Source organism: Phyllobates terribilis, unplaced genomic scaffold (genome assembly GCF_046119375.1).
Source record: "Phyllobates terribilis strain yellow unplaced genomic scaffold, ASM4611937v1 Scaffold_7__3_contigs__length_470593459, whole genome shotgun sequence".
Classification (NCBI taxonomy): domain Eukaryota; kingdom Metazoa; phylum Chordata; class Amphibia; order Anura; family Dendrobatidae; genus Phyllobates; species Phyllobates terribilis.
Window position 1 is genome coordinate 424,805,497 of NW_027362767.1, and position 120,098 is coordinate 424,925,594.

The window sequence follows — 120,098 nt, forward strand, 5'->3', positions numbered from 1 at the left end:
AGTAGGAATGTAGTTTGTCAACGTGTGTCGAAGTTACACAAAACTTCATCAGCACAAAGCACAGAAGAGAAAGTTTTGTGTAACTTCAAAAGGCTTTTGAAAATAAACTACATTCAGTTTGTGTGGTTTGTCCTGAAGAAGTTTTGTGTAACTGTAAAGGTGTGACAGAGACTGTTGTGTTCCTGCCCCTGAAGACAACAATTGTGAATACTGTCATGCGTTTCTGCTGCACTTTATGGTAACATGTGAAATGTAAAATGTACAGACTGTGATGAAACTAATGTATAGTGTGATAGGTACTGATGATGTGGGTACTTGTGACATGCAGAAGTAGTGCTGTTGCAGGGTGTGACATGCAGAAGTAGTGCTGTTGCAGAGTGTGACATGCAGAAGTAGTGCTGTTGCAGAGTGTGACATGCAGAAGTAGTGCTGTTGCTTTCAAAGCATTCAGCAACTATTAGCAGTAACAGAAGCACATGAGACAGGAAGTGTTGTGCTCCAGAAGCATCCAACAACTAGAGGGGTCAACACAATCACAGGAAAAGGAGGAGTGTTTTAGCAGAGCCCCAGGGAGATTGTGGGGAAGTTGTTTACTGTTTGGCTGGAGCCGGAGAGAAAGGTGGTGTGTGTGTTCTGCATCTCACAGAAGCACCCCTGCAAGTGAAAAGGATTCAAGTCAAGAGTGAAGCTAAGCACAGGTCAGGTAGAGTTCCTGAACTAGCATTGCAGAGTGTTGTTAGGCAGAAAGATAAGGACTGTAAGAAATGGTGTCACAGGGATCATCTCCGTTAGCAAACCCTCCCCCCCATCTCACTGTGCTGTAAAGAATGCTGTGTTCATTAATGTGCCTTTGCATTAGAACTGTGCTGTCCTGTACTACTGGGAAGACTGTGAACTGTTGTGCCGCTAAGGAAACTGTACTGTTTGTCACTGGAGCCTGTTGCTCAAGACTTAACTTGCACTGGCTGTGCGGTTTCTTATTAAATGCTACTGTTCTACCGTTTATGAGGACTTTTGTCAAGTGTGTCTGGTCAGCAAGTGAAACAAACTACGTGTCTGTGTCTGAGGGTCTATACCCCTGTGTGCCTGAGAGAAGCTGCAGCACATGGTCTATGGTCGCCCTGAGTAACGGTTCCCCCAGGATTCCAAAGAATTCATGTAACCTGTCTCGCCCCTATCTGAACCTAGCGGCGTACGTGTAACATTGGTGGCCCGTACGGGGAATCATAACCGGGAATTAGCGTGTAGAGGAAAAGTGTCTGGAAAAACACAGCAGCACAGCACCTCAACTCAACTCTGCTACACCAGTTAAAAGAGACCAGCCCTAAAGAAAAACTCACTAGCAGCAATGGATGTGGAAATACAAATGGACAGAATTAGTGAGCTGCTTCTTCAGTTAACCTGTGAAGAATTGAGAACAGTAGCAGAACATATAAAGATATTAGAAGTACAGATTTCTAAAGCACACAACCGCAGGCAACTGTTAGCTGCCATTAATGCAAAAAAGGATGAGCTGGGGGAGAAAGAAGCTGAAGACGTCATGGGGACGTTCCTCCAGGAGCTAACACAGTTTCTAACCAGGTTGAATAGTACGATATCTGCCAGCCGTACTTGGATGACAATGTGGTACACAGTAAAACCTTCAGGGAGCATGTTGAACACATGAGGACTGTATTACGGTATCAGCAACACAGAGTTAAGTTGACCCCAAAGTGTGAACTGTTTAAAAGGCAAGTCCGATTTCTAGGGAAAATTGTGTCCGAAGAAGGATATACCATGGACCCAGCAGAAATCGCTCCGGTACTGGCCTTAAAAGACAAGCAGCCCTCTACCGTCGGGGGGTTGAGGCAGATATTAGGATTCCTCTCCTACTATTGTACTTACATTCGGAACCTCTCCAGGATTGCCGCCCCACTATACCTCCTCTTGGGGGGGAAGAAAGAGACGACAAAACCCACGGAGAAAAAGAACGCAGGTAGGACCGGGCTTAAAAGAAACAACAGCCCATTCTCTGGACAGCAGACCACCAGGAGGTATTGGAAGAACTAGTAGATTACCTGGTGAAATCACCCATCTTGGGATATCCTGATTTCAATTTACCAATTGTTCTTCATTGTGACACTTCTCAAGTTGGACTGGGAGCTGCCCTGTATCAGCATCAAGATGGAAAATTGAGAGTCATCAGTTAGAGTTCTAGAACATTGACAGATGTCGAGAAGAATTACCATCTACATTCTGGAAAATTGGAGTTCCTGGCACTGAAATGGGCTATCTGGGAACGATTTAGAGATTATATCTACTACAGCAAAGAGTTTGAGGTATACACTCACAACAACCCTTTGACCTATGTCCTTACTACAGCCAAACTGAATGCAATGGGTCAGAGATGGGTCGTTGAACTAGCTGACTTCAATTTCAGCATCAAGTACAGGCCAGGAAAATGCAATGCGGATGCTGATGGATTGTCGAGAATGCCACTAGAGCCTGAGGAGTTCATGCAAGAATGCTCGGAGGAAGTCAGTCTGGAAGCAATTGAGAGCACTACCCAAGCAGTACAAGCTTATCAGGAGGAAGACACACCATTGTGGTGTCCGTTGACGGTGGAAACCACCAAAAAAGCGAGAGAACAAGATTACCCCCTGTCTATTCAACAACTACCAAAAGGGAAAATCTGTAGAGCACAACGGGAAGATCAGGTAATTGGTAGAATACTACTTTATGTGGACCAAAGAGAGACAATGAGTCCCCAGCAGTATCTGTTTTAATTAAAGAATGGACGAAGCTCTACCTCAGTGAAGACGGTATCCTGTATCGTAAAGGAGGACAAAACCGGCAGTTGGTACTACCCAGAGTATTCTGTAGGTTGGTCTTCAAAGAACTCCATGAAAACATGGGACACCTGGGAGTGGAAAGGACAACCAAATTGATCCGTGAATGTTTCTTCTGGCCGTACATGCAGAGAGATATTGAGAGGTACGTGACCAGGGAGTGTGGGTGTCTGAAATATAAACGTCCCAACACATCAACCTGGTCACCTATGGGCAACATCCAAACTACGTATCCATTTGAGATGGTCTCAATAGACTTTCTACATCCTGAGACGTGCAGGGGTGGTTACGAATACATCTTGGTGGTGATGGACCATTTCACTCGATTTGCTCAAGCATCTGCCACCACCAATAAGTCAGGTCGAACAGCAGCAGAGAAGATCTTCAATGATTTTGGTTTGAGGTTTGGATTCCCTACGAGGTTACACCACGACCAAGGAAAAGAATTTGAGAACTAGCTCTTTGCCAAGCTAGGAAAGTACGGTAGAATTCAGAGATCCCACACAACGCCCTATCACCCAAAGGGTAATGGACAAGTGGAACATTTTAACCGGACATTATTGTCGTTGTTGCACACTTTAACAGCTGATGAGAAGAAAGACTGGAAGAGTTCTCTGTCAAAAGTGCTACATGCCTATAACTGTACAAAGAGCGATGCAACGGGTTACTCACCCTTTTTCCTATTGTATGGACGATCGCCATGACTGCCAATCGACATCATGTTCGATACTCCGGTGTCAGAGACTTACAGAATGTGTCCGGAGTACGTTCGTAAATGGAAGGAACGGATGGCAGAGGCATACAACATAGCGTCCAAAGTGGTTACGCAAGGACAGAGAAAGAGTAAGGAGTACTATGATCGAAAATGTTATGGAGCAGAATTGGCACCGGGAAGCTGGGTGCTAGCCAAGAACGTACGTGAGAAAGGCGATCCAGGAGAACTTTGTTCGTACTGGGAACACAAGGTGTATGTGGTCGTAAGGAGGAAAGCTGATGACAGCCCAGTGTATGAAATCCGATTGGAAACGGGAGACAAGAAAACCAGAATAGTCCATCGGAATTTATAATTACCCTGTGATTATCTCCTACCACAACAAGACTTCCCAGAAATGCAGCAACATCGTCCGAGATCGACTAAGGGACCACCACAGTCTGAAGCTCCGGAGGTGGATAGTGACCTTGAAAGTTTCGATGGAGAAAAACACACCGTTGTATTTCTCGGACCGGCAAGTAGAGGGATGTACCATCCTCAGGAGAGTGAACTAAGTCCTGAGGCTCCAGAGTTCATACCAAGGAGTACAGATGAAGTCCAATTCAGATCTGATGATCAAACACCGGTCCTTGAAGAGACCGATCGACACTCAGGAGGAGCGAAATTACCAGACTATGTGGAAACAGGTGACTCAGGAGAAGTACGTGAACTTACAGAGGCAGCTCCAAGAGCATCTGAGGAAGCACGGGAAATGAGTGCAGCGGAAGAAACTCTTTTGACCGAAGAACCCATGGTATCTGAGGAACAACCCAGCAGGAGGATGTCGACTCGAGAAGTGAGGAGGCCCGTGATGCTGACGTATGAGACACTTGATGAACCAAGTCAAGTGCCAAGGACTATTGAATGGAAGCAGGTATCTCTGCCTGCGGTCCAGGTAAGCCCACTTGAGTGGTATTCACCACCGAGAGGCAGTATGGAAGATGGTGCCTGGTGGAAAGACTTGTTTTCATGCTTTGATTTTTCTTAAAAGACTTCGTAGAAACAAAAAACTGTTAAAGCATAGAGAGAGAGAGCTGGTTGAAGACGTACGAAAAGCTCCAGCTGAAGAGATGCTGATTGTTTTAATGGTGTTAATTGTTTATTTCTTACAGGCATCCTACAAGAAAAAGGTCGCAAGAATAGGTTGTTATCAATGTTTATGAACGTTATACCAATTTGTCAATGTATATAAAGTATATTTGTATATAAAGTAAAGTTATCCAACTTTCACCACTGTCTTAGAATTGGTCAGATTGACTAATTAAGACGAATGTCTGTGGAAGTGAGGTTCAAAGGACCCCAACTCTTTGCTTATCCCTTGCCAAATTAACTTATTCAAGTGTATACGTGAAGCTTTGATATCGGACAGACAGAGTCAGATACTGAACTTCTCTTGAAGAGAAATGGCGCAGGAAAGATGTGTTTATTATTCCAGCATAACATATATATGTTCAGTATGGAGGAAGGTCCCAATAGGGTGTCCCCCTGAGGCAATTGAGCAATCACAGTAGTCTCTGGCCCATGGTATAGATAAGTCTCATTATGTTGTCCTATGGGGTTAAATGTTACCTCCCAGATATTCTCCTCATTCCTCAGGATATTCTCTTGGGAGGTGTCATGTTGAATCCTTTGTCTCCTTCTTGTAAACAATTTGAAAGTCCACCTCTATAACCAGCTCCAACTAGTTCTTTCAGGAGATTATATATATATATAGTGACACACGAGTGCAGATATCTAATATATATATAAAGGTTTTCATAATATATTAAAAGTGAGGGTATATATGACTAAATGATATCCAATATAACAGATATATGCAAAACAAGATTCATAACATATAACAGAATATAAGTATAGATATTTAGTATACATCAGAGTTTCATATAATGTTTTTTTTAGTAGATTTTAGAATCTTATCTTTAACATGTCGAGGACGACATTCTAAAAGGAGGGAAGAGTGTGACATGCAGAAGTAGTGCAGTTGCTTTAAAAGCATTCAGCAACTATTAGCAGTAACACAAGCACATGAGACAGGAAGTGTTGTGCTCCAGAAGCATCCAGCAACTAGAGGGGTTAACACAGTCACAGGAAAAAGGGAGTGTTTTAGCAAAGCCCCAGCGGGATTGTGGGGAAGTTGTTTACTGTTTGGCTGGAGCTGAAGAGAAAGGTGGTGTGTGTGTTCTGCATCTCACAGAAGCACCCCTGCATCTCACAGAAGCACCCCTGCAAGTGAAAAGGATTCAAGTCATGAATGAAGCTCAGCACAGGTCAGGTAGAGTTCCTGAACTAGCAGTGCAGAGTATTGTCAGGCAGAAAGATAAGGACTGGAAGAAATGGTGTCACAGGGATCATCTCCCTTAGCAACCCCCACCCTCCTCCATCTCACTGTGCTGTAAAGAATGCTGTGTTCATTAGTGTGCCTTTGCATTAGAACTGTGCTGTCCTGTACTACTGGGAAGACTGTGAACGTATGTGCTGCTAAGGAAACTGAACTGTTTGTCACTGGAGCCTGTTGCTCATAAGACTTAACTTACACTGGCTGTGTGACTTCTTGTTAAATGCTACTGTTTTACCGTTTATGAGGACTCTTGTCAAGTGTGTCTGGTCAGCAAGTGAAACAATCTGCGTGTCTGTGCCTGAGGGTCTATACCCCTGTCTGCCTGAGAGAAGCTGCAGCACATGGTCTATGGTCGCCCTGAGTAATGGTTTTCCCCGGATTCCAACGAATTCATGAAACCTGTCTCGCCCTATTTGAACCTAGCGGCGTGCGTTTAACATACTGCTCAGGTAACGCCTAAGGTAACTCTGGTACACTCAGCTCAGGTATAGGGAAAGTATACGATATAGGTTAGTGTTTAGGATAGAGATAATTACTGTAGATACAGTTAATATTGTGGGAATAGCCAAGATTGGGAGGGTCACAGCAAATAGAAAAGGCAACGACTTCCTGGTTTAGTCAGTTAGTGAGAGTTAGTGAAAGTGTTCCTGAGAAAAATTCAAGTTGCAGTGGGCTGGAGGCATGTGAAGTACATATTGTTCTGGCGGTATGAGGTAGTACCCAGTTTTCTGCGGACCTTCCTGCAACGTCTGTGGCCTACAGCCCGAACTAGGCACTGATGAGTGTGCCTTAATCCCTTCCATACAGAGGAAGCTGGACTGGAAACCACGTGAGGGAAACTTAGCGGATCCCAGAAGTCCTGTGGTAGCCAGATGGGAAATCCCTGGGACTGACAGGAGGATCAAGCATAGGAATAGTCCGAACTGAATATAAGCAGAGGCTTGAAATGTACTGTGTTAGTGAAACTTGGACTGGAGGGTGCTGTGCTTGAAACTGTATGTTAAAGACTCTTGTATCCGAACTGTCCAGTAAAGTTGAACTTGACCGCGGGCCGCCGATTTCTTGGCATAACAACCCGGGGTCGGCAGGAGACCCCTGTGGTTGTCATAGCTGATCTGCTATGAGCGCCACCCAGTGGTCGGCGTTCATAGCAGATGAACATTTCTGCTACACGTAGAAGTGCTGAAGCCGTATGTGTAGCACAGGCGATCAGATGATCTTCGAGGGACAGCTTCGAGTCTCGCATGGAGACTATTGAAGTAAATAAAAAGTTAAAAGAAAGTTTTTAAAAATATAAAAGAAGAAAAAAATATCTAAAAGTTCAAATCACCCCCCTTTCGCCCCATTCAAAATAAAACAATAAAAAAAAAATACACATATTTTGTATCGCGGCATTCAGAATCGCCCGATCTATCAATATAAAAAAATAATTAATCCAATCGGTAAATGGTGTAACGAGAAAAAAATCAAAACGCCAGAATTACTTTTTTTTTGGTCGCCGCAACATTGCAATAAAATGCAATAACGGGCGATCAAAACATCGGATCTACCCCAAAATGGTATCAATAAAAACGTCAGCTTGGCGCGCAAAAAATAAGCCCTCACCCTGCCCCAGATCCCGAAAAATGGAGACGGAAAATATTGCCATTTTTTTTTTTTTTTTTTAACAAATTGGAATTTTTTTCACCACTTAAATAAAAAAGCACCTATACATGTTTGGTGTCTACAAACTCGTAATGACCTGGAGAATCATAATGGCAGGTCAGTTTTAGCATTTAGTGAACGCGGTAAAGAAAAAAAAACAACTGTGGAATTGCACTTTTTTTTGCAATTTCACAGCACTTGGAATTTTTTTTTCCCTGTTTTCCAGTACACGATATGGTAAAACTAATGGTGTTGTTCAAAAGTACAACTCGTCCCGCAAAAAACAAGCCCTCACATGACCATAATGACCGAAAAACAAAAAAAAAGTTAAGGCTCTGGGAAAAAGCGGAGCAAAAAACAAAAACGGAAAAACCCAAGGTGGTTTGTGCCAAATTTTGCAACTCTTTAAAAAGTCGTAATTGATAAATCAGTCAAAAACATCTGGAATCCCCAAACCTCGCCCACAATGGTGAACATTGAAAAGAAACAAAAGAGGCGAGCGCGTGTAAAATAGACTAAAAAAAGGCAAAAATTAAGAGAACAATAAAGCAAAAAACACCAAAAAACAGACAAAAAAAAGTACAAATGTAATAGTGAATCGGACCAAAAAGTGTTCTGGAAAGTTACAGAACTTCTCATCCGCCGACTCTAGGGTTAGTGTATGTGACAGAGTGAAACCCGTCTGCATGTTATGCTGCACTTCATTCCACTCCCACTGCGCACATCCTGATACACCGGACAGTACTCACCATGTAGCTCGTGTCCGTGTGTCGCCTGCTGGCTGTCTCTTCTGTGTGCGATTGTTGCCTGCTGACTGTCTATCTGTGTGATTGATTGTCGCCTTGCTGACTGCCTCTGTGTGTGCGATTGTCGCCTTGCTGACTGCCTCTCTGTGTGCGATTGTCGCCTTGCTGACTGCCTCTCTGTGTGCGATTGTCGCCTTGCCGACTGCCTCTGTGTGTGCGATTGTCGCCTTGCTGACTGCCTCTCTGTGCCTCTGCTTGTGTGTGATCCACTGTTACACAAGCTTTCTGCAGTGCAGGAGGTAGGAGGGGGACCTACAGAGCATGCTGGGAAATCCAGCCCCCTTTCCTCCTCCTGATCCTTACCCTGCACTTCCTGCTGATCTCACAGCAGCATCAAGGTGAGAAGAGCCGCCATCCTCAGTCATATGCGTATTATGTGTGGTCAGTGCATGCTGGTTGTTGTAGTCCTGCAGATGCAGCGAAAGCTTATAATAGATGTAAGCAATGTTGAGCGCTGGAGCTGGCGTGGAACTACAAGTCTCATCATTCTGACTTCACACCCGGATATAATATTAATGCTGCATGCCACCATCATTAGGTGACAAAATTCACAAATTTTTCCCCTTGATTTCTATTCCTTTCTACGGTTTGTAACATCTAAGCACGTCTGGCCACCGCGGTTCACTTGTCCTACAATAGGCGATCCCCAGGGGTGTACTTACTTGTCAAATCGATCCATCTTGCAAGCAATATTGTATTTCGGTTGCACAACTATAAGACCAGTCTCCAGCCTAATCTATAACTCCTACCATGACCTGGACTTAAAGAGTTATTCCTAAAGTATTAAATTGTCCTCTATCCCCAGGATAGGGAATAGGTTACTGATTGTCGGGGGTCCGAGAGCGGAGAACCCCCTGAGAACGGAGCTCTAGAGCCCTATTAGGGATGGAGCGGAGATGAACATGCTCAACCTCAACTGCTGAAAATAGCGGATTCAGTCACCTGTGATCTAATGTGTATGGGGGTCTATGGTCTTAGGGCACATTCGGCCGTCTCTCCCAACTCCCCCATACGCTGGGCGAGCAGTCATGTGATTTCATTAGGGAGAACGGAGAAAGCGGCGGCTTAAGGGGCGTGAAAAATTTGCACTTTCCAACCCTTTTCTTCCCCCGACAGATGATTTTGTTGGAGGCCAACGTACACATTAGACTATTGGTGGATGTTGGTGGGTTTAGAGGTCTATAGGGTCTTCTGCTATCTAAGGGGTACGGCCACCTGAAGAAGGGGCGGACATAGTATTAGGGCAACCTGTGCAGCCACATAGAGGTGCAACACGTAAGGGGGTCACTATTACCTCCAAAACAGGTGGAATTGGGTATTATGATGAGATGTTGGACTGCTAAGGGCCTAGATAGGGTTATTGCACAGGGGCCTCTTATGTCTGTGTCCACCAGTGACCTGAAGTGGAAAAATCCCTGGTAACTTGTGTGTAAAATGGTTCTTATTAACTCCTGAGAGGGGTTCTTTACTGTGTGGTGAGCCTCAACCTTTAGTAACAGCTGATTGGTGGGGTGCCGGCTGTTGGACCTCCACCGATGCTACAGCTAGGTCATCAATATAAAAGTAGTGGACAATTTTGACAACAAGGTTACATATTGAAACAAAAGAACAAACCAAACATAAATATAACAGAAAGTCCTCACCCTGCCCCCTCCCGGGTTCTGCACCTTTGGGAGATGTCCCGGTGCCCATTGGATATCTCCGTCCTGGGATGATACCGGCTGTAGAATAGCTGTGATTCTCCTGCCAGTTCCTGAGTGATTCCTTGTATTAATATTCATTCTTTATAATCTGTATCCTGCAGATAATCTTCATTTATGCATTTTTTTATTCCTTACAGATAAGTAAGGCTTCGACCAAGGAATCGTGAGAGGCTATGGAGAGTCCTCCAACATCACCAATCTGCAGATCTTGGCTGTGCCCAGACGGGAGCTTCACCAAGACCATCCTACAGCTGGGATCAGGCGTGGACAAACCCAAAGAAGGTGCCAGGTGCACCATATTTCTGGAAGCTCCTGGTGACCCTATTACCATAGACGCTGGGTATCCTGCAGGCAGCTGGGTACAGATAGAATTGGGGGAAGGTGACTCCAGTCGGGACCGTCTCATTGACCAATGTCTTGAGACCATGGTTCCTGGAGAAGTCTGCAGAGTGGACCGTGCACTGGGCTCTCAGTTTGTCCTGCGATTAGCGAGTTTTGAAGATGGAAAGGAGGCGTGGGAATTAGATGTGAGTGAGAAGATTAAGAGGGCAGTCAGAGATCGGGAGGCGGGTGGGAAGGCGTACCGAGACGGGAACCTCGAGGGGGCAGAAAGACGATATGCCCGAGCCCTCAGACTTCTGGTCTGTACACCTGGAGATGCAGAAGAGGAGAAGATTGCCCTGCTTTCTAACTTGGCGGCTTGTGACCTGAAGAAGGGAAGATTACGTGAGGCTGAGGTGAGATGCACCCGAGTTCTCGACAAGGACCCTGACCACCTGAAAGCTTTGTACAGGAGGGGCATGGCCAGAGCAGGCATGTCAGACTGGATGGGGGCAAGGGCAGATTTAGAAAAACTGTTGAAACTGGATCCGGGAAACAAAGAGGCAAGAAGAGAAATTGTCAAAGTCAGGGAAAAGCAGAAGAGTGAGCAGGCCCAGATCAGTAAAGCTTTAGGGAAAATGTTCCTTTAATTTGTAGCCATAAATTCACACAGAGAAGGTGACATGACACAGTGCCCTGTGACTCAGTAACCCCACTAGTCCCACATCACCTGAAGGGCTGCGATCTGATGACTACTGGTGGCCTGCACTGCAACTCTGTCTCTGGTGAGAGGACAGACTCCTCCTTCAGGAAGAATGTCCATGAATGCACCGATGTATGGAGTGACGCACTGGATGCTTGGATGATATCCGTTTACAAATAAAGTATATTATTTACTCTATTTATTTTTACACCTGCTTGGTTGCATGCCTTCTACATTGTCATAATAACAATCTCTTGCCCTGTTGAAGACCCACAAGTAGAAGATAGGGCAGGACCAATTCTTGCCACTTTTCAACTTCTGTGGCCCTAGAAGTTCAGCTTAGTAGGTGTCGACCATGGTCCTTAGAGGTTTCCTGACCATCTGCCTCCCGAACCAATGCTACACTGATACCACCACCACTAACACCCGCATGATGAAAGGATGATATTCAATTGCCCCATTGACTTAGGAGCCAAACATGGACTGTGGTGACTTTGAAGAATATGAGACATTAAAGGGAACACGTCATCACAAACAACTTGCAGATATGCAGCTAATCCACAGGTTAACAGCGTTATTAAGCTGCCTGACGCCTTCATGCAGCCGAGCGCAGTGGGGAGAAAATGAACTTTATTCTCCTGTCCAGAATTCGGTTTCAGTCACGGGGGCGGCGTCGGTTCAGTCATTGCTCTGAGAATACAGAGCGGCGGCTGTAACCGCGTCCCCGGCCCTGACTGACTGACAGCCCTGATTGCCAGCCGGCCCTAATGCAGAGCGAGTGTCAGTCAGGGCCATGGACGCGGTTACAGCCGCTGCTCTGTATACTGTATATACACGACTGATACCGAATGCTGGAGGGAGAATGAAGTTATTTTTCCCTGCTTCATTTGGCTGAGTGCAGGCGTCAGGCAGCATAATAACGCTATGGGCTAGAGAGGAGCGAGCTGGACGGACCCTCGTGCAGTGGCCACCTCAGTAGTCTGCAGCTGCCGGACTGGAGACATATGACCTTCCTCCTGCCTGTTGATGGAGACGGCACGAGCTGCTGACCTTAGTGATTGACTGCAGCGCTATTGACATGACGTCAACAGATGGGTGCAGTGGCAGTGACACTGCCCTGGACCCGGGGAAGGTATTTAAAGCACAGTTTGTTTGTTTTTGACAACAAACTGTGCATGTAGGGCACAGCTATGAATTCTGGATGATGAGGCTCATACGTTTTGGCAGAGGGACCTGTGGAGCCATGGATGTAATGTCAGGCAGTTCACAGCTCTGTAGTCAGCGATAAAATGGAGGGCAGCACTCATTTCACTACTCAGCTGCCCCTTTCTAACGGTTTATTGTGTGGTCTAACGCCTTGTAGTTGAGTCGCTGTCACCCCTATGTGCACTTCATTTTTGCAATGTATATGGCTGATATATATATACTAGATGGTGGCCCGATTCTAACGCATCTGGTATTCTAGAATAGGTATGCGGCCGACCGGGCGCAAGCAGCAGAGCGGTGTTTACATTTGGCGCCAAAATCGCTGATTGGTCGAGGCCGGCAACCGCGACCAATCAGCAGAGCGGGGTTTAAATTTTGCGCCAATACTGCTGATTGTTCGCGACCGTGACCAATTAGCAGAGCATTGTTTAAATTTGGCGCCAATCTCGCTGATTGGTCGCGGATGGCAAATGCAACCAATCAGCAGAGCGTTGTTTAAATTTTACGCCAAAATCGCTGATTGGTCGCGGCTGGCGGTAGCGACCAATCAGCAGAGCGGTGTTTCAATATGCCGCCCATATCGATGATTGGTCGGGGCCGGCCACCGCGACCAATCAGCGTCATATTAGTGAGGACCGGGGAGCGGCGCTGCCTGTGCGGGTACTTCCGCTGCGAGCAGCTGGGAGATGAGCGGCTGCTCGCAGCAGAAGCATCCCGGCTGGCGGTGCTCCTCGGTCCTCCACTTGCCTTCGGGAGATCATAGCGCTGTTTAAATTAGGCGCCAATCTCACTGACTGGTCGCGGTCGGCTGGCGGCCGCAACCAATCAGCAGAGCGTTGTTTAAATTTGGCGCCAATCTCGCTGATTGGTCACGTCTGGCGGCCGCGACCAATCAATAGAGCGTTGTTTAAATTTTGCGCTAATCTCGCTGATTGGTCGCGGCTGGCAATCGCGACCAATCAGCAGAGCGTTGTTTAAATTTGGCGCCAAGCTCGCTGATTGGTCGTGGCTGGCGTTTAAATGTGGCGGCAAGATCGGTGATTGGTTGCGGCTGCTATTTAAATGTGGCGCCCAAATCGGTGATTGGTCGCGGGCAGCGGCTGCGACCAATCAGCAGAGCGGTGTTTAACTTTTGCGCCAAGATCACTGATTGGTCGCGGGCGGAGAGCGCGACCAATCAGCGAATCGTATTGGTGAAGACTGGGGAGCGCCGCTGCCTGTGCGGATACTTCCGCTGCGAGAAGCCGGGACATGAGCGACTGCTCGCAGCAGAAGTATCCCGACCAGCAGCGCCGCTCCCCGGTCCTCCCTTGACACCCTAGCCGCTGATGTCCCCACAGTATCCGCATGGTGTTACAAAGGTCCGGACATTTGTGTTAAAAATCGCTGATTGGTCGCTGGTGCCACATTTAAATAGCGTCCGCGACCAATCAGTACAGCGGTGTTTAAATGTGGAACCAAGATCGGTGATTGGTCGCGGCCGATATTTAAATTTGGCGCCCAAATCGGTGATTGGTCGCGGGCAGCGTCCGCGACCAATCAGCACAGTAGTGTTTAACTTTTGCGGCAAGACCGCGACCAATCACCAATTTGGGCGCAACATTTAAATAGCGTCCGCGACCAATCAGCACAGCGGTGTTTAAATGTGGCGCCAAGATCGGTGATTGGTCGCGGCCGATATTTAAATGTGGCGGCCAAATCGGTGATTGGTCGCGGGCAGCGCCAGCGACCAATCAGCGATTTTTAACACAAATGTCCGGACCTTTGTAACACCATGTGGATACTGTGGGGACATCAGCGGCTAGGGTGTCGAGGGAGGACCGGGGAGCGGCGCTGCGGGTCGGGATACTTCTGCTGCGAGCGCCCGCTCATGTCCCGGGTTCTCGCAGCGGAAGTATCCGCACAGGCAGCTCCGCTGACATCCATGCGCCTAGGGTGTGAAGGGAGGACCGGGAGCGGTGCTGACATCCAATTGCTCGCGGCCGCTATTTAAATGTGCCGCACAAATCGGTGATCTTGCCGCAAAAGTTAAACACTACTGTGCTGATTGGTCGTGGACGCTGCCCGCGACCAATCACCGATTTGGGCGCCAAATTTAAATATCGGCCGTGACCAATCACCGATCTTGGCTCCACATTTAAACACCGCTGTGCTGATTGGTCGCGGACGCTATTTAAATGTGGCGCCAAAATCGGTGATTGGTCGCGCCCGGCGTCGGCGACCAATCAGCACAGCGGTGTTTAACTTTTGCGGTAAGATCAGTGATTGGTCGGGTCCGAAGACCGCGACCAATCATCGAATCATCTTGGTGAGGACCGGGGAGCGGCGCTGCCTGTGCGGCTACTTCCGCTGCGAGAACCGGGGACATGAGCGGGCGCTCGCAGCAGAAGTATCCCGACCCGCAGCGCCGCTCCCCGGTCCTCTCTTCCGCATGGAGGTCAGCGGCGCTGGTGGTCGGGGTCCTTCCGCTGCTACTGCCCGGGAGATCAGCGCCTCGCGCCGCTCATCTCCCGGCTGCATCTCCGTCCCGCAGATGGGTCCGGCGGTTGAGGTCCTTCCGCTGGTACCAGCCGGGAGATGAGCGCCTCGCGCCGGTCATCTCCCAGCTGCATCGCCGCTGAGCTCCGTCCCGCAGATGAGCCGCTAACGGCCGCCATCTTTTTTCAGAAATCGCACGGCGCTGATAGGCCGCTGCCGGACCAATGAGCGACGCGGGATTTCCAGAACAGACAGACAGACAGACAGGATAAGACGATTATATATATAGATGTGTGTGTGTATGTGTGTGTGTGTGTATATACTGTCACCATGTGGTTGGATGACCACATGACATGCTAATGCATGTGTATATATATATATATATTTCAAAAGAGAATGGAACAGCACCAGAAATCCATGAGTGGGTGCACGGCCTCCCAGACAATGATTCCATTGTTTAATAGTCACATATATCAAAAGAAAAGCAGGCAGCACTTCATAAGTGACTTTTTAATGGGCTAATAAAGTCCTCACTTTTGCTAGTACTGATGGAGTGCTGCCTGCTTTTCTGTTGATATATACACACGTGGTTAAAATTGTTCGTACCCCTCGTTTAATGAAAGAAAAACCCACAATAGTCACAGAAATAACTTGAATCTGACAAAAATAATTATAAATCTATGAAAATGAACAAATGAAAGACAGACATTGCTTTTCTGCTTCCACAGAAATTTAAAAAAAATTAAACTCTTGAAATAGGCCTGGACAGAAATGATGGTACCCCTGAAAATAATGTGACAAAAGGGACATGTTAAATCAAGTTGTGTCCACTAATTATCATCACAGGTGTCTACAATCTTGTAATCAGTCAGTGGGCCTGTATATAGGGCTACAGATACTCACTGTGCTGTTTGGTGACATGGTGTGTACCACACTCAACATGGACCAGAGGAAGCAAAGAAAAGAGTTGTCTCAGGAGATTAGAAAGAAAATTATAGACAAGCATGTTAAAGGTAAAGGTTATAAGACCATCTCCAAGCAGCTTGATGTTCCTGTAACTACAGCTGCACATATTATTCAGAAATTTAAGATCCATGGGACTGTAGCCAACCTCCCTGGACGTGGCCGCAGGAGGAAAATTGATAACAAATCAAAGAGACGGATAATATGAATGGTAACAAAAGAGCCCAGGAAAACTTCTAAAGAGATTAAAGGTGAACTTCAAGCTCAAGGAACATCAGTGTCAGATCGCACCATCCGTCGTTGTTTGATCTAAAGTGGACTTCATGGGAGACGACCAAGGAGAACACCATTGTTGAAAAAAAATCATAAAAAAGCCAGACTGGAATTTGCCAAACTACATGTTCACAAGTCACAAAGCTTCTGGGAGAATGTCCTATGGACAGATGAGACAAAAATGGAAGTTTTTGGCAAGGCACATCAGATCTATGTTCACAGATGGAAAAATGAAGCATATCAAGATAAGAACACTGTCCCTACTGTGAAACATGGAGGAGTCTCTTTTATGCTTTGGGGCTGGTCTGCTGCATCTGGCACAGGGTGTCTTAAATCTGTGCAGGGTACAATGAAATCTCAAGACTATCAAGGGATTCTAGAGAGAAATGTGCTGCCCAGTGTCAGAAAGCGTGGTCTCAGTCGCAGGTCATGGGTCTTGCAACAGTATTATGACCCAAAACACACAGCTAAAAACACCCAACAATGGCTAAGAGGAAAACATTGGACTATTCTGAAGTGGCTTCTATGAGCCCTGACCTAAATCCTATTGAGCATCTTTGGAAAGAGCTGAAACATGTCGTCTGGAAAAGGCAACCTTCAACCATGAGACAACTGGAGCAGTTTGCTCATGAGGAGTGGCCAAAATACCTGTGGAGAGGTGCAGAAGTCTCATTGACAGTTACAGGAGTCGTTTGATTGCAGTGATTGCCTCAAAAGGTTGTTCAGCAAAATATTAAGTTAAGAAGAACCATCATTTCTGTCCAGGCCTGTTTCATCAGTTTAATTTTTTTTAATTCTGTGGAAGCAGAAAAGCAATGATTGACTTTCATTTGTTCATTTTCATAGATTTTTAATTTTGTCAGATATAAGTTTTTTCTGTGACCATTGTGGGTTTTTCTTTCATTAAACGAGGGGTACCAACAATTTTGACCACTGTTCACCCACTCACCAGTGTAGCTGCGGCTCCTGCTACACTCACAGTCAGCGCCCACACTGATGTGCTGTACAGGAATATACAGTGAGATGTGGCCAGTACCCAACATGAAGGGGGAACGTCTCATCTAAACTCAGTCCCAGGGGCCTTGTACTCAGCAATGTGGCAGAGAGCGGCTCCCGTTACACTACCCCACTGCTCCTTTCTTCCCAACCTGTAGCTGGCGGCCGCTCACATTAATGTGCTGAGCAGGAATGGACTGTGTGTATGATTTGGGCTTAGTGGCTCCTGCACTAAGCGATTCCTGTTACAGTCAGTTAATATATTAAGAGACAAAATACAGAATAAGACATGTCATCCAATCACCCTGCGCCGGCGGTGTAGCAGAAAGTGACTCCAGCTACTATGACTGTACGGCAGCACGGTGGCTCAGTGGTTAGCACTTTAAATATATATATACAACACAGTGGCTCAGTGGTTAGCACTATAAATATATATATACAACACAGTGGCTCAGTGGTTAGCACTATAAATATATATATGCAACACGGTGGCTCAGTGGTTAGCACTGTAAATATATATATGCAACACGATGGCTCAGTGGTTAGCACTGTAAATATATATATGCAACACGGTGGCTCAGTGGTTAGCACTGTAAATATATATATGCAACACGGTGGCTCAGTGGTTAGCACTATAAATATATATATGCAACACGATGGCTCAGTGGTTAGCACTGTAAATATATATATGCAACACTGTGGCTCAGTGGTTAGCACTGTACAGTGGGCAGCACGGTGGCTCGGTGGTTAGCACTGTACAGTGGGCAGCACGGTGGCTCATTGGTTAGCACTGTACAGTGGTTAGCATGGTGGCTCAGTGGTCAGCACTGTTACTTTGCAGCGCTGGGGTCCTGAGTTCAAATCCCACCAAGGACAACATCTGCAAGGAGTTTGTATGTTCTCCCCGTGTTTGCGTGGTTTCCTCCGGGTTCTCCGCTTTCCTCCCACACTCCAAAGACATACTGATAGGGAATCTAGATTATGAGCCCCAATGGGGACAGTGATGATAATGTAAATCTGCGGAATATGATGGTGCTACATAAGGCAGGCATAATAAACTATATTACAAAGGGATCTCATTGTTGGTTTGTCCTGAGTATTTTATGTATTCAAAATATCTGATGTCTGTATGTGACGCCCATTACTACTAATTCCACTAATTTATGTGAGCATGGGTAATGGGTATATATATATGTATGTATGTATGTATATAGATAGATCGCAGTCATTATCCTGCCCATAAGTGGATGCATTTTCTATTGCAGTCACCATATTGGGATGAGCTCTCTGCTGGTATATATAACATATGTGTAAATGACGCGCCCCCTGGGACATATTCCTTTTTGAGGGGAATACCCGGCACCGGATCAGATGGGGGGGGTTGTAGTCTCCGAGCGGCTGTGACCCGGTCCCGTGCCCAGGGCGTCAAGCTAAGTGTTATGTGGCAGCTTTACAGATGTTACTAAAGTTCTTTTGTGTCGACTACGCCACCCGTTGTGATGCGGTCACTGTGGCCGCCGCTGCTGCAGGGTCCGCTGAGGCTGATGGTGGGTGCGCAGCTTGGTGAGATAACCCCCAACGGGAGGGGTATAGCCTCAGAGGGGACAGGCGCAGAGGATGGGGGTTGTGGTGGTGCGATGCAGCCGGCAATGAAGACAGACTCGGGTTGTGCAGTTAAGGGTGTTTACTTACTGCTGATGTTGTACTGGTCACTCCAGCTGCTAGTGACCACCCGAGCCGTGCTGCGTCCACCGGGTCCTGGATCCGGCCAACCCCCAAATAAGTCCAGAGCGTGGCCCTGAGCTCTCCCTCTGTCCTTTCTTCAGCCGTCCCCACCAGTGATTCACCTAGGTCCAGCTCCCTCGGGCCTTCTTTTGGGACACCCTTGGCCCTGGGTTCCCTGACCCTTCATGTGGTGTGCCTTCGGGGTGAATGTGGTGGGTGACCGTGACAGACACTGCCCACGGTCTCCGGTCTCTGGCTGGGGAATGTCTTTGCCCCCACCAGCTTGGGTTCCGGTACCCTCTTGCTGACTCCTCACCCGGTGCTCTAATTTGGGTTCTTGGGTCCCTTCAGTCTTCCCCCTCTGGGTCTTTCTCTGCTCCACTCTCTCTCTCTCCAGGGCTGCTGTTTCCTTCTCTCTCCTCTCCAACTGACTTGTTCTCAGCGTCTGACCCTGATCTAAGTTGGTGCCCTCCTTATATATCCCTCTATGTGTGAGCTCAGGTGACCAGCACCCAATGAGCTCCTAACACTACCCAGACTGCTCCCCCTATCTGCCCCTACACTACATGGGATGTACCACCCCCCTCCCACTCCAGCCAGGAACAGGCTCGGTTGTACCTGCACATTTCTAAGTGGGAGTACCGTCGGCCTGCTCCTCTGGAATGGGATGTATGTAGTGCATGCAGTCTATCTGAGCTCAGTTCCACACTCCTTCCTTACCCGGGAGTGGAATATCACACCTCTGGGTTGAGGTGCAATACCCCTGTAGCAGCCGAATCCTCAGGGTGCTACATTCCCCCCTGGTAAATCACAGCACGTCCTCGGGCTGTAAGACATAAAACACCAAAACATACAAAATTTTTATATGAACATATAAAACATATAAACATTATATATATATAAAACTTTTTATATAAACATTCTCGTAGACTTCTCTTGTCTCTGGTTCCTCCTCCGGACACTGTGCAACGTGTGTCCGGGAAAAGTGCGACAGTCTCTTAGAAAAACTGGTTTTCCTATAAAACCGGTAGGGGGCGCTTTAGGACGCGCAACTATATACAGGGAAAGTTGGCCGCTCTCAGTCCTCGGCCAGGTAGAGGGTAGGGAATGGCTGCTCACAGTCCTCAGCCTGTAGGATGTAGGGGTTAACGGGTAAACAGTTCACTGGTCCCAACGGGGACTATTTTAGCAGCAGCAACAGTTCCAGTTTCAGTTCCTTTATACCCCGTTTGGGTAACTATTTACATCACTTCTCGGCCGCACTCAACGGCGTCTTCCTCCTGCTCTTTCTTGATATGATGTTTCTTCAGACCCGTCCGGGTCCTCTGACTCCTCCTCCCCGTACCGCAACTCCTCCTCCGTCAAGCGGTGTACGTGGAGGGCGTAAGGTCCTTTGGCACACTTGTGCCGGGTGAAAGTGACCTCGTCTCCGACGTAGAGGTCACGGCCTTTGTGACCTTCCGGCAGGTGGGACTCGACATCTCTGCGGGTCACAAAAACGTCACCGCGGTTGTTACGGTCCCGAATAAAGCCCCACCCATGCTGCGGGTTGAACTTTATCACTGTCCCGATGGTGCGGGGACAATGCGCTGCACGGGGGTTCCTCCTAGTCCGGCTCTTCTGCTCCGCGCTCTGGATTTGGGCCTGTTGTTCTCTGACCCGCCTCTCCTCCCGTTCTCTCTTAAACTCTGCCAGCTGTTGACGGCTACACTCTGTACGTTCAGCTGCGGCTGCCCGAGTTTCTCCGGTGAACCCCATCAAATCTTCTCCCGTGGGGTCCCACACGAATTGGGCTTCTGCTAGAGGAGGCGAGACCCGAGCCACGGGCTTCGGAGCCGGGATTAGGGGCTCACACAAGGGCCCTAGTCTTTGCTGCCGCTCCAGCTCAGGGTACCCTTCGGGCCAGATGAAGGGCCGCCCGTCCGGCCATGTGAGCTGGCCGAAGAGGTCCTCCCCCAGGTGTGGCACCCTAGGTATTGCGGGCGCGGGCGCGGTGGTGGTGGCGCCCGGGTTGCCCAGGCCTTGCGGCCAGGCCTGGGGCACCTGGAAGGTGAAGGGCACCGTTAGGACGGCGGCGCCCTGGGCTACCTGGCCTTGCGGCCAGGCCGGAGGCTCCGCGGAGGTAGGGGGCGCTGTTGGTGATGCGGCGCCCGGGGGTACTAGGCCTTGCGACCAGGCTGGTGGTAATTCCTGCTTTGTCACGCTCCGGGTCGGGGCGCGTGACGTCACAGGGGTCGCTGCAGCGGCTTCCGGTCGGGGCCTAGTCCATGGCGGTGACCTGGCGGCTACGGGCACAGCAGGGGGACTTTCGGGCTCTGCGACGGGGAGCTGGGGCAGGTCAGCGGTGTCACGGCTTGGGGTATAGGCGTCCCCTTTACCTGCCTCCATGCGTTCGGCTCCCTCCTCGGCGCCGTCTCCGGCCTTGGGTCCTCCCGCGCCATCCTCAGAGGCGGTCTGCTTCCTCTTCCAGGGTAGCGTGCTCCGTTGACTGGTCTCTGGTTGCTGGGTCATCTCCCGGCTCCACTCCGCCAGTATCTCGCGCTGTACCCCGGGCCATCCTCCTTGCGAGGCCCTCCAGGGCAGTTTGTGCACACTCCCGGTCTCGGGGGAGCTGCGCTAGGATCTCCGCTAGACCTAGCGGGGTTGTGGACTCTAGCAGGCTCCTGACCATCGGGTCGGTGCTGCTCTGCTCGGCTTCCGGCAGGCTCCTGGCCAGCGGGCCGGTGCTGCTCTGCCCTTCTTCCTCGGTCTCTAGCAGACTCCTGGCCAGCGGGCCGGTGCTGTTCTGCTTTCTTTCCATCTCCGGGTGAGCTCCTCCGCTACTCCTTGTTAGACCTCTTGCCTCCGGGTGCGCTCGCTCCACACTGCTCCAAGCGACACCCATCTTTTCTCTTCTCTTTCGTCTCCTCCCACTTCGAGGGCGGTCCCGGGGCAACTCGGTGACTCTCAGCTCCAGGGGGAGTTCTTTCACGCTGACAGACACCTCCAGCATCACAGTCTCTGTTGGTGGGGGCGGTTTCCACTTTTGGCGCCATTTTCTGTCCTGGCCCACGATGGGAGGTGGCCTCTTGCCCTCCTTTGGCACGCCCATAATGGCGTCCGCTGCTCTTCCAAGGCGGGAAATCTGCGGTTTTGGCGGGAAGCGTCGCCCAGTGGCGGGAAACTCTGCAGATGGCGGGAACAAGCTGGAAATGGCGGACAATCGGCGGGAAACAACTGGTGATGGAGTCCGATGGCGTGGACCCTCCGGAACCGGCAGGAGTCTTCTTTCTGAGGTAAACTTGCACTTTTCTTCAGGCACGCAGTACCCGGGTGTTGCGGGCACGTAATCCTGCCGACTACGCCAAAGTTGACGCGCCCCCTGGGACATATTCCTTTTTGAGGGGAATACCCGGCACCGGATCAGATGGGGGGGTTGTAGTCTCCGAGCGGCTGTGACCCGGTCCCGTGCCCAGGGCGTCAAGCTAAGTGTTATGTGGCAGCTTTACAGATGTTACTAAAGTTCTTTTGTGTCGACTACGCCACCCGTTGTGATGCGGTCACTGTGGCCGCCGCTGCTGCAGGGTCCGCTGAGGCTGATGGTGGGTGCGCAGCTTGGTGAGATAACCCCCAACGGGAGGGGTATAGCCTCAGAGGGGACAGGCGCAGAGGATGGGGGTTGTGGTGGTGCGATGCAGCCGGCAATGAAGACAGACTCGGGTTGTGCAGTTAAGGGTGTTTACTTACTGCTGATGTTGTACTGGTCACTCCAGCTGCTAGTGACCACCCGAGCCGTGCTGCGTCCACCGGGTCCTGGATCCGGCCAACCCCCAAATAAGTCCAGAGCGTGGCCCTGAGCTCTCCCTCTGTCCTTTCTTCAGCCGTCCCCACCAGTGATTCACCTAGGTCCAGCTCCCTCGGGCCTTCTTTTGGGACACCCTTGGCCCTGGGTTCCCTGACCCTTCATGTGGTGTGCCTTCGGGGTGAATGTGGTGGGTGACCGTGACAGACACTGCCCACGGTCTCCGGTCTCTGGCTGGGGAATGTCTTTGCCCCCACCAGCTTGGGTTCCGGTACCCTCTTGCTGACTCCTCACCCGGTGCTCTAATTTGGGTTCTTGGGTCCCTTCAGTCTTCCCCCTCTGGGTCTTTCTCTGCTCCACTCTCTCTCTCTCCAGGGCTGCTGTTTCCTTCTCTCTCCTCTCCAACTGACTTGTTCTCAGCGTCTGACCCTGATCTAAGTTGGTGCCCTCCTTATATATCCCTCTATGTGTGAGCTCAGGTGACCAGCACCCAATGAGCTCCTAACACTACCCAGACTGCTCCCCCTATCTGCCCCTACACTACATGGGATGTACCACCCCCCTCCCACTCCAGCCAGGAACAGGCTCGATTGTACCTGCACATTTCTAAGTGGGAGTACCGTCGGCCTGCTCCTCTGGAATGGGATGTATGTAGTGCATGCAGTCTATCTGAGCTCAGTTCCACACTCCTTCCTTACCCGGGAGTGGAATATCACACCTCTGGGTTGAGGTGCAATACCCCTGTAGCAGCCGAATCCTCAGGGTGCTACATAAATATAATAAGTGTGTGATATATATGTGTGTGTGTATATATACAGTACAGACCAAAAGTTTGGACACACCTTCTCATTTAAAGATTTTTCTGAATTTTCATGACTATGAAAATTGTACATTCACACTGAAGGCATCAAAACTATGAATTAACACATGTGGATTTATATACTTAACAATAAAGTGTGAAACAACTGAAAATATGTCTTTTATTCTAGGTTCTTCTAAGTAGCCACATTTTGCTTTGATGACTGCTTTGCACACTCTTGCCATTCTCTTGATGAGCTTCAAGAGGTAGTCACCGGAAATGGTCCTCCAACAATCTTGAAGGAGTTCCCAGAGATGCTTAGCACTTGTTGACCCTTTTGCCTTCACTCTGCCGTCCAGCTCACCCCAAACCATCTCGATTGGGTTCAGGTCTGGTGACTGGTGGTCAGGTCATCTGGCGTAGAACCCCATCACTCTCCATCTTGGTCAAATAGCCCTTACACAGCCTGGAGGTGTGTTTGGGGTCATTGTCCTGTTGAAAAATAAATGATGGTCCAACTAAACGCAAACCGGATGGAATAGCATGCCACTGCAAGATGCTGTGGTAGCCATGCTGGTTCATTATGCCTTAAATTTTGAATAAATCCCCAATGGTGTCACCAGCAAAGCACCCCCACACCATCACACCTCCTCCTCCATGCTTCACGGTGGGAAAAATGCATGTAGAGTCCATCCGTTCACCTTTTCTACGTCGCACAAAGACACGGTGGTTGGAAACAAAGATCTCAAATTTGGACTCATCAGACCAAAGCACAGATTTCCACTGGTCTAATGTCTTTTCCTTGTGTTCTTTAGCCCAATCAAGTCTCTTCTGCTTGTTGCCTGTCCTTAGCAGTGGTTTCCTAGCAGCTATTTTACCATGAAGGCCTGCTGCACAAAGTCTCCTCTTAACAGTTGTTGTAGAGATGTGTCTGCTGCTAGAACTCTGTGTGGCATTGACCTGGTCTCTAATCTGAGCTGCTGTTAACCTGCGATTTCTGAGGCTGGTGGCTCTAATAAACTTATCCTCAGAAGCAGGGGTGATTCTCGGTCTTTCTTTCCTGGGGCGGTCCTCATGTGAGCCAGCTTCTTTGTAGCGCTTGATGGTTTTTGCAACTGCACTTGGGGACACTTTCAAAGTTTGCCCAATTTTTCGGACTGACTGACCTTCATTACTTAAAGTAATGATTGCCACTCGTTTTTCTTTACTTTGCTGCTTTTTTCTTGCCATAATACAAATTCTAACAGTCTATTCAGTAGGACTATCAGCTGTGTATCCACCAGAATTCTGCACAACACAACTGATGGTCCCAACCCCATTTATAAGGCAAGAAATCCCACTTATTAAACCTGACAGGGCACACCTGTGAAGTGAAAACCATTTCCGGTAACTACCTCTTGAAGCTCATCAAGAGAATGCCAAGAGTGTGCAAAGCAGTCATCAAAGCAAAAGGTGGCTACTTTGAAGAACCTAGAATATAAGACATATTTTCAGTTGTTTCACACTTTTTTGTTAAGTATATAATTCCACATGTGTTAATTCATAGTTTTGATGCCTTCAGTGTGAATGTACAATTTTCATAGTCATGAAAATACAGAAAAATCTTTAAATGAGAAGGTGTGTCTAAACTTTTGGTCTGTACTGTATATATATATATATATATATATATATAGACTTTAAATCGGTGTACCCGCAATATGAGAGGAGCGCACTGTGTATATATATATACATTCACGCAGCTGACTGTGGACGCAGGACCTTTGTGATGTCACGGTCATGTGATCGGGGCGGTCGCACGGCCCTTTTCTCACTTCCTGTGTCTATCAATGGGGCTCTAGGGTCCAGGCCCCGCCCTTCACATGATCACATGACCGTGATGTCACCACACTCCCCCCACCGCCCGTGCTGCGGAGTCCCTGCCATGTCCCCGCTCGGTCCGTGCGCTGACTGCATGTGATATCGCTTTTCCCCGGACGTCCAGGTAATGGCGCTCGTCCAGCACCTCCGCTTTCTTCTGATGTTTTAGGCCACGTTCACACGGTCAGCATTTTACATCAGTATTTATAAGCCAAAACCAGGAGTGGGTGATAAATGCAGAAGTGCTGACGTTTCTATTATACTTTTCCTCCGATTAATACAAAAAAACCTCCCCAAATACTGCGAGTTCTGATTGGTGGCGGTGCCTGCAAAAATCTAACAGGTTTCCGTCAGTGTCCGGTCCGTGTCTCGGTTTTTTCCATCAGAGTTTTTTTTTTTTTTGCATGTGAGAAGTTTTTTCCAACAATCAGATGGCATCTGAGTGACGTCCGATTATTTTTCCCGTAGACTTTCACTTGTGCACTCGAGTTGTGACTCGGACAAGTCTCCGTGTTTTGGTGCAGACCCAAAAAAACCCACAAAGGTGTGAACAGTCCCTGACGAGTGAGCCAAACACTGGTTCATGACCACTAGAGTCTTACCTGACGGCTCCTCGTTTGGTTAGCCGGGCTGGTGGCACACCATCATGGCGGTATGACGCACACACGACGTCGCACCAGCCCAGCTAATCAAAGAGGAGCTGCAGATGCCGCCAGGTAAGAGTCGGTCACGGTCACTGGAATGGGGTCTTGAGAACCGATTCACTCATCCCTAGTCGTGAGATTTTCTTCTTCTTCCTCTCTAGGGGTCTTCCGTTACCCAATAATTGCACCTTTGCTTACTGCCTACACAATGGCGGAGCAGATCTTAGACCTGACGCTGGAGATCATCTACCTGCTGACCGGAGAGGTGAGGACATCTGGGAATGACCTTTTCTGGTATGTAACAATGGTGGAGAGATACTTACCAGCGTCTCTCCGCACACAGGATTATGTGATGGTGAAGAGATCTGATAAGTCTGTGACACCCGGCTCCAAGCCCCAAGGATCAGGAAGACGGAGGAAGAAGAGCCAAAGGGCCATCATGGTGCCTCCACCTCCATCACTGATACATCCAGGACACAACGAGGTGCAGATCCTGGAGATCACCAATAAGATCCTGCAGGTGCTGACCGGAGAGGTGAGCGCTGCCGGGAACGCCGGGGCCTTATATGATGTGTCTGGGTGATGACGGGATCATTGTGTTGTCAGGTCCCTGTAAGATGTGAGGACGTCACCATCCATCTCTCCATGGAGGAGTGGGAGTACATGGAAGGACACAAGGACCAGTACAAAGACGTCCTGATGGAGGACCCCCGGCCCCTCACAAAACCGGAAAGAGAAGATTTTCAAGAAGAAAGAAGTCTTGTAGATCACAGAAAAAGTAAGTATTTATACGTTTATAGCTTTAAGGTTGAAGGAAAAGACAAGTCAACCTACAACCGAACATAATACTTCAGAGGAAAGCAAAAGCCCCATGAGGCCGAAGCTAATTGCTCCATATCCAGACTCCACATGCGGCAATCAGGCTGCTCCCAGGATTACTGACCCATCACACTATCCACTGCCCATTACCTGTAATATTTTATTTTTCAAGAAAGGCAGCCGGGCTCTCGTTGAATCTGTTCAGTGAATCAACCATTACAACATCATGTGGCAGAGAGTTACATAATCTTTCTGCTTGTACAGTAAACAATTCTTAGCCTCACTGCTCACATAGTAAAGAATCCATAGCCTCACTGCTTGTACAGTAAAGAATCCATAACCTCACTGCTCACATACTAAAGAATCCATAACCTCACTGCTCACATACTAAAGAATCCATAGCCTCACTGCTCACATAGTAAAGAATCCATAGCCTCACTGCTTGTACAGTAAAGAATCCATAACCTCACTGCTCACATACTAAAAAATCCATAGCTTCACTGCTCGCATAGTAAAGAATCCATAGCCTCACTGCTTGTACAGTAAAGAATCCATAACCTCACTGCTTGTACAGTAAAGAATCAATAGCCTCACTGCTCACATAGTAAAGAATCCATAGCCTCACTGCTCACATAGTAAAGAATCCTTAGCCTCACTGCTCACATAGTAAAGAATCCATAGCCTCACTGCTTGTACAGTAAAGAATCCATAGCCTCACTGCTTGTACAGTAAAGAATCCATAACCTCACTGCTTGTACAGTAAAGAATCAATAGCCTCACTGCTCACATAGTAAAGAATCCATAGCCTCACTGCTCACATAGTAAAGAATCCTTAGCCTCACTGCTCACATAGTAAAGAATCCATAGCCTCACTGCTTGTACAGTAAAGAATCAATAGCCTCACTGCTCACATAGTAAAGAATCCATAGCCTCACTGCTCACATACTAAAGAATTCATAGCTTCACTGCTCGCATAGTAAAGAATCCTTAGCCTCACTGCTCACATAGTAAAGAATCCATAGCCTCACTGCTTGTACAGTAAAGAATCCTTAGCCTCACTGCTGACATAGTAAACAATCCATAGCCTCACTGCTTATACAGTAAAGAATCCATAGCCTCACTGCTCACATAGTAAAGAATCCATAGCCTCACTGCTTGTACAGTAAAGAATCCTTAGCCTCACTGCTCACATAGTAAAGAATCCATAGCTTCACTGCTCGCATAGTAAAGAATACGTAGCCTCACTGCTCACATAGTAAAGAATCCATAGCCTCACTGCTTGTACAGTAAAGAATTCATAGCCTCACTGCTTGTACAGTAAATAATCCATAGCCTCACTGCTCATACAGTAAAGAATCCTTAGCCTGACTGCTCGTATAGTAAAGAATCCATAGTCTCACTGCTCGCACAGTAAAGAATCCATAGTCTCACTGCTTGTACAGTAAAGAATCCATAGCCTCACTGCTCGTATGGTAAAGAATCCATAGCCTCACTACTCGCACAGTAAAGAATCCATAGTGTCACTGCTCGCCAGTAAAGAATCCATAGTGACACTGCTTGTACAGTAAGGAATCCATAGTGACACTGCTTGTACAGTAAGGAATCCATAGCCTCACTGCTCGCAGAGTGAAGAATCCATAGTGTCACTGTTCGCACACTAAAGAATCCATAGCCTCACTGCTTGTACACTAAAGAATCCATAGCCTCACTGCTTGCACAGTAAAGAATCCATAGCCCCAATGCTCGTATACTAAAGAATCCATAGCCTCACTGCCCGCATAGTAAAGAATCCATAGCCTCACTGCTTGTACAATAAAGAATCCATAGCCTCAATGCTTGTACAGTAAAGAATCCATAGCCTCACTGCTCGTATAGTAAAGAATCCATAGCCTAACTGCTTTTACAGTAAGGAATCCATAGCCTCACTGCTTTTACAGTGAAAGAATCCATAGTGTCACTGCTTGTACAGTAAGGAATCCATAGCCTCACTACTTGCACAGTAAAGAATCCATAGCCTTTCTGCTTGTACAGTAAAGAATCCATACTGTCACTGCTCGCACTGTAAAGAATCTAGAGCCTCACTGCTTGTACAGTGAAGAATCCATAGCCTCACTGCTTATACAGTAAAGAATCCATAGCCTCACTGCTCGTATAGAAAAGAATCCATAGCCTCACTGCTTTTACAGTAAGGAATCCATAGCCTCACTGCTCGTATAGTAAAAGAATCCATAGTGTCACTGCTTGTACAGTAAAGAATCCATAGCTTCACTGCTTGTACAGTAAGGAATCCATAGCCTCACTGCTTGCACAGTAAATAATCCATAGCCTCACTGCTCGCACAGTAAAGAATCCATAGCCTCACTGCTTGTATAGTAAAGAATCCATAGCTTCACTGCTCACACAGTAAAGAATCCATAGCTTCACTGCTCGCACAGTAAAGAATACATAGCCTTACTGCTTGTACAGTAAAGAATCCATACTGTCACTGCTCGCACAGTACAGAATCTATAGCCTCACTGCTTGAAAAGCAAAGAATCCATAGTGTCACTGCTTTTACAGTAAGGAATCCATAGCCTCACTGCTTGTACAGTAAAGAATCCATAGCCTCACTGCTCATACAGTAAAGAATCCATAGCCTCACTGCTCGTACAGTAAAGAATCCATAGCCTCACTGCTCGTACAGTAAAGAATCCATAGCCTCACTGCTCGCACAGTAAAGAATCTATAAACTCACTGCTCGTATAGTAAAGAATCCATAGCCTCACTGCTTATACAGTAAAGAATCCATAGCCTCACTGCTTGTACAGTAAAGAATCCATAGCCTCACTGCTTGTACAGTAAAGAATCCATATCCTCAGTGCTCATACAGTAAAGAATCCATAGCCTCACTGCTTGTATAGTAAAGAATCCATAGCCTCACTACTCGCACAGTAAAGAATCCATAGTTTCACTGCTCGCCAATAAAGAATCCATAGTGACACTGCTTGTACAGTAAGGAATCCATAGCCTCACTGCTCGCAGAGTGAAGAATCCATAGTGTCACTGTTCGCACACTAAAGAATCCATAGCCTCACTGCTTTTACACTAAAGAATCCATAGCCTCACTGCTTGCACAGTAAATAATCCATAGTGTCACTGCTCGCACAGTAAAGAATCCATAGCCTCGCTGCTCGCATAGTAAAGAATCCATAGCCTCACTGCTTGTACAGTAAAGAATCCATAGCCTCACTGCTTGTACAGTAAAGGATCCATAGCCTAACTGCTTTTACAGTAAGGAATCCATAGCCTCACTGCTTGTATAGTAAAAGAATCCATAGTGTCACTGCTTGTACAGTAAAGAATCCATAGCTTCACTGCTTGTACAGTAAGGAATCCATAGCCTCACTGCTCGCAGAGTGAAGAATCCATAGTGTCACTGTTCGCACACTAAAGAATCCATAGCCTCACTACTTGTACACTAAAGAATCCATAGCCTCACTGCTTGCACAGTAAATAATCCATAGTGTCACTGCTCACACAGTAAAGAATCCATAGCCCCACTGCTCGTATAGTAAAGAATCCATAGCCTCACTGCTCGTATAGTAAAGAATCCATAGCCTAACTACTTTTACAGTAAGGAATCCATAGCCTCACTGCTTGTATAGTAAAAGAATCCATAGTGTCACTGCTTGTACAGTAAAGAATCCATAGCCTCACTGCTCGCACAGTAAAGAATCCATAGTGACACTGCTTGTACAGTAAGGAATCCATAGTGACACTGCTTGTACAGTAAGGAATCCATAGTGACACTGCTTGTACAGTAAGGAATCCATAGCCTCACTGCTCGCAGAGTGAAGAATCCATAGTGTCACTGTTCGCACACTAAAGAATCCATAGCCTCACTGCTTGCACAGTAAAGAATCCATAGCCCCAATGCTCGTATACTAAAGAATCCATAGCCTCACTGCTCGCATAGTAAAGAATCCATAGCCTCACTGCTTGTACAGTAAAGAATCCATAGCCTCAATGCTTGTACAGTAAAGAATCCATAGCCTCACTGCTCGTATAGTAAAGAATCCATAGCCTAACTGCTTTTACAGTAAGGAATCCATAGCCTCACTGCTTGTACAGTGAAAGAATCCATAGTGTCACTGCTTGTACAGTAAGGAATCCATAGCCTCACTACTTGCACAGTAAAGAATCCATAGCCTTTCTGCTTGTACAGTAAAGAATCCATACTGTCACTGCTCGCACTGTAAAGAATCTAGAGCCTCACTGCTTGTACAGTGAAGAATCCATAGCCTCACTGCTTATACAGTAAAGAATCCATAGCCTCACTGCTCGTATAGAAAAGAATCCATAGCCTCACTGCTTTTACAGTAAGGAATCCATAGCCTCACTGCTCGTATAGTAAAGAATCATAGCCTAACTGCTTTTACAGTAAGGAATCCATAGCCTCACTGCTTGTACAGTAAAAGAATCCATAGTGTCACTGCTTGTACAGTAAAGAATCCATAGCTTCACTGCTTGTACAGTAAGGAATCCATAGCCTCACTGCTTGCACAGTAAATAATCCATAGCCTCACTGCTCGCACAGTAAAGAATCCATAGCCTCACTGCTTGTATAGTAAAGAATCCATAGCTTCACTGCTCACACAGTAAAGAATCCATAGCTTCACTGCTCGCACAGTAAAGAATACATAGCCTTACTGCTTGTACAGTAAAGAATCCATACTGTCACTGCTCGCACAGTACAGAATCTATAGCCTCACTGCTTGAAAAGCAAAGAATCCATAGTGTCACTGCTTTTACAGTAAGGAATCCATAGCCTCACTGCTTGTACAGTAAAGAATCCATAGCCTCACTGCTCATACAGTAAAGAATCCATAGCCTCACTGCTCGTACAGTAAAGAATCCATAGCCTCACTGCTCGCACAGTAAAGAATCTATAAACTCACTGCTCGTATAGTAAAGAATTCATAGCCTCACTGCTTGTACAGTAAAGAATCCATAGCCTCACTGCTTGTACAGTAAAGAATCCATAGCCTCACTGCTTGTACAGTAAAGAATCCATATCCTCACTGCTCATACAGTAAAGAATCCATAGCCTCCCTGCTTGTATAGTAAAGAATCCATAGCCTCACTACTCGCACAGTAAAGAATCCATAGTTTCACTGCTCGCCAATAAAGAATCCATAGTGACACTGCTTGTACAGTAAGGAATCCATAGCCTCACTGCTCGCAGAGTGAAGAATCCATAGTGACACTGTTCGCACACTAAAGAATCCATAGCCTCACTGCTTGTACACTAAAGAATCCATAGCCTCACTGCTTGCACAGTAAATAATCCATAGCCTCACTGCTCGCACAGTAAAGAATCCATAGCCTCACTGCTTGTATAGTAAAGAATCCATAGCTTCACTGCTCACACAGTAAAGAATCCATAGCTTCACTGCTCGCACAGTAAAGAATACATAGCCTTACTGCTTGTACAGTAAAGAATCCATACTGTCACTGCTCGCACAGTACAGAATCTATAGCCTCACTGCTTGAAAAGCAAAGAATCCATAGTGTCACTGCTTTTACAGTAAGGAATCCATAGCCTCACTGCTTGTACAGTAAAGAATCCATAGCCTCACTGCTCATACAGTAAAGAATCCATAGCCTCACTGCTCGTACAGTAAAGAATCCATAGCCTCACTGCTCGCACAGTAAAGAATCTATAAACTCACTGCTCGTATAGTAAAGAATTCATAGCCTCACTGCTTGTACAGTAAAGAATCCATAGCCTCACTGCTTGTACAGTAAAGAATCCATAGCCTCACTGCTTGTACAGTAAAGAATCCATATCCTCACTGCTCATACAGTAAAGAATCCATAGCCTCCCTGCTTGTATAGTAAAGAATCCATAGCCTCACTACTCGCACAGTAAAGAATCCATAGTTTCACTGCTCGCCAATAAAGAATCCATAGTGACACTGCTTGTACAGTAAGGAATCCATAGCCTCACTGCTCGCAGAGTGAAGAATCCATAGTGACACTGTTCGCACACTAAAGAATCCATAGCCTCACTGCTTGTACACTAAAGAATCCATAGCCTCACTGCTTGCACAGTAAATAATCCATAGTGTCACTGCTCGCACAGTAAAGAATCCATAGCCTCGCTGCTCGCATAGTAAAGAATCCATAGCCTCACTGCTTGTACAGTAAAGAATCCATAGCCTCACTGCTTGTACAGTAAAGAATCCATAGCCTCACTGCTTGTACAGTAAAGGATCCATAGCCTCACTGCTCGTATAGTAAAGAATCCGTAGCCTAACTGCTTTTACAGTAAGGAATCCATAGCATCACTGCTCGTATAGTAAAGAATCCATAGCCTAACTGCTTTTACAGTAAGGAATCCATAGCCTCACTGCTTGTATAGTAAAAGAATCCATAGTGTCACTGCTTGTACAGTAAAGAATCCATAGCCTCACTGCTTGTACACTAAAGAATCCATAGCCTCACTGCTTGCACAGTAAATAATCCATAATGTCACTGCTCACACAGTAAAGAATCCATAGCCCCACTGCTCGTATAGTAAAGAATCCATAGCCTCACTGCTCGTATAGTAAAGAATCCATAGCCTAACTACTTTTACAGTAAGGAATCCATAGCCTCACTGCTTGTATAGTAAAAGAATCCATAGTGTCACTGCTTGTACAGTAAAGAATCCATAGCCTCACTGCTCGCACAGTAAAGAATCCATAGCCTCACTGCTCTTATAGTAAAGAATCCATAGCCTCACTGCTCTTATAGTAAATAATCCATAGCCTCACTGCTCTTATAGTAAAGAATCCATAGCTTCACTGCTTATACAGTAAAGAATCCATAGCCTCACTGCTTGTATACTAAAGAATCCATAGCCTCACTGCTTGTACAGTAAAGAATCCATAGTGTCACTGCGCGTATAGTAAAGAATCCATAGCCTCACTACTCGCACAGTAGAGAATCCATAGTGTCACGGCTCGCCAATAAAGAATCCATAGCCTCACTGCTTGTACACTAAAGAATCCATAGCCTCACTGCTCATACAGTAAAGAATCCTTAGCCTCACTGCTAGTATGGTAAAGATTCCATAGCCTCACTACTCGCACAGTAAAGAATCCATAGTGTCACTGCTCGCCAGTAAAGAATCCATAGTGACACTGCTTATACAGTAAGGAATCCATAGCCTCACTGCTCGCAGAGTGAAGAATCCATAGCCTCACTGCTTGTACAGTAAAGAATCCGTAGTGTCACTGCGCGTATAGTAAAGAATCCATAGCCTCACTGCTTGTACACTAAAGAATCCATAGCCTCACTACTCGCACAGTAAAGAATCCATAGCCTCACTGCTCGTATGGTAAAGAATCCAAAGCCTCACTACTTGCACAGTAAAGAATCCATAGTGTCACTGCTCGCCAGTAAAGAATCCATACTTTCACTGCTTGTACAGTAAGGAATCCATAGCCTCACTGCTCGTAGAGTGAAGAATCCATAGTGTCACTGTTCGCACACTAAAGAATCCATAGCCTCACTGCTTGCACAGTAAATAATCCATAGTGTCACTGCTCGCATGTAAAGAATCCATAGCCTCACTGCTTGTACAGTAAAGAATCCATAGCCTCACTGCTCGTATAGTAAGGAATCCATAGCCTCACTGCTTGTACAGTAAAAGAATCCATAGTGTCACTGCTTGTACAGTAAGGAATCCATAGCCTCACTGCTTGCACAGTAAAGAATCCATAGCCTCACTGCTCGCACAGTAAAGAATCCATAGCCTCACTGCTTTTACAGTAAGGAATCCATAGCCTCACTGCTAATATAGTAAAGAATCCATAGCCTAACTACTTTTACAATAAGTAATCCATAGCCTCACGGCTTGTACAGTAAAAGAATCCATAGTGTCACTGCTTGTACAGTAAAGAATCCATAGTTTCACTGCTTGTACAGTAAGGAATCCATAGCCTCACTGCTTGCACAGTAAAGAATCCATAGCCTCACTGCTCGCACAGTAAAGAATCCATAGCCTCACTGCTTGTATAGTAAAGAATCCATAGTGTCACTGCTTGTACAGTAAAGAATCCATAGCCTCACTGCTCGCACAGTAAAGAATCCATAGCCTCACTGCTCGTATACTAAAGAATCCATAGCCTCACTGCTCGCATAGTAAAGAATCCATAGCTTCACTGCTTGTACAGTAAAGAATCCATAGCTTCACTGCTTGAAAAGTAAAGAATCCATAGTGTCACTGCTTGTACAGTAAGGAATCCATAGCCTCACTGCTCTTACATTAAAGAATCCATAGCCTCACTGCTCACACAGTAAAGAATCCATAGCCTCACTGCTCGTACAGTAAAGAATCCATAGCCTCACTGCTCGCACAGTAAAGAATCTATAAACTCACTGCTCGTATAGTAAAGAATCCATAGCCTCACTGCTTATACAGTAAAGAATCCATAGCCTCACTGCTTGTACAGTAAAGAATCCATAGCCTCACTGCTTGTACAGTAAAGAATACATAGCCTCACTACTCGCACAGTAAAGAATCCATAGTTTCAGCTCGCCAGTAAAGAATCCATAGTGACACTGCTTGTACAGTAAGGAATCCATAGCCTCACTGCTCGCAGAGTGAAGAATCCATAGTGTCACAGTTCGCACCGTAAAGAATCCATAGCCTCACTGCTTGTACAGTAAAGAATCCATAGCCTCACTGCTCGTATGGTAAAGAATCCATAGCCCCACTACTCGCACAGTAAAGAATCCATAGTATCACTGCTCGCCAGTAAAGAATCCATAGTGACACTGCTTATACAGTAAGGAATCCATAGCCTCACTGCTCGCAGAGTGAAGAATCCATAGTGACACTGTTCGCACACTAAAGAATCCATAGCCTCACTGCTTGTACACTAAAGAATCCATAGCCTCACTGCTTGCACAGTAAATAATCCATAGCCTCACTGCTCGCACAGTAAAGAATCCATAGCCTCACTGCTTGTATAGTAAAGAATCCATAGCTTCACTGCTCACACAGTAAAGAATCCATAGCTTCACTGCTCGCACAGTAAAGAATACATAGCCTTACTGCTTGTACAGTAAAGAATCCATACTGTCACTGCTCGCACAGTACAGAATCTATAGCCTCACTGCTTGAAAAGCAAAGAATCCATAGTGTCACTGCTTTTACAGTAAGGAATCCATAGCCTCACTGCTTGTACAGTAAAGAATCCATAGCCTCACTGCTCATACAGTAAAGAATCCATAGCCTCACTGCTCGTACAGTAAAGAATCCATAGCCTCACTGCTCGCACAGTAAAGAATCTATAAACTCACTGCTCGTATAGTAAAGAATTCATAGCCTCACTGCTTGTACAGTAAAGAATCCATAGCCTCACTGCTTGTACAGTAAAGAATCCATAGCCTCACTGCTTGTACAGTAAAGAATCCATATCCTCACTGCTCATACAGTAAAGAATCCATAGCCTCCCTGCTTGTATAGTAAAGAATCCATAGCCTCACTACTCGCACAGTAAAGAATCCATAGTTTCACTGCTCGCCAATAAAGAATCCATAGTGACACTGCTTGTACAGTAAGGAATCCATAGCCTCACTGCTCGCAGAGTGAAGAATCCATAGTGACACTGTTCGCACACTAAAGAATCCATAGCCTCACTGCTTGTACACTAAAGAATCCATAGCCTCACTGCTTGCACAGTAAATAATCCATAGTGTCACTGCTCGCACAGTAAAGAATCCATAGCCTCGCTGCTCGCATAGTAAAGAATCCATAGCCTCACTGCTTGTACAGTAAAGAATCCATAGCCTCACTGCTTGTACAGTAAAGAATCCATAGCCTCACTGCTTGTACAGTAAAGGATCCATAGCCTCACTGCTCGTATAGTAAAGAATCCGCAGCCTAACTGCTTTTACAGTAAGGAATCCATAGCATCACTGCTCGTATAGTAAAGAATCCATAGCCTAACTGCTTTTACAGTAAGGAATCCATAGCCTCACTGCTTGTATAGTAAAAGAATCCATAGTGTCACTGCTTGTACAGTAAAGAATCCATAGCCTCACTGCTTGTACACTAAAGAATCCATAGCCTCACTGCTTGCACAGTAAATAATCCATAATGTCACTGCTCACACAGTAAAGAATCCATAGCCCCACTGCTCGTATAGTAAAGAATCCATAGCCTCACTGCTCGTATAGTAAAGAATCCATAGCCTAACTACTTTTACAGTAAGGAATCCATAGCCTCACTGCTTGTATAGTAAAAGAATCCATAGTGTCACTGCTTGTACAGTAAAGAATCCATAGCCTCACTGCTCGCACAGTAAAGAATCCATAGCCTCACTGCTCTTATAGTAAAGAATCCATAGCCTCACTGCTCTTATAGTAAATAATCCATAGCCTCACTGCTCTTATAGTAAAGAATCCATAGCTTCACTGCTTATACAGTAAAGAATCCATAGCCTCACTGCTTGTATACTAAAGAATCCATAGCCTCACTGCTTGTACAGTAAAGAATCCATAGTGTCACTGCGCGTATAGTAAAGAATCCATAGCCTCACTACTCGCACAGTAGAGAATCCATAGTGTCACGGCTCGCCAGTAAAGAATCCATAGCCTCACTGCTTGTACACTAAAGAATCCATAGCCTCACTGCTCATACAGTAAAGAATCCTTAGCCTCACTGCTAGTATGGTAAAGATTCCATAGCCTCACTACTCGCACAGTAAAGAATCCATAGTGTCACTGCTCGCCAGTAAAGAATCCATAGTGACACTGCTTATACAGTAAGGAATCCATAGCCTCACTGCTCGCAGAGTGAAGAATCCATAGCCTCACTGCTTGTACAGTAAAGAATCCGTAGTGTCACTGCGCGTATAGTAAAGAATCCATAGCCTCACTGCTTGTACACTAAAGAATCCATAGCCTCACTACTCGCACAGTAAAGAATCCATAGCCTCACTGCTCGTATGGTAAAGAATCCAAAGCCTCACTACTTGCACAGTAAAGAATCCATAGTGTCACTGCTCGCCAGTAAAGAATCCATACTTTCACTGCTTGTACAGTAAGGAATCCATAGCCTCACTGCTCGTAGAGTGAAGAATCCATAGTGTCACTGTTCGCACACTAAAGAATCCATAGCCTCACTGCTTGCACAGTAAATAATCCATAGTGTCACTGCTCGCATGTAAAGAATCCATAGCCTCACTGCTTGTACAGTAAAGAATCCATAGCCTCACTGCTCGTATAGTAAGGAATCCATAGCCTCACTGCTTGTACAGTAAAAGAATCCATAGTGTCACTGCTTGTACAGTAAGGAATCCATAGCCTCACTGCTTGCACAGTAAAGAATCCATAGCCTCACTGCTCGCACAGTAAAGAATCCATAGCCTCACTGCTTTTACAGTAAGGAATCCATAGCCTCACTGCTAATATAGTAAAGAATCCATAGCCTAACTACTTTTACAATAAGTAATCCATAGCCTCACGGCTTGTACAGTAAAAGAATCCATAGTGTCACTGCTTGTACAGTAAAGAATCCATAGTTTCACTGCTTGTACAGTAAGGAATCCATAGCCTCACTGCTTGCACAGTAAAGAATCCATAGCCTCACTGCTCGCACAGTAAAGAATCCATAGCCTCACTGCTTGTATAGTAAAGAATCCATAGTGTCACTGCTTGTACAGTAAAGAATCCATAGCCTCACTGCTCGCACAGTAAAGAATCCATAGCCTCACTGCTCGTATACTAAAGAATCCATAGCCTCACTGCTCGCATAGTAAAGAATCCATAGCTTCACTGCTTGTACAGTAAAGAATCCATAGCTTCACTGCTTGAAAAGTAAAGAATCCATAGTGTCACTGCTTGTACAGTAAGGAATCCATAGCCTCACTGCTCTTACATTAAAGAATCCATAGCCTCACTGCTCACACAGTAAAGAATCCATAGCCTCACTGCTCGTACAGTAAAGAATCCATAGCCTCACTGCTCGCACAGTAAAGAATCTATAAACTCACTGCTCGTATAGTAAAGAATCCATAGCCTCACTGCTTATACAGTAAAGAATCCATAGCCTCACTGCTTGTACAGTAAAGAATCCATAGCCTCACTGCTTGTACAGTAAAGAATACATAGCCTCACTACTCGCACAGTAAAGAATCCATAGTTTCAGCTCGCCAGTAAAGAATCCATAGTGACACTGCTTGTACAGTAAGGAATCCATAGCCTCACTGCTCGCAGAGTGAAGAATCCATAGTGTCACAGTTCGCACCGTAAAGAATCCATAGCCTCACTGCTTGTACAGTAAAGAATCCATAGCCTCACTGCTCGTATGGTAAAGAATCCATAGCCCCACTACTCGCACAGTAAAGAATCCATAGTATCACTGCTCGCCAGTAAAGAATCCATAGTGACACTGCTTATACAGTAAGGAATCCATAGCCTCACTGCTCGCAGAGTGAAGAATCCATAGTGTCACTCTTCGCACAGTAAAGAATCCATAGCCTCACTGCTTGTATACTAAAGAATCCATAGCCTCACTGCTTGTACAGTAAAGAATCCATTGTCTCACTCCTCGTATAGTAAAGAATCCATAGCCTCACTACTCGCACAGTAAAGAATCCATAGTGTCACTGCTCGCCAGTAAAGAATCCATAGCCTCACTACTCGCACAGTAAAGAATCCATAGTGACACTGCTTGTACAGTAAGGAATCCATAGTCTCACTGCTTGTATACTAAAGAATCCATAGCCTCACTGCTTGTATACTAAAGAATCCATAGCCTCACTGCTTGTACAGTAAAGAATCCATAGTCTCACTGCTCGTATAGTAAAGAATCCATAGCCTCACTGCTTGTATAGTAAAGAATCCATAGCTTCACTGCTCGCATAGTAAAGAATCCATAGCCTCACTGCTTGTACTGTAAAGAATCCATAGCCTCACTGCTTGTACAGTAAAGAATCCATAGCCTCACTGCTCGTATAGTAAAGAATCCATAGCCTAACTGCTTTTACAGTAAGGAATACATAGCCTCACTGCTCGTATAGTAAAGAATCCATAGCCTATCTGCTTTTACAGTAAGGAATCCATAGCCTCACTGCTTGTACAGTAAAAGAATCCATAGTGTCACTGCTTGTACAGTAAAGAATCCATAGCTTCACTGCTAGTATAGTAAGGAATCCATAGCCTCACTGCTTGCAAAGTAAAGAATCCTTAGCCTTACTGCTTGTACAGTATAGAATCCATAGCATCACTGCTTTCACTGTAAAGAATCCATAGCCTCACTGCTTGTATAGTAAAGAATCCATAGCCTCATTGCTCGTACAGTAAAGAATCCATAGCCTCACTGGTCTTTTAGTAAAGAATCCATAGCCTCACTGCACTTATAGTAAAGAATCCATAGCCTCACTGCTCTTATAGTAAAGAATCCATAGCCTCACTGCTCTTATAGTAAAGAATCCATAGCCTCACTGCTCTTATAGTAAAGAATCCATAGCCTCACTGCTCTTATAGTAAAGAATCCATAGCCTCACTGCTCGCAGAGTGAAGAATCCATAGACTCACTGCTTGTACAGTAAAGAATCCATAGCCTCACTGCTTGTACAGTAAGTAATCCACAGCCTCACTGCTTGCGCAGTAAATAATCCATAGTGTCACTGCTCGCACAGTAAAGAATCCATAGCCTCACTGCTCACACAGTAAAGAATCCATAGCCTCACTGCTCACACAGTAAAGAATCCATTGCCTCACTGCTTGTATAGTAAAGAATCCATAGCCTCATTGCTCGTACAGTAAAGAATCCATAGCCTCACTGCCCTTATAGCAAAGAATCCATAGCCTCACTGCTCGCATAGTAAAGAATCCATAGCTTCACTGCTTATACAGTAAAGAATCCATAGCCTCACTGCTTGTATACTAAAGAATCCATAGCCTCACTGCTTGTATACTAAAGAATCCATAGTGTCACTGCGTGTATAGTAAAGAATCCATAGCCTAACTGCTTTTACAGTAAGAAATACATAGCCTCACTGCTCGTACAGTAAAGAATCCACAGCCTCACTGCTCGCATAGTAAAGAATCCATAGCCTCACTGCTTGTACAGTAAAGAATCCATAGCTTCACTGCTCGTACAGTAAAAAATCCATAGCCTCACTGCTCACACAGTAAAGAATCCATAGCCTCACTGCTTGTACAGTAAAGAATCCATATCCCCACTGCTCATACAGTAAAGAATCCATAGCCACACTGCTCGTATGGTAAAGAATCCATAGCCTCACTACTCGCACAGTAAAGAATCCATAGTATCACTGCTCGCCAGTAAAGAATCCATAGTGACACTGCTTGTACAGTAAGGAATCCATAGCCTCACTGCTCGCAGAGTGAAGAATCCATAGTGTCACTGTTCGCACAGTAAAGAATCCATAGCCTCACTGCTTGTATACTAAAGAATCCATAGCCTCACTGCTTGTATACTAAAGAATCCATAGCCTCACTGCTTGTATACTAAAGAATCCATAGCCTCACTGCTTGTACAGTAAAGAATCCATAGTCTCACTGCTCGTTTAGTAAAGAATCCATAGCCTCACTACTCGCACAGTAAAGAATCCATAGTGTCACTGCTCGCCAGTAAATTATCCAGAGTGACACAGCTTGTACAGTAAGGAATCCATAGCCTCACTGCTCGCAGAGTGAAGAATCCATAGTGTCACTGCTCGCCAGTAAAGAATCCATACTTTCACTGCTTGTACAGTAAAGAATCCATAGCCTCACTGCCTGTACACTAAAGAATCCATAGCCTCACTGCTTGCACAGTAAATAATCCATAGTGTCACTGCTCGCACAGTAAAGAATCCATAGCCCCACTGCTCGTATAGTAAAGAATCCATAGCCTCACTGCTCGCATAGTCAAGAATCCATAGCCTCACTGCTTGTACAGTAAAAGAATCCATAGTGTCACTGCTTGTACAGTAAAGAATCCATAGCCCCACTGCTTGTATAGTAAAGAATCCATAGCCTCACTGCTCGCATAGTAAAGAATTCATAGCCTCACTGCTTGTACAGTAAAGAATCCATAGCTTCACTGCTCATACAGTAAAAAATCCATAGCCTAACTGCTTGTACAGTAAAGAATCCATAGCCTCACTGCTCACACAGTAAAGAATCCATAGCCACACTGCTTGTACAGTAAAGAATCCATAGCCTCACTGCTCGTATAGTAAAGAATCCATAGCTTCACTGCTCGTATAGTAAAAAATCCATAGCCTCACTGCTCGTATAGTAAAGAATCCATAGCCTCACTACTCGCCCAGTAAAGAATCCATAGTGTCACTGCTCGCCAGTAAAGAATCCATAGTGACACTGCTTGTACAGTAAGGAAACCATAGCCTCACTGCTTGTACACTAAAGAATCCATAGCCTCACTGCTTGCACAGTAAAGAATCCATAGTGTCACTGCTTGCATAGTAAAGAATCCATAGCATCACTGCTCGCACAATAAAGAATCCATAGCCCCACTGCTCGCATAGTGAAGAATCCATAGCCTCACTGCTTGTACAGTAAAGAATCTATAGCCTCACTGCTTGTACAGTATAGAATCCATAGCCTCACTGCTCATACAGTAAAGAATCCATAGCCTCACTGCTCGTATGGTAAAGAACCCATAGCTTCACTGCTCGCCAGTAAAGAATCCATAGTGACACTGCTTGTATAGTAAGGAATCCATAGCCTCACTGCTTACAGAGAGAAGAATCTATAGTGTCACTTCTCGTACAGTAAAAAATCCATAGCCTCACTGCTCGTATAGTAAAGAATCCATAATGTCACTGCTTGTACAGTAAAGAATCCATAATGTCACTGCTTGTACAGTAAAGAATCCATAGCGTCACTGCTCGCACAATAAAGAATCCATAGCCTCACTGCTCGCATAGTGAAGAATCCATAGCCTCACTGCTTGTACAGTACAGAATCCATAGCCTCACTGCTTGTACAGTGAAAAATCCATAGCCTCACTGCTCACACAGTAAAGAATCCATAGCCTCACTGCTTGTACAGTACAGAATCCATAGCCTCACTGCTCGTATAGTAAAGAATCCATAGCTTCACTGCTCGTACAGTAAAGAATCCATAGTCTCACTGCTCGTATAGAAAAAAAATCCATAGCCTCACTGCTCGTATAGTAAAGAATCCATAGCCTCACTACTCGCAAAGTAAAGAATCCATAGTCTCACTGCTCGCCAGTAAAGAATCCATAGTGACACTGCTTGTACAGTAAGGAATCCATAGCCTCACTGCTTGTACACTAAAGAATCCATAGCCTCACTGCTTGCACAGTAAAGAATCCATAGTGTCACTGCTTGCACAGTAAAGAATCCATAGCATCACTGCTCGCACAATAAAGAATCCATAGCCCCACTGCTCGTATAGTAAAGAATCCATAATGTCACTGCTTGTACAGTGAAGAATCCATAGCCTCACTGCTTGTACAGTAAAGAATCCATAGCCTCACTGCTTGTACAGTAAAGAATCCATAGCCTCACTGCTTGTACAGTAAAGAATCTATAGCCTCACTGCTTGTACAGTATAGAATCCATAGCCTCACTGCTCATACAGTAAAGAATCCATAGCCTCACTGCTCGTATGGTAAAGAACCCATAGCCTCACTGCTCGCCAGTAAAGAATCCCTAGTGACACTGCTTGTATAGTAAGGAATCCATAGCCACACTGCTTGCAGAGTGAAGAATCCATAGTCTCACTGCTCGCCAGTAAAGAATCCATAGTGACACTGCTTGTATAGTAAGGAATCCACAGCCTCACTGCTCGCAGAGTGAAGAATCCATAGCTTCACTGCTCGTACAGTAAAAAATCCATAGCCTCACTGCTTGTACAGTAAAGAATTCATAGCCTCACTGCTTGCACAGTAAAGAATCTATAGTGTCACTGCTTGTACACTAAAGAATCCATAGCCTCACTGCTTGCACAGTAAAGAATCCATAGCCTCACTGCTTGCACAGTAAAGAATCCATAGCCTCACTGCTCACACAGTAAAGAATCCATAGCCTCACTGCTTGTACAGTAAAGAATCCATAGCCTCACTGCTTGTACACTAAAGAATCCATAGCCTCACTGCTTGCACAGTAAAGGATCCATAGTGTCACTGCTTGCACAGTAAAGAATCCATAGCGTCACTGCTCGCACAATAAATGATCCATAGCCTCACTGCTCATATAGTAAAGAATCCATAGCCTCACTGCTCGCATAGTAAAGAATCCATAGTGTCACTGCTTGTACAGTAAAGAATCCATAGCCTCACTGCTTGTACAGTAAAGAATCCATAGCTTCACTGCTCGTACAGTAAAAATCCATAGCCTCACTGCTCACACAGTAAAGAATCCATAGCCTCACTGCTTGTACAGTAAAAAATCCATAGCCTCAATGCTCACACAGTAAAGAATCCATAGCGCCACTGCTCGCACAGTGAAGAATCCATAGTGTCACTGTTCGCACAGTGAAGAAGCCATAGCCTCACTGCTTGTACACTAAAGAATCCATAGCGTCTCTGCTTGTACAGTAAGGAATCCATAGTGTCACTGTTCGCACAGTAAAGAAGCCATAGCCACACTGCTTGTACAGTAAGGAATCCATAGTGTCATTGTTCGCACAGTAAAGAATCCATAGCCTCACTGCTTGTACACTAAAGAATCCATAGCCTCACTGCTTGCACAGTAAAGAATCCATAGTGTCACTGCTTGCACAGTAAAGAATCCATAGCATCACTGCTCGCACAATAAAGAATCCATAGCCCCACTGCTCGTATAGTAAAGAATCCATAATGTCACTGCTTGTACAGTGAAGAATCCATAGCCTCACTGCTTGTACAGTAAAGAATCCATAGCCTCACTGCTTGTACAGTAAAGAATCCATAGCCTCACTGCTTGTACAGTAAAGAATCTATAGCCTCACTGCTTGTACAGTATAGAATCCATAGCCTCACTGCTCATACAGTAAAGAATCCATAGCCTCACTGCTCGTATGGTAAAGAACCCATAGCCTCACTGCTCGCCAGTAAAGAATCCCTAGTGACACTGCTTGTATAGTAAGGAATCCATAGCCACACTGCTTGCAGAGTGAAGAATCCATAGTCTCACTGCTCGCCAGTAAAGAATCCATAGTGACACTGCTTGTATAGTAAGGAATCCACAGCCTCACTGCTCGCAGAGTGAAGAATCCATAGCTTCACTGCTCGTACAGTAAAAAATCCATAGCCTCACTGCTTGTACAGTAAAGAATTCATAGCCTCACTGCTTGCACAGTAAAGAATCTATAGTGTCACTGCTTGTACACTAAAGAATCCATAGCCTCACTGCTTGCACAGTAAAGAATCCATAGCCTCACTGCTTGCACAGTAAAGAATCCATAGCCTCACTGCTCACACAGTAAAGAATCCATAGCCTCACTGCTTGTACAGTAAAGAATCCATAGCCTCACTGCTTGTACACTAAAGAATCCATAGCCTCACTGCTTGCACAGTAAAGGATCCATAGTGTCACTGCTTGCACAGTAAAGAATCCATAGCGTCACTGCTCGCACAATAAATGATCCATAGCCTCACTGCTCATATAGTAAAGAATCCATAGCCTCACTGCTCGCATAGTAAAGAATCCATAGTGTCACTGCTTGTACAGTAAAGAATCCATAGCCTCACTGCTTGTACAGTAAAGAATCCATAGCTTCACTGCTCGTACAGTAAAAATCCATAGCCTCACTGCTCACACAATAAAGAATCCATAGCCTCACTGCTTGTACAGTAAAAAATCCATAGCCTCAATGCTCACACAGTAAAGAATCCATAGCGCCACTGCTCGCACAGTGAAGAAGCCATAGTGTCACTGTTCGCACAGTGAAGAAGCCATAGCCTCACTGCTTGTACACTAAAGAATCCATAGCGTCTCTGCTTGTACAGTAAGGAATCCATAGTGTCACTGTTCGCACAGTAAAGAAGCCATAGCCACACTGCTTGTACAGTAAGGAATCCATAGTGTCATTGTTCGCACAGTAAAGGACCCATAGCGTCACTGCTCGCACAGTAAAGAATCCATAGCGTCTCTGCTCGCACAGTAAAGAATCCATAGCGCCACTGCTCACACAGTGAAGAATCCATAGCGTCACTGCTTGCACAGTAAAGAATCCATAGCGTCACTGCTCACACAATAAAGAAGCCATAGCCACACTGCTTGTACAGTAAGGAATCCATAGTGTCACTGCTTGCACAGTAAAGAATCCATAGTGTCTCTGCTCGCACAATGAAGAAGCCATAGCCTCACTGCTCGCATAGTAAAGAATCCATAGCCTCACTGCTTGTACAGTAAAGAATCCATAGCCTCACTGCTTGTACAGTAAAAAATCCATAGCCTCAGTGCTCGTATAGTAAAGAATCCATAGCCTAACTGCTTTTACAGTAAAGAATCCATAGCCTCACTGCTCGTATGGTAAAGAACCCATAGCCTCACTGCTCGCCAGTAAAGAATCCATAGCCTCACTGCTCACACAGTAAAGCATCCATAGCCTCACTGCTTGTACAGTAAAGAATCCATAGTGTCACTGCTTGTACAGTAAAGAATCCATAGCCTCACTGCTTGTACAGTAAAGAATCCATAGCCTCACTGCTTGTACAGTAAAGAATCCATAGCCTCACTGCTCGTATAGTAAAAAATCCATAGCTTCACTGCTCGTACAGTAAAGAATCTATAGTCTCACTGCTCGTATAGTAAAAAATCCATAGCCTCACTGCTTGTACACTAAAGAATCCATAGCCTCACTGCTTGCACAGTAAAGAATCCATAGCCTCACTGCTTGCACAGTAAAGAATCCATAGTGTCACTGCTTGCACAGTAAAGAATCCATAGCATCTCTGCTCGCACAATAAAGAATCCATAGCCCCACTGCTCGTAAAGTAAAGAATCCATAATGTCACTGCTTGTACAGTAAAGAATCCATAGCGTCACTGCTCGCACAATAAAGAATCCATAGCCTCACTGCTCGCATAGTGAAGAATCCATAGCCTCACTGCTTGTACAGTAAAAAATCTATAGCCTCACTGCTTGGACAATAAAGAATCCATATCCTCACTGCTCATACAGTAAAGAATCCATAGCCTCACTGCTCGCCAGTAAAGAATCCATAGTGACACTGCTTGTATAGTAAGGAATCCATAGCCTCACTGCTCGCCGAGTGAAGAATCCATTGCTTCACTGCTCGTACAGTAAAAAATCCATAGCCTCACTGCTTGTACAGTAAAAAATCCATAGCCTCACTGCTTGTACACTAAAGAATCCATAGCCTCACTGCTTGCACAGTAAAGAATCCATAGCCTCACTGCTCACACAGTAAAGAATCCATAGCCTCACTGCTTGCACAGTAAAGAATCAATAGTGTCACTGCTTGCACAGTAAAGAATCCATAGCGTCACTGCTCGCACAATAAATAATCCATAGCCCCACTGCTCGTATAGTAAAGAATCCATAGCCTCACTGCTCGCATTGTAAAGAATCCATAGTGTCACTGCTTGTACAGTAAAGAATCCATAGCCTCACTGCTTGTACAGTAAAGAATCCATAGCTTCACTGCTCGTACATTAAAAATCCATAGCCTCACTGCTCACACAGTAAAGAATCCATAGCCTCACTGCTTGTACAGTAAAGAATCCATAGCCTCAATGCTCACACAGTAAAGAATCCATAGCGCCACTGCTCGCACAGTGAAGAATCCATAGTGTCACTGTTCACACAGTGAAGAAGCCATAGCCTCACTGCTTGTACAATAAAGAATCCATAGCGTCTCTGCTTGTACAGTAAGGAATCCATAGTGTCACTGTTCGCACAGTAAAGAAGCCATAGCCACACTGCTTGTACAGTAAGGAATCCATAGTGTCATTGTTCGCACAGTAAAGAAGCCATAGCCACACTGCTTGTACAGTAAAGAATCCATAGTGTCACTGCTTGTACATTAAAGAATCCATAGTGTCACTGCTCGTACAGTAAACCATCCATAGCGTCACTGCTCGCACAGTAAAGAATCCATAGCGTCTCTGCTCGCACAGTAAAGAATCCATAGCACCACTGCTCACACAGTGAAGAATCCATAGCGTCACTGCTTGCACAGTAAAGAATCCATAGCGTCACTGCTCGCACAATAAAGAAGCCATAGCCACACTGCTTGTACACTAAGGAATCCATAGTGTCACTGCTTGCACAGTAAAGAATCCATAGTGTCTCTGCTTGTACAGTAAGGAATCCATAGCCTCAGTGCTCGCACAGTAAAGAATCCATAGTCTCACTGCTCGTATAGTAAAGAATCCATAGCCTCACTGCTCGCATAGTAAAGAATCCATAGCCCCACTGCTTGTACAGTAAAGAATACATAGCTTCATTGCTCGTACAGTAAAAATCCATAGCCTCACTGCTTATACAGTAAAGAATCCATAGTGTCACTGCTTGTACAGTAAAGAATCCATAGTGTCACTGCTCGTACAGTAAACAATCCATAGTATCACTGCTCGCACAGTAAAGAATCCATAGCGTCTCTGCTCGCACAGTAAAGAATCCAGAGCCTCACTGCTTGTACACTAAAGAATCCATAGCATCACTACTTGTACAGTAAAGAATCCATAGCGTCACTGCTCGCACAATAAAGAATCCATAGCCTCACTGCTCGCATAGTGAAGAATCCATAGCCTCACTGCTTGTACAGCAAAGAATCCATAGCCTCACTGCTTGTACAGTAAAGAATCTATAGCCTCACTGCTTGGACAGTAAAGAATCCATATCCTCACTGCTCATACAGTAAAGAATCCATAGCCTCACTGCTCGTATGATAAAGAACCCATAGCCTCACTGCTCGCCAGTAAAGAATCCATAGGTACACTGCTTGTATAGTAAGGAATCCATAGCCTCACTGCTTGCAGAGTGAAGAATCCATAGCCTCACTGCTTGTACAGTAAAAAATCCATAGCCTCACTGCTTGCACAGTAAAGAATCCATAGTGTCACTGCTTGTACACTAAAGAATCCATAGTGTCACTGCTTGCACAGTAAAAAATCCATAGCCTCACTGCTCACACAGTAAAGAATCCATAGCCTCACTGCTTGTACACTAAAGAATCCATAGCCTCACTGCTTGCGCAGTAAAGAATCCATAGCGTCACTGCTCGCACAATAAATAATCCATAGCCCCACTGCTCGTATAGTAAAGAATCCATAGCCTCACTGCTCGCATAGTAAAGAATCCATAGCCTCACTGCTTGTACAGTAAAGAATCCATAGCCTCACTGCTTGTACAGTAAAGAATCCATAGTGTCACTGCTTGTACAGTAAAGAATCCATAATGTCACTGCTCGTACAGTAAAGAATCCATAGCGTCACTGCTCGCACTGTAAAGAATCCATAGTGTCACTGCGCGCACAGTAAAGAATCCATAGCGCCACTGCTCGCACAGTGAAGAAGCTATAGCCTCACTGCTTGTACACTAAAGAATCCATAGCGTCTCTGCTTGTACAGTAAGGAATCTATAGTGTCACTGTTCGCAAAGTAAAGAAGCCATAGCCACACTGCTTGTACAGTAAGGAATCCATAGTGTCATTGTACGCACAGTAAAGAATCCATAGTGTCACTGCTTGTACAGTAAAGAATCCATAGTGCCACTGCTTGTACAGTAAAGAATCCATAGTGTCACTGCTTGTACAGTAAAGAATCCATAGTGTCACTGCTCGTACAGTAAACAATCCATAGTGTCACTGCTCGCACAGTAAACAATCCATAGTGTCACTGCTCGCACAGTAAAGAATCCATAGCGTCACTGCTCGCACAGTAAAGAATCCATAGCGTCACTGCTTGCACAATAAAGAATCCATAGCGTCACTGCTCGCACAATAAAGAAGCCATAGCCACACTGCTTGTACAGTAAGGAATCCATAGTGCCACTGCTTGTACAGTAAAGAATCCATAGTGTCACTGCTTGTACAGTAAAGAATCCATAGTGTCACTGCTCGTACAGTAAACAATCCATAGTGTCACTGCTCGCACAGTAAACAATCCATAGTGTCACTGCTCGCGCAGTAAAGAATCCATAGCGTCACTGCTCGCACAGTAAAGAATCCATAGCGCCACTGCTCTCACAGTGAAGAATCCATAGTGTCACTGCTTGCACAGTAAAGAATCCATAGTGTCTCTGCTCGCACAGTAAAGAATCCATAGCGTCACTGCTCGCACAGTAAAGAATCCAGAGCCTCACTGCTTGTACAGTAAATAATCCTTAGTGTCACTGCTTGTACAGTGTGGAATCCATAGCCTCAGTGCTCGCACAGTAAAGAATCCATAGTCTCACTGCTCGTATAGTAAAGAAACCATAGCCTCACTGCTCGCATAGTAAAGAATCCATAGCCCCACTGCTTGTACAGTAAAGAATCCATAGCTTCACTGCTCGTACAGTAAAAATCCATAGCCTCACTGCTCACACAGTAAAGAATCCATAGCCTCACTGCTTGTACAGTAAAGAATCCATAGTGTCACTGCTTGTACAGTAAAGAATCCATAGTGTCACTGCTCGTACAGTAAACAATCCATAGTGTCACTGCTCGTACAGTAAAGAATCCATAGCGTCTCTGCTCGCACAGTAAAGAATCCATAGCGCCACTTCTCGCACAGTAAAGAAGTTATAGCCTCACTGCTTGTACACTAAAGAATCCATAGCGTCACTGCTTGTACAGTAAGGAATCCATAGTGTCACTGCTTGCACAGTAAAGAATCCATAGTGTCTCTGCTCGCACAGTAAAGAATCCATAGCGTCACTGCTCGCACAGTAAAGATTCCAGAGCCTCACTGCTTGTACAGTAAAGAATTCATAGTGTCACTGCTTGTACAGTAAGGAATCCATAGCCTCAGTGCTCGCACAGTAAAGAATCCATAGTCTCACTGCTCGTACAGTGAAGAATCCATTGTGTCTCTCTTCGCACAGTAAAGAATCCATAATGTCACTACTTGTACAGTAAGGAATCCATAGCCTACCTGCTCGCACAGTAAAGAATCCATAGTGTCACTGCTTGCGCAGTAAAGAATCTATAGCCTCACTGCTCGTACAGTGAAGAATCCATAGTGTCACTGCTCACATAGTAAAGAATCCATAGTGTCATTACTTGCACATTAAAGAATCCATAGTGTCACTGCTTGTATAGTAAAGAATCCATAGCCTAACTGCTTGTACAGTAAATAATCCATAGTGTCACTGCTTGTACAGTAAAGAATCTATAGCCTCACTGCTTGAACAGTAAGGAATCCATTCTGTCACAGCTCGCACAGTAAAGAATCCATAGTGTCACTGCTTGTAGAGTGAAGAATCCATAGTGTCACTGCTTGCACAGTAAGGAATCCATAGCCTCACTGCTCTCACAGTAAAAAATCCATAGTGTCACAGCTTGTACAGTAAAGAATCAGCATCTTTATTAATGATTATATCTTCTTACTATAGACACAGACTCCCTCTTGCTACTGCCGCTATCCTAGGTGTAAAAAGATCATTATACAGATCTCTGTACCGTCCCCTCGTTCTATATTTGTACACTGTAATACGATCGCCCCTAACCTTCGTCATTCCCAGTCTGATTACCCGTCTTCTGCAGTTCATACATTCCCTTAATAATGTAGGTTTCTCTTATCTGCATGAGCTCTAGTTCAGCTCTGTCCTTATTGTACCCAGTATCTAAGTGCGGCCGCACCAGTGACTTCTATAGAGGGAAACTATGTTCTTGTCAGGAGCATCTATGCTTCTTTTAATGCATCCCATTATTTTATTTGCCTTGGCAGCAGCTGCCTGGCACTTGCCACTAGAGTTTCCGTTCCACCCAAACACCCAATTATTTTTCAGTGAGTTTTACTGTTTAGTACGTAATTGTACATTTTATTTCCTATGCCCAAGTGTATGACCTTACATTTATCTACATTAAACTTCAATTGCCCTTTCTCAGCCCAAGTTTACAGCTTATATAAAGCCTTCTGTAATATTAAATGATCCCCCTCTATGTTAATTACCTTGCAGAGCTTAGTGTCAAATGCAGATATTGAAATTCTACTTTGTCTATCCTCTACAAGGTCACTAATAAATGAATTAAAAGAAGAGGGCCCAATACTGACCCCTGCGGTGCTGTTTTCTGTGACACCTCCAATACTGACTCTACTTATTTTTTTCAGATGCACCAGGTAATAGTCGCTTACCAGAAAGTTGTCCTCGTCCTCTTCATCCTCAGGAAGAGCCGGAGAAAAATCCTAAAGTCCTACAAGTTGAGCGGGTATGAGGGCATAAAAGAGCCACAAGCTGACATCACTACATTATGCTGAACTTCATTTAGTGCATTTTCGTTTTAGATTGACGACCTGATTATTGTCAAAGTGGAACAGACTGATGGAGACGAGGAGTATTACAGAAGTGACCTGATGAGGAGAGAAGAGGAAACTCCTACTAACGTCAGCACAGGTGAGTAAGAACCGGTCAGGAGAGAAGAGTCCCTGATTCATCAAAATTATTTGAATTTTTTTTATTGGAATTTAATGAAAAGTAGGTAATCGATTAAAACAGTTCTTCAGTCCTTAACCCCTTCACGACGTTGCGATTTTTCCTTTTTCGCATTCTCGTTTTTTGCTCCCCTCCTTCCCAGAGAACTAACTTTTTTTTATTTTTCTGTTAATATGGCCGTATGAGGGCTTGTTTTTTTTGCGGGACGAGTTGTACTTTTGAACTACACCATTAATTTTACCATATCGTGTACTAGAAAACGGGGGAAAAAAATCCCAAGTGCGGTGAAAATAAAAAGTGCAATTCCACAATTTATTTATTTATTTTTTGACCATATTCCTTAAATGTTAAAACTGACCTGCCATTATGATTCCCCAGGCCATTTTATTAATATTGATTTTGGGGTATTTACGCTATTTTGATCACGTGTTATTGCATTTTATTGCAATTTTGTGGCGACCAAAAGAAAGTAATTCTGCGTTTCGATTTTTTTCTTGCTGCGCCGTTTACCGATCGGATTAATTTACTTTATATTTTCATAGATTTCTGAATGCAGCAATACCAAATATGTGTTATTTTTTTTATTACTGTTTTATTTTGAATGGGGCAAAAGGGGGGATGATTTGAACTTTTACATTTATATGTATATATATATATATATATATATATATATATATATATATTTAAACTTTTTATTTGCTTCAATAGCCCCCCTTAGGAGACTTGAAACTGCAATCATCCGATCGCTTATGCTACATATAGCAGGGCTGCAATGACAAGCATGGGGGTCTTCTGCAGACCCACAGCTGTCATGCCAACACGCAGGTACCCCGCAATCATGTGACGGGGCGCCGATGGGTGGGTCTTATGATGCGCTTCCAGCGTGGTCGAGTTAAATGCCACTGTCAGTGATTGACAGCGGCATTTAACATGTTAACAACCGTGGGTGGATCGTGATTCCACCCGCAGCCCTTAAAGGCACATGACAGCTGATCACATCAGCTGTCATGTGCTAGGAAAGGTGTGGGCTTAGTGCCAGAGCCCGCTTTTAAAGGGGGGTAAACAACCTTTGACGTACCTATACGTCCAAGGTCGTAAAAGGATTCTGTCGGCAGGTTTTTCCAATATAAACTAATGCCACCTCCTCTACCTCTTTTGTACCGCAGTCCAGCTATTTGAATTTTTAGGCCCCATCTCCCTTTGCATATATAAAAAATACCTTTTATAATTTTCCCATGACTTATGCTAATTGCCATGGGCCTGTCCAATGCGCATTACTGGTCTTTTAATGGCGCCTCCTCTATTCCTCTGCAATGATACAAGAGAAAAAAGGAGTGTGAGAGATTTACATTGTGGATGACGTAGGGGTCAGTATTGGGCCCTCTTCTGTATGTATGACATAAGACATGTCATCGACATCAATTAAGGCAGGAGGATGCGACTGCAGGAATAGAGGATAGTAAAAGCTGAGGGCACAACCAATAGTGCGATCACTGACCACACAATTAGGGTATAAATGCAATGATACAAGAGAAAAAAGAAGTGTGTATGAAATAGTCAGGATCACCTATGATAAAGTATGATCATTTTTATTAATGAACAATCAAACAGTATAATCATAAAAACAATTAAAAAGACAAAATAGGCTACAGATAACCAGCAGAGGGTCCGTGAAGGGACTGGCAATCCTCTTCCAATGTGCTCGCTAAGAAAAAATCCACAATAATAATATTGTCACAGGGAACACAATACAAATCCCTTGGAAAGAGAAATTACAGTATACAAAAAGGACAATGTGGAAAGGCAAATTAGAAGCCAGATGTATTATCCGGAAACATCCATGATGGAATCCCATAAGATCTACTCAGAAAAATAATGATGCCATCCAGATACCCATAGGAATATTTAGTAGAAGAATGCAAAGAGATAGATAGATAGATAGATAGATAGATAGATAGATAGATAGATAGATAGAAGGTATATCCCTGATATAAGGATGTGCTAAACCTCATTAAATCAGTACAAAGTCAGTATGAGGTATGAATCAGAGGTAATTAACCTACTGCAAAGTGAACCCTTTTGAGAATAAAAGAGTAAAAGATCAAAAAGGCATCAGCTTCATGATTCAAGTCAAGCAAATCTAGTGGAACCTGTTAGCGGCATGGTAATGGAGGGAGGACCCCACTCGTATCGCCACCTGAAAGCATGGCTTCCTCATGGGTGAAGATGGAAAGACTGATCAAAGTTCATTCTATATACACAAAAGATAATTGTTACCCTATGGAGTCAGAGAGTCCATGTTTTCGAAGCGGCGACAGGAAGTGCGGACTGCGCCGGTGCGCCCAACATGTCATAATCCCAGCGTCACCACTAATGGTGAGGTGAGTAGATTGCTTATAGCGCAAAGTTAAATAAATACGAATATGTGGGCGTGTGATGTAAGAAATATCTAGTGCGCCTGCGTGTAAAATATATGTGACAATATTATTATTGTGAATTTTTTTCTTAGCAAGCACATTGGAGGAGGATTGCCACACCAACCCTCTCGTGGTCATCTGTAGCCTATGTTGGCTTTTTAATTGTTTTTATGATTATACTGTTTGATTGTTCATTAATAAAAATGATCAAATGTTATCATAGGTGATCCTGACTATTTCATACACATTTCTTTTTTCTTCTTGTATCATTGCATTTATACCCTTAGTGTGTGGTCAGTGATCCCTATATCTATTGGTTGTGCCCTCAGATTTTACCATCCTCTATTCCCACAGTTGCATCTTCCTGCCTAAACTGATGTGGATGACATGTCTTACATCATCCATACAGAAGAGGGCCCAATACTGACCCCCTACGTCATCCACACTATAAATCTTGTGCCTTTGTAGTTGAAGCACAGGCCTGTGCAGGTGCACTTGACTCTGATACTATGGGCGCATGCGCATTTGAAAGGCAGAGTAAAGTGCCTGAGTAGACCTGTGCTTCAACTGCACAGGCACAAGATTTCCAGTGTGGATAACGTAGGAGTCAGTATTGGGCCTTCTTCTGTATTGATGACGTAGAACACGTCATCCACATCAATTAAGGCAGGAGGACACCATTTACAGTGCTGTGGTGATGATGTAAAAGTCAGTATTGGGTCCTCTTCTTTTAATATATTTGTTACTGACCTTGTAGAGCAGTGTTCTCTATATACCGATGGCTGTACAAGAGATGTTAAAGGTGGTGGCTTTAGTTTATACTGGGAATACCTTCTGAAAGGTTCCCTTTAAAGCCAAAATTAGTTTTGTCCTCAGCGATTTAATATTATCTGTAGAACATTTGGCAATAATATTTGATATGTCTAATCTGTAGGTAGAAAATAAATCATTCTGCCTGACAAAAACGAATCATGGCTATAATAAATGCCTTTACAGCTGTAATATCCACTAACTGAGTCGTGTTTATAAGAAAACATATCTGCCTTTATTCCCAATAGGTGTCCCCCCAAAACTCCAGTGGAACACTCTCCCTTCTCATTTTGAACTTGGATGTAATAGTCATGGGGAACACTTTATTGCCCCAAGTCTACCATCAGTCACCCACAGAAGAGGTCCATCATCTCATCCCACCTCTATCAGGAGGCCACGTGTTCAATCACTAAGTACTTATCAATTTCCGTGTGCGGAATGTGGAAAACTTTTTATATCTCAATCAAAACTTGTCAGACACCAGTATATTCACACAGGGGAGAAGCCATTCACATGTCCCGAATGCGAAAAGAGCTTCAAAGATAAAAGACATCTTCTCGATCATCTGAAAATTCACACCGAAGAAAAGCCACACGCCTGTCCGGAATGCGACAAATGCTTTTCCTATAAATCGAACCTCGTCATCCATGAGAGAATCCACACCAAGGAGAAGCCATTTTCCTGCACAGAATGTGGGAAATGTTTTGTATCCAATTCAAAACTTATCAGACACCGGAGAAGTCACACGGGAGAGAGGCCATTTTCATGTTCGGAATGTGAGAAAAGTTTTTCTTACAAATCAAATCTGGTCATCCATCAGAGAACACACACAGGAGAGAAGCCGTACTCCTGTCCGGAATGTCACAAATGTTTTGTCTCTAATTCCAAACTTGTCAGACACCAGAGAATTCACATCGGGGATAAATCTTTTTCATGTCCAGATTGTGAAAAATGTTTTGCCAGGAAAATAGGTCTAGTCAGACATCAGAAAAGTACTCACGCGGGAGAGAAGCCGTAATCATGTCCAGAGAGCAGGTGAGCAGACTCCTAGACTTCAGAGATTAGAAGTTTACAATATGGAAAATTTACTTATTTTCATACATTTTCATTGGAGAATTTATTTAAAAAAGTTTTTCCTCCTAAATAATATTTTTTTTAGGTGATACAGAACTGGGATCCCAAAGCCTCCCGCAAGAATGGCTGCTCAAAATTTCTGATCTTTTACTGGTTCACTTGAACTTGTCCGGGTCCCAAGTAACCTGATGTGACAAGATGGCCCGCGCTCGTCCCAGGTGGTAAAGGTTGTGGGGTGAGATAAAATAAGGGGCTGATCGCCAAAAACAAAGGCAGTGATATTCTGCGGCTTCAGGGGACATGCAAATGAAGCATTTCAGTCTGTATAAAATTGATAGCACACGTTCAGTTTAATATCTGTGTCTGGCCGAGGAAGGTGCTTACAGCAAAGTTCTTACCAATGTTTCAAACTTTTTATTGCTAGATCGCTAGGATCGAAGGTTGAAGAAGAGGTAGGAAATTTGAATGTGCGTCTGCTGATCCTGCAGTCACTGCTGTGTTAAACAACTCTCCTCCACGTCATATCTGCTGGGATCAGAGATTACCCTTTAGATGCCTTGGTCAATTGGAGGCTGTGGCATCTAAGGTGTTTAGCAGAAGGAGAAAGCTTCCTCAGTCACCCCAATAAGTTGGTACAGGTTGTAACAACAGCCCCCAGAGCTGTCATTTTCGTACTCCTAATATGATGCCAGACTAACACTGAGGAATCAGAAATTACCCTTTAGATGACTTGGTCATTGGAGGCTGTGATATCTAAGGAGGAGGCTTCCTCAGTCTCCCCATCAAGATGGTATGGCAGCCAGAAGTGTAACAACGGCCCCCCATGGCTGTCATTTTAGTACTCCTAATATGATGCCACAGTAACACTGAAGAATCGGAGATTACCCTTTAGATGCATTGGTCAATTGGAGGCTGTGGTATCTAAGGTGTTTAGCAGAAGGAGAAAGCTTCCTCAGTCACCCCAATAAGTTGGTACAGAGTGTAACAACAGCCCCCAGAGCTGTCATTTTCGTACTCCTAATATGATGCCAGAGTAACACTGAGGAATGAGATTACTCCTTAGATTCCTTTGTCATTGGACGTTGTGGCATCTAAGGTGTTTAGCAGAAGGAGAAAGCTTCCTCAGTCACCCCATTAAGTTAGTATGGCAACCAGGAGTATAACAACAGCCCCCAGAGCTGTAATTTTATTACTCCTAACAGGATGCCTGCGTAACACTGAGGAATCAGAAATTACCCTTTAGATGACTTGGTCATTGGAGGCTGTGGTATCTAAGGAGGCTTCCTCAGTCACCCCATCAAGATGGTATGGCACCCAGGAGTGTAACAACGGCCCCCCATGGCTGTCATTTTAGTACTCCTAATATGATGCCACAGTAACACTGAAGAATCGGAGATTACCCTTTAGATGCCTTGGTCTTTGGTGGCTGTGGCATCTAAGGTGTTTAGCAGAAGGAGGAGGCTTCCTCAGTCATCCCATCAAGTTGGTTTGGCAGCCAAGAGTGTAACAACAGCCCCCACAGCTGTCATTTTAGTCTTCTAATAGGATGCCAGGGTAACACTGAGGAATCGGAGATTACCCTTTAGAAGCCTTGGTCATTGGAGGTTGTGGCATTCTAAGGTGTTTAGCAGAAGGAGAAAGCTTCCTCAGTCACCCCATCAAGTTGTTATGGCAGCCAGCAGTCTAACAGCCCCCAGAGCTGTCATTTTCGTACTCCTAACAGGATGCCAGAGGAACACTAACAAACATATAGTGCACTGCGATATGAACATAAAGCAGGGAATTATACGAGCGATCAAAAGACTAGTCTAGTCCTCTAGCGGGATTAAAACAAGTTAAAAGGATTATAAATGCTTCATTACGTGAGGGAAAAAATATACAAAATGGACATCAGCAGAATCGTAATGACCAGAGCCATATGATTAGCTTATTTAACCCACTACAATAAAAAAAAATCAGTCAGAATTGCTGTTTTTTTTTTTTGTTTCTCTCAAAACCAGAATAATAATAGCTGAAAATGTTCTATGTATTGTAAAATGATATAAAAAAATATTGACTCGTCACACACAAAAAAAAATCATGCTGACCCGAAGAATAGCATTACTATGTCGTTTATAGCGCACGGTGACACCGAGGGAAACAATAAAAGAAAACATAAATTGCAGAATTGTATTTTTTTTTAATTTATCCATCTTCAAAAAAATGAATAAGGTTTTATGATACATTATATCACACTTTGTCCTGCACAAAAAAAATCCTTCTACAGTTACCTTGGTGAAAAAACTAATAAAAAGTTACAGTTCTTGTAATGTGAAAACTAAAAGACTTAAAATAGTAAGAAGTTATTTAGTCCCAAAAGCGACAAAACTTTTTCCCAACTTTTGTTCTATGATTTTTCTGACTTCTCAATGTGATGGGGCAGAGAAAACGTGGTGGCACCTAACGCCCGACCCTCCTAAGTCTCCCACAGATCAGCCTTTATGTCTTTAATTTAATCTCTGTTTTTACTTGTAAAATATTATTTTGGAAAAATCAGTAATCTTATGGGAATAAATATCCAGTATTTCTTCAGGAAGTGTCTGTCTGCTTTATCCCTAAATCTGGGCATTTAGCTGAAGTGATGGAAATAATCTACTTACCTAATCGTGATATTAAAGAGTAAGACTTACTTTTTTTGTAAGGTCAGAAGTGGGGAGTTTTTGTGCTTATTTTATTCCCTCCAAGTATTACATTTTTCGTGGGTTTTTGTAATTTTTTTCTCCTAAACATATTTTCCTTTAATATATGCCGGATATCTCCTAATAAAGATTTAGCTCACATGTAAAGCGTCATGGAATAAATGGCGCTATAATAATAAATAATAATTAATTTGGCCAACTCCCCAGATAAAACCATTATTGATCACAGGTGTAGTTTGAAAACTGTCCACAAGGTGGCAACGGCACCAAGGAGATCAGTCGGCTGATAGCAGAAACAATAGCTCACAAATCAAAGCCAAATCTAACAAAGCTGCCATAGAGGACAGATAATATATATACAGTACAGACCAAAAGTTTGGACACACCTTCTCATTTAAAGATTTTTCTGTATTTTCATGAATATGAAAATTGTACATTCACACTGAAGGCATCAAAACTATGACTTAACACATGTGGAATTATATACTTAACAAAAAAGTGTGAAACAACTGAAAATATGTCTTATATTCTAGGTTCTTCAGAGTAGCCACCTTTTGCTTTGATGACTGCTTTGCACACTCTTGGCATTCTCTTGATGAGCTTCAAGAGGTAGTCACCGGAAATGGTTTTCACTTCACAGGTGTGCCCTGTCAGGTTTAATAAGTGGGATTTCTTGCCTTATAAATGGGGTTGGGACCATCAGTTGTGTTGTGCAGAAGTCTGGTGGATACACAGCTGATAGTCCTACTGAATAGACTGTTAGCTGCTTTTTTCTTGCCATAATACAAATTCTAAGTAAAGAAAAACGAGTAGCCATCATTACTTTAAGAAATGAAGGTCAGTCAGTGCGAAAAATTGGGCAAACTTTGAAAATGTCCCCAAGTGCAGTTGCAAAAACCATCAATCGCTACAAAGAAACTGGCTCACATGAGGACCGCCCCAGGAAAGGAAGACCAAGAATCACCTCTGCTTCTGAGAATAAGTTTATCCGAGTCAGCAGCCTCAGAAATCGCAGGTTAACAGCAGCTCAGATTAGAGACCAGGTCAATGCCACACAGAGTTCTAGCAGCAGACACATCTCTACAACAACTGTTAAGAGGAGACTTTGTGCAGCAGGCCTTCATGGTAAAATAGCTGCTAGGAAACCACTGCTAAGGACAGGCAACAAGCAGAAGAGACTTGTTTGGGCTAAACAACAGAAGGAATGGACATTAGACCAGTGGAAATCTGTACTTTGGTCTGATGAGTCCAAATTTGAGATCTTTGGTTCCAACCACCGTGTCTTTGTGTGACGCAGAAAAGGTGAACGGATGGAGTCTACATGCCTGGTTCCCACCGTGAAGCATGGAGGAGGAGGAGGAGGTGTGATGGTGTGGGGGTGCTTTGCTGGTGACACTGTTGGGGATTTATTCAAAATTGAAGGCATACTGAACCAGCATGGCTACCACAGCATCTTGCAGCAGCATGCTATTCCATCCGGTTTGCGTTTAGTTGGACCATCATTTATTTTTCAACAGGACAATGACCCCAAACATAACTTCAGGCTGTGTAAGGGCTATTTGACCAAGAAGGAGAGTGATGGGGTGCTACGCCAGATGACCCGGCCTCCACAGTCACCAGACCTGAACCCAATCGAGATGGTTTGGGGTGAGCTGGACCGCAGAGTGAAGGCAAAAGGGCCAACAAGTGCTAAGCATCTCTGGGAACTCCTTCAAGATTGTTGGAAGACCATTTCCGGTGACTACCACTTGAAGCTCATCAAGAGAATGCCAAGAGTGTGCAAAGCAGTCATCAAAGCAAAAGGTGGCTACTCTGAAGAACCTAGAATATAAGACATATTTTCAGTTGTTTCACACTTTTTTGTTAAGTATATAATTCCACATGTGTTAATTCATAGTTTTGATGCCTTCAGTGTGAATGCACAATTTTCATAGTCATGAAAATACAGAAAAATCTTTAAATGAGAAGGCGTGTCCAAACTTTTGGTCTGTACTGTACATTTACAGTCCATAAGGGGCTATCGAATGCAAAAATCCTTCAAAACCTACAATGGGCTTCAGCATAAATATGTATGGCGGAGCCACGTGCCTGCAAGCAAAATGTCTGCACAGCGGTGGCCGAGCGCTTTAGATGGCAGGAAAGGACAAGCACTGACTTTATTGCTATAGACTTGTTATATCTCCGGCCTCCGGATCTGAGCTCCTGCCTCATCTACACCTATAAAGCAGACCGGGGACCCGGCGGTCAGGCCGGGAGTTGTGATACCAGCACAGTCCATGTTTTATGTAAGTGTTTGTCGTCCTAAAACTGTGCAACAGGAGCCCCAGAAAGGAGAGCACAGCCGCCGATGACAAACTCATCTAGACCGCTGGGCTCTGCATAGGCAGCAACTAAAATTATAACAAGTGCACTGTGCTCTTCCAGACTCGCCTCTCAGTTTTGAGATTTGTCACAAATTTACAGAAGTTTCCCCTGCAAAAAAAACAAACATCAAGGAATATTTCAATCTACACTTCAGTATCAAGAAAGATCAGTAGCGGGAGATCGTCCGCTCTGAAGTGCTGCTCTTCATATCAGGGGTAATGTGAATGTCTGTGGGGAGACCGCGGATTCACCAAAGGCCTCATGACGAATAGTAAAAATCCTCATAAGTGTTGTAATAAACTTTACGGTATTAGGGTTAGGACTAGGATTACAGTTGGGACTATGGTTAGGATTAGGACTAGGATTACAGATAGGACTAGGGTTACAGTTGAGACTACAGTTAGGACTATGGTTAGAATTAGGCCTAGGGTTACAGTTGGGACTATGGTTAGTATTAGGACTATGGTTAGGATTACAGTTAGGACTACGGTTAGGACTAGGGTTACAGATAGGACTAGGGTTACAGTTGAGATTACAGTTAGGACTACAACTAGGGTTACAGATACAGACAGGACTAGGGTTACAGTTGAGACTACATTTAGGATTACAGTTAGGACTATGGTTAGGATTAAAACTAGGCTTACAGTTGAGACTACAGTTAGGATTTGGACTATTACAGTTAGGAATACTGTTATGGCTAGAATTACAGTTAGGATTAGGACTAGAGTTACAGTTGGGATTACAGTTAGGACTATGGTTAGGATTAGGCCTAGGGTTACAGTTGAGACTACAGTTAGGACTACGTCTAGGATTACAGTTAGGACTATGGTTAGGATTAGGACTAGGGTTACAGTTGAGATTAGGACTATGGTTGGGTTTAGAGAGTGGGAAACTATAGAGTACAAGAAAAGCAATCAGCCACAGATATCACCTGCACAGACGAGTCATGGATGTAATGTGCGTACATGTAATGGACGTCTCACGGTTATTCTGCATCAGATGAAGAAGGGGAAACAATGACGGCAATCTGTAAATCACTGAATTTACCTGTACAGGTCACATGTCATGCCGAGACCTACATGCTATAATGCAGCGGGATCTGCACCCATCACTGGCGCACTCCTGTCATCTTCTGTCTGTCGATGACCCCTGAGGACCCCTAGATTGAAGGGGAAACCGCAGCATCTTGAGAATTGCGATTGGGATTTGTGCCTTTAGGTTTTTATATTTTATCAGGAAATAATGGTGGAACGTGCAAAAAGCCTATTAACTGAGACTGTGACACCAGAAGTAAACCTCACCAAAATCTGGCCCTATGGATGAGCTTTATAAAGAAGAGACAGCCATCTCTCACGACTCCCCCATAAACACAGGCTCTTGGTCTGTGTTTTCCACGGGGACACAAGAACATTGAAAATCGAACTATTGGATCCTTTTCTCCCATCACATCATCTTTCGAGGAAGACCACCGTGCACATCAGATGGAAGATTGGTTTCTTCAAAAAAACATGATTTAGGCCGACTCTCACCCAATGTGTATGGAGACCTTAAATTGTTCTCTTGCCTTCTCCAGTGGCCTGAATTCATCCTGCCTAACCTCCTCCTAGTGGGTCATTAGTACAGCTGGGGTCGTTATGGCAATGTAGAAGGATATAAAGAAGCAGAATTAACAAATAAGTGGAATAAATAATTAACTTTATTTGTACATGGATATCAGCCAAGCGTCCAGTGCGTCACTCCATACATCGGTGCATCTATGGACAACCTTCCTGAGGCAAACAAAGCAGGAGTCTGTCCTCTCATCAGAGACAGAGTGGCAGTGCAGGCCCCCAGTAGTGATCAGATCGCAGCCCTTCAGGTGATGTGGGACTAGTAGGGTTACTGAGGCACGGAAAGGAACATTACTTTAAAGGAACATTTTCCCTAAAGCTTTACTGATCTGGGCCTGCTCACTCTTCTGCTTTTCCCTGACTTTGACGATTTCTATTCTTGCCTCTTTGTTTCCCGGATCCAGTTTCAACAGTTTTTCTAAATCTGCCCTTGCCCCCATCCAGTCTGACATGCCCGCTCTGGCCATGCCCCTCCTGTACAAAGCTTTCAGGTGGTCAGGGTCCTTGTCGAGAACTCGGGTGCATCTCACCTCAGCCTCACGTAATCTTCCCTTCTTCAGGTCACAAGCCGCCAAGTTAGAAAGCAGGGCAATCTTCTCCTCTTCTGCATCTCCAGGTGTACAGACCAGAAGTCTGAGGGCTCGGGCATATCGTCTTTCTGCCCCCTCGAGGTTCCCGTCTCGGTACGCCTTCCCGCCCGCCTCCCGATCTCTGACTGCCCTCTTAATCTTCTCACTCACATCTAATTCCCACGCCTCCTTTCCATCTTCAAAACTCGCTAATCGCAGGACAAACTGAGAGCCCAGTGCACGGTCCACTCTGCAGACTTCTCCAGGAACCATGGTCTCAAGACATTGGTCAATGAGACGGTCCCGACTGGAGTCACCTTCCCCCAATTCTATCTGTTCCCAGCTGCCTGCAGGATACCCAGCGTCTATGGTAATAGGGTCACCAGGAGCTTCCAGAAATATGGTGCACCTGGCACCTTCTTTGGGTTTGTCCACGCCTGATCCCAGCTGTAGGATGGTCTTGGTGAAGCTCCCGTCTGGGCACGGCCAAGATCTGCAGATTGGTGATGTTGGAGGACTCTCCATAGCCTCTCACGATTCCTTGGTCGAAGCCTTACTTATCTGTAAGGAATAAAAAAATGCATAAATGAAGATTATCTGCAGGATACAGATTATAAAGAATGAATATTAATACAAGGAATCACTCAGGAACTGGCAGGAGAATCACAGCTATTCTACAGCCGGTATCATCCCAGGACGGAGATATCCAATGGGCACCGGGACATCTCCCAAAGGTGCAGAACCCGGGAGGGGGCAGGGTGAGGACCTTCCTTTTGGTTTTTGCATGTTGTTTTCTTTCATTACTATGTGACTTTTTTGTTACTTTATGCAGAAAGTTTAATAAATAATAATTGTATCTGATCACAAGAAAGATTAATTAACCCTTTCAGGTGAATAAGAAGCTTTTAAGCAAACAAAACCCCGGTAATTTTTGTATCTTCAGGAGCCGTACTCCTTAGAGAGCAGAAGACCCCGAACTTATGGTGGGATCCATTTACAACCATGTAGACCCCCAGTACTCATACATTTATTACCCATCCTGTAGAAAGGTGAGAAATCTCAGAGGGTCCGATCCCTCCAAATGGGTTGTGGGGAAATGTAATGGAGTCCTTATAGTGTGGGGGGTCCACTCTGCTTGACAGGACCAGCACATACTTGGGTGTATGCGGGGGTTTCTGCACACACTTGGGGTCCCGGCGCATACTTGGGGTCACGTGGGGGTCCCGGAACACACTTGGGGTCCCGGCACACACTTGGGGGCACGCAGAGCTCCCGGCACACACTTGGGGGCACGCGGGGGTCCGGGAACACACTTGGGGGCACGCGGGGGTCCCGGAACACACTTGGTGTCCCGGCACACACTTGGGGGCACGCAGGGGTCTTGGCACATACTTGGGGTCACACATTGATCACTTTCTCTTCGTCTTCTGCAGATAGCTCCGCTCTATTTCGCTTACCTCTGCTATAACCCTTCACTGCTCCTGTAGGACTACAACATCCAGCATGCACTGACTACACATGCTCTGCAGGAGCCGACACAAACAGAAGAGGGCGCCGTGCAAGAACAATAACTGATCATAATGCACATGTCCACCTGCTGTGGTGGTAGTGGCCGTCTTACCTCTACAGGTTGCCCAGTGGTGTCCGCCCTGATGCTCTGCATATGACTGGCGGCTCTGCTGAGATCAGCAGGAAGTGCAGGGTAAGGATCAGGCGGAGGTTGGATTTCCCAGCATGCTCTGCAGCCCCCTCCCTCCTGCATTGCAGATGCAGAAAGCTTGTGTAACAGAGGAGTGGTGATCACAACAAGGAGAGGCTCAGAGAGACAGCAGTCGGCACTCCACAGAGAGACAGTCAGCAGGCGACAATCCACAGAGAGACAGTCAGCAGGCGACACTCCACAGAGAGACAGTCAGCAGGCGACACTCCATAGAGAGACAGTCAGCAGGCGACACTCAGGACACCATGGTGTGACTGATCATTAATGGTGAGTGCTCTGCGTAGGGGAGTGGGATGAGGTGCAGCATGGTGGCTCAGTGGTTAGCACTGTACGGTGGCTCAGTGCTTAGCACTGTAGCCTTGTAGCCCTGGGTTCAAATCCCACCAAGGACAACATCTGCAAGGAGTTTGTATGTTCTCCCCGTGTTTGTGTGGGTTTCCTCCGGGTTCTCCGGTTTCCTCCCACACTCCAAAGACATACTGATAGGGAATTCATATTGTGAGCCCCAATGGGGACAGTGATGATAATGTGTCTGAATTGAAAATCGCTGCGGAATATGTTGGTGCTATATAAGTAAAGAGATTATCATCACAACCCTCCATCCGGCCCTGATAATCTGTTACACTGTATCAGTGCAGCATATTCAGCTCTCAGACTTGATATAGTGTAACAAACCCTCAGCAGTGAGAATGGAGGTCGGGAGGAATAGTGGTCGCATCTAACGACTGTGAATGGTCCTCAATGTCTTTACTCCTGGGTGGTCTCCTGCTGCCCCCCCATGATGGGATCTGCCCCTGATCCGGGGTGTGACGCCTACATAGGAGATGGCGGAGGAGGCTTGGACTTATCTTTTCCTACATTTTCTTGTATAAGAACAAGTTTTACAACATATTTAGCTTATTTTTTTCATGTTTCTCTGTGCAGCTTGCCGCTATGTGGCTCGCAAAATAGCCGGAGGGGGAGAGGCGGAGAAAACCGTGGCCAACGTGGTGGCCAACGGGTCCAAGAAGCCATCATGTGTTCTGCGCCAAGGTAACATCCCGCATGGCCGCAGCCATCCAACTGCTTCACCCTTAGAGGATACAGCAACTAATCGGCCATTTTCTGACTCATTAAAATTAATGCGACAACCACAGGGGTCCATGGTGAGGGGGGCCACAACGCTGATCTGCTCTGTCACTCCATCCTGCTGCCTCCACTAGGGGGAGCTCACTGCAGACAGATTTTTATAGCTCTTGCTAGCTGTACACGTCCTGACACAGAGAGCTCCCCCTAGTGGCGACTGCAGGCTGCCAGGATTTTATATTTTGACTCAGTCTATGTATGAAAACAAAGCTCTGAACTCTATAAAATCAAATTATGGTGGAAGTAACTTACTATGTACTAATCTGCCATGCACATGTATTGTAAGGTCTAACATTAATATCTTCTCTCTGGAGCCCTGCGTCCCCGTACGTGCAGCCTATATATGATGCCCTGATGCTATTATTGTGTTATTGTCGGTGTGACCAGTCTCTCCTCTGACATTTGCTGTGTCATGCCTCATCTGCAAAATGATAGTGCACGCAGGGAGCATCAGTGGCCAAAAGGGGGAGTGTAGTACATCATAGCATTAAACATATATTTATTACTATGCTGTATAACACTTCCCCCCTGTGGCCACTGCTGCTCACTGCAAGCACTATTTATATACTGTATAATAATGAATAATAATAATAAAAAAAATTCTGCTATAATTTACATCCCCATCTGCTAACCATCACCTACATATTAAAAAAATGAATAAATAAAAATAACAAGAGCAGCATATAGGAAAGAAGACTGGCAAACAGGTGCTGATGCCGTATGGCACTGGATCAGGCAGTGTTGTTTGGGGGGTAATTGGGGGCTCTATGATAAGGTGCTGTGTACTGCTTGTATTTACTGTCACATTATGGTAAATTATTTGGGGGCTTCATGGAACCTACAGTGGCACAGGCCGAATGTCCGTCCCATCCGCTGGGTGATACTGACCCCTTGTTGAGCCTCTTCCGTGTTTCCCTTATTGGTGAGCGGCTCCAGCTTCTCTGCATTGTCTGCTGGAGTCGGTGGTGGTCTGGAATCCTCCTCTCTCATCAGAGGCTCATCTGTGCCGGCTGCCCTGGCACGGCCGTGGTGTGTGCCCGCTCGGGTGTGTGCCCGCTCGGGTGTGTGCCCGGTGTTGTGTATATTATAGTTACTCCACGTTTACATTACATCTTCTTTTTTTTATGTAGGATGCAAGAAGGAGAGTGCAGTCATGTCACCTGCGGCTTCCACCCCGTTAACTTCTGACACCGCAGAAGATTCCTCCAGCGTCTCTACTTCTCCAGACCCATCCAATAATCTGGCACGATATTAAGCAACACTGTGCCCCAAGAAAAGAAGCTGAAAAATGTGACGTGGGCTTTAAGCATATTCTCTTCCCAGCACAGCAGAAGAATGATCCTCCGCCCCACAGCCCCTGTGTACAGAGGTGGGGAGGGGGTGAGACCGACCGCTGCTGTGTGACGTGACAGAATAAAGATCTAATGTGCAAACCCGCCATGTAAGAGTCATTTATTATATGTAGATACAACCGACGTGTGCGCAGCAAGGCTGGCAAGAGAGGGACTTTACTATAATACTGCCCCTATGCACAAGAATATAACTACTAGAATACTGCTCCTATGTACAAGAATATAACTACTATAATACTGCCCCTATGTACAAGAATATAACTACTATAATACTGCTCCTATGTACAAGAATATAACTACTATAATACTGCTCCTATGTACAAGAATATAACTACTATAATACTGCCCCCTATGTACAAGAATATAACTACTATAATACTGCCCCCTATGTACAAGAATATAACTACTATAATACTGCCCCTATGTACAAGAATCTAACTACTATAATACTGCCCCTATGTACAAGAATATAACTACTATAATACTGCCCCTATGTACAAGAATATAACTACTATAATACTGCCCCTATGTACAAGAATATAACTACTATAATACTGCTCCTATGTACAAGAATATAACTACTATAATACTGCCCCTATGTACAAGAATATAACTACTATAATACTGCTCCTATGTACAAGAATATAACTACTATAATACTGCCCCTATGTACAAGAATATGTGGCACCCCAGGGGTCTGGTTTCCACAGTAATAGCAATATTATGTCTGAGAGCAGGTGGGAGGTCTCTTGGTCAGGAATCCTATGCATGCCACACCTCCTGCCCAGTCCTGGGAGGGGAAGAACTTCCCCTATATAAAACTGGGGCTGAGGCAGGGTTAGAGAAAACAGAGTAGAGAGAGAAGAGGAGAAGCAGCTATAGGAAAGAGAGATCAGGAGCTCTGGGGAAGTCGTGCTAAAAGGAATCAGGGGCTGGCAGCTGTAGAGCTCGCCCTGATTGAAGAGTTACCACCGGACCCGGAGTCCGAGGCTGTGGGGACTAATCCTTACCCAGCAGCAGAAACCGACCGGCAGGGGATTTCAGGTCCTCTGGCCAAGAAACCCGAAGGCACGGTCACACGCGTGGGACCAGCACCGCCGTCGTGGAGCGGAAGCCACTAGAAGGCCCCGAGTCACCGGCCATACGGGTGAGCACCACACGGTACACTCAGGGACGTGGGCTACTTTTACCCGCCTCTAGCAAGGTAGCCAGAAGAGTACAATTAGTTGGGGAGGCCTACAACTCCGCCTGGCCAGGGGAAATCCCATCTGCTCAAAGACTGACCAGGCCCCGATCGCTAGCCAGTACTCCGGGAGGGTCTATCTTTATCACCAGTAAAGACCCTGAACTACACCGCATCGTCTCTGAGTGGTTCCTGCTACCCCCATCATCCACGTCGGCTGCCCCGAGGCCATACCCCTCCCGTTGGGGGTTATACCATCTACGCTGCACAATCGTACCACCGGCCTCAGCGGTCTGCCCTGCAGCGGCAGCTCCATAGCTGCATTCAACGGGTGGCGTAGTCGTCCAACATCTACTGCTAATACTCAGCCACACAGTTTGACTCCCTGGGCACGGACCGGGTCACCGCCACGAGACTACTACCCCCAACAGGCCCGGCTCCGGGTAGTCCCCGCGTGCGCAACGCTACACCAAGTAGGCCCAGGGGCGCATCAACTTTTTGGCGTAGTCGGCAGGATTTCGTGCCCGCAACCACCAGGTACTGCGTGCCTGAAAAAGACTGTTCAAACTTACCAGTGGTGAAGATTCCCGCCATCCGGCGCCATCTTCTACCTTCTTCCCGCCATCCGCAAAGTTTTCCCGCCATCCGGCGCCATCTTCTGCCTTCTTCCCGCCATCCGTGGAGTTTTCCCGCCGTTGGACGCCATCTTGAAGACGCCGCGCGGGAAGAAGAGGGGCGTGGACTCCGAAAGCGCGCGAGAACTGAAGCCCCGCCTCACGTCCGGACGTTGCGTAAGGTCCTGGAAGGAGCCCAGCAGACGCCGACGTCACAGGAGCGCGACGGAAGGTCCTCGACCCTGACGATCCACTGCGGAGCCGCGGCCTACGGAAGAGGATCATCGCAAGGTAGGCCACGGTCCACTAGGGGGGGAGAAAGATGTCGGATACGGAGGAGAGCTTCACTGCCTCAACCCCCGCCAGCGCCACCGCTGCTGCAGTCATGCCTTTCACCATGCCCTATATCCCGGGGGCAGCCTGGCTACCCCAGTACTCAGGGGAGTCACATACCCTGAATGACTTTAGAGAAAAGCTGGATAGCCTCTTCCAGGTGTACCCCCTCACAGAAGAGCAAAAAGTGAGCATCCTGGTGGCCCAACTAACCGGGGCAGCCCAAAGGGAGGTAAAGTCCTGGCCACCTGGGAGGAGGACTGTCGCAGGGATACTAACCCGGCTGAGGGACACCTTTGATACCCGCACCTCAGCCGAGATTAAGCTTAGATTCTATGGGTGCAAGCAGTGAGCACATGAGAGTATAAGGGACTATGCACTAAACCTACAAGAGGCCCTGAGAGCCATTAAGCAGACCGACCCTGACAGCGTGGGAAACGAGGACAGGCTGTTGACCGAGCAATTTATAGAGGGACTATATTGCAATGTCCACCGAACCCAGTTGCGGGCCATAGCCTTACAGGATCCTCATCTGGACTTTGCACAGTTCAAGGACAGAGCCATCCGGGTGCTCCGAGAACCGACACCGGGTGGCGTTGTGACCCACAGGCGCCCAGCTATCACTTACCACCAGGAGGCGGCGCCCTTGTCGGCAGGGCCTGTGGGGGCTGATGCGCAGGCTTTGAACAATGACCCGGCTCCGGACCTGCACCATCAGGTCCAAGAGCTAGCTAAAAGCGTTGCTGCGCTAACCCGAACTGTGCAGTCTTTACAGGTTTCCACTCCAGGGAAGATCCAGCTGGCATCCGGACCGGAGGACATCCCGTGGGGTCGACCAAGGAGGACCCCACCGGCCAGAGGAAGACCCAGCGACCGGTACAACGAAGACGGACAACCTATCTGCCGCCGCTGCAATCAGCCCGGACATATGGCAAGGTACTGTCCTTTAAACTGGCACAACCTGGGGTAGAGGGCCAACCCCCAGGAAAAAGATCACCAGGCCCATCGAACTGGCGCGACAAATATGTGGGAGGACGTCCAGTCTTGCCTGTGGTACTGGATGGCATTCCTATGAGTGCCCTACTGGACACCGGGTCACAGGTCACCACCATCCCGTACGTGCTCTTCAAGCAGTACTGGAATGACTCGGATATAACCCGCTATCCAGACGACGACTTGAGTATCATCGCCAGTAATGGTCAGCCCGTGCCACAGATCGGATTTAAAGAAATGGCCATTAAAATCGGTAGAGTCGAACTGGCAGCACAGGAACTGATCATTGTAGACATTGACAAGCGCGAGAGTCACCCAAAGATAACTCTAGGAACTAATGTGATTGAAAATTGTCTTGCAGAGGTGATTTTCCTTTTACAGCAGGTTGCCAAGAACGCCAGCTCCGGCCAGCAGCGAGTGCTCCAAAAAGAGATCCGGGCACTGATGCGGCGGCAACAGGTGGAACTCTCCGGTGGTGAGATTGGTAGCGTAAGAATGTGTGACCCTTTCCCTATTGCCATGCCCCCGAAAAGTGAAATGATGATTTTGTGCCGGGCAGCTATTGGTCTGAGAGGTAGAGATTACCAGGCCATGGTAGAACCAGTCTACTCAGACAGTAGGCCCACCATTTTGACAGCACGGGGGGTAGTTGATGTACGCCATGGGAGGGTGCCCGTTCGTATAATAAATATTGGGAAAAGGGAAGTATACCTGCCCCGGTATGCTACGCTAGCCAAATTATATACTATCAACCAAAATTCTATACAGTCTGTGGAACCCTTGCCTCCATCTCACCCGGAGGAAGGTAACGGCTCTACGAAAATATTGGAGGATTGGTGTCAGCAACTACATTTGGGTACTGACTCCACTCCCTCCCACCAGAAACAGGGAGTCTACCGGGTGGTTCGAGAGTACGAGAGAGTGTTTAGTAAACACCCGTTAGACTTCGGGCGAGTCAAGGGGGTAGAACACCACATCCCCACGGGAGACCATCCTCCCATAAAAGAGAGGTATCGACCCGTACCCCCTGCACACTACCAACACGCCAAGGGGATGCTTAGAGACATGAAGGAGGCTGGAGTAATCAGGGATAGCTGTAGCCCCTGGGCAGCTCCACTAGTCTTGGTCAAAAAGAAAGACAACACCATGAGAATGTGTGTAGATTACCGGAAAATTAACCGTATCACACACAAAGATGCGTACCCCTTACCAAGAATAGAGGAGTCTTTGGCTGCTTTAAAATCTGCTAACTTCTTCTCCACCTTGGATCTCACTAGCGGGTACTGGCAGGTTCCTGTAGCAGAGGCGGACCGGGAGAAGACCGCATTCACCACCCCGATGGGACTTAGCGAGTTTACCTGCATGCCGTTCGGACTCTGCAACGCACCAGGGACCTTCCAGCGATTGATGGAATGCTGTCTGGGACACCGAAACTTTGAGACGGTCCTGTTATACCTGGACGATGTCATCGTCTATACCAAGACCTACGAGGACCACCTGAAACACCTGGCGGAAGTGTTCGAAGCTCTGGCAAGTTACGGCCTAAAGGTGAAACCCTCCAAATGTCACCTCCTGAAGCCAAAGGTGCAGTACCTGGGACACGTGGTGAGTGCTGACGGAGTGGCTCCCGACCCTGATAAGATCACCGCAATTAAGGAATGGCCAAGCCCCTCCAGCGTAAAGGAAGTGAGGCAGTTCCTCGGGTTGGTAGGCTACTACCGAAGGTTCATTCCCGGTTTCACCAAAAAGGCAGCTCCTATGCAGGACCTCCTGGTAGGCCAGTCCAGGAAGGCCAAGAACCAGAAGCCACCCTTCAGATGGGAGAAGCTGGAAGAAGAGTCCTTCCGCCAGCTGAAGATGGCCCTCACGGGGGATGAAATCCTGGCGTACCCTGATTATAGCCAGCCCTTTATCCTCTACACCGACGCCAGTAACATCGGGCTAGGAGCCGTACTGTCCCAGATCCAGCAGGGGAAGGAACGGGTAATTGCTTACGCCAGCCGAAAACTGCGACCCACCGAAAGAAACCCTGAGAATTACAGCTCATTTAAGCTAGAGTTCCTGGCAGTGGTGTGGGCAGTCACCGAACACTTTAAGCACTACCTCGCTGCTTCCCGGTTCACCGTGTACACGGATAACAACCCGTTGACACACCTGGACACTGCAAGACTCGGTGCCCTAGAGCAGAGATGGATGGCCCGCTTGTCCAACTATGAGTTTACAATCAAATACCGGGCAGGACGCTCCAATACCAACGCGGACGCCCTGCCCAGGATGCCGAACCTACCGGACGTAGGGGAAGATTCAGAGGAACTGGAAGAAGTTGAACTCCCCGCGTTCCACCGTCATGGGACTATCCAGTATTCCCACCGTGTAAGGAGTAAGCAATCCGCTACGTTCAACCCATTACCTCATTACAACTGGGCGGAGACGCAAGACAGTGACCCTGCCGTCCGACTGGTAAAGGAGATGCTGACTCGGCCAGATGCACGCCTTGACCCAGACGCTCCGGAGGAAGCCAAGCAACTGTGGGCTGAGAAGAGTCGACTGTTCCTTTACAAGGGGAAGTTGTGCCGCAGAATGGTTAACTCCCGGACGCATGAACTAATCTGGCAAGTAGTGGTGCCAAGAAGAGACGCAGCTATTGTGATGGAGGCATACCACGACGGAGCTGGGCACTTCGGATGGAAGAAGCTGGAGTTCCTGCTGCGCGGGCGGTTCCATTGGGTAGGCATGAGAGGAACCATCGAGAGGTGGTGCAGAGACTGTGGCCCATGCAACCTAAGAAGGAGGGACCGTGCCAGCCAGAAGACTCCCCTGCAGTCCATCATCACCAGACAGCCGTTGGAACTGGTAGCCTTGGATCATGTAAAACTGACCCCAAGCAGAAGTGGCTACGTCTACGCATTAACCATCGTGGATCACTACTCCCGGTTCTTGGTTGTCGTCCCCGTCAAGGACTTAACGGCTCAAACAGCAGCTAGAGCCTTCCAGCAGCACTTCTGCCATCCGCACGGATACCCGGAGCAGGTGCTGACGGACCAGGGGCCTGCCTTTGAAGCGGAAGTCTTCCAGGAGTTCTGCACCCTGTATGGCTGCCGGAAGATTAGAACAACACCCTATCACCCGCAAACTAATGGACTTTGTGAGAAAATGAACCAGGTGGTGATAGATCTTCTGAAAACATTGCCCCTGGAAGAACGTAGTCTGTGGCCTGAAAAGCTGCCCGACCTGGTGGACCTATACAACCACATCCCTGTAGGTTCCACCAACTGTACCCCGGCTTACCTAATGAGGGCAAGACCTGGTAAGCTTCCTGTTGATCTGGAGATGGGAGTCCTGACACCCGAGGACACTTCACCAGAAGCAGACTGGGACACAGAGAGGCAGCAGCAGTACCGGAAAGTACAGGAGAGCGTGGAGCGAAGTCTCTGTCAAGCTAGGGAAAGACAAGAGAAAACTTACAACCAGTATGCTCCCACTGTTCCCCTGGTGCCCGGAGAGCAGGTCTTGAAGAGGAAAACACGGCTCCACAAGTTGGACGACCAGTGGGAGAAGGACCCGTACACCGTACTGCCCTCAAGCCACGACAACCCAAAGATCTGTACAATCAGTAAAGACGGAGGGGAAACCACAGCCATTGTATCCCGGGATCACCTGAAGAAGTGTCCCGAACAGCTACGGAACCCTGAAGAGGAACAAGAAGACCCTCGACCCGTAGAGGAAAGGGAAGATATGGTTAGTACTGTGCTCGGAGACTTCCCTCGGTCTTGGACTCAAGTCAATGGTGCTGTTGTGGTACCCGTCCTCACGTTCCTCCAACCAGCATCCCAAGTGCCTACGGAGACACAGGTAGAGCTGGAAGAACAGCCGGTCCAGGAGGCAGAAGACCCCACACAAGCAGACCAGGAGAATCAACCCTCTGCTTATAGTGAGCCTGCCATACCCCTAGTGAGCCAAAGAGTCCGTAGACGGCTGCCCAGTTTACCCTTGACAGCTCCTATACCCTGTAGCTCAGGACCAGTCAGCCAGCTCCGTAGGTCCACTAGGGTCACTAGAGGCCAGTTGCCCATACGGTGGAGGATCTAAATATTCAAGCTATTTTATTAATGTTTACCTGTTTATTGTTGCTTGTGTATAATTATGTGTTTCTAGTTATTTGTAGGAGTCTTTAGTGGATTTACCGGGAATCCTTTGTGCATATAGTTGGAGCGTAACCCAGGACGGACTAAAAGACTGATAAGGACTCGGGGCAGGACAGACCCCTACCTGGTTACGTCTCCCTGTTTTGGTGAAATGGACACCTTTGTTTTCCTCAAAAGTTACACCCGGTTGCGGACACGCCGTGACCACCTTATGTGTTGTCTCTACCAGAACGTTATTGTTTATACCTTGTTATGTTTACAAAAGTATGTTTAGTCCCGGAGTACTAAATTTCACTAGGGGGGAATGTGGCACCCCAGGGGTCTGGTTTCCACAGTAATAGCAATATTATGTCTGAGAGCAGGTGGGAGGTCTCTTGGTCAGGAATCCTATGCATGCCACACCTCCTGCCCAGTCCTGGGAGGGGAAGAACTTCCCCTATATAAAACTGGGGCTGAGGCAGGGTTAGAGAAAACAGAGTAGAGAGAGAAGAGGAGAAGCAGCTATAGGAAAGAGAGATCAGGAGCTCTGGGGAAGTCGTGCTAAAAGGAATCAGGGGATGGCAGCTGTAGAGCTCGCCCTGATTGAAGAGTTACCACCGGACCCGGAGTCCGAGGCTGTGGGGACTAATCCTTACCCAGCAGCAGAAACCGACCGGCAGGGGATTTCAGGTCCTCTGGCCAAGAAACCCGAAGGCACGGTCACACGCGTGGGACCAGCACCGCCGTCGTGGAGCGGAAGCCACTAGAAGGCCCCGAGTCACCGGCCATACGGGTGAGCACCACACGGTACACTCAGGGACGTGGGCTACTTTTACCCGCCTCTAGCAAGGTAGCCAGAAGAGTACAATTAGTTGGGGAGGCCTACAACTCCGCCTGGCCAGGGGAAATCCCATCTGCTCAAAGACTGACCAGGCCCCGATCGCTAGCCAGTACTCCGGGAGGGTCTATCTTTATCACCAGTAAAGACCCTGAACTACACCGCATCGTCTCTGAGTGGTTCCTGCTACCCCCATCATCCACGTCGGCTACCCCGAGGCCATACCCCTCCCGTTGGGGGTTATACCATCTACGCTGCACAATCGTACCACCGGCCTCAGCGGTCTGCCCTGCAGCGGCAGCTCCATAGCTGCATTCAACGGGTGGCGTAGTCGTCCAACATCTACTGCTAATACTCAGCCACACAGTTTGACTCCCTGGGCACGGACCGGGTCACCGCCACGAGACTACTACCCCCAACAGGCCCGGCTCCGGGTAGTCCCCGCGTGCGCAACGCTACACCAAGTAGGCCCAGGGGCGCGTCAAATATACCTACTATAATACTGCCCCTATGTACAAGAATATAACTACTATAATACTGCCCCTATGTACAAGAATATAACTACTATAATACTGCCCCTATGTACAAGAATATAACTACTATAAAACTGCCCCCTATGTACAAGAATATAACTACTATAATACTGCCCCTATGTACAAGAATATACCTACTATAATACTGCCCCTATGTACAAGAATATAACTACTATAATACTGCCCCCTATGTACAAGAATATAACTACTATAATACTGCCCCCTATGTACTAGAATATAACTACTATAATACTGCCCCCTATGTACAAGAATATAACTACTATAATACTGCCCCCTATGTACAAGAATATAACTACTATAATACTGCCCCCTATGTACAAGAATATAACTACTATAATACTGCCCACTATGTACAAGAATATAACTATTATAAAACTGCCCCCTATGTACAAGAATATAACTACTATAATACTGCCCTCTATGTACAAGAATATAACTACTATAATACTGCCCCCTATGTACAAGAATATAACTACTATAATACTGCCCCCTATGTACAAGAATATAACTACTATAATACTGCCCCCTATGTACAAGAATATAACTACTATAATACTGCCCCTATGTACAAGAATATAACTACTATAATACTGCCCCTATGTACAAGAATATAACTACTATAATACTGCCCCTATGTACAAGAATATAACTACTATAATACTGCCCACTATGTACAAGAATATAACTACTATAAAACTGCCCCCTATGTACAAGAATATAACTACTATAATACTGCCCCCTATGTACAAGAATATAACTACTATAATACTGCCCCCTATGTACAAGAATATAACTACTATAATACTGCCCCCTATGTACAAGAATATAACTACTATAATACTGCCCCTATGTACAAGAATATAACTACTATAATACTGCCTCCTATGTACAAGAATATAACTACTATAATACTGCCCCCTATGTACAAGAATATAACAACTATAATACTGCCCCCTATGTATGAGAATATAACTATTATAATACTGCCCCCTATGTACAAGAATATAACTACTATAATACTGCCCCTATCTACAAGAATATAACTACTATAATACTGCCCCTATCTACAAGAATATAACTACTATAATACTGCCCCTATCTACAAGAATATAACTACTATAATACTGCCCCCTATGTACAAGAATATAACTACTATAATACTGCCCCCTATGTACAAGAATATAACTACTATAATACTGCCCCCTATGTACAAGAATATAACTACTATAATACTGCCCCCTATGTACAAGAATATAACTACTATAATACTGCCCCCTATGTACAAGAATATAACTACTATAATGCTGCCCCCTATGTACAAGAATATAACTACTATAATACTGCCCCTATGTACAAGAATATAACTACTATAATACTGCCCCCTATGTACAAGAATATAACTACTATAATGCTGCCCCCTATGTACAAGAATATAACTACTATAATACTGCCCCCTATGTACAAGAATATAACAACTATAATACTGCTCCTATGTACAAGAATATAACTACTATAATACTGCCCCCTATGTACAAGAATATAACTACTATAATACTGCTCCTATGTATAAGAATATAACTATTATAATACTGCCCCCTATGTACAAGAATATGATGCTATAACAAACCAAGTTATCTGGCAAATGCCTGTACTGTTGTGAAGTGCAGGCTGTGCGTGAAAATCGGCCATGTTGCTGCCAACCGCCAGAACATCTGGTACAACATCTGTGGGAAGATTGGTCACCCTCGTAGATACTGGCAGGGGTAGAGATTCTGGAGGAGGAGGCCTTAAACTCGGGGACAGTACTGACCAGGTCAGAGGGCCACCAGGGGTCCACTCAGGTACCACCAGAGCAGCAGTGTTCAGAGGGGGCACAGGGGAGCATGGAGGTCGTCCCTCAGGAGCAGCAGTCACAGGAAGGAACTACTTCAGTATCACCATCTGTATCTGAAGAAAATAGCAATCCGAGTAAAAGAAGAAAATGACAAGACCTCAACGTAAACCTGAGGAGGAGTATGACTCCGGACAAAGTGCCAGGAAGAAGGTCCAGAGTTCTGCAGGTGTAATGGTCGTGTCTAATAGGTTTGATGTTCTGTCTGAATCTAACGTGAATTTTTGAAAAAGAACTAAAAACAATAGAGGACGAGTGTGACTGGAAGAGAGGACCATCCATTTACAAAGCGGAAGCACGTACCTGTGGACACACGTAGAGTCTGACGTGGAGACTGGTGGTGGACAGAATGACTCTGACTTATGATGACGGCCTATAGTTGTTGTATTGTGATGGCGGGGTTTTCTTTAAAAGTGGCCTGAACATGAAGAGCATTACGGTGAGGAGGACAAGGTACGGTCTATGACCGTCTCAGGTATCTGGAGGCAGAAGTCATCTTTCTGCAGGAGACACGGCTGACGACTTAAGGGCTTATGAGAGGGAATGGAGGTCCATCATTCTGGTCACTGGCTGTGGAGCCTCACACCGGGGTCACTATTCTTTTTATCACCAGCGATGTGACAGTATGATGGAAGTGGTCATGAGAAGGTGTCGGGTCCTGGAAGCCATTGTTCATGGTACGATGGCTTCGGCTTATTAACGTCTATGGGCCACGGATGGTGACTGACAGGGTCCAGCTGTTTGATAAACTCAAGCCATATCTCTTCACCTCTCTTCTGTGGTAATTGCGGAGGACTTCACATTGACAGGACCGGGACCCAGGGGTGGCAAAGTCTCAACACCTTCACGCCGCAGCCAATTTCCATTTTTGTGTTCCCGTTTTTTCCTCCCCTTCTTCCCAGAGCCATAACTGTTTTATTCTTCTATCCACATAGACATATGAGGGACGAGAGGTACTTCTGAATAATACCATTCATTTTACCACATAGTGTAAACAGGGAAAAAATTCAAACTGCGGTGAAATTGTGAGAAAAAAAAAACAATTCTGTCATTTTTTGGGGGAAATTGTTTTTACAGTCTACATTTTTGTGGTAAAAATGACCACGCAATATGATTCTCCTCATCAATACGATAACGGAGATACCGAAAAAGGCCATTTTTTTTATTATTATTATTTTAGTGGTGAAAACAAAATCAGTACTTTGCAAACAAAAGTTTTTTGGGGTTGTGTCACCATTTTCCGAGATCCGTAATATTTTTATTTTTCGTCTGATGGAGTTGTGGGGTGGCTTATTTTTTGCGGGGCGAGATGACGTTTTTACTTGTACCATTTTGGGATAGATGTGACTTTTTGATCGCTTGTTGAAGCGGTTTTTGTGGAATTGAGGCTACCAAAAAAACCATCATTTTGGCATTCTTTGATTTTTTCCATGTACGGTGTTTACCGATCAGGTTAATTGTTTTTATATTTTGATAGATTGGACATTTCTAAACGCGATGATACCACATATGTGTATTTTTTTTATATCTTTATTTTCAATGGTGGAGGGACGACAAGGATGATATCAGATACCTCTTAAAGAGACTATCAGTTATTAGAGGGAGTAGTAAGTACGGCCAGTACCTAAGGCGGCTTAAAGAATTGGAGTCCCTGTATTCGGTGGGCAGGATTGACAAACAGAGCATTGACCTGAAATCTGAGATAAGGCAGTATCAGTACAGCTGGTATACCTCACTCGTTCTTGGAAGGAATTATTGTCCTTAAGGGCAGCTGACTTCTTTGAGAGTTGTCGGGAGCAGGTGGCCAATCAATCCTTCCTAGATCTCACTGACTCCCAGGGTATATTGCAGGAAAATTGGGATGGTATCCTGGGGGTCATGAGATCTTATTTACTGACTTGTTTCGGAGGAAAGCTTTGGACAAAGACAAGATGGCTCAATTCTTGGGAGGCGACTCCAATGCCTGATACTAATGATCTGGACTTTTCTCCTTTGACAGCAGAATTAATGGTGGAGGAAGTTAAAGTGGCCATTGATATAACTTATCTGAAGAAGGCACCAGGTCCAGATGGTATAGCAGCAGAATTCTATAAGAAATGGCTGGCTCCAATTCTTGTGGATGTGTATAGAAATTGTCTAGACAATCACCTGATGCCTCCATCCATGAGAGTATCCTCGTTAATTCTGTTGTCTAAAGGTAAAGAGCTGAGCGATATCAAGAACCGGAGGCCCATTGCCTTCTTGAATGTCCACAGGAAGATTCTGGAAAAGATCCTGTTCTCTGGTTAGTGTGTCTTTACCCCGACACTGTTAGCAGGCTCGCAGTTTGGACCTGGTAGAAGGCAGAACGTCTCTGCAACGGTCATCTCGAAACGGGAGATGGTTGAGAGATGTAAAGCTCTGCGGTGTATGAGATATGTCGTCAGTCTGGACCAGGCTAAAGCCTTTGACAGCGTTGATCATGATTATCTGTGGTCAACTTTGTCAAAGTACGGTATTCTGGGAAAATTTGTGGATTGGCTGAAGACTTTGGATAGAGATGAAGTGAGCTTTCCGCTGATTAATGGTTTACAGGATGACACTTGGCGTTGAGATGGGGGTGAGACAGAATTGCCTACTGTGTCCGCTCCTGTACGTTTTTGCCATAGACCAGTTTCTGAGGTCACTTCAGGAGTGTGATTGTCGGGAGGGTGTCGGTCCCCCACAGCTTGCCTCCTTGTTACCTAAGTTGGTGATACCTAATCCTCATGAGGTGAAGATGTCTGAGGCCATCAGAAGTTACTCGGAGGCCTCTGGGTCTCTGGTCAACCTTGAAAAAAGTCAAGCTTTGTAGACATTAGATTCTGTTCTCAGCTTTGATCTGGAGCAGTTTGCTAAGGCCTCCACCCATACCAAGATCTGAGGGGTTAAATTCGGGAGGGAGGATAACGCCAAGGTAATTTGGGCAAGAAAAGTTGGAAACCGAAAATGCAAAAGGTTTGGCGATGGAAGAACTGGAGGCTGATCTATAGAGAAAGGTCACTATGTTGAAGACTTACCTGGTCCCCGTCTTCTTGTACGTCTCTGTCATTTTTCTTTTGCCAGAATCTTTTTTGGCGAGGCTCCTCAGCCTGTTCGTCCAGCTCTTGTGGGGAAATAGGTTGAACCTGATAAATAGGGGTATAACTTACCTACTGAGGAGAGAGGGTTTGTTGGATATGCTAAATCCAAGGGTCTTCTTTGACTCTTGTATCTAAAGGTAAATTTTGGGATCATGGACTTGACCAACAGCTAGCTCCCTGTGGGTGAACAGTATCAGGTATTGGATATTGGCTTTTGCAGAATCTTGGGTGCGGCAGTCTCAAGAGGAGAAGATGGACAGGTGACCACCTCCCCCAGTATCTGCGGTACGGTCTGAAGTATGTCAGGAAGTGGAGACTGGAGAAGTCTTACACAGAGTAATTCGAGGAAGGACCTGTATGTTCATACAAGTAGGACTTTCTTCTACTCTCCACTGGCCCTGAGAGATTGTGTCACCACAACCCTCCAAGAAAGTCAAGTTTCTCAATGGTAAAATGACTTTCAGCAAATTTTTTGACATCTCTTGGCTGTCATTACATAGTAGACAGGTAAGGGGGAACTTAAACTATCTTAGTGTTTCAGATAGGAATTGTCCACTTGGTTGTCAGCAGGAGGAGACCATGGAACATAGATTGCTGGGGAGGTAGGAAAATATGGGCACAAATGTCAGTAAGCTAAAAATCCCCAGACTGCTGACACTGAGGTATCCGGACATTGTCTATGGTGTCCCGTCCACAGACGGTAACATCAATAGGGAGATGATCACAGTCATCAAATATTATCACTGACCCAGAAGGACCCGAGAGTCTCTACACAGCGAGGCCTCCATCACCTCACCGCTGTCAACCAGATAATGTCTGAGATCAGGTGGATAAAATCATTGGAAATGAGAAGAGTCAAAGAAATAGAAAGTGATGGAGGAATGTGTCATTAGGCTGAAACATGATGATTCCTTCTGTAAAGTGTTTAATTTGAAGAGTCCACACCTCTGGGGGGAAAAGATGAAAAATAATTTTATTTGTATAATCTGCTTATGTAACGATTGTGCTATCGACCAAAGTGAATTTAGTTTTGTATTAATGGAGGAGTTTTGTATATTTCAATTGAATTTGTTGTTTTTTACAATAAAACATTTCCCCCTATGTACAAGAATATAACTACTATAATACTGCCCCCTATGTACAAGAATATAACTACTATAATACTGCTCCTATGTACAAGAATATAACTACTATAATACTGCTCCTATGTACAAGAATATAACTACTATAATACTGCCCCCTATGTACAAGAATATAACTACTATAATACTGCTCCTATGTACAAGAATATAACTACTATAATACTGCTCCATATGTAAAAGAATATAACTACTATAATACTGCTCCATATGTAAAAGAATATAACTACTATAATACTGCCCCCTATGTACAGGTGTATAACTACTATAATACTGCCCCCTATGTACAAGAATATAACTACTATAATACTGCCCCCTATGTACAAGAATATAACTACTATAATACTGCCCCCTATGTACAAGAATATAACTACTATAATACTGCCCCTATGTACAAGAATATAACTACTATAATACTGCTCCTATGTACAAGAATATAACTACTATAATACTGCTCCATATGTAAAAGAATATAACTACTATAATACTGCTCCTATGTACAAGAATAGAACTACTATAATACTGCCCCTATGTACAAGAATATAACTACTATAATACTGCCCCCTATGTACAGGTGTATAACTACTATAATACTGCCCCCTATGTACAAGAATATAACTACTATAATACTGCCCCCTATGTACAAGAATATAACTACTATAATACTGCCCCTATGTACAAGAATATAACTACTATAATACTGCCCCCTATGTACAAGAAAATAACTACTATAATACTGCCCCCTATGTACAAGAATATAACTACTATAATACTGCCCCCTATGTACAAGAATATAACTACTATAATACTGCCTCCTACATACAGGAATATAACTACTATAATACAAATAAAAAATGTTAAACACTTATTAAGAAATATCGGAATATCAAAGAAAACGGCACACATTGCAGGATCTGGCAGCTATAAGTAACCAGGGGAGACTGTAGGAGGATTGCTGGAATGTGTCGCACAGATGATGAGGTGCAGGCGGCTCCTCTCTGCACATGGTCTATGATGGACACATTGTAGAAACCTATGTCAGGGAAATATTAAGAAAATATTAACAATTTCTCCCAAACCCCTTTTCCCTCTCACCCCTCCCTTATCCACCATTTGTCACAAGTGAAGAGCTGACAATCTAAAGGGTGATCTCCTATGCAAATTAACACACACAGCAGTAGGGACTCAAGCATATGCTGGCACAAGAGAGGTGCTACCAACCCCATTTAAAATGCGAGGGTGTTTTCCTTTAACACAGGCCTGCCACAATTTACCTCCAGCTGAGGAAGCTTGACTCACGAGCTTCAAAAGGAAATCATAGTCGGGCCAGCACCGATACAGAATATGGAATATCTCAAGTTCCATACATCCGATAATAACGGGACCTATATATTTTTAGTGGCAGGGTCAGCCAAGGAACAATATGCTTATTTTTCCATATCTGTGAGCCCCTCCGGGGAGCGGTAATTCAAAGGTATCAGAATAACGGATCACAGCTACGCCATGCGTGGTCTCTAAAGAACGGTAAATTCATAACGGAAAATATGGCGTCCGCTTGCAAGCTTCTGCGAGCAACCAGAGATAAGTTATCGCGCAAGTTAGATATTTTTAGAAAAACATAAAAGGGTGGAGCCCAAGCCCACATGATGTCATCACAGGGGTGTGTGGGCTGGTCTCCCACTTCGGCATAAAAGAGCCAACTGAACATTGATCCATATTCATTGCCAGGGGGGTATAGATACTATAAGCAATGGATCGCGTTTGATAACGCTCAAATCAAATCGGGGAGCCCCTCCTCCAGCTATACTGATTTCTGTAATCCTGTTTATTTTATGTAACTTTATATTCTGTACTGTAATTGTCCCCTTTTGCAAAATCTTGTATATTTTTCCTAAGCACTGCCTCCCTTTTGGATTAAATATAAAATGTAATAGTCCTGTTTCTTTTGCTCTGCAATTGTTCCTCCCCCGAAGCCATATACGCTACCAGAAAGCAGGCGTCCGGCCAGGACTGTATTAAATTTCAAATTGGGTCAGTGGTGGCAGAGAATAATAATAATTGGGCTATCCTGAAGCTGGCAGTAACCGTACGGGGGGCGTATACACATATTGTATTCCATGAGTTGGAGTCCAGAGGTGTGACGCCATACCCTTTCTGCTCGCTTGCCGATAGCTACGTAGTGAGTAATCGGGATTGTGTGCTCGCAAATCCCTACTCAATCCTGTGAATAATTGATAGTGACGGCAGCGGCGAGATATTGTGTGACCTCCCCGGTGTCGTCTGAGTCCCTGACAACCTACATGACATTTCTCTCTTGCGATCCTGTCAGGTCTTCAGGACATTCAGAACTGAAATAGGCGGACTCAATATTGTATCTCCTTCCTGGTGCTGTGATTGGTGGATGGTGATGTATATGGGAAAGCTGGGTGGATGGTGATGTACAGTGCCTTGTGAAAGTATTTGGCCCCCTTGAACTTTTCTACCTTTTGCCACATTTCTGGCTTCAAACATAAAGATATAAAAATTCTAATTTTTTGGGGGAAGAATCAACAACAAGTGGGACACAATCGTGAAGTGGAACGAAATTTATTGGATATTTTAAACTACTTTGAAAAATTAAAAACTGAAAAGTGGGGCGTGCAATATTATTCGGCCCCCTTGAGTTAATACTTTTTAGCGCCACCTTTTGCTGCGATTACAGCTACAAGTCGTTTGGGGTATGTCTCTATCAGTTTTGCACATCGAGAGGCTGAAATTCTTGCCCATTCTTCCTTGCAAAACAGCTCGAGCTCATTGAGGTTGGATGGAGGGCGTTTGTGAACAGCAGTTTTCAGCTCTTTCCACAGATTCTCGATTGGATTCAGGTCTGGACTTTGACTTGGCCATTCTAACACCTGGATATGTTTATTTTTGAACCATTCCATTGTAGATTTTGCTTTATGTTTGGGATCATTGTCTTGTTGGAAGATAAATCTCCGTCCCAGTCTCAGGTCTTTTGCAGACTCCAACAGGTTTTCTTCCAGAATGGTCCTGTATTTGTCTCCGTCCATCTTCCCATCAATTTTAACCATCTTCCCTGTCCCTGCTGAAGAAAAGCAGGCCCAAACCATGATGCTGCCACCACCATGTTTGACAGTGAGGATGGTGTTTTGAGGGCGATGAGCTGTGTTGCTTTTACACCAAACATATCGTTTTGCATTGTGGCCAAAAAGTTCGATTTTGGTTTCTTCTGACCAGAGCTCCTTATTCCACATGTTTGGTGTGTCTCCCAGGTGGCTTGTGGCAAACTTCAAACGAGACTTTTTATGGATATCTTTGAGAAATGGCTTTCTTCTTGCCACTCTTCCATAAAGGCCAGATTTGTGCAGTGTATGACTGATTGTTGTCCTATGGACAGACTCTCCCACCTCAGCTGTAGATCTCTGCAGTTCATCCAGAGTGATCATGGGCCTTTTGGCTGCATCTCTGATCAGTCTTCTCCTTGTTCGAGATGAAAGTTTAGAGGGACGGCCGGGTCTTGGTAGATTTGCAGTGGTCTGATACTCCTTCCATTTCAATATGATCGCTTGCACGGTGCTCCTTGAGATGTTTAAAACTTGGGAAATCTTTTTGTATCCAAATCCGGCTTTAAACTTTGCCACAACAGTATCTCGGACCTGCCTGGTGTGTTCCTCGGTCTTCATGATGCTCTCTGCACTTGAAACAGGACCCTGAGACTATCACAGAGCAGGTGCATTTATACGGAGACCTGATTACACACAGGTGGATTCTATTTATCATTACCAGTCATTTAGGACAACATTGGATCATTCAGAGATCCGCACTGAACCTCTGCACTGAAAGTAAAGGGGCCGAATAATATTGCACGCCCCACTTTCCAGTTTTGAATTTGTTAAAAAAGTTTAAAATATCCAATAAATTTCGTTCCACTTCACGATTGTGTCCCACTTGTTGTTGATTCTTCCCCCAAAAAATTAGAATTTTATATCTTCATGTTTGAAGCCAGAAATGTGGCAAAAGGTAGAAAAATTCAAGGGGGCCAAATATTTTCACAAGGCACTGTATATTGGGAAAGCTGGGTGGACAGTAATGTATATGGGGAAAGCTGGGTGGACGGTGATGTATATGGGGAAAGCTGGGTGGACGGTGATGTATATGGAGCGCAGTTGTTGCTATGTAACTAATCCGCTTTCTCAGGGGTAACGATACAATCATGATGATTGGTTTCTATGGACAACTCCAGTTCTCGTCTTCGATGGTTTTGAGCGCAGATACAAGCGAGTAATCACCCGACATAGTCTACACACGCCGGGAGTCTCCTAGTCACAGGGCGTGAAGGAGCTGTGATGTCACCATCATGTGATCATACAGGGGGCGGAGTCTGTAAGGACCGAGGCGTGAAGTTACCGGGGAATGAGAGTAGACAGGATGAGCTACTCCGAGACGCTGAGCTCAGTGATTGGTTGCAGCGCTACTGTCCAGGATCCACTGTGACATTCGTGGATTTGGGCGGCTGTCCCGGGAGGGTATGTGACGATGTCTCCTGAATCCATGTCCTCAGGATGTGGCTGAATACAATGGTGGAGCCGTCAGCTCCGCTGTAGAACGGTACAATTTTGGTGCATTTTTTTCCTATTGGCTTTTATGGGACGACTGAAAAAGTTGCAAAGAAATCACGCAATAGCATCTTTACACCTTAAAAAAAGAAAAAAAATGCACCAAAACCGCAATTATCAGAGGGTATTTTGTTGCAGAGAATAGCAACGCGGCCTGACAGCTCCTAGTTGGAATAGTTGACTCAGGGGAACGAAACAAAAGTAAAAGTAATTAAATACTAAATTCCCGTATCTCAAACTTTGCCCCCCACTTGGAGTTTCTGATTTTACACCTTCGTTATTGGTACAGCAGGGGTGCCATAATACAATGTGATATACCCGCCGCATGCACCAGCGCCCCTAGTAGAAGAATTCCAGGTAAACTGCATTTAATGTGAAAAAAACGTAGTAAAAACAGTTTATTAAAAAAAAATATATATATATATATATATATCACTCCCAACTGCACGTACACAGACATGTACCTCCAGCAGCGGCTTCTCTCCCTGTATATGCCTCTAACATCTGCCACTGGGCGACAGTCAGGCTGCCCACTCCACACCTTATCTGTGAATGGCCAACTTTACGGCTTTCTTGGGTGAGCATCTTCAATTTTCCATAATGGAGTAACACTATAAATATGTTTATGGTCAGCTCACAGTTTCCCTCTGTCAGGACATGGGCTTATATGACCAGACTCACTACAGTGTGGTTTGGCAAAGGTCCACCAGTAATATTGATTCTTGGGACCCACTGTTCAGCTGAACCTAGTATACAGATTTACTTTTGCTTCTATGTAATATTAATTTGGCTAGTGAATCAAGTGTAATAGCACTACTCATTAGCACTCCTTCGCAGGGGCGGCCTACCGGAGGATTCTCCTGCTCTCCCATGGGCCAGTCCGAGACTGTGCACATTTGACATTGCACCAAGTTGGCTAATCAAAAGAAGAGCCTGGCAGGTAAATTTGGGTCTCAGGGCTCCTGTCACCGACGTGGCTGCCATACCAGGTCCTGCAAATTGATTCGCACCAACTTCCTTAGGACACAGAAGAACAATGTAACTGGAAGATGCTCACGAGGCCATGAAGCCTTACTGCAGCCAGTCAATAATTAGGTGATTTACACAGTTAATTAATGAGTCTATTCACTTTCAATCTAATTTTAGTGTAATGAAGGGAATCATCCTAAAAGGTCACACTACAGTCCTACCACCCCATTAAATGTCAAAAGGCACAGAATGAATATTAAAGCTCACACTGCATCATTCCTGAACAGGTCCTGAAGTCATTATTGCGGTAGTTCTGGGGTAAGATCTAAAAAAAAATCCCAATTAAAATTTCAGAAAATATTTAACTACTTCGAAAAACAATCCTAAATTCTGGACTTTTAACATCAGCTCTCCCAATGCGAGTCCTTTGATGCACAAGTGTCCACATGGCCGATTGTTTCTGCATAAAACCGTTTCTTCCGTCGCTCAGTGCGATAACGGCCTGTCAGCCGTGTGAATCCTCTGATGTCCGATAAGAGCCTGGAGTTTGATGAACCGTTGTCCGCATTCGGCACAGGAATACGGATTCTCCTTGGAGTGATTTTTCTGATGCATGATAAGAGCTTGTTTCTGGTTGAACCCTTTCCCACATTCTGAACAGGAGAACGGCTTCTCTTGTGAGTGAATTCTCTGATGTACAACAAGGGATTGTTTCTGATTAAAGCATTTTCCGCAGTCTGCACAGGAGTACGGCTTCTCCCCGGTGTGGCTCCTCTTGTGTTCAACAAGACTTTGCTTCCTGGTAAAACGTTTCCCACAATATGGACATGCATATGGTTTCTCTCCTGTGTGACTTCTCTGATGTGCAGATAGATCTGATTTCTGGGTGAAACATCTTTCACATTCTGAACATGAAAACGGACGCTCCCCCGTGTGAGTTCTCCCATGTACATTCAGTGTGCTTCTCAATCTAAAACATTTCCCACAGTCTGTACACGAGAACGGCTTCTCCCCGGTGTGAATTCTCTCATGTTCCACAAGATGTGGTTTATTGCTGAAGCGCTTCCCGCATACTGAACAGGTGAATGGCTTCTCTCCTGAGTGAATTCGCTCGTGTCTCAGTAGGTCAGCTTTCCGAGTGAAATTTTTTCTGCACACAAAACATGAGAATGGCTTATCCTCCATGTGAACCTTCTGATGTTCTTCAAGATTTGCTTTATTTGCAAAACATTTCCCACATTCCAAGCATGAGTACGGCTTCTCACCTGTGTGAGTTCTCTCGTGAGTACGAAGAGCATGCTTCTGTACAAAACATTTCAAACATTTCAAGAATGAATTATTTGTGAAATGTTTTTCGCATTCGAAGCAGGAAAATCGGCCCTCGGTTCCCTGATTTCTGGCAATTTCAGACTGACCAGATGAAGGTCCTTCGAGGCTGGTGGGGTCAGACGGGAGATTTTTGACGTCTTCTTTATGTTCCTCAGAAGTGTTTTGGAAAGTACAGTCTTCAACTTCACAGTCGGAAGCGAGAGGACGGCACTTGGGAATCAATAGGTCGTCTGTTATAAATAAACAATGAATAAAAGTTAATAGTTTTTCATAGTTTTCTTGCTTGTTTTACACAGTTGCATCACTTTATTTACATGTAAAGCTGTAGCTACTTTAGATTTATTTACTTTTTTAAATCTTCACAATTTAATTTTTTGTTTTATCTACCTAAGGGTTCGTTCACACTAGAGTATTTTTCGTGTTTGTTATCCATGTAGACCCAATGATAACTTATCCGCTAGTGTACATGGGCTACTTTTTACATAGAGCTCAGATCCGTGTGAATAACAGCACTGCGTGCGTCCGATTTAAATAGCCGGCACCTCCTATATACATCAGCAATTTCCAGATGTGACTGGACCGATAAGTCCAATGAACGTATGAACTTAGCCTTACTAACACAACATCCAGACCCTTAGTGGTGCCTTTAAAGGGAATCTGTCAGCAGATTTTTTTGCTATGTAATCTGACAGCAGCATGATGTAGAGGCGGAGATCCTGATTCCAGCAATCTATCACTTAGTTTACTGGGTGCAGCAGTTGTGATACAATCACAGTTTTCTCTGCAGAGCTTGGAACGCTGAGCTGTGCTAACCCCGCCCACACTTAAACGTTTGGTCACGCCAAGGGTGCACTGAGGATCTGTGCTTGGTTTGAACAGTCATTCTGTGCTGACAGAGTTATTTTAAAGTCTATTGATTATATATTAAGTCTTCTTGCACGTGCTGCTGATCCAGTCTGTGTCCCCAGACCCCCAACCGATTGAGCGCTGGACAGCTCGGTAGAAAGTCTATGTCTGTGTATCTGTACGCCGCTCCTTGACTTTCTATTGAGCCCGTCCATAGCTCTGAGCATTTGTGCTACAGGCAGGAGCAGAGCTAAGCAGCACAATCCAGAGCTGTTTCTTGAGCAAATGGTGGGGGTCTCGTGACCTGATCCTCACCGATACATAAACTACACTATGCCCCCATAGGTAGGATGTCTAACAAAAAAATTGTGCTCATGGTGTATAAAATCTGATGAGGATAATATTTCAGTTAGATTTTTGGCATCAATAGGATTTCACCGAGCCAAGCAGAAGACTGTCAGCTATGGCGGAGGTTCAGGTACAGAAGAGTGTCAGCTATGGAGGAGGCAGGAGGTTCAGGTACAGAAGACTGTCAGCTATGGCGGAGGCGGGAGGTTCAGGTACAGAAGAGTGTCAGCTATGGCGGAGGCGGGAGGTTCAGGTACAGAAGACTGTCAGCTATGGCGGAGGCGGGAGGTTCAGGTACAGAAGAGTGTCAGCTATGGAGGAGGCAGGAGGTTCAGGTACAGAAGACTGTCAGCTATGGCGGAGGCGGGAGGTTCAGGTACAGAAGAGTGTCAGCTATGGAGGAGGCAGGAGGTTCAGGTACAGAAGACTGTCAGCTATGGCGGAGGCGGGAGGTTCAGGTACAGAAGAGTGTCAGCTATGGCGGAGGCGGGAGGTTCAGGTACAGAAGAGTGTCAGCTATGGCGGAGGCGGGAGGTTCAGGTACAGAAGAGTGTCAGCTATGGCGGAGGCGGGAGGTTCAGGTACAGAAGAGTGTCAGCTATGGCGGAGGCGGGAGGTTCAGGTACAGAAGAGTGTCAGCTATGGAGGAGGCGGGAGGTTCAGGTACAGAAGAGTGTCAGCTATGGAGGAGGCGGGAGGTTCAGGTACAGAAGAGTGTCAGCTATGGCGGAGGCGGGAGGTTCAGGTACAGAAGAGTGTCAGCTATGGCGGAGGCGGGAGGTTCAGGTACAGAAGACTGTCAGCTATGGCGGAGGCGGGAGGTTCAGGTACAGAAGAGTGTCAGCTATGGAGGAGGCGGGAGGTTCAGGTACAGAAGAGTGTCAGCTATGGAGGAGGCGGGAGGTTCAGGTACAGAAGAGTGTCAGCTATGGCGGAGGCGGGAGGTTCAGGTACAGAAGAGTGTCAGCTATGGAGGAGGCGGGAGGTTCAGGTACAGAAGAGTGTCAGCTATGGCGGAGGCGGGAGGTTCAGGTACAGAAGAGTGTCAGCTATGGCGGAGGCGGGAGGTTCAGGTACAGAAGAGTGTCAGCTATGGAGGAGGCGGGAGGTTCAGGTACAGAAGACTGTCAGCTATGGAGGAGGCGGGAGGTTCAGGTACAGAAGAGTGTCAGCTATGGAGGAGGCAGGAGGTTCAGGTACAGAAGAGTGTCAGCTATGGAGGAGGCGGGAGGTTCAGGTACAGAAGACTGTCAGCTATGGAGGAGGCAGGAGGTTCAGGTACAGAAGACTGTCAGCTATGGAGGAGGCGGGAGGTTCAGGTACAGAAGACTGTCAGCTATGGCGGAGGCGGGAGGTTCAGGTACAAAAGACTGTCAGCTATGGCGGAGGCGGGAGGTTCAGGTACGAAGACTGTCAGCTATGGAGGAGGCGGGAGGTTCAGGTACAGAAGACTGTCAGCTATGGAGGAGGCGGGAGGTTCAGGTACAGAAGAGTGTCAGCTATGGAGGAGGCAGGAGGTTCAGGTACAGAAGACTGTCAGCTATGGAGGAGGCGGGAGGTTCAGGTACAGAAGAGTGTCAGCTATGGAGGAGGCGGGAGGTTCAGGTACAGAAGAGTGTCAGCTATGGAGGAGGCGGGAGGTTCAGGTACAGAAGAGTGTCAGCTATGGAGGAGGCAGGAGGTTCAGGTACAGAAGAGTGTCAGCTATGGAGGAGGCGGGAGGTTCAGGTACAGAAGACTGTCAGCTATGGAGGAGGCAGGAGGTTCAGGTACAGAAGACTGTCAGCTATGGAGGAGGCGGGAGGTTCAGGTACAGAAGACTGTCAGCTATGGCGGAGGCGGGAGGTTCAGGTACAGAAGACTGTCAGCTATGGAGGAGGCGGGAGGTTCAGGTACAGAAGACTGTCAGCTATGGAGGAGGCGGGAGGTTCAGGTACAGAAGACTGTCAGCTATGGAGGAGGCGGGAGGTTCAGGTACAAAAGACTGTCAGCTATGGCGGAGGCGGGAGGTTCAGGTACAGAAGACTGTCAGCTATGGAGGAGGCGGGAGGTTCAGGTACAGAAGACTGTCAGCTATGGCGGAGGCGGGAGGTTCAGGTACAGAAGACTGTCAGCTATGGAGGAGGCGGGAGGTTCAGGTACAGAAGACTGTCAGCTATGGCGGAGGCGGGAGGTTCAGGTACAGAAGACTGTCAGCTATGGAGGAGGCGGGAGGTTCAGGTACAGAAGACTGTCAGCTATGGAGGAGGCGGGAGGTTCAGGTACAGAAGACTGTCAGCTATGGCGGAGGCGGGAGGTTCAGGTACAGAAGACTGTCAGCTATGGAGGAGGCGGGAGGTTCAGGTACAGAAGACTGTCAGCTATGGCGGAGGCGGGAGGTTCAGGTACAGAAGACTGTCAGCTATGGAGGAGGCGGGAGGTTCAGGTACAGAAGAGTGTCAGCTATGGAGGAGGCGGGAGGTTCAGGTACAGAAGAGTGTCAGCTATGGAGGAGGCGGGAGGTTCAGGTACAGAAGACTGTCAGCTATGGAGGAGGCGGGAGGTTCAGGTACAGAAGACTGTCAGCTATGGAGGAGGCGGGAGGTTCAGGTACAGAAGACTGTCAGCTATGGCGGAGGCGGGAGGTTCAGGTACAAAAGACTGTCAGCTATGGCGGAGGCGGGAGGTTCAGGTACAGAAGACTGTCAGCTATGGAGGAGGCGGGAGGTTCAGGTACAGAAGACTGTCAGCTATGGCGGAGGCGGGAGGTTCAGGTACAGAAGACTGTCAGCTATGGAGGAGGCGGGAGGTTCAGGTACAGAAGACTGTCAGCTATGGAGGAGGCGGGAGGTTCAGGTACAAAAGACTGTCAGCTATGGCGGAGGCGGGAGGTTCAGGTACAAAAGACTGTCAGCTATGGCGGAGGAGGGAGGTTCAGGTACAGAAGAGTGTCAGCTATGGCGGAGGCGGGAGGTTCAGGTACAGAAGACTGTCAGCTATGGAGGAGGCGGGAGGTTCAGGTACAGAAGACTGTCAGCTATGGAGGAGGCGGGAGGTTCAGGTACAGAAGACTGTCAGCTATGGCGGAGGCGGGAGGTTCAGGTACAAAAGACTGTCAGCTATGGCGGAGGCGGGAGGTTCAGGTACAGAAGACTGTCAGCTATGGAGGAGGCGGGAGGTTCAGGTACAGAAGACTGTCAGCTATGGCGGAGGCGGGAGGTTCAGGTACAGAAGACTGTCAGCTATGGAGGAGGCGGGAGGTTCAGGTACAGAAGACTGTCAGCTATGGAGGAGGCGGGAGGTTCAGGTACAAAAGACTGTCAGCTATGGCGGAGGCGGGAGGTTCAGGTAGAAAAGACTGTCAGCTATGGCGGAGGCGGGAGGTTCAGGTACAGAAGAGTGTCAGCTATGGCGGAGGCGGGAGGTTCAGGTACAGAAGACTGTCAGCTATGGAGGAGGCGGGAGGTTCAGGTACAGAAGACTGTCAGCTATGGAGGAGGCGGGAGGTTCAGGTACAGAAGACTGTCAGCCATGGCGGAGGTGGGGGGTTCAGGTACAGAAGACTGTCAGCCATGGCGGAGGTGGGGGGTTCAGGTACAGAAGACTGTCAGCTATGGAGGAGGCGGGAGGTTCAGGTACAGAAGACTGTCAGCTATGGAGGAGGCGGGAGGTTCAGGTACAGAAGACTGTCAGCCATGGCGGAGGCGGGAGGTTCAGGTACAGAAGACTGTCAGTCATGGAGGAGGCGGGAGGTTCAGGTACAGAAGACTGTCAGCTATGGTGGAGGTGGGAGGTTCAGGTACAGAAGACTGTCAGTCATGGAGGAGGTGGGAGGTTCAGGCATAGAAGACTGTCAGCTATGGTGGAGGTGAGAGGTTCAGGTACAGAAGACTGTCAGTCATGGAGGAGGTGGGAGGTTCAGGTACAGAAGACTGTCAGCTATGGCGGAGGCGGGAGGTTCAGGTACAGAAGAGTGTCAGTCATGGAGGAGGCGGGAGGTTCAGGCATAGAAGACTGTCAGCTATGGAGGAGGCGGGAGGTTCAGGTACAGAAGACTGTCAGTCATGGAGGAGGCGGGAGGTTCAGGTACAGAAGACTGTCAGTCATGGAGGAGGTGGGAGGTTCAGGCATAGAAGACAAATGTCTTATGTTAAAAGCAAAGCAATGAAGAGATGAGGGAGGTGGTGTGTGTGTGTGTGTGTGGTGGGGGGGGGTCAGCAACTTCATGACGGAGCGCATTACTCTACTTCTGGGTCACAACACGTTTGCATTTCTCAACCAATTTATCATTTTACATAGATGAATACTAGAGCTTATAATGGGGTAGGTGGGGAGGGGGTGATATTTTCCTTTTCCCATGAGAGTAAGGAGCTACTTTTGGGATTGGGAGCACTTGCACGGGGAAGCAGATGAGAGGAAAGTCCAGAGTAGCAGAAGGGAGACCTGAACTCAAGGATTCAAGAGCTCGGTCACATTTTCAGATAAGTTGTAACGACAGAGGGTTTAGGTTCCCGTACAAAACTCTATATATGTCGGAGCTAAACCAACAGTGTCCATAAAATCTGCAATTACGTGTCACGGTGGGATAAGAGGGCTGACGATTTAACCCTACAGAGTCTTTTTACTTGTTAGATGGTAGAAAAAGAATATGTGACTCTTCTCCGGTGGTGGCCATCACTCACCTGTGCCAACCTCTGTTTCCAATTCCTCCTGTTTAATAGGGAGATTAGTCCTGTAATACTCCTCGTCTCCCTCGGTCTCTTCCAATTTCACCAGATCATTGATCTGAAATAAAAATTGCACCAGATAACGTACAGTTTGATGTAACGACGTCTAATAATCTTCTGTCCGATTCCTCTACCTCGTTATTTTCAGGATGGTCATCGAGGGGTCTCTGACAGCTCTCGGGGGAACTACTTCTACTGGATCCAGCTGTAAGGGGCACAGACACATTGTATACAGGTCATCACAGGTGACATCAGAAACTAGAGATATAAGGAGTCTCCTCTTACAGGGTGGTGTGAGGGGCCGGGGGTCCTCCATCAGGACGTCCTTGTACTGGTCCTTGTGACCTTCCATATACTCCCACTCCTCCATGGAGAGATGGACGGTGACGTCCTGACACCTTACAGGGACCTGACAACACAACCATTCAGTCATCACCCAGACACATCATATAAGGCCCCGGCGATCCCGGCAGCGCTCACCTCTCTGGTCAGCACCTGCAGGATCTTATTGATGATCTCCACGATCTTCTGCCCGTTGTCTCCAGGAATGGTCAGTGATGGAGGTGGAGGCTTCATCACAGGACTTTGGTTCTTGCTCTGCTCTCGTGATATCTGGGGATCGTCGGAGCTGGATGTCACAGACCTATCAGATTTTTTCACTACCGTGTAATCCTGTGTAAGGAGAGAAGCATTAGTACAGATCATGTGTCCGAACACAACCGGATATCTGATAGATAAAAATTAGTCCAAGTTCTGATCAACCCATGAAAAATTCTATGGGCCAACTGTGGTTAATGGTGAAGTACCCAAAAAATACGTAGGACACAGAGATATTAAGGTTATACATGGATCACATATAACGGCCCAAACATTGTCCGAATGCATAAAGCATAGACTATAAAAGTGTATATACCAGAAAATGTAAGTACCAACCCCACAGGTGCTGCCTCCTGACGCGCGCTGCCTCCTGACGCGCGCTGCGCTTCTCTTTCCATCTTTATAAGTGTTTCATACAATCATCTATCTGCCTATATTTAGTAAATCACTATTTTATCAAGATGTTTTGAAAAAAATAAATAAAACCGACAATTTTGCATTCATGTGTTCGTAAGACAGCTTTTTTACGTCCACAGTTAAAAGGAACCTGTCATGTGAAACACTATTAACCTGCAGATATGGGGTTAATTTGCAGGTTAATAGTGTTCTGAACCTGCCCGGCGCCGACTTTTAGACCTATAAAGAACTTTATTCCTCGCGGCAGGTTTCCCAGTCATGAGGGCGGCGCCGGCGCGAGTTTAGTCACGGTTCAGTCTATAGAGAGCAGTGGCTGTAATCGCGTGCGGCACCACATGACAGATGGTCGGCCGCTCCTCCCCAAACCAGTGCGTGTGGCTGACTTCTATCCACGGTGTCTGTGCGGCTGTCCTCACCTCTCCGGTCAGCAGGTAGACGATCTCCAGCGTCAGGTCTAGTATCTGCTCAGTCATCATGCAGGCAACCAGCGAGACAGGAGACCTGGAGACGGAGGAAAAAAGGGAACGATCCTAAAAACCCACATCCGGTCTGGTATACTTCAGTCATTGAGGGGCTGGCGTTCACTTAAATGGATGTATTTGAGGCTAAAAATAAATTTTGCAATTGGGTTTCTTTAAAAACGTTGCACCATTTGCCTTCTGCAGCCTCTGTGCTATTGGGAGAACAGAATGAGCTAACTGAGAATCAGTCAGTGAGCTGCTGAGTTTAGAACTCTTTTGTTTGTCCTCTTTGCTGATTTATAACCTCAGACCACATCAAAGTTGAACAAGGAGCCTGTAAAAGTGCAAAAATTTGTAATGAAACCCGAGTGCAAAAAGCGATTTTAGCCCCAAATACAGGCATTTAAGTAAGCGATGGGCGTCCAGGTGGTAGGGGGGTGCAGCGGAAAGTGCTGCTCTCTGCGCCAACCATCAAGCACCTGTATACGAGGACGTCCTGCCATGTGCACTTTATGAAAAGTCACAAATGGGGCTCGGTGGGAGCATATATAGCACCGAGCCAAAGATTCGGCTCAGAAACTGAATTGGTTGCTATGGGCAACGCTTCCCGTTTTGATTTAGGCTGGGTGCCCACGTAGCGTTTTTCAAGCGTTTATGCTGCGGAATTTCCGCAGCGTAAACGCTTGTTAAACGCTAGGTTATCGGCCCCCCATGGTCCCCAAGGGGATTCCGCATGTTCTATGCACATGCTGCGGATTTTTCCGTAGCGTTTATGCTGCGTACAAAAATCCGCAGCATGTCATTTAATTTTGTGGAAGCGCAGCGGAACTCCCGCCATTGACTTGCATTGAGACGCATAGAAACCGCGACTGTACATTTTTACAAGCGGCTTCTATGCGTCTCTATGTGCGGATGGTACCCAGTTCTGGAGGAGAGGAGACTCTCCTCCAGACCTGGGTACCATTCTACCTGTAAAAAAAGAATAAAATAAATAAAGTTTATATTCACCTGTCCGGCGTCTTCTCTCTGAATGCCGCCATCGCTTGAGGACCTGCGGTGACGTCACAGTCATGTGACCACAGGCCCTTCACCGCTCTGTCTCGCGATATGCCGGCAGCCGGGAACCAGCCAGGAAGCAGCGCTGCAGCCACGCCGGGGCCTCGGGGGTGAGTATAGCTTTATTTGTTTTCATTTTTATGGTTCACACTATATAAATCCATGCTGTTTGCATGGATTTATACAGTGTGACCTAGTTGTCAAGCACTTTCCAAGTGATGCTATCGCCTGGAAAGCGCTTGTCAATCTGCATGCGGAAACACATGTGAATCCGCCTGTCGATCCGCATGTATTCTGCAGGAAAAACGCATGTACAATCTGCATGCATTTTTTCTGCCAGGGAGATGCAGAAATGCTGCAGAAATTTTCTGCTTCATTTCTGCATCGTGGGCACATAGCCTTAAAGGGAAGTGCGCCAGAAGCGCGGAATTACCTGGACGTCGGCGTCACACGCTCAGGAGAGACGAGCAGATCACATGACAAAGAGCAGAGCCCCGCACCGACCGGTAACATGGCAGGAGGCGGCTCTGCAGGACCTGTGACCCCGGCTGATGATGTCACAGTCATGTGATCACAGAGGGGGCGGAGCCTACACACCAGGCCTCTGCAGCGCGCGACCTCATTGTGAGAAGCACGTGCAGCAGAGCCCCGCCCCCTCCTGGTCACATGACAGTGATGTCATCACAGGTCCTGTAGCCACAAAAAAGCAACAAATGTCCCGCAGAGATGTGAAAAAATGGAGAAAAAATATCAGATAAAAACGCAAATATTAAATCGAGGCCTTAAAGGGGTTTTCTCATCTCCAAGATCCTATTCCAATATGTAGTCGGTGTAATAACAACAATAGGAGATACCTCCAATTAGAAATGTAGTATAGTTCTCCTGATTAGCTATGTCTCTTTCCTCATGTGCAGGGCATTCCAGGACCTTAGGTATCCATGGTCACGATCATTAAGAACTAACTGTCTCTATATGAGTGGATACCATGGATACCTAAGCTACTGTAATGCCCTGCACATGGGGTACATGACATAGCTAACCAGGAGAACTATACTACATTTCTAATTGGAAGTATTTGCTAATATTATTAATATTACACCTCCTACATCTTGGGATAGGATCTCGGAGATGGGAATACCCCTTTTTTGTCTTCTGGTATTCTTTGTTATTATTTTTTTGTGCCAAATTTTTCAAAACGGTTCACTAAATGGTCTTTATTTTTGTCTTTAACCTTTTTTAGCACAAAAATTTGCACGTTTTGCAAAATGCTGCGCTAGTCCCCATACGGTCCCTTGATGAGTGTTTGATGCTGCAGATTCTCTGCACCGATTATTTACATTAGGTCACTTATGTTTTTTTTCACACTTTTGATGCAGTTTTTTGTCTCTTTTCATGTTTTAAATAAAGCTGCTTTGTTTTTGACTCTTCCTGGTGTTTGGCTTTGACAATTTTTATGGACACAGTCGTGTGTAATTTACATGCGGTTTTTTTTATGTGTTTCTGCCGCAGAAAAGCACTAAAATCACATGTGTGTTTTACCTGCAGATTTTCTGCATCTAATGCAAGTCTATGGGGGAAATCTGCACACGAAACTCAGCGTAACTGCAAGAGAAATGGACATGTAGGGCCATGTTCACACATTGAGAGTTTTTCACATCAGTATTCGGTCAGTATTTTTTCTCAGGCGTTGGAGCCAAAACCAGGAGAGGAACAATCAGAGGAAAAGTATAATAGAAACACGTCACCACTTCTGCATTTATCACCCACTCCTGGTATTGGCTTATAAATACTGATGTGAAATACTGAACGTGTGAACGTGGTCTTACTGATTTGAAACACACACCGCAAAATACGCAGCGTCAAAAACTCATGGTGGGCGCACAGCCTTAGAGTATGTGCATTTCTATTGTGGGAGGAAAAAAAAGTGCACGTCACATCTTTGAGATGGATCCTGATGGAAAACACAGCAAGCCGGGCGCTGTCCAATCAGAAGGATGCAAAAAAAAAAAACTCTTCAAAAAGGTGTTTTGAAAAGTTTTCTGAAGTTTTTTTTTATTTTTTTTTTCAGGCTTCTGCCTGGACAGTGCCCTGTATGGAGCGGATTCAATCAGGATCCATCTCAGAGAAGAGACTGCACTTTGTGCTTTTCCAAACCTGAAGTAGCAAAAAAAAAAAAAAACACTCAAAGCAGTAAAGATGTGAACAGCAAACTAATTTTACAATAGAAATGACAGGGAAGAGTCTTTCAAGCAATTTTTTTTTTTTTTTTTAAAACCTGATACTTAGGGCATTTTTTTTTTATGGCCGACTCAAAAAATATTCCTCTAAAAACTGTGTGTGTGTGTATAGCCTAAGAGAGCAGAGAGCATAACAGGCTATGTTCACCCTGGTAGAGGGCAGAACGTCTCTGTCTGCAGCGGTCATCTCGATACGGGAGATGGTTGAGAGATGTAAAGCTCTGCGGTGTGTGAGATACGTCGTCAGTCTGGACCAGGCTAAAGCCTTTGACAGAGTTGATCATGATTTTCTGTGGGCCACTTTGTTCAAATACGGTATTCTGGGACAATTTGTGGATTGGCTGAAGACTTTGTATAGAGAGGCGGAAACTTTCCTCTGATCAGGCCCAGCGTCAGCACCCGGGCAAGTGCCGGGGCCCTGAGCAGGTGGGTGGGAAGCCCACTCGCCGTCGGGCACCCCGGCGCGCTATGGGACGCGGAGGAGAGCGATGTCAGCGCCCGCTCCCCCCCCCCCGCTTGCTCGGGGCCCCAGCACAATACTTACCTCTCCTCGTGCCTCCGCAGCAGCTCCGGTCTCTTCCGCGGCTGCTGCACTGTGACGTCTCAGGTCAGAGGGTGCGGTGACGTCTTTCCACTGCGCCCTCTGCTGAGCCGTCACAGGCAGCGCAGAGTGGGAAGATGGCAGCGTGGCTGAGGAGTCCAGAGCAGCGGTAGTGATGAGAGTAGGTGAGGTATTTGATTTTTTATGTATGGAGGCATGAGGCATTATATGGGACACCTGCATGGGGCATTATATGGGGGCCCAGTAGGCATGGGGCATCATATGGGGCCCAGCCTGCATGGGGCATTATATGGGGCCCAGCCTGCATGGGGCATTATATGGGGCCCAGCCTGCATGGGGCATTATATGGGGGCACAGCCTGCATGGGGCATTATATAGGGGCCAGTATTCTGTATGGAGCATTATGTGGAGTCCATTATTCTGTATGGAGCATTATATGGGGGCCAGTATTCTGTATGGAGTGTTATATGGGGGCCAGTATTCTATACGGAGCATTATATGGGGGCCAGTATTCTGTACGGAGCATTATATGGGGCCCAGTATTCTGTATGGAGCATTATATGGGGCCCATAATACTGTATGGAGCATTATATGGGGGCCAATATTCTGTATGGAGCATTATATGGGGCCCATAATACTGCATGGAGCATTATATGGGGGCCAGTATTCTGTATGGAGCGTTATATGGGGCCCATAATACTGTATGGAGCATTATATGGGGGCCAGTATTCTGTACGGAGCATTATATGGGGGTCAGTATTCTGAATGGAGCATTATATGGGGTCCAGTATTCTGTACGGAGCATTATATGGGGGCCAGTATTCTGTATGGAGCGTTATATGGGGCCCATAATACTGTATGGAGCATTATATGGGGGCCAGTATTCTGTACGGAGCATTATATGGGGGTCAGTATTCTGTACGGAGCATTATATGGGGGCCAGTATTCTGTACGGAGCATTATATGAGGGCCAGTATTCTGTACGGAGCATTATATGGGTCCCATAATACTGTATGGAGCATTATATGGGGGCTAGTATTCTGTATGGAGCATTATATGGGGCCCATAATACTGTATTGAGGACTATCCTGTTCGGTCTGCACTGTGCGTTGCGGGGATTCACCGATTTATGAGCTATTGTAGAAAATACAATATATATCCTTCATGTAATGTAAGAAGTGAAATCTTTGGCCTTGTACTATATATATATATATATATACATATATATATATATATATATAATTTCTCTGCGGTATCTGTGCATCATGAATCGTGGTATGTGTTAAAGGGGCCACTGAGACTCTTTCGCCCGGGGCCCACAAAAACCTGGAGCCGGCCCTGCCTCTGATTAATGGTTTGCAGGATGACACTTGGCGTTGAGATGGGGGTGAGACAGAATTGCCTACTGTGTCCACTCCTGTACGTTTTTGCCATAGACCAGTTTCTGAGGTCACTTCAGAGTGTGATTTTCGGGGGGTGTCGGTCCCCCACAGCTTGCCTCCTTGTCACCTACCTTGGTGATATCTAATCCTCATGAGGTGAAGATGTCTGTGGCCATCAGAAGTTACTCGGAGGCCTCTGGGTCTCTGGTCAACTTTGAGAAGAGTGAAGCTCTGTGGACATTAGATACTGATCCTGGCTTTGCTCTGCCGCAGTTTGCTAAGGCCTCCACCTAACTCAATATTTTAGGGGATAAATTCGGGAGGGAGGATAACGCCAAGGTAAATTAAGAAGAAAAGTTGGAAACCAGAAATACAAAAGGTTCAGCGATGGAAGAACTGGAGGCTGACCTACAGAAAGGATCACTATGTGGAAGACTTACCTGGTCCCCGTCTTCTTGTATATCTCTGTCATTTTTCCTTTGCCAGAATCTTCCTCGGCGAGGCTCCTCAGCCTGTTCTTCCACCTCTAGGTTGAACCTGATAAATAGGGGTATAACTTACCTACTGAGGAGAGAGGGTTTGTTGGATATGCTAAATCCAAGGGTCTTCTTTGACTCTTGTATCTAAAGGTAAATTTTCGGATCATGGACTTGACCAACAGCTAGCTCCCTGTGGGTGAACAGTATCAGGTATTGGATATTGGCTTTTGCAGAATCTTGGGTGCGGCAGTCTCAAGAGGAGAAGATGGACAGGTGACCACCTCCCCCAGTATCTGCGGTACGGTCTGAAGTATGTCAGGAAGTGGGGACTGGAGAAGTCTTACACAGAGTAATTCGAGGAAGGACCTGTATGTTCATACAAGTAGGACTTTCTTCTACTCTCCACTGGCCCTGAGAGATTGTGTCACCACAACCCTCCAAGAAAGTCAAGTTTCTCAACGGTAAAATGACTTTTAGCTAATTTTTTTATATCTGTTGGCTGTCATTACATATTGGTCAGGGGGAAATTAAAATATCTGAGTGTTTCAGATAGGAATTGTCCACTTGGTTGTCAGCAGGAGGAGACCATGGAACATTTTATATGTGATTGCTGGGGAGGTAGGAAAATATGGGCACAAATGTCAGTAAGCTAAAAATCCCCAGACTGCTGACACTGAGTTATCCGGACATTGTCTATGGTGTCCCGTCCACAGACGATAACATCAATAGGGAGATGATCACAGTCATCAAATATTATCACTGACCCAGAAGGACCCGAGAGTCTCTACAAAGCGAGGCCTCCATCACCTCACCGCTGTCAACCAGATAATGTCTGAGATCAGGCGGATAAAATCATTGGAAATGAGAAGAGTCAAAGAAATAGAAAATGATGGAATATATTATATATAATACTGCCCCCTCTGTACAAGAATATAACTACTGTAATACTGCCCCTATGTACAAGAATACAACTACTATAATACTGCTCCCTATGTACAAGAATACAACTACTATAATACTGCCCCCTATGTACAAGAATATAACTACTATAATACTGCTCCTATGTACAAGAATATAACTACTATAATACTGTCCCCCGTGTACAAGAATATAACTACTATAATACTTCCCCCTATGTACAAGAATATACCAACTATAATACTGCCCCCTATGTACAAGAATACAACTACTATAATACTGTCCCTATGTACAAGAATATAACGACTATAATACTGCCCCTATGTACAAGAATATAGCTACTATAATACTGCCCCCTATGTACAAGAATATATCTACTATAATACTGCCCGTATGTACAGGAATATAACTACTATAATACTGCTCCTATGTACAAGAATATAACTACTATAATACTGCCCCTATGTACAAGAATATAACTACTATAATACTGCCCCTATGTACAAGAATATACTACTATAATACTGCCCCTATGTACATGAATATAACTACTATAATACTGCCCCTATGCACAAGAATATAACTCCTATAATACTGCCCCCTATGTACAAGAATATATCTACTATAATACTGCCCGTATGTACAGGAATATAACTACTATAATACTGCTCCTATGTACAAGAATATAACTACTATAATACTGCCCCTATGTACAAGAATATAACTACTATAATACTGCCCCTTTGTACAAGAATATACTACTATAATACTGCCCCTATGTACATGAATATAACTACTATAATACTGCCCCCTATGCATAGGCGGATTATAATGAGGGCAATCCGGGCTACCGCCCGGGGCCCCGAGCCCGCAGGGGGCCCGCGGCTCCGGGCGGGGTGTCTAATGCCGGATTGCCCTCATTATATGTGCGGGCCGCCGCGGCACATACTGGTAGCAGTGGCGGGAGGGGGGCCCCGGACCGCTCCCCCAGCAGCGGCCGCAGCTACTTCTTCATCGGCCGGGCCAGCACTGCAGCAGTTAACTTCCCTGTGCTGGCCCGGCCGCGTCACTGCTAGGAGACACGGCCCTGTGCACGGCCATGTCTCCTAGCTGTGATGTCACGCAGTGCGCGCCCGGCCTGCAGTGCTGCACCGGAGAAGTCAGAGCAGGCAGGAAGAATGGAGCCGGGGGATGGTGAGTCTGTGTGTGTGTATGTATGTGTGTGTGTGTTATGTATGTGTGTGTGTATGTATGTGTGTATGTATGTGTATGTTTGTGTATGTGTGCGTAGGCAGATATCATTGTGCGATGTCTGTTTATATGTATTTTTGTGTTTCAAATGTGTTTATGCGTGAATGTATATGTCTGTATATGTTTGTGTGTGTGTGGCCTCCCACTATGTATAGATGGCGCCGTGCGGCCCCCCGCTGTGTATAAATGGCGCTGTGCGGCCCCCCGCTGTGTATAGATGGCGCCGTGCGGCCCCCCGCTGTGTATAGATGGCGCCGTGCGGCCTCCTGCTGTGTAAAGATGGCTATGTGCGGCCTCCTGCTGAGTATAGATGGCGCCGTGTTGCCTCCTGCTGTCTCTGGGGGGGCGCCGTGCGGCCTCCCGCTGTGTATAGATGGCGCCGTGCGGCCTCCTGCTGTGTATAGATGGCTACGTGCGGCCTCCTACTGAGTATAGATGGCGCCGTGCGGCCTCCTGCTGTCTCTGGGGGGGGCTCCGTGCGGCCTCCCGCTGTGTATAGATGGCGCCGTGCGGCCTCCTGCTGTGTATAGATGGCTACGTGCGGCCTCCTACTGAGTATAGATGGCGCCGTGCGGCCTCCTGCTGTCTCTGGGGGGGGCCCGTGCGGCCTCCCGCTGTGAATAGATGGCGCCGTGCGGCCTCCCGCTGTGTATAGATGGCGCCGTGCGGCCTCCTGCTGTGTATAGATGGCTCCGTGCGGCCTCCCGCTGTGTATAGATGGCTACGTGCGGCCTCCCGCTGTGTATAGATGGCACCATGGAGCCTCCCGCTGTGTATAGATGGCTACGTGCGGCCTCCCGCTGTGTATAGATGGCGCCGTGCGGCCTCCCGCTGTGTATAGATGGCTACGTGCTGCCTCCCGTTGTGTATAGATGGCTATGTGCGGCCTCCCGCTGTGTATAGATGGCTACGTGCGGCCTCCCGCTGTGTATAGATGGCACCGTGTAGCCTCCCGCTGTGTATAGATGGCGCCGTGCGGCCTCCTGCTGTGTATAGATGGCGCCGTGCGGCCTCTCGCTGTGTATAGATGGCTACATGCCCCCACCTGCTGTGTATAGATGGCGCTGTGCGGCCTCCTGCTGTGTATAGATGGCGCCGTGCGGCCTCCTGCTGTGTATAGATGGCTACGTGCGGCGTCCCGCTGTGTATAGATGGCTACGTGTGGCCTCCCGCTGTGTATAGATGGCTACGTGTGCTCAATATTGAGTCATACAATTAATGTAAGGCTATGTGCCCACGATACAGAAATGTTCCGGATTTTTTTTGAGCATTTCTGCATCTCCCTGGCAGAAAAAACGCATGCGGATTTTACATGCGGATTGTACATGCGGATTGTACATGCGTTTTCCTGCCAGGGACATGCAGATGTGAAGCGTTCTTCACTTACATTTCCGCATGCGGGTTGACAAGCGCTTTACAAGCGATTTTAGCATCACTTGGAAAGTGCTTGACAACTTGGTCACACTATATAAATCCATGCAACCAGCAAGGATTTATATAGTGTGACCGTAAAAGAATGGTAAAAAATAAAAAATATATACTTACCTTCTGATGGCCTGCCGATGTCAGCGGTCGCGTGACCCGTCACATGACTAAATGACGTCACGGCAGGTCCTTTTCAGACCATCGCGAGCTGCCGGCAAGCCAGGACGCATCGCTATGGAGACCGGGGGCCATCAGAAGGTAAGTATAATATTTATTTTTTATTTTATTCTTTTTTTACAGGTTCTATGGTACCCGGGTCCGGAGGAGAGTCTCCTCTTCTCCAAACCCGGGTACCATCCGCACATTGAAACGCATGGATTCCGCATCTGCAGATGCAGGGATGCGGATTCCATGCGTTCTAATGCAAGTCAATGGCGGCGAAAACGCCGCGCTTCCGCAAAATAATTGGTAATGCTGCGGATTTTTCGCCAATGATAATCCGCAGCGGAAATTTCCGCAGCATGTACACAGCACATGCGGATTATCATTGGGGAACATGGCAGACCTTCTACCAAGCGTTTTTTAAGCGTTTCTGCAGCGGAATTGCCGCTGCGGAAACACTTAAAAAACGCATGGTGGGCACACAGCCTAAAAAAAAATATTAGAATTAATATTGTGCCAAATTAATTTCACGTGAACTATCACATGATCTATCACAGGGGATCATGTGACATGTCACGTGATAAATCAGGTGTGTGTGTGTGTGTGTGTGTGTGTGTGGGGGGGGGGGGCCCTTGCTACTCTTAATCCACCCCTGCCCCTATGTACAAGAATATAACTACTATAATACAGCCCGTATGTACAGGAATATAACTACTATAATACTGCTTCTATGTACAAGAATATAACTACTATAATACTACCCCCTATGTACAAGAATATAACTACTATAATACTGCCCCTGTGTACAAGAATATAACTACTATAATACAGCCCGTATGTACAGGAATATAACTACTATAATACTGCCCCCTATGTACAAGAATATGACTACTATAATACTGACCCTATGTACAAGAATATAACTACTATAATACTGCCCCTATGTACAAGAATATAACTACTATAATACTGCCCCTATGTACAAGAATATAACTACTATAATACTGCCCCTATGTACAAGAATATAACTACTATAATACTGACCCCTATGTACAAGAATATAACTACTATAATACTGCTCCCTATGTACAGGAATATAACTACTATAATACTTCCCCTATGTACAAGAATATAACTACTATAATACTGCCCCCTATGTACAAGAATATAACTACTATAATACTGCTCCCTATGTACAAGAATATAACTACTACAATACTGCTCCTATGTACAAGAATATAACTACTATAATACTGCCCCTATGTACAAGAATATAACTACTATAATACTGCCCCCTATGTACAAGAATATAACTACTATAATACTGCCCCTATGTACAAGAATATAACTACTATAATACTGCCCCCTATGTACAAGAATATAACTACTATAATACTGCTCCCTATGTACAGGAATATAACTACTATAATACTTCCCCTATGTACAAGAATATAACTACTATAATACTGCCCCCTATGTACAAGAATATACCTACTATAATACTGCTCCCTATGTACAAGAATATAACTACTATAATACTGCCCCCTATGTACAAGAATATAACTACTACAATACTGCTCCTATGTACAAGAATATAACTACTATAATACTGCCCCTATGTACAAGAATATAACTACTATAATACTACCCCCTATGTACAAGAATATAACTACTATAATACTGCCCCTATGTACAAGAATATAACTACTATAATACTGCCCCCTATGTACAAGAATATAACTACTATAATACTGCCCCCTATGTACAAGAATATAACTACTATAATACTGCCCCTATGTACAAGAATATAACTACTATAATACTGCCCCTATGTACAAGAATATAACTACTATAATACTGCTCCTATGTACAAGAATATAACTACTATAATACTGCCTCCTATGTACAAGAATATAACTACTATAATACTGCCCCTATGTACAAGAATATAACTACTATAATACTGCCTCCTATGTACAAGAATATAACTACTATAATACTGCCCCTATGTACAAGAATATAACTACTATAATACTACCCCCTATGTACAAGAATATAACTACTATAATACTGCCCCTATGTACAAGAATATAACTACTATAATACTGCTCCTATGTACAAGAATATAACTACTATAATACTGCCTCCTATGTACAAGAATATAACTACTATAATACTGCCCCTATGTACAAGAATATAACTACTATAATACTGCCTCCTATGTACAAGAATATAACTACTATAATACTGCCCCTATGTACAAGAATATAACTACTATAATACTACCCCCTATGTACAAGAATATAACTACTATAATACTGCCCCTATGTACAAGAATATAACTACTATAATACTGCCTCCTATGTACAAGAATATAACTACTATAATACTGCCCCTATGTACAAGAATATAACTACTATAATACTACCCCCTATGTACAAGAATATAACTACTATAATACTGCCCCTATGTACAAGAATATAACTACTATAATACTGCCCCTATGTACAAGAATATAACTACTATAATACTGCCCCCTATGTACAAGAATATAACTACTATAATACTGCCCCCTATGTACAAGAATATAACTACTATAATACTGCCCCTATGTACAAGAATATAACTACTATAATACTGCCCCTATGTACAAGAATATAACTACTATAATACTGCTCCTATGTACAAGAATATAACTACTATAATACTGCCTCCTATGTACAAGAATATAACTACTATAATACTGCCCCTATGTACAAGAATATAACTACTATAATACTGCCTCCTATGTACAAGAATATAACTACTATAATACTGCCCCTATGTACAAGAATATAACTACTATAATACTACCCCCTATGTACAAGAATATAACTACTATAATACTGCCCCTATGTACAAGAATATAACTACTATAATACTGCTCCTATGTACAAGAATATAACTACTATAATACTGCCTCCTATGTACAAGAATATAACTACTATAATACTGCCCCTATGTACAAGAATATAACTACTATAATACTGCTCCTATGTACAAGAATATAACTACTATAATACTGCCCCTATGTACAAGAATATAACTACTATAATACTGCCCCCTATGTACAAGAATATAACTACTATAATACTGCCCCCTATGTACAAGAATATAAGTACCATAATACTGCTCCTATGTACAAGAATATAACTACTATAATACTGCCCCTATGTACAAGAATATAACTACTATAATACTGCTCCTATGTACAAGAATATAACTACTATAATACTGCCTCCTATGTACAAGAATATAACTACTATAATACTGCCCCCTATGTACAAGAATATAACTACTATATTACTGCCCCTATGTACAAGAATATAACGACTATAATACTGCTCCTATGTACAAGAATATAACGACTATAATACTGCTCCTATTGTTAGGCAGTGACCGGTATAGTATACGAGGGACGTTATATATCCCTCAGAACCTCAGAATGTGTACAGAGACCTATTAAATCCATTGGAGTGCATTGCACTCACAGACACAGCTGCGGCTGCAATGCAGGAATGAAGGTGAGCAATCACCTGGTCAGACTACCTGGCAAAGGCGGATTAGGTAAACCCCGGCAGGGCCTTCATTTCTTGGAGGAGATCACAGGAGGCAGTGGGGCGGCCTCCTCCCTCCAGCCCAGGTTTTCCAGTGGCTCTTGCCACAGGTCTTTTAAAATCCCTGCACTAAGGATTAGTGTTGTTCAGTGTTGGAACCTGCTAGGAGCACAGCAAGAAAGCTCAGCAGGATTGAGCGTGGCTGAACCACCGCCTGGGAAGCCTCTGCACCTATCAGGCTCTGAGCAGCCCGGCGCGGCCGTTGCCCCTGGCAACCGTTGTTTATGGACTCATGTTAACCCGGCTGCGAACCGGAGGACTGTCCTGTTTACCCGTGAGTTGCTGAATAAAAGCTGTTTATGTTGGACTTGCTTGGGTCACTGCCTCAGTTACTGCATGGTGTGAACACCGCTGCCTTACAACCTGCAAAGGCTTCCTAAGCGTTTTAAAAGGTGTTTTTGTATTGAAGAACTGAAATAAATTAACTTTTTGATGATATTCTAATTTAGTGAGATGCACCTGTATTCCATGTAAATACTTTTATGCCCAAAAATGACAAAAGTATTCTAAGAGTGATACCTAGACTAATTTTATATATTTTTTTATTGTACAGCTTGGTGGACAATGCGGGCAATGTGAATGAGGCATACTCCACCGGCAGCTGCATGACCACAATCCAGCCTGCCACCTTTCAGCCCAAACCTGTGGACAAAATGGAGGAGCTGTTAAGGCAATTGGTCCACACGCAGCGGCAGCAACAGCAAACCAATGAGCTGATCATGCAGCAGCTCACAGCTTTGCGGGAGACGCCGACGGCACCAGCCCCGGAACGTCGAGAGGCCCGAGACAAGGTTCGCTCCGCGTTGAGGAAGATGGGACCGGAGGACGACGTGGAAGCCTTCCTGACCGTTTATGAGAGCACAGCAGAGCGGGAAAACCTACCAGCCGGCCAGTGGGCAGAAGTGGTGGCTCCGTTTTTGGTCGGTGATGCCCAGAAGGCCTACTTCGACCTGAGTCGGGAGGATGCCCAGGACTACCAGAGGCTCAAAGGTGAGATTCTTGCCCGACTGGGGGTCAATACATACGTGAGGGCTCAGCGTGTATTTTCATGGGCCTATGTGGAGACCCGACCCGCCCGGTCTCAGGCTTATGACCTTCTGCAGCTGGAGAAGAGGTGGCTCCAGCCTGAGACTTTGGCTCCAGCCCAGATGGTGGAGAGGGTGGTGGTCGATAGGCTGGTGAGGACTCTGCCGGCCATTATCCAATGTTGGGTGGGGCAGGGGGACCCCGGCACCCTCAACCAGGTGGTCAGCCTGATCGAGCGCTACTCGGCCACTCAGGACTTCATCCGGGACTCTGCCCCCTCGCGACTGTCACACGGATCCCTGCCAACCCAGGAACCGGGAAAGGGGTCGCGTCCCTCTGCTGAGGACAGTCAGCACCGTACCCGTGCTGAAGGGGTACCCCGGAGTGAGAGTGGCAGGAGACCGGTTACCTCCCAAACGGTCATAAGGCCTAACAGTACCTCCACCATTAGGTGCTGGCGGTGTCAGAGGCCGGGACATGTGGTTGCTAACTGCCCCATGACTATGGAACCCATGGACTGCAGGTATAACCGCCGGGTCTCAATGTATGCTCAGACCGTTTGCACTGTGATTACCAACTCCCCGGACAGTGAACCCCAATTGTGCCAGGTACTGGTTAATAGGTACCCGCACGGAGGCCCTCTTAGACTCGGGGAGCCTAGTGACTTTGGTACATGGGTCGCTGGTGGCAGGAGACAACCCCAGTGGACGGACAGTCGGGGTTGTGTGTATACATGGGGACCTCCGAGAGTACCCAACCGCAGAGATAGTTTTGTCCACGCCATGTGGTGACATAAAATATGTGGTGGGGGTGGTAAAAAACTCTTCCCTATGGGACTGTGTTGGGAAGAGACTTGCCCCTGGACTCTGTGGAAAAACAAAATCCACTCTCCCCTGGTAAAATTTGTTACAGGCGCTGTACCCGACGAACCCGAGTCAGGGGTACCTGTCATAGGGGTGTCCAACCTAGGGACAGAGTGTGACCCCGATAGGTCTCCCCTAGAGGTGCTGGCAGGAGAGGTCAAGGAGAACCCATCGATCCCCAAGCTGTAAGTTTCCCCGGGCACGTTTGGGACAGCTCAGCTACAGGATCCCACCCTGACTCGAGCGCGGGACAGGGTGTTAGAGGTAAATGGTGTAGCTCAACAGCCCGATGCAGATACTGTATTTCCACGCATGGTAGTCAACGGTGAGTTGCTCTATAGGGTAGACCCTATAGTGGTACCTCAGTCGTACCGTTGGGCGGTTCTGGAGATAGCGAGCACACAGACACCTGCTGGGTGGACACTTAGGGGTTAAAAAGACGCAAGAGCGTATCTTGCAGCAGTTCTTTTGGCCGGGGATTTACGCGGAGGTCCAAAAGTACTGTGAATCCTGCCCCGAATGACAGTTGACCACACCCACCGCAAATTTCCGTAGCCTATTGGTACCCCTGCCAGTGACAGAGGTACCTTTTGAACGGATTGCAATGGACTTGGTAGGGCCCATTGTAAAATCCTCTTGTGACCACCAACATATACTGGTGGTCTCCGGTACCCGGAGGCTATACCGCTACGCCACACCTCGGCGAAACTGATTGCACGGGAGCTGTTTGCCATGTTCTGTCGCCTTGGACTATCTAAGGAGATCCTGATGGATCAAGGGACCCCTTTTATGTCCAAGGTGACAAGGGAACTGTTCAAACTGCTAAAAATAAAACAATAGCGCACCTCGGTGTACCACCCTCAAACCGATGGGCTAGTAGAACGGTTCAATAAAACCCTCAAGTCCATGTTAAAAAAGGTGGTTTCTAAGTACGGAAGGGATAGGGACATGTTGATACCCTATTTGATGTTCGCCGTCCGTGAGGTACCCCAGGCTTCCACAGGGTTCTCTCCCTTTGAGTTATTGTATGACAGACACCCTAGGGGTCTGTTGGATGTAGCCAAAGAGACGTGGGAACAAGAGCCGACTCCACATAGGAGTATAATGGAACACGTGGCTAGTATGCAGGACCGGATCGCGGCGGTCATGCCCATCGTGAAAGAACATCTGTTAGATGCCCAGGCAGCACAGAAGCGTACATATAATAAAAGAGCCATGGTCTTGTACTTGTACCCACAGCCGAGAGTAAGCTCATGGCCAAGTGGCAAGGGCCATATGAGATTCGAGAAAAGGTGGGGGAGGTAAATTACCGGGTGTATCAGCCCGGAAGGAGGAAACCTGAGCAGCTTTATCATGTAAACCTGCTAAAGCCTTGGAAAGATCGAGAGTATTTAGTTACAGACGCCACTTTGGGCATGCCGCCAGAGAGTTCTCTACCTTCAGCCAGGGATGCGTCCAGGAGAGAGGTCAGGATAAGTGATGCTCTCACTAAACAGCAGCGACGGGAGGCTCGCTCGCTGGTGCAGCACAATACCGACATGTTCTCAGAGCTACCGGGTAGGACTACGGTTCTCCAGCATGACATTGTCACCGAACCTGGGGTAAGGGTACGAATGAGACCGTACCGGGTACCCGAAGCCCAGAGGCAAGCCATCACGCATGAGGTAAAACAAATGCTCCAGTTAGGCGCCATCGAGGAATCACGGAGTGAGTGGGCTAGCCCCATCGTACTGATTCCAAAAACAGATGGATCGTTACGCTTCTGTAACGATTTCTGAAAATTAAATAAAGTGTCGAAATTTGACCTATATCCAATGCCCAGGGTGGACGAGCTGATTGAGAGACTGGGGCAGGCCCAGTACTTTACCACGCTCGATCTCACCAAGGGTTACTGGCAGGTACCTCTCACAGATTCGGCGAAGGAAAAGACCACCTTCGTAACTCCGGAGGGTCTATACCACTATGTGGTCTTACCTTTTGGGTTACATGGGGCCCCGGCTACATTCCAGAGGTTGATGGACATAGTGCTCAAGCCTCATCAGGAGTACGCGTCCGCGTATCTAGATGATATTATCATCTTTAGCACCAACTGGCATACGCACCTATCCCAGGTACAAGCGGTGCTGGATTCTCTCAGAGCCGCGGGGTTAACGGCAAACCCCAAAAAAATGTGCGATAGGGCTAGAGGAAGCCCGATATTTGGGGTATGTGATAGGCCCAGGAGCTATCAAGCCCCAAATCAATAAAGTTGAGGCCATAAAAAACTGACCTAAACTGTCAAGTACAAAGCAGGTGAGGGCGTTCCTTGGCATCCTTGGGTATTACTGCCAGGTTTATACCTAATTTTGCTGGGAGAACGGCGGCCCTGACCGATCCCTTGAAAGGAAAAAAAAAAATCGATAATGGTTCGGTGGAACCCTCAGGCAGAAGAAGCCTTTCAGTCCAAGAAATTGGCCATGTGTGGACAGCCGGTCCTCATCAGCCCCAACTTCAAGGAAACCTTCTTTGTACAGACAGATGCCTCGGAGGTAGGCCTAGGGGCGGTATTGTCACAAAAAGTGAATGGTGAAGAGCACCCGGTCACCTACTTGAGTAGAAAGCTCATCCAAGCAGAGAAAACTATAACGTGGCAGAGGAGTGTTTGACTATTAAGTGGGCCTTGGAATCACTACGTTATTATTTACTCGGGCGTCAGTTCCGCTTGATGACGGACCACTCACCCTTGGTATGGATGAGGATGTCTACAAATATGTCAAGGGCTGTCACATTGTAGAAGGATCATCTTTATTCTCATTTGCACAAGGAAAGACTAGAAGCAATGGGATGAAACTAAATGGGAGGAGACACAGATTAGATATTAGAAAAAACTTTTTGACAGTTAGGGTGATCAATGAGTGGAACAGGCTGCCACGAGAGGTGGTGAGTTCCCCTTCAATGGACGTCTTCAAACAGAGGCTGGACAGACATCTGTCTGAGATGATTTAGTGAATCCTGCTTTGAGCAGGGGGTTGGACCAGATGACCCAGGAGGTCCCTTCCAACTCTACCATTCTATGATTCTATGAATGCCAAGGAGAGGAATGCGCGAGTCACCAGGTGGTTTCTGTCACTGCAAAATTTCAGTTTCTCTATAGAACATCGCGCTGGGAAGTCGGAGGCAAACGCGGATGCCCTGTCCCGGGCACCCTGTATGGCGGCAAATGTTCAACCCCCACAAGTTTGAACAGAGGGGGGGGGGATATGTGAGGCAGTGACCGGGATCGTATACGAGGGACGTTATACAGTGCTGGCCAAAAGTATTGGCACCCCTGCAATTCTGTCAGATAATACTCAGTTTCTTCCTGAAAATGATTGCAATCACAAATTCTTTGGTATTATTCTCTTCATTTAATTTGCTTGCAAGGAAAAAACACAAAAGAGAATGAAGCAAAAAATCAAATCATTGATCATTTCACACAAAACTCCAAAAAAGGACAAAAGTATTGGCACCCTCAGCCTAATACTTGGTTGCACAACCTTTAGCCAAAATAACTGCGAACAACCGCTTCCGGTAACCATCAATGAGTTTCTTACAATGCTCTGCTGGAATTGTAGACCATTCTTCTTTGGCAAACTGCTCCAGGTCCCTGATATTTGAAGGGTGCCTTCTCCAAACTGCCATTTTGAGATCTCTCCACAGGTGTTCTATGGGATTCAGGTCTGGACTCATTGCTGGCCACCTTAGACGTCTCCAGTGCTTTCTCTCAAACCATTTTATAGTGCTTTTGGAAGTGTGTTTTGGGTCATTGTCCTGCTGGAAGACCCATGACTTCTGAGGGAGACCCAGCTTTCTCACACTGGGCCCTACATTATTCTGCAAAATTTGTTGGTAGTCTTCAGACTTCATAATGCCATGCACACGGTCAAGCAGTCCAGTGCCAGAGGCAGCAAAGCAACCCTAAAACATCAGGGAACCTCGCCATGCTTGACTGTAGGGACCATGTTCTTTTCTTTGAATGCCTCTTTTTTTTTCCTATACACTCTATGTTGATGGTTTTTCCCAAAAAGCTCTACTTTTGTCTCATCTGACCAGAGAACATTCTTCCAAAACATTTTAGGCTTTATCAGGTAAGTTTTGGCAAACTCCAGCCTGGCTTTTTTATGTCTCGGGGTAAGAAGTGGGGTCTTCCTGGGTATCCTACCATACAGTCCCTTTTCATTCAGACGCCGACGGATAGTACGGGTTGACACTGTTGTACCCTCGGACTGCAGGGCAGCTTGAACTTGTTTGGATGTTAGTCGAGGTTCTTTATCCACCATCCGCACAACCTTGCGTTGAAATATCTCGTCAATTTTTCTTTTCCGTCCACATCTAGGGAGGTTAGCCACAGTGCCATGGGCTTTACACTTCTTGATGACACTGCGCACGGAAGACACAGGAACATTCAGGTCTTTGGAGATGGACTTGTAGCCTTGAGATTGCTCATGCTTCCTCACAATTTGGTTTCTCAAGTCCTCAGACAGTTCTTTGGTCTTCTTTCTTTTCTCCATGCTCAATGTGGTACACAAAAGGACACAGAACAGAGGTTGAGTCAACTTTAATCCATGTTAACTGGCTGCAAGTGTGATTTAGTTATTGCCAACACCTGTTAGGTGCCACAGGTAAGTTACAGGTGCTGTTAATTACACAAATTAGAGAAGCATCACATGATTTTTCAAACAGTGCCAATACTTTTGTCCACCCCCTTTTTTAGGTTTGATGTGGAATTATATCCAATTTGGCTTTAGGACAATTCTTTTTGTGTTTTTTTTCATTGAAGACAAATTAAATGAAGAGAATAATACCAAAGAATTTGTGATTGCAATCATTTTCTGGAAGAAACTGAGTATTATCTGTTAGAATTGCAGGGGTGCCAATACTTTTGGCCAGCACTGTATATCCCCCAGAATGTGTACCGAGACCTATTAAACCCGTTGGAGTGCATTGCAGTCACAGACACAGCTGCGGCTGCAATGCAGGAATGAAGGTGAGCATTGACCTGGTCAGACTACCTGGCTAAGGCAGATTAGTAAAACCCGGCAGGGCCTTCATTTCTTGGAGGAGGTCACAGGAGGCAGTGGGGCGGCCTCCTCCCTCCAACCCAGGTTTTCCAGTGGCTCTTGCCACAGGTCCTTTAAAATCCCTGCACTAAGGATTAGTGTTGTTCAGTGTTGGAACCTGCTAGGAGCACAGCAGGAAAGCTCAGCAGGATTGAGCGTGGCTGAACCACCACCTGGGAAGCCTCTGCACCTATCAGGCTCTGAGCAGCCCGGCGCGGCCGTTGCCCCTGGCAACTGTTGTTTATGGACTCATGTTAACCCGGCTGCGAACCGGAGGACTGTCCTGTTTACCCGTGAGTTGCTGAATAAAAGCTGTTTATGTTGGACTTGCTTGGGTCACTGCCTCAGTTACTGCACGGTGTGAACACCGCCGCCTTACACTATGTACAAGAATATAACTACTATAATACAGCCCCTATGTACAAGAATATAACTACTATAATACTGTCCCTATGTACAAGAATATAACTACTATAATATTACCCCCTACAGTCATGGCCAAAAGTATTGAGAATGAGACAAATAGTAATTTTTCCAAAGTTTACTGCTTCATTTTTTGTAATGGCAATTTGCATATACTCCTGAATGTCAAAGAGTGATCAGCTTAACAGCAATTACTGTACTTGCAAAGTCAATATTTGCCCAGAAAATGAACTTTAACCCCCAAAACACATTTCAACATCATTGCAGTCCTGCCTTAAAAGGAGCAGCTAACATCGTTTTAGTGATTGATCCATTAACACAGGTGTGGGTGTTGATGAGGACAGGGCTGGCGATCAATCAGTCATGATTAAGTAAGAATGACATCACTGGACACTTTAAAAGGAGGCTGGTTCTTGGTATCATTGTTTCTCTTCAGTTAACCATGGTTATCTCTAAAGAAACACGTGCAGCCATCATTGCACTGCACAAAAATGGCCTAACAGGGAAGAGTATCGCAGCTACAAAGATTGCACCTCAGTCAACAATCTATCGCATCATCAAGAACTTCAAGGATAGAGCTTCCATTGTTGTCAAAAAGGCTCCAGGGCGCCCAAGAAAGACCAGCAAGCGCCAGGACCGTATCTTAAAACTGTTTCAGCTGCGGGATCGGACTACCAGCAGTGCCGAGCTTGCTCAGGAATGGCAGCAGGCTGGTGTGAGTGCTTCTGCACGCACTGTGAGGCGGAGACTCTTTGAGCAAGGGCTGGTTTCAAGGAGGGCAGCAAAGAAGCCACTTCTCTCCAGAAAAAACATCAGGGACCGACTGATATTCTGCAAAAGGTACAGGGAGTGGACTGCTGAGGACTGGGGCAAAGTCATTTTCTCTGATGAATCCCCTTTTCGATTGTTTGGGACACCTGGAAAACAGCTTATTCGGAGAAGAAGAGGTGAGCGCTACCACCAGTCTTGTCTCATGCCAACTGTAAAGCATCCTGAAACCATTCATGTGTGGGGTTGCTTCTCAGCCAAGGGAATCGGCTCACTCACAGTCTTGCCTAAAAACACAGCCATGAATAAAGAATGGTACCAGAATGTCCTCCAAGAGCAACTTCTCCCAACCGTCCAAGAGCAGTTTGGCGCCCAACAATGCCTTTTCCAGCATGATGGAGCACCTTGCCATAAAGCAAAGGTGATAACTAAATGGCTCATGGAACAAAACATAGAGATTTTGGGTCCATGGCCTGGAAACTCCCCAGATCTTAATCCCATTGAGAACTTGTGGTCAATCATCAAGAGACGGGTGGACAAACAAAAAACAACAAATTCTGGCAAAATGCAAGCATTGATTATGCAAGAATGGACTGCTATCAGTCAGGATTTGGTCCAAAAGTTGATTGAGAGCATGCCAGGGAGAATTACAGAGGTCTTGAAGAAGAAGGGGCAACACTGCAAATATTGACTTGCTGCATTAACTCATTCTAACTGTCAATATAACCTATTGGTACTCATAATATGATTGCAATTATATTTCTGTATGTGATATAAACATCAGACAAACACTAAGAAAAACCAGAGGCCAGCAGATCATGTGAAAATATAATGTTGGTGTCATTCTCAAAACTTTTGGCCATGACTGTATGTACAAGAATATAACTACTATAATATTACCCCCTATGTACAAGAATATAACTACTATAATACTACTCCTATGTACAAGAATATAACTACTATAATACTGCCCCTATGTACAAGAATATAACTACTATAATACTGCCCCCTATGTACAAGAATATAACTACTATAATACTGCCCCTATGTACAAGAATATAACTACTATAATACTGCCCCTATGTACAAGAATATAACTACTATAATATTACCCCCTATATACAAGAATATAGCTACTATAATACTGCCCCTATGTACAAGGATATAACTACTATAATATTACCCCCTATGTACAAGAATATAACTACTATAATATAACCCCCTATGTACAAGAATATAACTGCTATAATACTGCCCCTATGTACAAGAATATAACTACTATAATACTGCCCCTATGTACAAGAATATAACTACTATAATACTGCCCCTATGTACAAGAATATAACTGCTATAATACTGCTCCTGTGTACAAGAATATAACTACTATAATACTGCTCCTATGTACAAGAATATAACTACTATAATACTGCCCCTATGTACAAGAATATAACTACTATAATACTGCTCCTATATACAAGAATATAACTACTATAATACTGCCCCTATGTACAAGAATATAACTACTATAATACTACTCCTATGTACAAGAATATAACTACTATAATACTGCCCCCTATGTACAAGAATATAACAGCTATAATACTGCTCTCTATGTACAAGAATATAACTACTATAATACTACTCCTATGTACAAGAATATAACTACTATAATACTACTCCTATGTACAAGAATATAACTACTATAATACTGCTCCTTTGTACAAGAATATAACTACTATAATACTGCCCCTATGTACAAGAATATAACTACTATAATACTGCTCCTATGTACAAGAATATAACTACTATAATACTGCCCCCTATGTACAAG

General features: G+C 45.7%; 4 protein-coding genes and 1 long non-coding RNA gene across 5 annotated transcripts; 3 read left to right on the forward strand and 2 right to left on the reverse strand.

Annotated features, from left to right (window-relative positions):
• Positions 1–8,556: 8,556 nt before the first annotated feature.
• On the forward strand, positions 8,557–11,302 carry LOC141155163 (FK506-binding protein-like). Its single transcript, XM_073641856.1, has 2 exons — positions 8,557–8,705; positions 10,208–11,302. The coding sequence occupies exon 2, from the start codon at positions 10,244–10,246 to the stop codon at positions 11,039–11,041; it is 798 nt and encodes a 265-aa protein (XP_073497957.1). The 5' UTR covers positions 8,557–8,705; positions 10,208–10,243; the 3' UTR covers positions 11,042–11,302.
• Positions 11,303–25,149: 13,847 nt separating this feature from the next.
• Positions 25,150–59,075, forward strand: LOC141155166 (gastrula zinc finger protein XlCGF66.1-like). Its single transcript, XM_073641864.1, has 8 exons — positions 25,150–25,296; positions 25,978–26,081; positions 26,160–26,351; positions 26,423–26,594; positions 51,882–51,979; positions 52,056–52,164; positions 55,679–56,465; positions 56,590–59,075. The coding sequence occupies exons 2-7, from the start codon at positions 26,025–26,027 to the stop codon at positions 56,446–56,448; spliced, it is 1,398 nt and encodes a 465-aa protein (XP_073497965.1). The 5' UTR covers positions 25,150–25,296; positions 25,978–26,024; the 3' UTR covers positions 56,449–56,465; positions 56,590–59,075.
• Positions 59,076–63,224: 4,149 nt separating this feature from the next.
• LOC141155169 (FK506-binding protein-like) lies at positions 63,225–65,504 on the reverse strand. The gene is made up of 2 exons (XM_073641866.1): positions 65,347–65,504; positions 63,225–64,286 (listed from the first exon to the last, which is right to left on the reverse strand). The coding sequence occupies exon 2, from the start codon at positions 64,248–64,250 to the stop codon at positions 63,453–63,455; it is 798 nt and encodes a 265-aa protein (XP_073497967.1). The 5' UTR covers positions 64,251–64,286; positions 65,347–65,504; the 3' UTR covers positions 63,225–63,452.
• LOC141155170 (uncharacterized) lies at positions 65,468–68,003 on the forward strand. The gene is made up of 3 exons (XR_012247518.1): positions 65,468–65,712; positions 66,370–66,477; positions 67,701–68,003. It is a non-coding gene; the product is annotated as an uncharacterized lncRNA (long non-coding RNA).
• A 19,732-nt stretch (positions 68,004–87,735) lies between these two features.
• On the reverse strand, positions 87,736–98,600 carry LOC141155165 (uncharacterized). Its single transcript, XM_073641863.1, has 7 exons — positions 98,471–98,600; positions 96,937–97,021; positions 95,987–96,178; positions 95,792–95,915; positions 95,641–95,711; positions 95,462–95,564; positions 87,736–89,836 (listed from the first exon to the last, which is right to left on the reverse strand). Exons 1-7 carry the CDS (start codon positions 98,548–98,550, stop codon positions 88,764–88,766), a joined length of 1,728 nt encoding a protein of 575 aa, XP_073497964.1. The 5' UTR covers positions 98,551–98,600; the 3' UTR covers positions 87,736–88,763.
• Positions 98,601–120,098: the final 21,498 nt, after the last annotated feature.

What these genes read in the sequence shown, in the direction of transcription:
- LOC141155169 (XM_073641866.1), bottom strand. Translation starts at nt 64,250, where the DNA reads ATGGAGAGTCCTCCAACATCACCAATCTGCAGATCTTGGCCGTGCCCA.
- LOC141155165 (XM_073641863.1), bottom strand. Translation starts at nt 98,550, where the DNA reads ATGTTACCGGTCGGTGCGGGGCTCTGCTCTTTGTCATGTGATCTGCTC. An exon ending in TCTACCTGCTGACCGGAGAG is followed by an intron (nt 96,179 to 96,936) that starts GTGAGGACAGCC and finishes CTCCTTACACAG; the next exon opens with GATTACACGGTAGTGAAAAA. An exon ending in CCGGCCCCTCACACCACCCT is followed by an intron (nt 95,712 to 95,791) that starts GTAAGAGGAGAC and finishes TGCCCCTTACAG; the next exon opens with CTGGATCCAGTAGAAGTAGT.
- LOC141155166 (XM_073641864.1), top strand. Translation starts at nt 26,025, where the DNA reads ATGGCGGAGCAGATCTTAGACCTGACGCTGGAGATCATCTACCTGCTG. An exon ending in TCTACCTGCTGACCGGAGAG is followed by an intron (nt 26,082 to 26,159) that starts GTGAGGACATCT and finishes CTCCGCACACAG; the next exon opens with GATTATGTGATGGTGAAGAG. An exon ending in AAGTCCTACAAGTTGAGCGG is followed by an intron (nt 51,980 to 52,055) that starts GTATGAGGGCAT and finishes TTTTCGTTTTAG; the next exon opens with ATTGACGACCTGATTATTGT.
- LOC141155163 (XM_073641856.1), top strand. Translation starts at nt 10,244, where the DNA reads ATGGAGAGTCCTCCAACATCACCAATCTGCAGATCTTGGCTGTGCCCA.